This window comes from Piliocolobus tephrosceles, chromosome 4 (assembly GCF_002776525.5).
Source record: "Piliocolobus tephrosceles isolate RC106 chromosome 4, ASM277652v3, whole genome shotgun sequence".
In the NCBI taxonomy this organism is placed as follows: domain Eukaryota; kingdom Metazoa; phylum Chordata; class Mammalia; order Primates; family Cercopithecidae; genus Piliocolobus; species Piliocolobus tephrosceles.
The window spans coordinates 156,871,640-157,015,275 of record NC_045437.1 but is presented as its reverse complement, the minus strand read 5'-3'; the positions used below and the strand labels follow the sequence as shown (position 1 = coordinate 157,015,275).

Sequence of the window (143,636 nt, the reverse complement as noted above, 5' to 3'; positions counted from 1 at the left end):
CACTGCAAGCTCCGCCTCCCAGGTTCACGCCATCCTCCTGCCTCAGCCTTCTGAGTAGCTGGGACTACAGGCGCCTGCCACCACACCCAGCTAATTTTTTGTATTTTTAGTAGAGATGGGGTTTCACTCTGATAGCCAGGATGGCCTGAATCCCCTGACCTTGTGATCCGCCCGCCTCAGCCTCCCAAAGTGCTGGGATTACAGGCGTGAGCCACCGCGCCTGGCCACACCATAATAATTTTGATTAAAGATGAGTATTAAGGTGCAAACTGAAAATATATAACAAACTTTATAAGTAAGTTTCCTTGCTTATTTTGAAGTAAATGTTATTTGGCTAACGCAAATAATGATATGCTTTTGTTCTGTAAAGGATAGTGTTACTTTTTCAATACAAAATGAAACCTTATTTAAAAACCAAAAAGGGGGGGAATGGCCAGTGTAGCCTTTTATTTGGCATTATTCTGCAAATAAGAAGCTTCTGGCCAGGTGTGATAGCTCATGCTTGTAATCCAAGCACTTTGGGAGGCCAAGGCAGGCAGATCACCTGAGGTCGGGAGTTCGAGACCAACCTGACCAACATGGAGAAACCCAATCTCTACTAAAAAATACAAAAATTAGCCGGGCATGGTGGCCAATGCCTATAACCCCAGCTACTCAGGAGGCTGAGGCAGGAGAATCGCTTGAACCCAGGAGGCGGAGGTTGTGGTGAGCCGAAACCATGCTATTGCACTCCAACCTTGGCAGCAAGAGCGAAACTCCATCTCAAAAAAAAAAAAAAAAAAAAAAACAAGTTTTCTCTGTTTCAGCAAATAAAAGAAAAAGTTCCTAAAATTATTTCTAAATTTTTAGTATTTTAATACTGTATCATTTAGTTTAAGAAGCTGCATCTGTTTTAACAAAGTGAATGTTCTGTCTCTAACTTCATTGTTCCAGAACAGTGTAAGAGTACTGTGCAGAATGGAGAAATTGCAGAAAATAACCTACCATAAAACTGAAAGAGAAACGAAAATCTCAAAGCAAAATATGATTGTTTTACTAGCATGCAAGATTTTAACAAAGTATTTAAGCTGTGCACGGTAGCTCATGCCTGCGATCCCAGCACTTGGGGAGGCCAAGGCAGGTGGATCACCTGAGGTCAGGAGTTCGAGACCAGCCTGGGCAACATTGTGAAATCCTGTGTCTACTAAAATACAAAAATTAGCTGGGCATGGTGGCGCACGCCTATAATCCCAGCTACTGGAGAGGCTGAGACAGCAGAACTGCTTGAACCCTGGAGGCAGACGTTGCAGTGAGCCAAGATTGTGCCATTTACAGTCCAGCCTGGGCAACAGAGCAAGACTCTGTCTCAAAAAAAAAAAAAAAAAAGGATTTAATGTTTATTGTTAGAGTAGCAATACTTAATAGAGTACTGTTTTTAAGTTAGGTTTTTGGAGGTATAATTTACATATCATAAAATTCATCCTTGGCTGGGCGTGGTGGCTCATCCCTGTAATCCCAGCACTTTGGGAGGCAGAGGTGGGCAGATCACTTGAGGTCAGAAGTTTGAGACCAGTCTGGACAACATGGTGAAACCCATTCTCTACTAAAAATACAAAAATTAGACAGGCATGGTTGGTACACACCTGTGATCCCAGCTGCTCGGGAGGCTGAGGCAGGAGAATCACTTTAACCTGGTGAGTGGAGGTTGCAGTGAGCCAAGATCTTGCCACTACACTCCAGCCTGGGAAACAGAGTGAGCATCTGTCTCAAAAAAAAAAAAAAAAGTATGCAATGTACAGTTTTATGACTTCTGACAAATGATATAGAACATTTCAATCACCACAAAATATTCCCTCTTGCCCCTTGGTAATGAACCCTTCATTTCAACCCCAGTTCCTCAAAAACATAGATCTACTTTTTGTTCTTATACCATTACCTTTTCCACAATATCAAACAAACGGAGTCATACAGTATATAGCCTTTCAAGTCTGGCTTCTTTCACTTGGTATAATGCTTGTGAAATTTATCCATTGTTATTTTCACATATCAGTACTTTATTTCTTTTTTTTTTTAATCACTGAATAGTATTCCGTTATGTGGATATAACATAGTTTGTTTAGCCATTAATCAGTTGAAGAACATTTGGGTGGTTTCCATTAACAAAAAAAACAATTAGAAGTCATTGTAGAAGTCCAAAAAAAATAAAATAAAAATTATGAATAAAGCTACTATAAATATCCATGTACAAGATTTCATTTTGGCCTTAAATGATCTCCACCAATATTTTCTGAAAATCACATCTAGATATAGGAGCTACCAAGTCACAACTACAGCTACATAAACATTATTCCATATTATTTTAGAAACTCAGATAATTTATTCATTATTTATCAAATATTTATTAAACATCTACTACATAGCAGGTACTGTTCTAAGCACATACATAAGACAATTGTCAGATACTAGCTCCCCTAAAATACCACCAAGACAACCCATTGGCGAAACCCTGTCTCTACTAAAAATACAAAACACTTAGCCAGGCGTGGTGGTAGATGCCTGTAATCCCAGCTACTTGGGAGGCTGAGGCAGGAGAATTGCTTGAACCAGAGGTGAAAGTTTCAGTGAGCCAAGACTGCACCATTGCACTCCAGCCTGGGCTACAGAACGAGACTGTCTCAAGAAAAAAAAAAAAATGCAAAACTGAGTTATTGAGTTATTGTTCACTTCAATAAAAAAGATCACTACCTTAACACAGTCTCAGTAACACCTTTAAGGGGGAAAGCAAAGTTAGAATATATATAAGGTTTGGGGATCTGATTTAAGAGAGTTTTTCAATTCAAGGGACTTGATTACAACTTGGTAGGAATCATGATACATTGGGATTTGTGGACATAGTTTGAGACAGAGTTCTGCTCTTGTCACCCAGGCTGGAGTGCAGTGGCGAGATCTCTCGGCTCACTGCAACCTCCGCCTCCCAGGTTCAACTGATGCTCCAGCCTCAGCATCCCGAGTAGCTGGGATTACAGGCGCCCACCACCACGCCCAGCTAATTTTTGTATTTTTAGTAGAGACGGGGTTTCGCCAGACTGGTCTCGAACTCCTGACCTCAGGTAATCTGCCTGCCTCGGCCTCCCAAAGTGCTGGAATTATAGGCATGAACCAGAGCACGGGCCAGGAAAGGGTTTTAGAGTCTGGGATAGTGTATTAGTTTTCTACTGCTACGGTAATGAATTACCACAAATTTAGGGGCTTCAAACACCACAAATGTGTTATCTTACAATTGTGTCAATAGAAGTCTGACACGAGTCTCACTGGATTAAGACAATGTATTGGCAAGACTGTTGCTTTCTAGAGGCTCTAAGGGAGAGTCCTTCCCTTTTCCAGCTTCTAGAGGCTGCCCTCATTCATTGGCTTGTGATCCTTTCCTCCATCTCCAAGCCAGCAATGGCTGGTTGTGTTCTTTTAAAATCATATCACTTTGACTTTCTATTCCATCTCCATTATTTATTATATATATAAATATATATTTGGCCGGGCACGATGGCTCACACCTGTAATCTCAGCACTTTGGGAGGCTGAGGCGGGCAGATCATGAGGTCAGGAGATCAAGGCCATCCTGGCTAATGCGGTGAAACCTTGTTTCTACTAAAAATACAAAAAATTAGCCGGGCGTGGTGGCGGGCATCTGTAGTCCCAGCTACTTGGGAGGGTGAGGCAGGAGAATGGCGTGAACCCGGGAAGCAGAGCTTGCAGTGAGCAGAGATCGCGTCACTGCACTCCAGCTGGGGCGACAGAGCGAGACTCCATCTCAAAAAATAAAAAAATAAAAATATTTAAAAAAAAAATATATATATATATGCGCTATATATGTATTATATAAAAGTAAAGGACATTTCTTATTATTTTGGGCCAACTCAGATCATTCAGAATCTCATCTACTTGTTTTAAGGTCAACTAAATAAACAACCTTAATTTCATCTGCCACCTCAATCCCCCATGCCATATAAAATAGCATATTAGGGCCGGGCGTGGTGGCTCATGCCTGTAATCCCAGCAATTTGGGAGGCCAAGGCAGGTGGATCACGAGGTCAGGAATTCAAGACCAGGCTGGCCAACGTGGCGAAACTCCATCTCTACTAAAAATACAAAAATGAGCAGGGCATGCTGGCATGGTGGCAGGTGCCTGTAATCCCAACTACTCAGGAGGCTGAGGCAGGAGAATTGCTTGAATCTGGGAGGCAGAAGTTGCAGTGAACTGAGATTGCACCATTGCACTCCAGCCTGGGTAATAAGAGTGAAACTCCATCTCAAAATACGATAAGATAAATAATAAAATAGCATATTAGGTTGGGTGGAGTGGCTCACGCATGTAATCCCAGCACTCTGGGAGGCTTAGGCAAGAGGATCACTTGAGCCCAGGAGTTTAAGACCAGCCTGAGCAACATAGTGAGACCCCATCTCTTAAAAAATTGAAAGCTTAGCCAGGTGTGGTGGTGCATGCCTGCAATCCCAGGTACTTGGGAGGCTGAGGTAGAAGGATAAATTGAGCCTGGGAGGTGGAGGCTACAGTGAGCCATGATCCTGCCGCTGGGTGACAGGGAGAGAGCCTGTCTCAAAAAAAAAAAAAAAAAAAAAAAAAAAGCATATTAGTATATTCACAGGTTCACAGGTTCTGAGGATTAGTACATGAACATCTTTGGGGAAGAATTATTCTGCCTACCACAGAGCATAAAGTCACTTGAAGTCATCTATTGAAAAGCTGAGCAGTTAGATGTTCTTTAAAACATTGATATGGTTTGGATCTGGGTATTACCACCCAAATCTCAAGTAAAATTGTAATTCCCAGTGTTCGAGGTGGGGCCTGATGTGAGGTGATTGGATCATGGAGGTGTTTTTCATGAATAGTTTAGCACCATCCTCTTAGTTCTGGTCTCATGATAGTGAGTTCTCACAAGATCTGGTTGACTAAAAGTGTGTGGCACAGCTAGGCATGGTGGCTCATGCCTGTAATCCTAGCACTTTGGGAGGCCAAGGCGGGCAGATCACTTGAGGTCAGGAATTTGAGACCAGCTTGGCCAACATGGCAAAATCCCATCTCTACAAAAATACAAAAATTAGCCAGGTGCAGTGGTGTGCACCTGTAGTCTCAGTTACTTGGGAGGCTGAGGCAGGAGAATTGCTTGAACTCAAGAGGCAGAGGTTGCAGTGAGCCAAGATCACGCCACTGCATTCCAGCCTGAGCAACAGAGTGAGACTGTCTCAGAAAAAAAAAAAAAAAAAACAGAAGTGTGTGGCACCTCCCCCATTATGCTCTCTTGCTCCTACTCTGGCCTCATGATGTGTGTGGTCCCTCTTCACATTCTGCCATGATTGTAAGTTTCCTGAGGCCTCCCCAGAAGCCGAGAAGATGCCAGCATCATGCTTTTTGTACAGCCTGCATAACTGTGAGCCGATTAAACCTCTTATCTTTATAAATTACTCAACCTCAGGTATTTCTTTATGGCAATGCAAGAACGGACTAATGCCTGTCATTCCAGCTACTCAGGAGGCTGAGGCAGGACAATCACTTGAACCCAGAAAGCAGAGGTTGCAGTGAGCCAGGACCCCGCCATTGAACTCCAGCCTGCGCAATAGAGTGAGACTCTGTCTCAGAAAAAAACAAAAACAAACAAAAAAAACCAAAAACGGACTAATACAAACACGATTTTGAAAAGTTCTGAAATTGTTAGAGGTGTTCCAACCAGAGTGACTCCATCTGTCACTCTGGGTGAACAATATGGGCTGGGTGAAACAAGGCTGAGACCTACTGGGCTGCATTCCCAGGCATTAGGCATTCTTAGTCACAGGATGAGATAGGAGGTCGGCACAAGATACAGGTTGCAAAGACCTTGCTGATAAAACAGTTTGCAGTAAAGAAGCTGGCTAAAACCCACGAAAACCAAGATGGTGATGAAAGTGACCTCTGGTCGTCATCACTGCTCATTATTTCTTAATCATAAATCATTAGCATACTAAAAGATACTCCCACCAGCACAATGATAGTTTACAAATGCCATAGCAATGTCCGGAAGTTACCCTACATGGTCTAAAGTGGGGAGAAACACTTAGTTATGGGAAATCCCCGCCCCTTTCCTGGAAAACTCATAAATAATCCACCCCTTATTTAGCATATGATCAAGAAATAACTATAAGTATACTTAGTCAAGTGGCCCATGTCACCATTCTGTCTATGGAGTATCATTCTTTTGTTTCTTTACTTCTCTAACAAACTTGCTTTTACTCAACTTTATGGATGGACTCCCCTGAATTCCTTTTCTTTCTTTTTTTTTTTTTTGAGAGGGACTCTTGCTCTGTCGCCCAGGCTGGAGTTCAGTGGCACGATCTCAGCTTGCTGAAACCTTTGCAACCCAGGTTCAAGCTATTCTTCTGCCTTGGCCTCCCGAGTAGCTGGGATTGCAGGCACATACCACCACACCCAGCTAGTTTTTTTTGTATTTTTAGTAGCTACAGGGTTTCACCGTGTTGGCCAGGATGGTCTCCAACTCCTGACCTCAAGTGATCCACCTGCCTCGATCTCCCAAAGTGCTGGGATTATAGGCATGAGCCACCATGCCTGGCCTAGCAAACTTTCTATGTAAGAAACAGATAGTAAAATATTTTTAGGCTTTGCAGATCAAGTGGCAAAATCAAAGATTTTTTTTCTTTTTTTTTGAGACGGGATTTCGCTCTATTGCCCAGGCTGGAGTGCAATGGTGTGATCTCGGGTCACTGCAGCCTCCGTCTCCCAGGTTCAAACAATTCTCCTGCCTCAGCCACCTGAGTAGCTGGGATTACAGGCACCCACCACCACACCCAGCTAATTTTTTTATTTTTAGTATAGATGGGGTTTAATCAAGTTGGCCAGGCTGGTCTTGAACTCCCAACCTCAAGAGACCTACCCACCTTGGCCTCCGAAAGTGCTGGGATTCTAGGTGTGAGCCACCATGCCTGGTTACATCAAGGATTTCATCTAGGTACTTATATAATAATATAAAAGTTTCCATGAATATTTTATTGATAACATTTACACTTTCTGGGTGTATGTATGGAAAACAGAGTCTCACTGTATTGCCCAGGCAGGTTTCGAACTCCTGGGCTCAAGCTGTCCTCCTGCCTCTGCCTCCTTAAGAGCTGGGATTACAGGGTTGAGCCATCACGCCCAGCTTATTGATAAAATTTAAAATATAGTAGTTAAGTTTTCAGGCCTGTTAATAAGAATAAAGCAATTTTGGCTAGACGCAGTGACTCACGCCTGTAAACTCAGCACTTTTGGAGGCTGAGGCAGGAGGATCACTTGAGGTCAGAAGTTTGAGAGCCTCCTGGCCAACATGGTGAAACCCTGTCTCTACTAAAAACACAAAAATTAGCTGGGTGTGGTCTTGAGTGCCTGTAATCCCAGCTACTTGGGAGGCTGAGGTAGAAGAATAGCTTGAGCCTGCGAGGCAGAGGTTACAGTGAGCAGAGATTGATCACACCATTGCACTCCAACCTGGGCTACAGAATGAGTCTCTGTCTCAAAAAAAAAAAAAAAAAGAAAAAAGAAAAAGAAAATATCTTTTCACACAGATAGGTACTGCTAAATATGATATCAATCCACTGTCATGTGATATTATTTTAGAATAATCATTGCTGGAGAGAAATTTATAAAATTCTACTATAGACTGGACCCAGTGGCTAATGTGTGTCATACCAGGAATTTGGGAGGCCGAGGCAGGGAGATCACTTGAGGTCAGGAGTTCGAGACCAGCCTGGCAAACATGGTGAAACGTCATCTCTACTAAAAATACAAAAATTAGCCAGGCATGGTGGTGGTCACCTGTAATCCCAGCTACTCAGGAGGCTGAGGCAGGAGGATTGCTTGAACCAAGGAAGTAGAGGTTGCAGTGAGCTAAGATGGCGTTACTGTACTCCAGCCTGGGTGACAGAGTGAAACTCTCTCAAATAAATAAATAAATAAATCGTATTAGACTCTTCTCTTAATATATGCCTTTGAGCATATACATTGAAAAGTAATCACCTCCAATTGAAGATTAGATGGGAGATCCTCAACTGTACATTTAAACTGCTTTTGAAATATGGAAATTTCCAGCTGGGAGAAGTGGCTCACACCTGTAATCCCAGCACTTTGGGAGGCTGAGGTGGGCACATCATGAGGCCAAGAGATGGAGACCAGTCTGGCCAACATGGTGAAACCCCATCTCTAGTCAACATACAAAACTTAGCTGGGCGAGGTGGTGTGCACCTGTAGTGCCAGCTGCTCAGGAGGCTGAGGCAGGGGAATCACTTGAACCTGGGAGGCAGAGGTTGCAATGAGCTGAGATCATGCCACTGCACTCCAGCCTGGTGACAGAGTGAGACTCCATCTCAAAAAAATAAAAAGGAATATGGAAATTTACTTTATATGTGAGAGCCAAAAACATGCTGCAGACACTGTAGTTCAAATCACAGAAAAGATGTATGCTGCAAATTTGTGCAATAACAGACATCTCAGGTCTTGTTTTAATTTCGACACCAGGTCGGGGATGGTGGCTCACACCTGTAATCCCAGTACTTTGGTAGACCAATGCTGGCAAATCACTTGAGGTCAGGAGTTCCAGACCAGCCTGACCAACATGGTGAAACCCTGTCTCTTCTAAAAATACAAAAATTAGCCAGGGCTGGTGGCACTCACCTGTAGTCCCAGCTACTCTGGAGACCGAGGTAGGAGAATCACTTGAACTTGGGAGGCAGAGGGTGCAGTGAGCCGAGATCGTGCCACTGCACTCCAGCCTAAGCAACAGAGTGAGACTCTGTCTCAAAAAAAAAAAAAAAAAAATTGACACCATAGGAAGTGTGTAAATCAACTTGACATTTCTTGTGATTCAAACAACATTATGTATTGCCCAAAACAACTTTATCACAGTAAGAGTTTCACATATCAATACCATTTTAACTGGTAATTTTAGATTGAACTTATTAAGAAACATTATCACATCTTCAGCAAAAGCTAACCTCTAAAACCACTTAGTATTCAATAAAACTGGTTGAGGGCAATTCTCATTCATAAGAATTTCCATCTCACAGCATTATTCAGCATAGCCGAGGGTAAAAGCAACTGACTGTTCAACAATGAATGAATGGATAAGCAAAATGTGGCATATACATACAATGAAATATTATTCAAACTCAAAAAGGAGGAACAGCTGGGCACAGTGGCTCATGCCTGTAATCCCAGCACTTAGGGAGGCTAAGGCCGGCAGATTACTTGAGGTCGGGAGTTTGAGACCACCCTGGCCAACATGGTGAAACCCCGTCTCTACTAAAAATACAAAAATTAGGCCGGGCACGGTGACTCAAGCCTGTAATCCTAGCACTTTGGAAGGCTGAGACGGGCGGATCATGAGGTCAGGAGATCGAGACCATCCTGGCTAACACAGTGAAACCCCGTCTCTACTAAAAATACAAAAACTAGCCGGGCAAGGTGGCGGGCGCCTGTAGTCCCAGCTACTCCAGAGGCTGAGCCAGGAGAATGGTGTGAACCTGGGAGGCGGAGCTTGCAGTGAGCTGAGATCCAGCCACTGTGCTCCAGCCCGGGTGACAGAGCGAGACTCCGCCTCAAAAAAAAACAAAAACAAAAACAAAAATTAGCCAGGTGTGTCAGCGCATACTATAATCTCAGCTACTTGGGTGCCTGAGGCAGAAGAATCCCTTGAACCTAGGAGGTGGAGTTTGCAGTGAGCCGAGATTGTGTCACTGCACTCCAGCCTGGGCAACAGAGTGAGACTCTGCCTCAAAAAAAAAAGAAAAAAAGGAAGGACAAGTACTAAAACATGGATGTACCTTGAGGATATTATGCAAGATGAAGTAAGACAATCAAAAAAGACAAATACTATATGATTCCACTTGCATAAGGTACCAAGAGCAGTCTAATTCACAAAGACATAAAGTAGAATGGCAGTTCCTAGGGGTTGGGAGTAGGGAGGTAATGAGGAATTATTATTTAATGGGCATAGAGCTTGAGTGTTGCAATATGAAAAGTTCTAGAGATGGATGGTGGTAATGGTGACCATGGTTTCACAACATTGTGAATATACTTAATACCATTGAACTGTATACTTAAAAATGGTTAGGATGGTAAATTTAATGTTATGTGTATTTTATCCCAAGTTTTAAAAATTTCCTTCTTGGCCAGGCATGGTAGCTCACGCCTGTAATCCCAATACTTTGGGAGGCTGAGGTGGGCAGATCACCTGAGGTCGGGAGTTCAAGACCAGCCTGACCAACATGGAGAAACCCCATCTCTATTAAAAATACAAAAAATTAGCTGGGCGTGGTGGTGCATGTCTGTTCTCCCAGCTACTCGGGAGGCTGAGGCAGGAGAATTGCTTGAACACAGGTGGTGGAGGTTGCGGTGAGCCGAGATTGTGCCATTGCACTCCAGCCTGAGCAACAAAAGCTAAACTCCATCTCAAAAAAAAAAAAAAAGAAATTCCTTCTCAGCCCTGAGCTTAAATAAAATAATAAGTTATAACTGCTAAGCCATTAAACTGCTATATAGTAGATCAAGTCAGGATATTCAGCTTCATTACTGAAAAAAATCCTGGAATTCATAATGATTAAGTCCAGAAGAGCAAATAAAGTTCACTGTTGACACTATTGGCTCAATACACATGATAAATTCAAATATTTCCTGTGATGGTTTTTTTGTTGTTGTTGTTGAGACAGTGTCTTGCTCTGTCACCCTGGCCGGAGTGCAGTGATGTGGTCTCAGCTCACTGCAACCTCTGCCTCCCAGGTTCAAGCGATTCTCCTGCCTCAGCCTCCTGAGTAGCTAGGACTGCAGACACATGCCACCACGCCCAGCTAATTTTTGTATTTTCAGTAGAGACAGGATTTCACCATGTTGGCCAGGATGATCTCGATCTCCTGACCTCGTGATCCATGTGCCTTGACCTCCCAAAGTGCTAGGATTATAGGCATGAGCCACCATGCCCAGCCCGCTACAAGGCTTTAAACATCTTACATTGTCACAAGCTTAGTGAATCTGCCCAGCTAAGTTTCTTCTGTTCCACAAATATTGGTAATCCCATAAATTATAACACATCTTAGCGGATTCCACTTCAGGTTGTACTGAATTTCAACTTCTTTGAAAATATTCTCGTGGCCGGGTGCGGTGGCTCAAGCCTGTAATTCCAGCACTTTGGGAGACTGAGACGGGCGGATCATGAGGTCAGAATATCGAGACCATCCTGGCTAACACGGTGAAACCCCGTTTCTACTAAAAAATACAAAAAACTAGCCGGGCAAGGTGGCAGGCGCCTGTAGTCCCAGCCACACGGGAGGCTAAGGCAGGGGAATGGCATAAACTCAGGAGGCAGAGCTTGCAGTGAGCCGAGATAGTGCCACTGCACTCCAGCCTGGGCAACAGAGCAAGACACCATCTCAAAAAAAAAAAAAAAATTCTCGCATGTACTCATTACATAGAGACTACTCTTTGAAGCGAATTCTTCAGTCATTTACAATTTAACATTGCTCATTGAATAAATAACAACTGAACAGTATTGATAACATCCATCACCTTTTTAAGAGTCAAAGACATACAAATAAAAAGGATAAAAGAGTCCAGAAATAAACACCTCATATTTATAAGTAGTTGATATTCAACAAGAACTCTTTTTTTGTTTTTTTGGAGACAGAGTCTTGCTCTGTCACCCAGGCTGGAGTGCAATGGTGTGATCTTGGCTCACTGCAACCTCTGCCTCCCATGTTCAAGCGATTATCCTGCCTCAGCCTCCTGAGTAGCTGGGATTACAGGTGCCTGCCACCACACCCGGCTAATATTTGAATTTTTAGTAGCGACAGGGTTTCACCATGTTGGCCAGGCTGGTCTCGAACTCCCGACCTCAGGTGATCTACCTGCCTTGGCCTCCCAAAGTGTTCAGATTACAGCATGACACACCTTGCCCAGCCCAATATTCAACAAGAGTTCTAAGACAATTTAATCCAATTGCCACTGCACCCAATGACAATCCAGTTTTTTGTTTTTTTTTTCCGAGACGGAGTCTCACTCTGTCACCCAGGCTGGAATGCAGTGGCGTGATCTCGGCTCACTGCAAGCTCCGCCTCCCAGGTTCACGCCATTCTCCTGCCTCAGCCTCCCCAGTAGCTGGGACTACAGACGCCTGCCACCACGCCTGGCTAATTTTTGTATTTTTAGTAGAGACAGAGTTTCACCATGTTAACCAGGATGGTCTCGATCTCCTGACCTCATGATCCACCCACCTTGACCTCCCAAAGTGCTGGGATTACAGGCATGAGCCACTGTGCCTGGCCCCCAACAATCCAGTTTTTAAAAAATGGTCAAAGGGACCAGGCGCGGTGACTCACGCCTGTAATCCCAGCTCTTTGGGAAGCCAAGGCCAGCAGATCATGAGGTCAGGAGTTCGAGACCAGCCTGGTCAACATAATGAAACCCCTCTCTACTAAAAATACAAAAATTAGCCAGGTGTGGTGTTACACCTGTAGTCCCAGCTACTCAGGAGGCTGAGGCAGGAAAATCACTTGAACCCAGGCAGTGGAGGTTGCAGTGAGCCAAGACTGTGCCATCGTACTCCAGCCTGGGTGACAGAGCAAGTCTCCATCTCAAAAAAAAAAAAAAAAAAAAAAGATCAAAGGGCCAAGGGCCACCAGCACTTTGGGAGGCCAAGGTGGGTGGATCACCTGAGGTCAGGAGTTCGAGACCAGCCTGGCCAACATGGCAAAACCCCGTCTCTACTAAAAATACACAAATTAGTTAGGTGTGGTGGTGCACACCTGTAATCCCAGCTACTTGGGAGGCTGAGGCAGGAAATTGCTTGAACCCAGGAGGTGTAGGTTGTAGTGAGCTGAGATCATGCCACTGTACTCCAGCCTGGGCGACAGAGTGGGACTCCATCTCAAAAAATAAAAATGAAAATAAATAAAAAATGGTCAGAGGATCTCAATAGACATGTTTTCTTTCTTCCTTGCTTTTTTTTTTTTTGAGACAGAGTCTCCTCACTTTGTTACCCAGGGTAGGGTGCAGTGGCATGATCTCGGCTCACTGCAGCCTCCACCTCCTGGGTTCAAGTGATTCTTGTGCCTCAGCCTCCTGAGTGGCTGTGATTACAGGCGTGCACCACCACGACCAGATAATTTTATATTTTTAGTAGAGATGAATTTTCACCACATTGGCCAGGCTGGTCTCAAACTCCTGACCTCAAGTGATACTCTCACCTTGGCCTCCTAAACTGCTAGGATTACAGGGGTGAGCCATAGTGCTTGGCCCTCAATAGGGGCAATCTATCTTTCCAAAGAAGATATGCAAATACGAATGACCACTAAGCCCATAAGAAGATAATCAACATTATTTACCATCAGAGAAATGCGTATCAAAACAGTGAGGTATCACTTCATACCCCCTAAGATGTATAATCAAAATGACAGATACTTGATTTTGATTATAGTGCTGGTGTCTTAGTCTGTTTGTATTGCTATAAAGGAATACCTGAGGCTAGGCAATTTATAAAGAAAAGAGGTTTATTTTGCTCACAGTTTTACAGGCTGCACAGGAGGCATGGTGCTGGTATCTCTTAGGCTTTTGGTGGGGTCCAGAGGCTGTTTCCATTCATGACAGAAGGCAAAGGGGAACCAATGTGTGCAGAGATCACATGTTAAGAGGGGAAGCAAGGGAGCAGGGGAGGTGCCAGGCTCTTTTAGAAACTAGCTCTTGTGTAAACTAATAGAGTAAGAACTCACTCACTCCCTGACCAGGGAGGTAATTAACTTATTCATGAGGGATTCACCCCTATGACCCAAACACCTTCCAGTAGGCCCTACCTCCAACATTGGGGATCAAATTTCAATATGAGGCTTGGAGATACAAGCATCCAAACTATAGTAGTTGTGAAGATGTGAAGAAATTGGAATACTTATAGATTGCTAGTGGGTTTACAGTGTAAAATGGTATAGCTGCTTTGGAAAACAGTCAGTTCCTCAAAACACTTGATCCAGAAATTCCACTCCCAGGTATACACCTAAGAAAATTCAAAACAGGCCGGGCGCGGTGGCTCACGCCTGTAATCCCAGTACTTTGGGAGGCCGAGGCGGGCGGATCACAAGGTCAGGAGATCGAGACCACGGTGAAACCCCGTCTCTACTAAAAATACAAAAAATTAGCTGGGCGTGGTGGCAGGTGCCTGTAGTCTCAGCTACTAGGGAGGCTGAGGCAGGAGAATGGCGTGAACCCAGGAGGCAGAGCTTGCAGTGAGCCGAGATCGTGCCACTGCACTCTAGCCTGGTGGACAGAGTGAGACTCCGTCTCAAAAAAAAAAAAAAAGAAAAGAAAATTCAAAACATATATTCACACAAAAACCTGTACATGAATGTTAACTATGGCATTATTCATAATAACCAAAACGTAGAAAACAACCCAAATGTCCTTCAACTGATGAAATTTCATAAATGAAATTGGTATGTACATATGAAATATTATTTGGTAATAAAAAGAAATGAATTACCGGTATATGCTGCAGTATGAACAAACCTTGAAAACATTATTCTGAGTGAAAAAAAGCCAGTCACAAAGGAAATATATATTTTATGATTCCATTTGTATGAAATGTCCACAATAGGCAAATCTATAGAGACAGAAAGTAGATTAGTGGTTGCCTATGGCTGGGTGGTTGGGGGGTGGACACTGGAAATAGGTAGTGACTGCTAATGGGTACAGGGGTTTTTTTTATTGTTGTTTTTGTTTTGAAACAGTTTTGCTCTTGTTGCCCAGGCTAGAGTGCAGTGGTGCAATCTCAGCTCACTGCAACCTCCGCCTCCCGGGTTCAAGCCATTCTCCTGCCTCAGCCTCCTGAGTAGCTGGGATTACGGGCATCCACTACCGTGCCCGGCTAATTTTTGTATTTTTTAATAGAGACAGGGTTTCTCCATGTTGGTCAGGTGATCTGCCCATCTTGGCCTCCCAAAGTGCTGCGATTACAAGGCGTGAGCCACCGTGCCTGGCTAAGATTTGTTCTGGTGGGCCAGGCATGTTGGCGAACACCTGTAATCGCAGCACTGTGGGAGGCCAGTGCAGAAGGATCCCTTGAGCCCAAGAGTTCCCGAGCAGCCTGAGCAACATAGCAAGACACTATTGCTATTAAAAAAAAAAAAAAAAAAAATTAGGCCAGGCACGGTGGTTCACACCTGTAATCTCAGCACTTTGGGAGGCCGAAGTGGGCGGATCACCTGAGATTAGGAGTTCAAGACCAGCCTGACCAACATGGTTAAACCCCATCTCTACTAAAAATACAAAATTATTGTATTTGTATTGGTGGCACATGTCTGTAATCCCAGCTACTTGGGAGGCTGAGGAAGGAGAATTGTTTGAACCCAGGAGGCAGAGGTTGCAGCGAGCCAAGATCGTGCCATTATACTCCAGCCTGGGCAACAAGAGCAAAACTCTGTCTCAAAAGAGAAAAAAAAAATTAGTCGGGCATGGTGGTGTGCGCCTATGATCCCAGCTACATAAGAGGTTAGGGTAAAAGATCTAGGCTTAGTGAGGTCGAAGCTGCAGTGAGCCATGATCATGCCACTGCACTCCAGCCTGGGCAGTAGAACGAGTTATGAGTGTTTCAAGAGACAAAGCAGAAGCTGTAATGCCTCTTATGACCTCACCTCTGAAGTCACACACTGCCATTCTTGTACTATTCTATTGGTCACATAGGTTAGTTCTGATTCCATGTAGAAAGGGACTATATAAGTTCATAGGTAACTGGAAATGATTATCATTGGGAACCATCTCAAAGGCTGGTTATCACAATCCAAACCATAATTTTAAGCAATTTACACAGGGAAAAAAATGCTAATGAACACTAAAGTCTAATTTTTAAAATATTGACTCAATTTTATTTCCAGTTCGTATCTATATGTATACCCTACATATACATTGCTCACTGTTTGAAGTTTATTCTCTTTAGGTGTATAAATTTATTTGTTTATTGTTTTTTCTTTTTATTTTGAGATGGAGTCTCACTCTGTCACCCAGGCTGGAGTGCAGTGGCACAATCTCAGCTCACTGCAACCTCTGCCTCCCAGGTTCAAGTGATTCTCCTGCCTCAGCCTCCCAAGTACCTGGGATTACAGGTGTGCACCAACAAGCCCAGCTAATTTTGTATTTTTATTAGAGACGGGTTTTCACCATTTTGGCCAGGCTGGCCTCGAACTCCTGACCTCAAGTGACCCGCCTGCCTCAGCCTCCCAAAGTGCTGGGATTATAGGAGTGAGCCACCACGCCCGGCCTGTTTGTTTGTTGTTTGTGTTTTTTGTTTGTTTGTTTGTTTTGAGACAGAGTCCCACTCTGTTGCCCAGGCTGGAGTGCAGCGGTGCTATCTCAGCTCACTGCAACCTCTGCTTCCCGGGTTCAAGCTATTCTCCTGCCTCAGCCTCCCAAGTACCTGGGACTACAGGCACACACCCCCACGCCCAGCTAATTTTTGTATTTTTAGTACAGGTGGATTTTCATCATGTTGGCCGGGATGGTCTCAGTCTCTTGACCTTGTGATCCACCTGCCTCAGCCTCCCAAAGTGCTGGGATTACAGGTGTGAGCCACTGCACCTGGCCTATTTATTTATTTATTTATTTGTTTAATTTTAGTTTAATTTTAGGCTAGCCAAGTGAAACAATGGGAGTGGATAAGGAACAAAGAAAATTGTAACTGGTTGTGATCAATTAGTTGTAAACACCACAGCACTTGGGCCAGCCTCCCTCGAGACCGCTTAAGGAAGGGAATCAGTTTATCAGGTAGACAGCACAGTGTCCAAATACTAAAAAGTTACCCAGTAGTTCTATGGTTTTTCATTCTTGATTTTGTCCACAATTTTTGTTAGAGAAATATCTGGAGGTGGAGGTTTATAAATGAGGCACATTACTCATTGTCTTTATTCCAAGTGGTTCTTAGCATATGGCAACTTGTATTCTTTCTTATTTAATTTTAAATTAGTCATGGGCAGGATGCAGTGGCTCACACCTGTAATCCTAGCACTTTGGGAGGCTAAGGTGGGTGGATCACTTGAGGTCAAGAGTTCAAGACCAGCCTGGCCAACATGGTGAAACCCCATCTCTACTAAAAATACAAAAATTAACCAGACAGTAGTGGCGCGTGCCTGTAGTCCCAGTTACTCGGGAGGCTGAGGCAGGAGAATCACTTGAGCCTGGGAGGTGGAGTTTGCAGTGAGCCGAGACTGCAACACTGTGCTCCAGTCTGAGGGACAGAGTGAGACCCTGTCAAAAAAAATAAAAATTTAATGAATTAATTAATGGAGTACTCATTAATCATGGCAGACTGAACATAGATGTTCCTGCTGGGCACAGTGTCTCACACCTGTAATCTCACCACTTTGGGAGGCTGAGGTGGAAGGATGGCTTAAGCCTAGGAGTTCAAGACTAGCCTGGGCAACATGATGAGACCTCATTTCTACAAAAAATACAAAAATTAGCCAGGCATGGTGGCACACACCTGTAGTCCCAGCTACTAGGGAGGCTGAAGTGGGAGGATTGCTTGAGCCTGGGAGGTCAAGGCTGCAGTGAGCTGTGATCGTACCACTACACTCCAGCCTGGGGAACAGAATGAGACCCCATCTCAAAAAAAAAAAAAAAAAAAAAAAAAAAAACCACACACACACAAAGAAAAAAAATGAACATAGATGTTCACTACTGTTCACTTGCAAAATTTCATGATAAAAAAATAAACCCACTAAGACAGCACGAACAGGAGAGGAGTGCATAGGGGTGCATCTCCTTACATAAACTTTCTACCAGTCTGCTTTCAAGCCCTCCTTGTGCTTTGGCTGGCAGAAGTCTATGGTGCCATCAAGTTTGGAAGCTTTTCAGAGTCTGCGGCTTGCTTCCTGTTGTCTTTTACTCACTGTGGCTTAGGCTTTGGCTTTCTTTGGTTATTCAAGTCAACATCCACTTTTCAGTTTCCAGTATAGTTGTCATTTCTCATCTGTTTCATCTCCTATGGTGATGAATTTCATGTGTCAATTTTACTGGGCTAAGGGATGCCCAGATAGCTGGTAAAACACTATTTCTGGGTGTTTTGGGAAAAGGTTAGCATTTGAATCAGTAAGCTTACTAAAGAAGACCCATTCCCCTAGGCATTATCCAATCCATTGAGAGCCTATATAGAAATAGAAAAGGCAGAGGAAGAGAGAATTCTCTCTCTCTCTTTTTTTTTTTTTTTTTTGAGACAGAGTCTCGCTCTGTTGCCCAGGCTGGAGTGCAATGGTGTGACCTTGGCTCACTATAACCTCCACCTCCCAGGTTCAAGCAATTCTCCTGCCTCAGCCTCCCGAGGAGCTGGAATTACAGGTACCCCACCACCACACCTGGCTAATTTTTGTGTTTTTAGTAGAGACGGGGTTTCACCATATTGGCCAGGCTGGTCTCAAACTCCTGACCTCAGGTTATCCGCCCACCTTGGCCTCCCAAAGTGCTGAGATAACAGGCGTGAGCCACTGCGCCCGGCCTCTCTCTCTTTGAGCTGAAACATCCATCTTCTCCTGCCCTTGTACTTTGGAGCTTCTGGTTCTTGGGTCTTTGGACTTTGGGACTTAACATCAGCAGCCTCTCTGCTTCCCAGGTCTTTTTGGACTCAGATTGAGTTACACCACTGGCTTTCTTGTCCTCAAGCTTGCAAACAGCAGATTGTGGGACTTCTCAGCTTCCATAACTGCAAGAGCCAATTCCCACAATAAATATCCTCATATATATCTATATGTTTCTATGTGATATGTGTGTATATATATATATAGTCTCCTATTGGTTCTGCCTCTCTGGAGAACACTGACTAGTACATCTCCTCTTTTTTTCTTTATGCTTTTTTGTCTATTTTCTGCTATTTTAGTTAAATTTTTTTTTTTTTTTTTTGAGACGGAGTCTCGCTCTGTTCCCCAGGCTGGAGTGCAGTGGCCGGATCTCAGCTCACTACAAGCTCCGCCTCCCGGGTTTACGCCATTCTCCTGCCTCAGCCTCCCGAGTAGCTGGGACTACAGGCGCCCGCCACCTCGCCCGGCTAGTTTTTTGTATTTTTTAGTAGAGACGGGGTTTCACAGTGTTAGCCAGGATGGTCTCGATCTCCTGACCTCGTGATCCGCCCGTCTCGGCCTCCCAAAGTGCTGGGATTACAGGCTTGAGCCACCGCGCCCGGCCTATTTTAGTTAAATTTTAAGAGGAAATACTAGTGAACAATTTACCATGTTTGTAAATTTGGTAAATTTGGGTTCAATTTACCATGTTCAATTGAAAGTTCTCTTTTTCGTGTTCCTTTTTTTTTTTTTTTTTTTTGAGACAGAGTCTTGCTCTGTTGCTAGGTTGGAGTGCGGTGGCACTATCTCCACTCACTGCAACCTCTGCCTCCCGGATTCAAGTGATTCTCCTGCGTCAACCTCCAGAGTAGCTGGGACTACAGGCACGTGTCACCACGCCCAGCTAATTTTTGTAGTTTTAGTAGAGATGGGGTTTTACCATGTTGGCTGGGATGGTCTCGATCTCTTGACCTGGTGGTCCTCCCGCCTCAGCCTCCCCAAGTGCTGGGATTACAGGCATGAGCCACTGCACCCGGCCGACTGTTCTTCGTTTTGTTGTTGTTGTTGTTGTTTTGAGATGGAGTTTTGCTCTTGTTGCCCAGGCTGGAGTGCAATGGTGCAATCTTGGCTCACCACAACCTCTGCCTCCGGGTTCAAGTGATTCTCCTGCCTCAACCGCCCGAGTAGCTGGGATTACAGGCATGCACCACCACACCTGGCTAATTTTGTATTTTTCGTAGAGACAGGGTTTTTCCGTGTTGAGGCTGGTCTCGAACTCCTGACCTCAGGTGATCCGCCTGCCTCGGCCTCCTAAAGTGCTGAGATTACAGGCGTGAGCCACCGCACCCTGCAGTTTTTTGTTTTTTTTTTTTTGAAACGGAGTCTCGCTCTGTCACCCAGGCTGGAGTGCAGTGGTACAATCTCAGCTCACTGCAAGCTCCACCTCCTGGGTTCAAGAGATTCTCCTGCTTTAGCCTCCCAAGTAATTGGGACTACAGGCATGTGCCACCAAGCCTGGCTAATTTTTTTGTATTTTTAGTAGAAATGGGGTTTCACCGTGTTAGCCAGGATGGTCTCGATCTCCTGACCTCGTGATCTGCCCGCCTCAATCTCCCAAAATGCTGGGATTACAGGCGTGAGTCACCGCGCCCAGCCATGTTCTTTGTATTTTGTTTGGTCTCCCCAACTAGAGGGCGAATTCCAAGGAAACCACTGTTGAAGTGTTACTTATATGTCTTTGTATAGTACTTTCCAAAGAAGAGTTCTGTTAACGTTTGTGGTTATTACTGATTAGCTTGAGCAGCAGACACAAATGCCCTTGGGGGTACACAAAAAACTTTCAAGAACACTGGCAACATCCAAGTCTTCAATTTCCATGGGTACCCACTCCTAAAGTTGAACTGAGAAGGAATCTGTAGCCCAGGTATCGTATTGGTTTTCCTTTCTCTCTTCTCCTTTGATAAAGCCTTTCTCCCTCTTTGGCACAAACACACCTCTAAATCTCTTCATGGCACAATTTTTCCCAGGGTGTAAAAACCTACAGGGAAGCATACAAAAGTACAATTTCAAATCGTGTTTTGGGTCAACTTGTTTCAATTAAGGCACCATAATTCAAGGTCTGGTTTCCAGTATTTTCTTTTTTCTTTTTTTAAAATTTCTGTCAAAGGCACAACCTGGTGTTAGAAAATGGATATTCTCGGCCGGGCGCGGTGGCTCAAGCCTGTAATCCCAGCACTTTGGGAGGCCGAGACGGGCGGATCACGAGGTCAGGAGATCGAGACCATCCTGGCTAACACGGTGAAACCCCGTCTCTACTAAAAAATACAAAAATCTAGCTGGGCGAGGTGGCGGGCGCCTGTAGTCCCAGCTACTCGGGAGGCTGAGGCAGGAGAATGGCGTAAACCCGGGAGGCGGAGCTTGCAGTAAGCTGAGATCCGGCCACTGCACTCCAGCCTGGGCGACAGAGCGAGACTCCGTGTCAAAAAAAAATAAAGAAAATGGATATTCTCCTACCTCAGCCTCCCAAGTAGCTGGGATTATAGACATGCTCCACCATGCCCAGCTAATTTTTGTATTTTTAGTAGAGACAAAAATTAGCTGGACGTGTTGGCACATGCCTATAATCCCAGGTACTCGGGAGGCTGAGGAAAGAGAATCACTTGAACCTGGGAGGCAGAGGTTGCAGTGAGCCGAGATCGTGCCATTGCACTCCAACCAGAGCAACAAGAGCGTAACTCCAGCTCAAAAAACAAAAAACAAAAAACAAAACACGAGAACCATTATTTGGGGTCAGGTTCAGTGGCTCATACCTGTAATCCCAGAACTTTGGGAGGCTGAGGCAGGCGGATCACCTGAGGTCAGGAGTTTGAGACCAGCCTGGCCCACAGGAAGAAACCCCGTCTCTACTAAAAATACAAAAATTAGTCAGGTGTGGTGGCGGGCTCCTGTAATCCCAGCTACTTGGGAGGCTGAGGCAAGAGAATCACTTGAACCTGGGAGGCAGAGGTTGCAGTGAGCTGAGATTGTGCTACTGCACTCCAGCCTGGGCGACAGAGAGAGACTCTTCAAAAAAAGAAAAAAGAAAACCATCATTTGGAAAAGAAGATAGTATAGTAATAATTGTTGTAGACAAGGTCCACTGATCCACTAAAACTAGTGAGTTTTGCATATTCTCAAAATATCTTCCCTAAAGTATCTGTCAACAAACAAGGAAAAGGTAGTAATTTACAGTGGAAAAATCTGATTATAACCTTTTTTTTAGTTAGGGTCTCACTCTGTCACCCAGACCAGAGTTCAGTGGCCTGATCTTGGCTCACTGCAGCCCGGACCTCCTGGGCTCAAGCGATCCTCCCACCCTCTGCCTTCTGAGTAGCTGGGACTTCCGGTGTATGCCATGCCACCATGCCTGGCTTTTTTTTTTTTTTTTTTGAGGCAAGGTTTGGTATTTTTGTTCAGTCTGGAGTATGCAGTGGCACAATCTCGGCTTACTGTAGCCCGGGCCTCCTGGGCTCAAGCCATCCCTCCACCTATTCTTCCCCTGTAGCTGGAACTACAGATGCACACCACCATGCCTGGCTAATTTTTTTTGGGGTGAGACGAAGCCTCACTCTGTCGCCCAGGCTGGAGTGCAGTGGTGTGATCTCGGCTCACTGCAACCTCCGCCTCCCAGGTTCAAGTGATTCTCCTGCCTCAGCCTCCTGAGTAGCTGGGATTATAGGCATGCAACACCATGCCTGCCTAATTTTGTATTTTCAGCAGAGACAGGGGTTTCACCATGTTAGTCAGGCTGGTCTCAAACTCCTGACCTCATGATCTGCCCGCCTTGGCCTCCCAAAGTGCTGGGATTATAGGCATGAGCCACCATGCCCAGCCATGCCTGGCTAATTTTTGTGTTTTTTGTAGAGATGCGGTTTCACCATGTTGCCTAGTCTTGAACTGAGCTCAAGGAATCCGCCTGCTTTGGCCTCCCAAAGTGCTGGGATAACAGCCGTTAGCCACCGCGCCCAGCCTGGAACCACTTTAATCAAGTGATCAAGGTCAACATTGCCAGTAATAAATAAGACACATGAACATTATTATCTCATGATATTATTGACTGAAGACATTCCATTTCTGTGATATTCTTCCAAAAAGCATAACCTCAGTTCAATCACAAGAAAACATCGGACAAATCCAAATTTTTTTTTTTTGACAGTCTCACTGTCACCCATGCAGGAGTGCAACGGCACGATCTCGGCTCACTGCAACTTCCACCTCCCAGGTTCATGCCATTCTCCTGCCTCAGCCTCCTGAATAGCTGGGACTACAGGCGTGCACCACCACACCTGGCTAATTTTTTTGTATTTTTAGTAGAGATGGGGTTTTACCATGTCGGTGAGGCTGGTCTTGAACTACTGACCTCAAATGATCCAGCCACCTCGGCCTCCCAAAGTGCTAGGATTCCAGGTGTGAATCACTGTGTCCAGCCAAACAAACCCAGATTGAGGGGTATTAGACAAAATAATTCTTTAAAAGTGACAAGGGCATGAAAGACAAGGTAACACTGAAATATTGAGACTGTAGTAAAGATACAAGTATCTAAATGTATTTTCTGGGTAGTATTCTGGAATATAAAAAGGATATTAGTGGGAAAATGAGCAAAATATGAATAAAGTTTTCAGTTTAATAGTATTTTACTATGCTATAATAGGATGTCTTTAAAAGATAGTATTTTACTAGATGTTAAATTTCTTGGTTTTGGCAACTGTGACATGGTTATGTAAGATGTTAACACTATGGGAAGCTAGATGAAGTTTATAAGGAAATTGTACTATTTTTGCAACTTTTCTATAAATCTACAGTTCAAAATTTAAAAAGAATAAATATGGTTAAGAATATGAAACACCCTCTCTGCACTTTTTTCACTTCCAGTGTTAACTTATGGCTAATGCTGTATTTTCATTCTAGGGCAAAATTGCTATATTGTACAGTCTATTAATAACACAGTGGGGCGTGGTGGCTCAAGCCTGTAATCCCAGCACTTTGGGAGGCCGAGACGGGCGGATCCCGAGGTCAGGAGATCGAGACCATGCTGGCTAACATGGTGAAACCCCGTCTCTACTAAAAAATACAAAAAAACTAGCCAGGCGAGGTGGCGGGCGCCTGTAGTCCCAGCTACTCCGGAGGCTGAGGCAGGAGAATAGCGTGAACCCGGGAGGCGGAGCTTGCAGTGAGCTGAGATCCGGCCACTGCACTCCAGCCTGGGCGACAGAGCAAGACTCTGTCTCAAAACAAAACAAAAAAAAAAACAAACCACAGTGTATGTGTGGAATGAAAACCTATGATCTAATGACTCCTTTTGATATGAATGTGGTTAAGTAACATATTCACTACCTTTGCCAGGGACTCAACTTCCTGCTTTCAAGCAGGACTAAAAATAAAACTCTTTAAAAATTAGTCTCCACTTTGCCATTGATTCTGTTTTTTGTTTTTTCTCACTCTGTCACCCAGGCTGGAGTGCAGTGGCACACTCATGGCTCACTGCAGCCTCAACCTCCTGGGCTCAAACTATTCTCTTGCCACAGCCTCCTGAGTAGCTGGGACTATAGGGGCACATTACCATGCCCAGCTAATTTTTAAATTTTTTGTAGAGATGGAGTCTTACTATGTTGCCTAGGCTGGTCTCACACTCCTGGACTCAAGTGATTCTCCCGTCTTGGCTTCCCAAAATGTTGGGATTAGAGGCGTGAGCCACTGTGACCAGCCTGATTCTGTGTTTTTGAATGAAATGCTTGACTAGAAGAACTGAGTTTCTGCTCTCTCTACTTCTCCAGTCATACTTTCAACAGCCATAATAGTAAAACTCTAAAATTGGAATTTGTTCAAATGTCTTTACACCTCAAATGGAATAAGAACTGGCATTAAATAAAACAGTAAAGAGATAACAGAAGTTTAAGTTTGTAAGCACAAATTGTGAGTTTTATTTAACTGCAAGTGATGCAACCTATGTAACACATTCTTTTCTCATCTGTGTTCTTTAACTGCTAATATTACCTTTACAGAGACAAACATTATAAAATGTACCTGATTGGTAATTTATTAACTCTATCTGTCAAGTGATAATATTCTGTAGGCAGCCTTTGAAATGATGTTTTGAGAATTTATTTACAACCACTGAACACAGATGGTTTTGTAAAACTGACAATTACAGGTTCCTTAAACTCACAACATACATATATTTTAATATTTAAATAGCCTGTTTTCTTCAAAAGTAATTTTCTACTGCTTTTTCATAAAAATATAAAAAAGACAACATTTATAGTTTTAAAAACCTATATTTAACCCAAATCAAATTTTTTCTACAAATGATACCTCTTTCCAAAAAGTTAAAAAGACATCACAGAATACTGTGATGTTAAACCAAAGACTCATCACAATAACAGCATTTTACTTTTAAGAAATATTGTGCAGTATTTCCTTTTTGACCTTTCGTGCTAGATTTCAACTATGTACATCCTATGTAAACACACCAGATTAATCCTAGTCATTCATATATATGCAGTAGACTGTCATATATATGACCAGTTACCATATAAACTGTCACACCATGTTTTCAAAAATAGCAAAGGCAATCTTTATGAAAGCTTAAAAAAAGCTTTTAATAAAAGGCGACCAACATTGCCCTAATTTTCAGTAAAAATTACCTCTTCTTCCTACCTTTCCCCCTGCTTTGAATGGTACCTTTTATTGCATGTTAATACACAAAGATATTTCTAGCACTTCTACTTGAGTTAGCCTCTTACATGGCTGCTTTCTTTTCTGATACACTGACTTTTGTCAGAAGGCACCAATATTAGACTCCTAAGTAGTTTCAAATGTTTTGTCCCTTTTTAGGTTCTTCTAGAATAATTTTCCTCAGAAAAGGATAACTTGAAAAACTTAAGGAACCAGAAGAAAATGAATGATATAACACAGCAATTTGAAACTTAACAGCATTCAAAAACTATAAATATATTAATAGGCTCCTTGAACATACCACTTAGGACAAAAAGTCAGATAACTTTCTGAACATAAATGTATAAATAGAGCACATTTATTAACAGTTGGAAAACTAAGCTTACAGTAACAACATATTATATCTTACATATAACACACAGCCAAAAGCATTAGAAATTCACTGCCAGGTGTCCTGATGCACCATCCTGAAAATATGTCTGATACATACCACCAACATATATAACAAAGTATGGCATTTATTTCACAGACAGAAAAGATAGTTTCATCACACAAACAGATTTGCAGATTTCAGCTTTAAGTTCTAGAGATATATTTTAAAGATAAAAAAGAAAAACAAGATTCACCCTTCAAATAAAAAAGTCTCTCTCTATAAGCCATTATTAATACTCTTTATGCTCTTACAATGTAAAACATTGAGAAACTTTTGAATTCTAGAAATGTTCACCAGTTAACCTACTCGGCCTTAACATATTCTAAATTCCCTTTCAAGAATCACATGAATGTTTTCAGTCCATCGGTCCAATATGGATGGAGCAACTCTATTTCTTTTTCTTCTTCTTTGGTGGTTCATCGTCAGAGCTGCTATCTGTGCTGGTGCTGCTGCTACTGGAAGAACTGGAATCCGAGTCTGAATCAGAGGAGGAGGAAGAGGTTGTGGAGGAGGCTGAGGATGAGAAACTAGAGGAGCTTTCATCAGTGTCACTGTCCTCTGAGGAGGAAGAGGTAGATGTTTCTTCACTCTCTGATGAAGAATCACTGGCAGAACTGTCACTGCTACTGCTACTGGAACTGGTTACACTCTTAGACCTATTAGACAATACACAGTTATATACTGGGAAGGTGACATGTAATAGAATGTTAAAAGCAATTTCATTTTTTTTTTCTTTTCGGGACGGAGTCTTGCTGTGTCACCCAGGCTGGAGTGCAGTGGCATAATCTCAGCTCATGCAACCTCCGCCTCCCAGGTTCAAGAAATTCTCGTGCCTCAGAGCCTCCTGAGTAGCCAGGATTACAGGTGCGCACACCCACGCCCAGCTGATTTTTGTATTTTTAGCAGAGATGGGGTTTCACCATGTTCATCATGTTGGCCAGGCTGGTCTTGAACTCCTGACCTCATGATCCGCCCGCCTCAGCCTCCCAAAGTGCTAGGATTACAGGCATGAGCCACCATGCCCGGCCAAAAGCAATTTCATATGATTCCGTTTATAAATACGCTTATACACTGAAGCTTTGCTAGCATGTTATCCTTAGGTTTGATGTTTTGGAGATTGCCTAACTGTTGTAAACCACAGCTCCTCTCTCTACAAGGCATTGTTACTTCAGCAACTTCATTCTCTTGGATGGAATTCAAGATAAGCATATCTACTATATTATGTTTCAGAGGGAATAATGTTAGAATAAAGCTGCAGTATAACAATTGGGTCTATTTAAACCTCACGTAGCATAGCTGGTGACTGTTTCATCATCTTTATTTTAACTACTTTGGACTAGATATGGCAGGCCAACAATTTCCTACCAGTCTATTAACACTTCCTATTCTAAGCCAAGGGAAGACAATTATTTATTGTTTCCAGGTATAAGGACTCTAGAAAGTTGGAGTAAAAGTAGAAATAGAAGCAATGCATTTCCAGACAGGTTAAAAAAAGGAACTTATCAGAAAATAGGATGATTACTTAATTATAAATTGCAATAAGAGACTTCAGACCCAAATCTTATAGCTATTTTTTTTGAGACAGAATTTGCTCTGTCGCCCAGGCTGGAGTGCAATGGCATGATCTTGGCTCACTGCAACCTCTGCCTCCTGGGTTCAAGCAATTCTCCTGCCTCAGCCTCCTGAGTAGCTAGGATTACAGCCATGTGCCACCACACCCAGCTAATTTTGTATTTTCAGTAGAGACAGGGTTTCACCATATTGGACAGGCTGGTCTCGAACTCCTGACCTCAGGTGATCCACCCACCTTGGCCTCCCAAAGTGCTGGGATTACAGGCACGAGCCACCACGTCCAGCAGAGCTATTATTTTAAAATCACCTTTCCCATCCCTCCAGTTAGTATTACATGCTATCTATAAAACACTACTAAAACCACACATACCTTTTTTTCTTGGCCTTTCTTTCCACATTGGTTTCTCCAATGCTGATAAACACGAGGAGGGAAAAAAGCTCCTGTTAATAGAGTGATTATACACAGCTCAGACAAGCCCTTCTGCTATCCCCCAAACCATTTTACTCTGGAGAAACATTCTGTCTTTTTATCACATCTAGAGTACAGTATTTCTTATTATAAGCAAGTGGAAAGTCTGCTATTGTAGGCTGTATATGATACATGCAGTCAACTTAACCAGCATTTAAACAAGATAACATATCTTAGCACCTGTATAAAAGTCAGGTAGGTTAGTAGTTAAGATGATTACTTTTTTTAAGTCTGAAACTGAGGCTGACATAGCTATATCACTACTTACTGAACAACAGAACAAAGCAAATAGCACAATAGCCGTAATTTGTAGTTTGAGTTCTCAGAATCCTATGAATAGCTATTTCATAATTTTTCAAAAGCAGCCCTTTAATTTAAAATATTTCTTTTTCTGCATGTCCTCCAACTGTTGAGTTATTTACTCTTTTTTTTTTTTTTCGACTCTCGAGATGAAGTCTTATTCTGTTGTCTAGGCTGGTGCAGTGGCACGATGTTAACTCACTGCAATCTCCGCCTCCCGCGTTCAAGCAATTCTGCCTCAGCCTCCTGAGTAGCTGGGACTACAGGTGTATGCTACCAAGCCCGGCTAATTTTTATATTTTTAGTAGAGATAGAGTTTCACCATACTGGCCAGGCTAGTCTCAAACTCCTGACCTTATGATCCGCCCACCTTGGCCTCCCAAAGTCTTGGGATTACAGGTGTGAGCCTTCTGTCTGGCCGAGTTATTTACTCTTTTTTTGTTTGTTTGTTTGTTTGTTTTTTTGAGATGGAGTCTCGCTCTGTCGCCCAGGGTGGAGTGCAGTGGCGCGATCTCGGCTCACTGCAAGTTCCGCCACCAGGGTTCACGCCATTCTCCTGCCTCAGCCTCCTGAGGCGCCCGCCACCACACCCGGCTAATTTTTTGTAATTTTAGTAGAGACAGGGTTTCACTGTGTTAGGATGGTCTCGATCTCCTGACCTTGTGATCCGCCCGCCTCAGCCTCCCAAAGTGCTGGGATTACAGGCATGAGCCACTGCGCCTGGCCGATTTACTCTTTAAAGACCAGAAATTTAATACTTCAAAACTATGTTCACTCACATTATTTATAAAGAATAAAGTCTGGTAAATCTGAACGAAAGGGACAAATGGCTTGCTGCTCCTATTCTGTCAAACAACATGCATACTAAATCAGGTTTTTAAATTACACATTAGGCCAGGTGCAGTGGCTCACACCTGTAATCCCAGCACTCTGGGAGGCTGAGGTGGGCAGATAATTTGAGGTCAGGAGTTCGAGACCAGCCTGGCCAATATGGTGAAACTCTGTTTCTACTAAAAAAATACAAAAATTAGCCAGGCTTGGTGGTGCACACCTGTACTCCCAGCTACCCAGGAGACTGAGGCAGGAGAATCTCTTGAACCTGGGAGGCGGAGGTTGCAGTGAGCTGAGATCGCACCATTACACTCCAGCTTGGGCGACAGAGCAAGACTCTGTCTCAAAATAAAAACAACAACAACAACAACAAGAAAAAACAATTAATTCTATCACCACTGTCCCGAAAATTTAACTTTTTTTTTTCTTTTTGAGACAGGGTCTCACTGTTACCCAGGCTGGAGTGCAGTGGCACGATCTTGGCTTACTGCAACCTCTGCCTCCCAGGCTCAAGCAATCCTCCTACCTCAACCACTGGAGTAGCTTGGGATACAAGCTGGGATACAAGCACGCACCACCACGCCTACCTAAATTTTGTATTTTTTGTAGAGACAGGGTTTTACCATGTTGCCCAGGCTGGTCTTGAACTCCTAAGCTCAAGCAATCTGCTCACCTCAGCCTCCCAAAATGTTGGGATTACAAGTGTGAGCCACCACACATGGCCAACGTTTTTATATTCTGGCCTTCTCTATATTTCCTAGATAATGCTTCCATCCTTATTTCCTGAGTCTCCGAACATAAACATGTATTTATGTAAAGTTTTTTACACAATGGAATTACTTACTGAATTGTCATTTTGGGAGTAAAATAAGAGGGTGAAGGATACTTATTAAATTATAACTGAATCAAAACTCAGCAATCTTTTTTTTTTTTTTTGAGAATGGAATCTCCCTCTGTTGCCCAGGCTGGAGTGCAGTGGCGTGATCTCGGCTCACTGCAAGCTCCACCTCCCGGGTTCACGCTATTCTCCTGCCTCAGTCTCCTGAGTAGCTGGGACCACAGGCGCCCACCACCATGCCCAGCTAGTGTTTTTGTATTTTTAGTAGAGACGGGGTTTCACCATGTTAGCCAGGATAGTCTCGAGCTCCTGATCTTGTGATTCACCTGCCTCGGCCTCCCAAAGTGCTGGGATTGCAGGTGTGAGCTACGGTGCCCGGCCAGCAATCTTTTGTTTAACAAAGCCAGATTTATGTAATTATATATGTTTTAGACCAAAATACTTGTGAGATACAATTAGAAAAACAAACATAAATGTCAAAATAAAATTTTGTTTATTTATTTATTTTTTGTAGAGATGGGTCTTGTTATGTTGCCCAGGCTGGTCTCAAACTCCTGTCCTCAAGTGATCCTCCCACCTTAGCTTCCCAAAGTGCTGGGATTATAGGTGTGTGCCTAAACTAGAATGAAAATTTTCATAACCTGTATTTCATTCTTTAGGACAGGGGTTTTCAAACATTTTTTTTGCTTACATTCCTAATAAAATAATTTCTGGAAAGTTTATACTGGCAATTCTAAGTTTTAGTGTTTGCAAAGGGCATGTTATATAAATATTATAAAAAGTTCTACAATAATTTAATACCTATTATTCACATAATAACGTGAACATGTTTAACAGTTGATACTTTTTTTTTTTTTGAGGCGGAGTCTCGTTCTGTCACCCAGGTGGGAGTGCTGTTGCGTGATCTCGGCTCACTTCAACCTCCTCCACCTCCCAGGTTCAAGCAATTCTCCTGTCTCAGCCTCCTGAGTAGCTGGGATTACAGGTGCCCGCCACCATGCCCGGCTAATTTTTGTACTTTTAGTAGAGACGGGGTTTCACTATGTTGGCCAGGCTGGTATCGAACTCTTGACCTCAGGCGATCCACCCACCTTGGCTTCCCAAAGTGTTGGGATTACAGGCGTAAGCACCGTGCCCAACCTTTTTTTTAAGGAACAGGGTCTTGGTGATACTACTTAGCTCAGGGCCTGGTGGCTAGGCTGGCTCTCTCCTTTCCAGGCGGAGGCTTCTGCCGCAAACTCCGCCAGATCACGGGTCAGGCCAAGAAGCATGCGAAGCTGATCCCCCTCTTTGTCTTTATTAGAACTGGAGGTGCTGGAGCAGCACTGTTTCTCTTGCATCTAGCATTGTTCAATCCAGATGTTTGTTGGGACAGAACGTTATAATAACCCACAGCCCTGGAACAAACTAGGTCCCAATGATCAATACAAGTTCTACTCAGTGAATGTGGATTACAGCAAATTAAAGAAAGAAGGTACAGATTTCTAAATGAAATGTTTCACTATAAAGCTGCTTTAGAATGAAGGTCTTCCAGAAGCCATCTGCCCAATTTTCCACTTAACCAGGAAATATTTCTCCTCTAAATGCATGAAATCATGTTGATGTAATCTACTGGAGATTACATTGATTAATAAATAACTGAAAGTTGAAAAAAAAAAAAAAGAAAGAAACAGGGTCTTGCTGTCTTGCCTAGACTAGACTGGTCTTAAGACTCCTGGCCTCAAGTGATCCTCTTGTCTTGACCTCCCAAAGTGCTGGGATTACAGGCATGAGCCACAGCATCTGGCTGATAGTATAAAGTTTAATAATTATTACATTAAAACAAATTTATTGGTAATGTATATACACATATGTGTGTGTGTGTGTGTGTGTGTATATATATATATATTTTTTTGGTGAGATACAGTCTTGCTGTATCACCCAGGCTGGAGTGCAGTGGTGTGATTTCAGCTCCCTGCAACTTCTGCCTCCTGGGTTCAAGTGATCCTCCTGCCTCAGCCTCCCAAGTAGCTGCAATTACAGGGTGCACTGCCACACCCAGCTAATTTTTGTATTTTTAGTAGAGGTAGGGTTTTGCCATGTTGGCCAGGATGGTCTCAAACTCCTGACCTCGAGTGATCCACCCACCTCGGCCTCCCATAGTGCTGGAATTACAGGCGTGAGCCACTGTGACCAGTCCGGAAATGCATTTCTTAATGACAGATTTTTTTCTAGTTTATGTAGCTATAAATCAATATTTCTTCATGGTAGAATGTGACCAGGTTCGCCATCAATTAAATTCCTATTTTTTAATTTTATTTTTTCAATAGAGATGGCTCCTGGGGAATTAATTCTTATTATTTATTTTTTTTGAGACAGAGTTTTGCTCTTGTTGCGCAGGCTGGAGTGCAATGGTGCAATCTCAGCTCACCACAACCTCCGGGTTCAAGCAGTTCTCCTGCCTCAGTCTCCCAAGCAGCTGGGATTATGGGCATGCACCACCACGCCCGGATAATTTTGTATTTTTAGTAGAGATTGGGTTTCTCCATGTTGGTCAGGTTGGTCTCGAACTCCCAACCTCAGGTGATCCGCCCGCCTCAGCCTACCAAAATGCTGGGATTATAGGCATGAGCCACCATGCCCAGCTTAATTCTTATTTTTAAGAGTTACATATTTAACCTAGAGAAACCCTAATCTAAATAGATTGATTGGAATGGAAAGACTTGTTACTTCCCTATCACTCAATTCTCTGCATTCCATCTGTTATATTCCACAAGTCACATAATAATATACCATTAAAATATATTTTTTAATTGACAATTCAATTAGGTCCTCTTCAATTTTGTTTAGGGAAAAACCTTAAAAAAGAATTTACTCGGCCGGGCGCGGTGGCTCAAGCCTGTAATCCCAGCACTTTGGGAGGCCGAGACGGGCGGATCACGAGGTCAGGAGATCGAGACCACCCTGGCTAACATGGTGAAACCCCGTCTCTACTAAAAATACCCAAAAAAATTAGCCGGGCGACGTGGCGGGCGCCTGTGGTCCCAGCTACTCGGGAGGCTGAGGCAGGAGAATGGCGTGAACCCGGGAGGCAGAGGTTGCAGTGAGCTGAGATCCGGCCACTGCACTCCAGCCCAGGCGACAGAGCGAGACTCCGTCTCAAAAAAAAAAAAAAAAAAAAAAAAAAAAGAATTTACTCTTGGCTGGGTACGTTGGCTCACGCCTGTAATCCCAGTACTTTGGGAGGCCGAAGTGGGTGGATCATGAGGTCAGGAGATCAAAACCATCCTGGCTAACATGGTGAAACCCTGTCTCTATTAAAATTACAAAAAATTAGCTGGGTGTGGTGGCACATGCCTGTACTCCCAACTACTCTGGAGGCAGAGACACAATCACTTGAACCTGGGAGGCAGAGGTTGAAGTGAGCTATCACACCACTGCACTCCAGCCTGGGTGACACAGCGAGACTCTGACTCAAAAAAAATTTTTATTCTCAAAAATTATGGCCAGCTGGGCATATTTGGGAGCACTTTGGGAGGCTGAGGTGGGTGGACTGCTTGAGCTCAGGAGTTTGAGACCACCCGGGCAACATGGCAAAATCCCATCTCTACCAAAAATACAAAACATTAGCCAGGCGTGGTGGTGGGCACCTGAAGTCTCAGCTACTTGGGAGGCTGAGGTGGGAGAATTACTTGAACCCAGGAGGTGGAGGTTGCAGTGAGATGAAACTGCATTCCAGCCTGGGTGACATAGTGAGACCCTGTCTCAAAACAAACAAACGAACAAACAAACAAAACTATTATGACCATTCACTTTCTCAGCACAAACACCACCATTCTGAAAAACCATCTGTTTTCATACATGAGGACAATACACTAAGGTATGTTAGAGATGGGTGAGAGGTATACCTTTCTTTTATGTGATTATAGAAGCATCGTTAGAAAAGGGGAAGTAGAAAAGGAGACCAGCAGGCAAGTTCTCATCCAGATTTGTTTTAGGAAGAATTGTACATGAATGTTGATAATCTAGAAATTGGTTATCTGTTCCTGCATAACTCTTGAAGAACTTTCATGTCCACAAATTGGAAGACTGCTGCCTTGAAAGTCTAAATACTTAAGACACTATTATATAGCTAACAGCCCTTACGAAGATGCTGCCTTTTTTTTTTTTGAGACAGAGTCTCGCTCTGTCGCCCAGTCTGGAATGCAGTGGCACGATCTCAGCTCACCAAAACCTCCACTGCCCAGGTTCAAGTGATTCTCTTGCCTCAGCTCCTGAGTAGCTGGGATTACAGGTACCTGCCACCATGCCCGGCTAATTTTTGTATTTTTAATAGAGATGGGATTTCACCATGTTGGCCAGGATGGTCTCAAACTACTGGGCTCATGTGATCTGCCCGCCTCAGCCTCCCAAAGTGTTGGGATTACAGGTGTGAGCCACTGTGCCCAACCAATTCTTCTTTTTATAAACATAAATCATAGCATATTATATATTCTGTTCTCTATGTTATTTAATATACCTGATACTTCTTGGATAGCTTTCCATGTCAGTTCATATAATCAATCTCTTAATTCAATTGTCATTTCATTGACAGTTGAGGCAATAAAGCAAAATGATTAAGACCATGAATCTGGGGGACAGGCTGCATGCTTTAACACATACTTTGTCTTCTTACTAGCTGTATGACAATGAGTAAGTTATTCAACACCTCCTTGCTTTAGGTTCTTCATACGTAAAATGAAGACAATAATACTACCCACCTTAATAGTGTAGATATCAGGTTTAAATAAGCTAATACTTATAAAGACCCTAGAATAGTGCTTGGCACATAGTAACCATCCATTAAACATCACTAACATTATAATTAAAATCTGGAGAACCACCATTAAATGTTTGGTCCTTTAATAAAGTCTATAAATACACATTTAAAAAAATTCCTTTGTATACCACATGTAAACCTACCTTTGCTGTAATAATAATCTGTTTTCTTTTTCTTTTAAAGCTTTCTTTAGTTCTGCTGTCCTTGAGGGCCTGTGTAGGTATTTTCTTTTTCCTGTGCATTCGTAAGTCCAATGTCCAAATTCCAAGCATTTCTGACATCTTACGTGTTGCTTATTTGCTTCACTACAGAACAAAAAGTAGAATACAAGCCTTAAAATTCTATCTTCTGACTTTCACGCTGAGAACTATAAAAAATATGAAGAATAAAATTATGTTTACTCCTATGGTCCAATTCACAAAAATAAACATTTTACCCTTTATATTATGTGAGATTGAATACAAGTCTAATAAGTATAATGATATGGTTTGGCTGTGTCCCTATCCAAATCTCATATTGAATTCCCACATGTTGTGGAAGACACCTGGTGGGAGGTAACTTAATCATAGGGACAAGTCTTTCCTGTGCTGTTCTCATGATGGTGAATAAATCTCACAAGATGTGATGGTTTTAAAAATAGGAGTTTCCGGCCAGGCACGGTGGCTTATGCCTGTAATCCCAGCACTTTGGGAGGCTGAGGCAGGCGGATCACGAGGTCAGGAGATCGAGACCATCCTGGCTAACAGAGTGAAACCCCGTCTCTGCTAAAAATACAAAAAATTGGCTGGGCATGGTGGCAGGCGCCTGTAGTCCCAGCTACTTGGGAGGCTAAGGCAGGAGAATGGTGTGAACCCAGGAGGCAGAGCTTGCAGTGAGCCAAGATCACGCCACTGCACTCCAGCCTGGGCGACAGAGCGAGACTCCTGTCTCAAAAAAACAAAAAACAAAAAACAAACAAACAAAAAAACAACAGGAGGTTCCCTGCAAGGTCTCTCTCTCTATTCCTGCTGCCGTCCATGTAAGATGTGACTTGTTCTTCCTTGCCTTCTGCCTTGATTGTGAGGCCTCCCCAGCCATGTTGCACTGAGTCCAATAAACTTCTTTGCTTTATAAATTGCCCAGTCTTGGGTATGTCTTTATCAGCAGTGTGAAAATGGATTAATACATATAATAAGTGGTTAAAAGCATAGACCTTGAAGTTAAGATACAGCTGAATTCAAATCTTGGCTCCTCAATTCTGTTCCAGTTATAAGAGACTAAGACTAGGTCGTTCAGACTACCTTCCAGGTCAGAACTAGAAAAGACTGTCAAAACATTTTTAACAAGCTTCTTTAAGAATCAGAAAATTGGCCAGGCATGGTGGCTCATGCCTGTAATCCCAGCACTTTGGGGGCTGAGGCGGGTGGATCACGAGGTGGAGACCATCCTGGCTAACACGGTGAAACCCCATCTCTACTAAAAATACAAAAAATTAGCCAGCGTGGTGGTGGGTGCCTATAGTCCCAGCTACTGGGGAGGCTGAGGCAGGAGAATGGCATGAACCCGGGAGACGGAACTTGCAGTGAGCCAAGATCGTGCCACTGTACTCCAGCCTGGGTGACAGAGTGAGACTCCATCTCAAAAAAAAAAAAAAAAAAAAAAAAAAAAAAACGGATCAGAAAATCAGGCCAGGTGCAGTGGCTCATGCCTGTAATCCCAGCACTTTGGGAGGCCGACGTGGGTGGATCATGAGGTCAGGAGTTCGAGACCAGCCTGGCCAAAGTGGTGAAACCCCGTCTCTACTAAAAATACAAAAATTAGCTGGGTGTGGTGGTGGGCACCTGTAATCCCAGCTACATGGGAGGCTGAGGCAGGAGAATCATTTGAACCTGGGAGATGGAGGTTGCAGTGAGCCTAGATTATGCCATTGCACTCCAGCCCGGGCAACAGGGTGAGACTCCCATCTCAAAAAAAAAAGAATCAGCGAATCAACAAGGGGGTAAAGAATAATCAACCTGACCAGCTGAAGTGGCTCACATCTGTAATCCCAGCATTCTGGGAGGCCATAGGTGGAAGGATTGCTTGAGGCCAGGAATTTGAGACCAGCCAGGCAGGACAACACAGCAAGACTATCTCTACAACAAATTTTGGAAAATTAGCCCAGGCCAGGCCCGGTGGTTCACGCTTGTAATGCCAGCACTTTGGGAGGCCAAGGCAGGCAGATAATTTGAGCTCAGAAGTTTGAGACTAGCCTGGGCACCACGGTAAAACCCTGTCTCTACAAAAACTACAAAAATTAGCCAGGTGTGGTGGCAAACACCTCTAGTCCCAGCTACTTGGGAAGCTGAGAGAGGAGGTGCAATTGAGCCCAGGAGTTCAAGGCTATAGTAAGCTATCATTGCGCCACTGCACTTCAACCTGGGTGACAAAGGGAGATTCTCTCTTTTTTTTTTTTTTAAAGATGGAGTCTCACTCTGTTGCCCAGGCCGGAGTGCAGTGGCATGATATTGGCTCACAACTCTGCCTCCCAGGTTCAAGCGATTCCCCCACCTCAGCCTCCCAAATAGTTGAGACTACAGGCACACACTATCATGCCCAGCTAATTTTTGTATTTTTTGTAGAGGTGGGGTTTTGCCATGTTGGCCAGGCTGGTCTCAAACTCCTGGCCTCAAGTGATCTACCTACTTCGGCCTCCCAAAGTGCTGGGAATACAGGCATGAGCCACTGTGCCCTGCCTGATTCTGTCTCTAAAAAAAAAAAAAAAAAATGGCCAGGCACGGTGGCTTATTCCCGTAATCCCAGCACTTTGTGGGGCTGAGGCAGGTGGATCGCTTGAGGTCAGAAATTCGAGACCAGCGTGGCCAACATGGTGAAACCCCTGTCTTTACTAATACAAAAATTGCCAGGCTTGGTGGCGCACACCTGTAATCTCAGCTACTCAGGAAGCCGAGGCAGGAGAATCATTTGAACCTAGAAGGCAGAGGTTGCAGTGAGCCGAGATCACGCCACTGCACTCTGGCCTGGACGCCAGAGTGAGGCTCTGTCTCAAAAAAAAAAAAAAAAAAAAAAAAAAATTAAAACCAGATACGGAAGAAGACAGAAATCCAGAGTTCAGTCAACTTCTGTGCTGGGTGTGTCTGTCCATCACAAGAGAGTAAGCATCACATGTTACAAGCTAAGGAGACAAACTCTGTCAGAGTTAAGACGAAGGGCTATACCCTACGAATAAACCCAAGTTTTTACAAACTTCAGCCAACTTCTAGTTACCTAGAAGACTGAGAAAAATCCAGTCCCTGAAATTGGACTGATATAGCCAAGGAAGAAAAAGAAATAAAGAACTGAAAAGGAAAAAACCTGTTATTTCTTATCGATTACGCATTAGGTACACTGTAAATCCTAATGAATCTACAGATAAAATATTTTGAAATAATTAGAATTAAGTGAGTTTAGCAAGGTTTTACATTTGGGTCAGCAATTTTTTTTTTTTTTTGGAGACGAAGTCTTGCTCTGTCACCCAGGCTGGAGTGCAGTGGCGCGATCTCGGCTTACTGCAACCTCTGCCTCCCAGGTTAAAGCAACTCTCCTGCATCAGCTTCCGGAGTAGCTGGAACTACAGGCACACACCACCACGCACAGCTAATTTTTTGTATTTTAGCAGAGACGGGGTTTCACCATGTTATCCTGGCTGGTCTCAATCTCCTGGGCTCGGGCAGTCCACCCGCCTCAGTCTCCCAAAGTGCCAGGATTACAGGTGTGAGCCACCACGCCCGGCACAGGTCAGCAAATTTTTCTGTAAAGGGTCAGGTAGTAAATATTACAGACTTTGTGGAACAAGAGGTAAAACCGTGGATGTTATATAGATACTCATGTAACATGAGAGAAAACAAATTTCCATATTTTGTGGACAAAATGGAGGCTCATACATAAACAACATTCTTAGCTTATGAGCCTCCAAAAACAGGTAGCAGGCAGGATTCAGTGACCACGGTTTGTGGAACCTTATATTAGCTATAGAGGCACCATATAAAGATGAATTGAGTTCCTATATAACAAAAACAGTTTTTGTATTTAGTTTGTAGAGATGAGGTCTCCTTACATTGCCCAGGCTAGTTTCAAATTCCTGAGCTCAAGTGATCCTCGCACCTTGGCCTCCTAAAGTGCTGGGATTACAGGCATGAATCACTGCACCCAGCCACAAAAACAGTTTAAAAGGATCTTTTTTCTTTTTTTTTTTTTTTTTTTTTTGAGATGGAGTTTTGCTCTTGTTGTCCAGGCTGGAGTACAATGGCGCGATCTCAGCTCACTGCAACAGCTGCCTCCCGGATTCAAGTGATTCTTCAGCTTTAGCCTCCCTAGTAGCTGGGATTACAGGTGCCTGTGCCTGCCACCATACCCAGCTAATTTTTTTGTATTTTTAGTAGACACGGGGGTTTCACTATGTTGGTCAGGCTGGTCTCGAACTCCTGACCTCAGGTGATCCACCCACTTTGGCCTTCCAAAGTGTTGGGATTACAGGTGTGAGCCACCGCACCTGGCTAAAAGGAACCTTCTAATTTAAAAGAAATTTTTTTTTTTTTAAGAGACGAGGTCTCACTAAGTTGCCAAGGCTGGTCTTGAACTCCTGGGCTCAAGCAATCCTCCTCTTTGGCCTCCCAGATTACAGACATGAGCCACTGCATAAGTGAACATTTTAAAAAGATAACATTTATAATAATCCTAAAAACTATCAAATACCTAGAAAACAGAGAAAAGAAGTGTGAGACTTTTATGCAAAAACAAACCTTAGGCCAGGCGTGGTGGCTCACACCTGTAATCCCAACACTTTGGGAGGCCAAGGCAGGTGGATCACAAAGTCAGGAGTTCAGGACCATCCTGGCCAAGATGATGAAACCCCATCTCTAATAAAAATACAAAAAAATTGCATCCTGGCTAACACGGTGAAACCCCATCTCTACTAAAAAATACAAAAAACTAGCCGGGCGAGGTGGTGGGCGCCTGTAGTCCCAGCTACTCGGGAGGCTGAGGCAGGAGAATGGCGTAAACCCGGGAGGCGGAGCTTGCAGTGAGCTGAGATCCGGCCACTGCACTCCAGCCTGGGCGACAGAGCGAGACTCCGTCTCAAAAAAAAAAAAAAAAAAAAAATTAGCTGGGCGCAGTGGCAGACACCTGTAATCCTAGCTACTCAGAAGGCTAAGGCAGAAGAATCGCTTGAATGCGGGCAGTAGAGGATGTAGTGAGCCAAGATCACACCACTGCACTCCAGACTGGGCAGTAGAGTGAGACTCCATCTAAAAACAAAAACAAAAACAAACAAACAAAAAACAAACCCTGACTGAGATAAATTAAATACCAATATAAGAAGTAGTTAAACAAATAGAGGGATATACCATGTTCATAGACTGGAAGGTTCAATATTATAAAATGTCGATTCTCTCCAAATTCCTGTATAGATTCAAAGCAATTCCAATAAAAACCCCAAAAGTTTCTTTGGGTGCAGAACTTAACAAGTTCATTCTAAAATGTGTACACAGCCAGGCTCGATGGCTCTCTCCTGTAACCCCAGCAGTCTGGGAGACCAAGGTAGGCAGATCACTTGAGGTCAGAAGTTCGAGAGCAGCATGGGTAACACAGTGAAAGCCCATCTCCACCAAAGAAAAATGTTTAAAAATTATCTGGGCATGATGGCATGCACCTGTGGTCCCCAACTACCTGGGAGGCTGAGGCAGGAGAATTGCTTGAACCTGGCAGGCAGAGGTTGCAGTGAACCAAGATCGTGCCACTGCACCCCAGCCTGAGCGACACAGAGAGGATCCATCTCAAAAAAAAAAAAAAAAAAAAAAAGTAAGCCAGGCTCGGTGGCTCACTCCTGTAATCCCAGCACCTTGGGAGGTCGAGGCAGGCAAATCACCTGAGGCCAGGAGTTCAAGACCAGCCTGGCCAACATGGTGAAACCTCATCTCTACTAAAAATATAAAAATTAGACGGGTGTGGTGGTGTATGCCTGTAATCCCAGCTACCTGGGAGGCTAAGGCAGGAGAATTTCTTGAACTTGGGAGGCAGAGGTTGCAGTGACCCAAGATAATACCACTGCACTCCAGCCTGGGCAACAGAGTGAGACTCCATCTCAAAAAAAAAAAAAAAGTGTACAGAAATTCAAAAGGCTAGTAACAGACAAAATATAACAGAAAAACAAGATGAAGTAGAATATGAAAAGACAGTACAAAAATGGGACTAGGGGCCAATCACAGTGGCTCACGCCTGTAATCCCAGCACTTTGGGAGGCCAAGGCGGGTGGATCACTTGAGGTCAGAAGCCCAAGACCAGCCTGGCCAACATGGTGAAACCTCGTTTCTACTAAAAATACAAAAAATTAGCTGGGCATGGCAATGCACACCTGTGGTCCCAGCTACTTGGGAGGCTGAGGCAGGAGAATTGCTTGGACCCGAGAGGCAGAGATTGCAGTGAGCCAAAATAGCGCCGCTGCACTCCAGCCTGGGCGACAGAATGAGGCTCCATCTCAAAAACAAAAAACAAAAAAATTTTAAAAAAGGGACTAGGAAACACAAATGAACAATAAACATATGAAAAAGTATTCATTAGTAATCAAAGAAAAGCAAATTAAAACCCCAACACCACTACACCCCTCCCAGAAAGACTAAAAATAAAAACTAGTAATAGCAAATGTTAGCAAAGATATGTAGCAAAAGAGGCCAGGCGTGGGGGCTCACACGTGTAATCCCAGCACTTTGGAAGGCTGAGGCAGGCAGATCACAAGGTCAGTAGTTCGAGACCAGCCTGGACAACACAGTGAAACCCCATCTCTATTAAAAATACAAAAATTAGCTGGGCATGGTGGTGCACACCTGTAGTACCAGCTACTTGGAGGGCTGAGGCAGGAGACTCGCTTGAACCCAGGTGGCAGACGCTGTGGTCAGACAAGATTGTGCCACTGCATTCCAGCCTGGGCAACAAAGCAAGACTCCGTCTCAAACAGAAAAAAAAAAAAAAAAGTTATGTAGGAAAAGTAACATCCATCCACTGTTGATACGAATACAAATTGGTACAACTATTTTGGGAAAAAAAAAAACTCAAAAACAACCATTTACTATATTTGAAAAGATATGCTTACTCTATAGCTCAGCAATTCTACTTGCATGCAATAGAAATCCACGTGCAAGTATACCAAAAAATATTTACAATATTCCTTTTCCTTTATGTATTATAGCTTTTAAAAATTTTCAGTCACAACCTTACAGAAAAGTTGTTTCAAATAATTATTTTTCCTGAATCCTTTGTAAGTTGCCCACTTGATTCCTCATCAACCCAGAATATTTTACTGCATATTTTCTGTAAACTAGAAACTTCTCCTATATATCAATCAAAACCAAGAAATTAATATTGATACATTCCTACTATTTACTCTTTAGACCACATGTAAGTTTCATCAAACGTCTTAACGTCCCGTATAGCAAATTTGGTTCAGCGCCAGAGTTGCACTTGTCACATTTCTTTAGTCTCCTTCAGTAGGAAGAGTTCCTCCATCACGTCTTGCTTTTCATGATCTTGACACTTTTTTGAAGATTACAAGCCAGGTATCTTTGCAGTGTGCTTTAATTTGAGTTGGAAAATTTGCTTCCAAGCCCACTCATGTGGCTATTTGCAGAAAGTTTTAGTTTCTTGCCATGTTGGCCTTTCCACAGTGCTGCTTACAACACAGCTTTGCCCAGAGTCAATGACCAAGACCATCACTTTTGCTGTATTCTACTGATCACACAGACCAACCATGGTATAATGCGCGATTACACAAGGGTGTACCAGGAGACAGAGATCATCATAGTCCATCTTGGAGGCTGGCTATCACATCTGATATCTCTGAGTATCTTTGGCAGGAATAAAATAGAAGTGATGCTGTGTACTTCTCATTGTATCCTAGCAGGTTAACATAAGATTTAAATTTGTCTTATTACTGATAATGTTCACTTTGATCCCTTGGTTAAGGAGTGTCTACCAGACTTCGCCATTGTGAGGTTTTTTTGTTTTTTGTTTTGGTTTTTTTTGAGACTGAGTCTTGCTCTGTCACCCAGGCTGGAGTGCAGTGGCATGATCTCAGCTCACTGCAGCCTCTGCCTCCCGGGTTCCAGAGATTCTCCTGCCTCAGCCTACTGCGTAGTTGGGATTACAGGCGCTCATCACCACACCCGGCTAATTTCTGTATTTTTAGTAGAAACGGGGTTTCACCATGTTGACCAGGCTGGTCTCGAACTCCTGACCTCAAGTGATCTGGCTGACTTGGCCTCCCAAAGTGCTGAGATTACAGGCAGAAGCCACTGCGTTTGGCCTGTAAACTTACTTTTCATCCTTTTGTAATTGTGGCAGTTTTAAAATATGTCCACAAATTTTGTGGAATTGTAATTCCCCTCTCCTTGGGTGTGGCTTGGACTTCACGACTTGCTTCCAACTAACAGAATGAAGCAAGGTGAGGGAGTGTGACTTTGAAGACTAGGTCAAGCAGCTGTCATGTTATCAAGATAGTCAAGCAGCCTCCACAGTGACCTATGTGGCAAGGAACCTCACCCTTCTGTCAATAGCCATGTAAGTGAACCATCTGGGAAGCAGATTCCTAGTTCTGGTCAAGCCTTCAGATAACTGCTGCCCCTACCAACATCCTGATCACAACCACATGGGACAGCCTGAGTCAGAACCACTCACCTAGGTCACTCCTCAATTCCTGACCCAGGGAAACTGTGAATTAATATTTATTGTTATAAGCCACTAAATTTTAGGAGTAATCTGTTACACAGTAATTGGTAACTAATACAGTAATTATTTTGTGGGCTAATACTTGAAAGTCCATAAATATCCTACTCCTCATTAAATATTTAGTTCCTTTATTCATGAGTATGGATTAATGTTTTTCAATTTTATTCAATGGGTTATAATCCATCACCATCTTTTAGTCTGAGCCTCAAATTGTCACAGTTTTGGTCAGTGGGAGCCCCTTCAAGCTGGATTCTGTGTTCTTTTGACATGGCTCCTTTATTATTTGAGTATTTCCTTGCTTTCTGGTACAACAACAAAAAAATCCAGGCTCAGTTTGTATTTTCCCTGCCCCAGCCTGAAACCAGCCATTTCTCCAAGGGGCTCTGATAATGTTTGGAGCCAACATGGGGGCACACACGTGCTTGCTATTACTGGGATATTGCTGCTCCTAGTTAGTGTCAGCGGATAGAGCTAGGGAACACACACACCTACTCATCTGTCAAATATACACACTTACATCTATATTTAATATTTTCAAAACCATGATTTCACACTGATAATTTTAATTCTAACCCAATTTCACAGATTTTTAAATTTTTTCTCCACTTTATCTTAGCGAAAAAGCTGAGAAGCAACTATTTGTTTATTTTTCTCTTTTTTTTTTGAGATGGACTTTTGCTCCTGTGCCCAGGCTGGAGTGCAATGGCGCGATCTTGGCTCACTGCAACCTCCACCTACTGGGTTCAATCGATTCTCTTGCCTCAGCCTCCCAAGTAGCTGGGATTACAGGCGCCTGCCACCATATCCGGCTAATTTTTGTAGTTTTAGTAGAGGTGGGGTTTCACTATGTTGGCCAGGCTGGTCTTGAACTCCTGACCTCAGGTGATCCGCCCACCTCAGTCTTCCAAAGTGCTGGGATTATAGGCGTGACCCACCGCACCCAGCTATTTTTCTCTTCTATACTTCCTTCTTCAAGAAGAAACCTGGTTCCCACTATCCTTAATAGATTACTTATTTGGTCAATTCCCCTTATGTAACCAAATGCCCATTGTTGCCACTGCTGACTCCTCCCCCATATCCTCTTAACTTCACTTGAAATCTGCCCTGCACCCCCACCCCCCGACTCCCATTGCCAGGCGGGCCCCCCAGCCACATTTCTCTTTATACTCAGGCTCCGGTACCCTATACCAAATTATACCCACCCACATACCCTGTGTGGAAGTTCTCTCCATGAGGAGACAACTTTTGTTAAACTGCCTTGTGTGGACACCCCTGACCCAGCTTGGGATCTGACGCCCTGCACCAGACTTCCCCACTACTGGATGCCCTCTGCAACCTGTCGACATCACAAGCCAGTTCAAGCTCCTCTGTAGGTGCTCTCCTGACCCCACATTCAGTCTAATATTTCAAAGCCAGGTTGATCCTCTGCATAGACACCTAGTGTGCTCTATTCTAACCAATACCTTTAGAATTGCATTGTTCAGGAAGGGAAGAGGAAGAACTATAAAAATGTTCATAGCATGATTTTTTTCATTTTTGTGACAGACTCTCACCCTGTTGCCCAGACTGGAGTGTGATGGTGTGATCATGGCTCACTGCACCCTCAATCTCCTAAGCTCAAGCCATCCTTCCACCTCAGCCTCTCAAGTAGCTGGGACCACAGGTGCCCACCACCATGCATGGCTAATATTTTTAGTTTTTGTAGAGATAGGGTCTTACTATGTTGCCCAGGCCAGTTTCAAACTCCTGGCCTCAAGCAATATTCCCACCTCAGCATCCCAAAGTGCTGGGATTGTAGGCATGAGCCACTGTGGTTGGCAGCATGATTTGCAGTATCTTCAAAATTGGAAATAATATGAAAGTAGAACAGAAATTTGTGGTACAGAATACAGTGGAATACTTCATGGTAATAAAAAAGAATAAATTACAGCTTCATTTAACATAAGATATAAGATAGACTCAAAAGAATCCAAATTGAACGATTCTATACAAAGTTTAAAGAGACAGCCAGGTGTGGTAGCTCACTCCTGTAATCCCAACACTTTGGGAGGCCAGGTGGGTGGATCACTTGAAGCCAGTAGTTCGAGATTAGCCTGGGCAACATGGCAAAACTCTGTCTCTACTAAAAATACAAAAAATTAGCTGAGTGTCGTGGCACATGCCTGTAGTCCCAACTGCTCGGGAGGCTGAGGCCTACGAATCGCTGGAACCCAGGAGGTGGAGGTTGCAGTGAGCTGAGATCATGCCATAGCACTCCAGTCTGGGGAACAAAATGAGAATCTGTCTCAAAAAAAAAAAAAAAAAAGATAAAATTAAACTGTAGTGCACAGACAGTAAAAATATAAACCGAGGCCAGGCGTGCTGGTTCACACCTGTAACCCCAGCACTTCTTCAAAATTTTAAAGAAATCTTTACTCGTCCACTACATAGCTATATGATCTTCAGCAAGCTGATTTTTTTTTTTTTTTTTTATTATTACAATAGAGACAAGGTCTCACTATGTTGCCCAATCAGGTCTCAAACTCCTGGGCTGAAGCGATCCTCCCTCCTTGGCCTCTCTTTTTTTTGAGACGGAGTCTTCCTCTGTCATCCAGATTGGAGTGCAGTGACGCAATCTCAGCTCACTGCAACCTCCACCTCCCAGGTTCAAACGATTCTCGTGCCTCAGCCTCCCAAGTAGCTAGGACTACAGGGCGTGCCACCCTGCCCTGCTAATTTTTGTATTTTTAGTAGAGACAGGGTTTCATCACGTTAACCAGGCTTGTCTTGAACTCCTGACCTCAGGTGATCCTTGGCCTTGGCCCACCTTGGCCTCCCAAAGTGCTGGGATTACAAGTGTAAGCTACCATGTCTGGCTGAGCAAGCCGATTTTTGAACTAAGTTCCCTCTTCTGAAAAATGTGGTAATACTGGCCAGGTGCGGAAGCTCATGCCTATAATTCCAGCACTTTGGGAGGCCAAGGCAGGAGGACTGCTTGAGGCCAAGAGTTTGAGACTTACCCTGGCTAACATAGCAAGACCCCATCTCTATTTAAAAAGAAAAAGTAGTACTACTCAGTAAATATTAATATCTCAGTAGTTCAGAGAATTAGCTGAGACCATAACCATGGCTCATACAAACTCTGTGCCAAGAATTTAAGTAAGTACTACTTATACGTGGTCACACCCAATCATAACAACCCAATGAACTGAGGGCACTATCTACTCTGTAGATTGGGAAGCAATATCTCCATTCTATAGATTGGAAAGTATATAAAGCAAGCAGTAAGGCATCTGACATAAAGTAACAAATGAGAGCTATTATTACTAATCCGCATGTTAGAGCAATCAAAACGATGTGGACTAATGATACACAGAAATTAACATGTTCTCAAAACATGGTTGCTGGTTTGTTTGTTTTTAAGACGGAGGTTCGCTCTTATTGCCCAGGCTAGAGTGCAGTGGCACAATCTCAGCTCACTGCAACCTCCACCTCCTGGATTCAAGCAATTCTCCTACCTCAGCCTCTCGAGTAGCTAGGATTACATGCAGGCGCCACCACGCCTGGCTAATTTTGTATTTTTAGTAGAGACGAGCTTTCTCCATGTTGGTCTGGCTCGTCTCAAACTCCTGACCTCAAGTGATCCATCTGCCTCAGCCTCCCAAAGTGCTGGGATTACAGGCGTGAGCCATCGCGCCCGGCAAAACATGGTTGTTTTAAAAATAAAAGGTGTGAAGTCGCATGCAGGCTTCCCACCTCCCAGGCTCAAGAGTAACCTGGGTAACACAGTGAGACCTCATCTCTACAAAAACACAAAAAATTAAGGCCGGGCGTGGTGGCTCACACCTGTAATCCCAGCACATTGGGAGGCCGAGGCAGGTGGATCACATGAGGTCATAAGTTTGAGGTCAGCCTGTCCAACACGGTAAAACCCCATGTCTACTAAAAATACAAAAATTAGCCGGGCTTGGTGGTGGGCTCCTGTAATCCCAGCTACTAGGGAGGCTGAAGCATGAGAATTGCTTGAACATGGCAGATGGAGGTTGCAAAGAGCCAAGACTGTGCCACTGCACTCCAGCCTGGGTGACAAGCGAAACTCTGTCTCAAAAAAAAATAAATAAATAGGCCAGGCGCAGTGGCTCATGCCTGTAATCCCAGCACTCTGGGAGGCCGAGGCAGGCGGATCACGAGGTCAAGAGATTGAAACCATCCTGGCCAATATGATGAAACCCCGTCTCTACTAAAAATACAAAAATTAGCTGGGCAGGGTGGCGCGCGCCTCTAGTCCCAGCTTCTCAGGAGGCTGAGGCAGGAGAATTGCTTCATCCTGGGAGGCAGAGGTTGCAGTGAGCCAAGATGGCGCCACTGCACTCCAGCCTTGGCACAGAGCCAGACACCAACTCAAAAAATAAATAAAAATAAAAATAACAAAATAAAAAATTAACTGGGTGTAGTGGCATCCTGTAGTCCCAGTTACTCAGGAGGCTGAGGTGGATCATTTGAGCCCAGGAGGTTGAGGCTCCAGTGAGCCATGATAGCACCACTGTGCTCCAGCCTGGGTGACAGAGTGAGACCCTGTCTCAGAAAAAACACAAAAACAAAAAAGTCATTGAGGGAGCCAGTAGATATTGTCACTGGTTCAAAAGATAATAATTAAGGCTGGGCATAGTGGCTCACGCCTGTAATCCCAGTACTTTGGGAGGCTGAGGCGGGTGGATCACCTGAGGTCAGGAGTTCGAGACCAGCTTGGCTAACATGGTGAAATCCCATCTCTACTAAAAATACAGAAAGTTAGCTGGGCATGGTGGCGGTCACCTGTATTCCCAGCTCTCGAGAGGCTGAGGCAGGAGAATCACTTGAACCTAGGAAGTGGAGGTTGCAGTGAGCTGAGATCATGCCACTGCACTCCAGCATGGATAACAGGAGCAAAACTTCTATCTCAAAAAAGAAAAAAAAAAGATAATTCAAACAACACACTTATATGGGCAATCAGTAATGCTGAAATGAATTTACAAATAGTTGACAACTGGTCAGTAGACACTGGGCAATAACTGATTGCATTGCACTACCTTTTTTAAATTTTATTTTATTTTGGAGATGGAGCCTTGCTCTGTGGCCTAGGCTGCAGTGTAGTGGCACGATCTCAGCTCACTGCAACCTCTGCTTCCTGAGTTCAAGCAATTCTCCTGCCTCAGGCTCCTGAGTAGCTGGGACTATAGGCATGCACCACCACACCTGGCTAATCTTTGTATTTTTCAGTAGAAACGGGGTTTCACCATATTGGCCAGCCTGATCTTGAACTCCTGACCTCAAGTGATCCACCCTCCTCGGCCTCCCAAAGTGCTGGGGTTACAGGCGTGAGCCACCATGCTCAGCCTTTTTTTTTTTTTTTTGAGAGAGGGAGTCTTGCTCTGTCACCCAGGCTAGAGTGCAGTGGTGTGATCTCAGCTCACTGCAACCTCCGCCTCCCAGATTCAATCAATTCTCCTGCCTCAGCTTCCCCAGTACCTGGGAATTACAGGCGCCTGCCACCATGCCCAGATAATCTTTGTATTTTAGTAGAGATGGGGTTTCACCATGTTGGCCAGGCTGGTCTCAAACTCCTGACCGCAAGTGATCCGCCTGCCTTGGCCTCCCAAAGTGCTGGAATTATAGGTGTGAGCCACCACATCCAGCCTGCACTGCATTTTTATGAGCAAGAATCTTCTGCAATACTGTAAGTTTCCTATGACTTAAAGATTTGAGAAACAGCGCGAAGACAATGAAAGAAGCAGGCCCTCATAGAGTCACATAGCCAGGAAGCGTGGACTAAATGGAGCACTCAGTAATCATCTTGTCTTTCTGTCCATTTCAAAGCCTTTCACGACTTTCCCTAAAAATGAAAATATGTGAGGGTGTTGGGGGTGGAGGTCCATAGTCTTCTTTTCCAAGCTTATAGGTTGTTTTCTCCAAATTGAGAAATTGATAGCTTGGGACCCTAGTCATTAAAAATATCCACCAGACATTGTGGAACTTGTTTTTTATTGTTATAAATACGACATTCACAAATATCATCTAAAGCTCAGGTATGAGGCTGGATGCAGTGGCTCACGCCTATAATCCTGGCACTCTGAGCGGCCAAGGCAGGATCACCCAAGCTCAGGAGTTTGAGACCAGCCTGGGCAACACTGTCTCTAAAACAAGAAAAAAAAAAAAGAAAAAAAGGAAAAAAAAGAGAGAGAGAGAAAACAAATGAAGCCCAGGTATGATTAACATATTTTATATGTATGTTTTAAACACTCACAACTCACGAATCACCCCTAAAAATACTAATCTTCCATAAACACTGCTGAGTTAGACAAATATAATTTCAAAACAAACACGATTACCATTTCTTTCTACCCAAATGAATTATCTATTCAAACAATATTTCATTTCTATTTGCTAAGGTAAAGCTCAAGGATGTATTTGAACGGTACAGGCTTTTTACGTGAAACGACGTCCTTTGATACCAAAAATACTAGGACACACTTCCTATATTGGCAAAGTTGTTTTTTTAATGCCTATTGTCGGCAAAAATGGGGAATAGCCACTCTGTAAATGGACACCGCTGGTGAGAATGTAAAGTGGCACAAATTTTTCAAAGGGCAATTTGTTAATATGCAACAAAAAAATTTAAAATGTGCATACCAGCCGGGTGCAGTGACTCACACTTATAATCCCAGCACTTTGGGAGGCCTAAGGCGGGTAGATCACTTGAGGTTAGGAGTTCAAGACCAGCCTGGCCAACATGGTAAAACCCTATCTCTACTAAAAATAAAAAAAATTAGCTGGGTGGGGTGGTGCGTCTGTAGTCCTAGCTACTTAGGAGGCTGAGACAGGAGAATTGCTTGAATTCCAGAGGCAGAGGTTGCAGTGAGCTGAAATCGTGCTTCTGCACTCTAGCCTGGGTGACACAGTGAGACTCCATGTCAAAAATAAATTTTAAAAAAAGTGCATACCAAAAAGAGAACATAAAAGTTGACCACTTATCTAGAAAATACCTAAGAATCCAAAAAATAGAGCAACTAGGACAGGCACAGTGGCTCACGCCTATAATCCCAGCACTTTGGGAAAGAGAGGTGGGAGAATCATTTGAACCCAGGAGTTCAAGACAAGCTTGGGCAACATAGCAACACCCTGCCTGCACAAAAAATAAAATTGTGGCCAGGAGTGGTGGTTCACGCTTGTAATATCCCAGCACTTTGGAAGGCCAAGGCAGATCACTTGATACCAGGAGTTCAAGACCAGCCCAGCCAACATGGCGAAACCCTGACTCTACTGAAAATACAAAAATTAGCCTGTAATCTCAGCGACTTGAGAGGCTGAGGCATGAGAATCACTTTAGCCAGGGAGGCAGAGGCTACAAGGAACCGAGATCGTGCCACTGTACTCCAGCCTGGGCCACAGAGCAAGACTCTGTCTCAAAAAAATATAAATAAAAAAATAAAATAAAATTGCTGAGTGTAGTGGGTTGCAGTTGTAGTCTCAGTTACTCGGGAGGCTGTGGTGGGAGAATCATTTGAGCCAGGAGTTCGAGGCTGCAGTGAGAGACATGATCATACAACTACACTCCAGCCTGGGTGACAGAGCAAAAGCCTGTCTCTTAAAAAAAAAAAAAAGAGCTACTAGAACTAAAAAATTAGTACGGTCAGAGGACATAAGAACATTATACAGAAGAACTGTCTGACTTCAAGCCTTCTTTCTTCACCAAACTTACTACTCTAACTCCCTAAGTCTGTCTGTACATTTGAGGAACTCTTCTTATCAGGCCCGAAAGGGTAGATGGAAAGGAGAAGAGAAAGAAAGAGATTATTTGAATTAAAAATATATAAAAAGCTATAAACACACACACACATATATATATATATACTAGCAGACTTTGAGCTATATATGGACATGAAAATGGAGATGGCACCGGGCGCGGTGGCTCAAGCCTGTAATCCCAGCACTTTGGGAGGACAAGACGGGTGAATCACGAGGTCAGGAGATCGAGACCATCCTGGCTAACACGGTGAAACCCCCGTCTCTACTAAAAAATACAAAAAACTAGCTGGGTGAGGTGGCAGGCGCCTGTAGTCCCAGCTACCCGGGAGGCTGAGGCAGGAGAATGGCGTGAACCCGGGAGGCGGAGCTTGCAGTGAACTGGGATCCGGCCACTGCACTCCAGCCTGGGCGACAGAGCAAGACTCCGTCTCAAAAAAAAAAAAAAAAAAAAGAAAGAAAATGGAGATGGCATGAAATATTTTATGAAAAAGAGGCAGATGTTTGGATGTGCAAAGGCTGTTGGGGAAAAAAAGCTTTATAAGAAAGGGCATCTGGGGTGACCCTTGCATTATTTGTCAGGTGTGAATCTCTTCTGCCACTCTCTCTTGTTCATTAGGGGCATCTAGGGTGACCCTTGCGTTATTTGTCAGGTGTGAATCTCTTCTGCCACTCACTCCTGTTCATTAGGCGTAATGGCCATCTTTCAGTTCTTTAAAAAGTAAGTTTCAGCCTCAAAGCAATTATGCCACTATCCGGATGCTCTTTCTCCAAATCCTCTTATGACTGTTAATTTTTCACCCTTTAAATCTCTGTTCAAATTCCACCTCTTCAGAGATGCCTTTCCAGTTCAACCAACCTAAAGTGGGCCTTTCTCTCTTTACATCACAACAGTTTGTTTCCTTCAAAGCTGTTATTACCAGCTGTATTTACATTTAGTAGTTTATCGACTGTTTCCATCACTAGAATGTAAGCTCTCTGAAAGCAAGGATTTTTGTCTTGAACACCTCTTCTTCTTTATACCCAATGTCTGGCACAGAACGGTAAGTCTAGATAAATTAATATTTATTGAAAGAATGAGTAGCAAAAAGTGGTAAGATAGCTTGGGAGAGCAGTCGGCATTGTAGGCAGGGTTCCTAGGGAAGGCGCTAGAATAAGGAAGTAGGAAAAGGCAGCAGGGATGGACGCTGAATAGGAAACTGAAGGTTTACGTTGGCCGGAATAAAGGTGTCGGACCGGGGCTTCAGGGCTCCCTTGTCGACGCGTGGGGTTGGCGGAGGGGCATAAATCACTGAGTGACCAACTGTGGGCGTTCCCTTCAGAGAAACCAAATGCCACAGTTGTCTTCAAACCCCGCTCTGTCCCGTGCCGCAGACTTTACACGGCTGTCTTCCGCGAAATCGCTAACCCACAGTCACCAGACTTATCGCTCGGGCCCGAGCCCCTCGGGAGCCAGAAGCGTGTTTGAGAAACTGACATTCTCCGCCGGTCCCAATAGGGGTCCGACACCAGCCAGTTGACGCGCGTTTCACCGCTCCCAGCCCGCCTGTGGGCCCGAACCGGATCCTTACTTACGCTTGTCTCCGAGCTATGAGCCGATGCATGGGAGTCGCCATCTTAGCGCGGTCAAAGCCGGCCGCGCAGGGTTTTGGGAAACTCCTCGGAAGGGCGGGGCTTCCAACCGGGAGGCTGTAGACGTAGGCGGGGCCAGACAGACCTCTAGGGGTTCTGGGGCAGCCTCCGCGGCAGTATCTCAGTGCCGGCTCGGGACGTCGGGAGGGTTAGGAGGGGAGGGAGGGGAGGGAGGGGAGGGGAGGGGAGGAGCGGGTGGGTCGGGAGGGAGGGGAGGGGAGGGGAGGGGAGGGGCTGGTGGGTCGGGACGGAAGGGGCTGGTGGATCGCGAGGGGCCGGTGTCTCCAGTGTGGGTCTCGGGTTCTCTGGCGGAACAGGGTTTCAAAGGATGATTACAGGCAAGAACATTATCTGTGGAAAATGAGGACAACATTCTCGAATGAAGGATACACATACAAAGACAAAGAATGAAACTGTGGTGTTCAGAAACTTAGAAGTAGTCTGGAGAATAGAAAGGAATTAGTTGACCAGCAATTGAAAGAAAGACTTTAGCAAGCCATAGAGTGCAAACATACACGTTATTTCTGTTTTGTATGTATTTCACAGGGTTGTTACAAGTACTAAATGGGACTGTATAACTAAAGCTGCTTTGTCAAGCAGAAAAGGACTACACAAATATTTTAGAATATTTTAGCTGCACCTACATCTAATGTCAGCTCACGAAGCTATTATTCTCTTAAAACTCACGTTCTCTGAAATATATATAACTTTCTGAAGTGTATGTGTGTGTGTGTGTTTCCGGGTCATCCATATTTTTTCCTTTTTTTTTTTTTTCCATTTGAGACAGAGTCTCACTCTGTCGCCAGGCTGGAGTGCAGTGACGCCACCTCGGCTCAGTGCAACCTCCGGGTCCCTGGTTGAAGAGATTTTCTTACCTCAGCCTCCCGAGTAACTGGGATTACAGACACGCACCACCGTGCCCAGCTAATTTTTGTGTTTTTACTAGAGACGAGGTTTTACCATGTTGGCCAGGATGGTCTCGATCTCCTGACCTCATAATCTGCCCGCCTCGGCCTCCTAAAGTGTTGGGATTACAGGCGTGAGCCACGGCGCCCAGCCATATGTTTTAAATTAATAATTAACACTTAAAAAGTTTTAGGAGCTGAGGACAGCGCATTTGAACAAATAAAATCCGTGTACACATGGAACTTTCTACAGACCATGAATGAAAACTATTCCCATGGGATAAGTACTCTTAAGGAAAAATATCTCAGAGTAAGGGATTAAAGAGTGATTAGGAGTTAGGGAGAGTGATGATGTGACCTTTAAGCACAACTTGTTCTTCAGAAATCTTGGGCTCTTACCTGTTGTGTTTTCCAGCTTGCTTTTTCATTCATCAGTGTATTTATGAAAATATTTCCCGGCCAGGCGCAGTGGCTCATGCCTGTAATCCCAGCACTTTTGGAGGCCGAGGCGGGTGGATCACCTGAGGTTGGGAGTTCCAGACCAGCTTGACCAACATGGAGAAACTCCATCTCTACTAAAAATACAAAAAAATTAGCCGGGCATGGTGTTGCATTCCTGTAATCCCAGCTACTTGGGAGGCTGAGGCAAGAGAATCACTTTAACTGGGGAGGCGGAGGTTGCAGTGAGCCGAGATCGCACCATTGCACTCCAGCCTGGGCAAAAAGAGTGAAACTCCGTCCCAAAAAAAAAAAAAAAAAAAAAAAAGAGGCCAGGCGCGGTGGCTCAAGCCTGTAATCCCAGCACTTTGGGAGGCCGAGATGGGCGGATCACGAGGTCAGGAGATCAAGACCATCCTGGCTAACACGGTGAAACCCCGTCTCTACTAAAAAAATACAAAAAATTAGCCGGGCGTGGTGGCGGGCGCCTGTAGTCCCAGCTATTCCGGAGGATGAGCCAGGAGAATGGCGTGAACCTGGGAGGCGGAGCTTGCAGTGAGCCGAGATCGCGCCACTGCACTCCAGCCTGGGCGACAGAGCAAGACTCCTCAAAAAAAAAAAAAAGAAAAAGAAAAAAAAGAAAAGAAAATATTTTCCCATGTCTGCACATACAGATCTAACTCATTCCTTTTATATATTATGTCATGGATTACATGGATATTCCCCAAGTATCCAGCCAGTACTCTATTGCTGAACAGTTAGATCATTTACCACAACAACAGGAAGAGTAAATTTTTAAACAACCCCCGTGTCGCTATAAGATGACGTCCCAGTAGGATTGCTGGGTCAAAGGACATGCACCCTATTTTTCTTTTTTTTTAGAGGGAGTCTACCTCTGTCGCCCAGGCTGGAGTTCAGTGACAGGATCTTGGCTCACTGCACCCTCCGCCTCCCGGATTCAAGTGATTCCCCGGCCTCAGCCTCCCGAGTAGCTGGGACTACAGGAGCCTGCCACCGTGCCTGGCTAATTTTTGTATTTTTAGTAGAGACAGGGTTTCACCACGTTGGCCAAGCTGGTCTCAAACTCCTGATCTGAGGTGATCCACCCGCCTTGGCCTCCCAAAGTGCTGGGATTACAGGAGTGAGCCAACGCGCCGGGATGACAGCTATTGTTTTCTTTTAAAAAAATGTTTTTACCCTTTGTGTTTTACCACTGGTTATTGTAACTATTCAGGAAACCTCAGTGCTGTAACTGGTAAAATTAGAATCTGGTACAAAAATCAAGTGTGGGTTTACCCTTCATATGCCTTGGCATAAAACAACAAGAACTCTTCTTCCAGTAGCATACAAGAATTTAACTAACTTGGCTGGGTATGATGGCTCACACCTGTGGAATGCAGTGACATGATCTCCGCTCGTGGATCACTTGAGGTCAGGAGTTCAAGACCATCCTAGGCAACATGGTGAAACCCCATCTCTACTAAAAATACAAAAATTAGCTGGGCATGGTGGTGCATGCCTGTAATCCCAGATACTGGGGAAGCTGAGGCAGGAGAATTGCCTGAACCCAGGAGGCGGAAGTTGCAGTGAGCCGAGATCGCACCATTGCACTCCAGCCTGGGCGACAGAGCGAGACTCATCTCAAAAAAAAATTACCCAGTCATCATAGCACATGCCTGCAATCCCTGCTACTCGGAAGACTGAGGCAGGAGAATCGCTTGAACCTGGGAGGCAGAGGGTGCAGTGAGCCAAAATCGTGTCACTGCACTCCACACTCTAGCCTGGGCAACGGAGCAGGATTCCATCTCAAAAAAAAAAAAAGAAAAAGAAAAAGGGCCAGGCGCGGTAGCTCATGCCTGTAATCCCAACACTTTGGGAGGCCGAGGTGGGTGGATCACAAGGTCAGGAGATCGAGACCATCCTGGCTAACCATCCTCTACTAAAAAAAAAAAAAAATACAAAAAATTAGCCCGGCGTATTGGCGGGCGCCTGTAGTCCCAGCCACTCAGGAGGCTGAGGCAGGAGAATGGCGTGAACCCAGCAGGCAGAGCTTGCAGTGAGCAGAGATCGCGCCACTGCACTCCAGCCTGGGCGACAGAGCGAGACTCTGCCTCAAAAAACAAAAGAAGAAGAAGAAGAAAAAGAAAACTAACTTACTTGGATAACTAAAGGAGCAGGGTGACCACTCATTTTGTAAAGAAGAGTGGCTATGCAAGGGGATTTGAGAGTGGCCATTCTGGGCCTCTGTGGGTAAGAAGCTCTGGTTCTCCAAATGAAAACAGGATTGGCTCTTCCATCTACCTCTGGGCATGAGGGCATGAGTAGTGCCTGAAACTCCCCAGAATGAGGTGAGAGCTGCTTTCCTCAGTTTATTTCCACTTTCCAAGATGACCTAAAAACAAAATGCTCAAAAGTTGTGTCATGTTTCCTTATCTTCAGATGAAGCTTCTTGGGTTCCTTAAAGTCCTTGGGTTTCGATGCAGCACTTTGCTGTAACATAGATCATAAGGCTGTGTGATTGTGAGTCCAGGATTTGCTGGCTCCTCTGGTGATTTAAACTAGTCTGCAGTAGAAGAGAAGGAAATTGACATACCAAGAGAAACAGAGATGAGAGACAGAAAAGGACCTACCTAGACTTGATTTGCTTTTCCTTTGATTATGTGGGGTTATCTCAGCTTCCTCAGTATATTCCTTTTTTTTTTTTTTGAGATGAAGTCTCACTCTGTCACCCAGGCTGGAATGCAGCAGCATGATCTCGGCTCACTGCAACCTCTGCCTCCTGGGTTCAAACAATTTTTGTGCCCCAGCTTCCCAAGTAGCTGGGATTACAGGCATGTATCACCATGCCCAGCTAAATTTTTTTAATTTTTAGTAGAGATGGTATTTCACCATGTTGGTCAGGCTGATCTCAAACTCCTGGCCTGAAATGATTTGCCCGTCTTGGCCTCCCAAAATGTTGGGATTACAGCTGTGAGCCACCGCACCCAGCCTGTATTCCTTTTTTTATTAAGATAGTTCAAGTTAGGTTTCTGTTTCTTGACCCCAAAAGATTCTTGACTTTATCACCAGAGGTAGGGTTTATCCTCATTTTACAAAAAAAGGGACTGAGACTCAGGCATGTTAAGAGATGTGTCCAAGGCCCACAGCCTTGAACTTTTTCCATTACACATCTATTCCTCCCCTTCAGCCAGTTTTGTTTGAGATAACATAGAACCAATTTCCTTATGTCAATTCAGATTCGATTGTAAGAAAAACAAAACAAAACTCTGGCTAAATAAGCAATGAATTTATTGAAAGTTTATTGGCTAGCTCATAGTATATAAGTAATTGAACACTCAGGCCTTGCAAAGATCTTGAATCAGAAAAGTTTAGATCTCAGGACTGGAAACTTGTGTGCTTCCTTTTTAGACAATTGCCAGCAGATCATCAGGTTCAAACCCCTGCAGTATCAGTGTACCTAATGTTGCCTCGGCTTGAGCCGAGCTCACACCACTGCACTCCAGCCTGGTTGACAGAGTAAGACCCTATCTCAAAAAGAAAAATACTAAATCAAAATTAAGTTTACATGGTGTGTAATGCAAAATAAAACAGTAATTATAATTTGTTTTATAAATAAGAATGGCAAGATAACCTGTCTCCACAAAAAGCAAATATAGCTTAAGAACACTTTAGGGCCAGTCATGGTGGTTCATCCCGGTAATCCCAGCAGTTTGGGAGGCTGAGGTGAGTGGATTGCTTGAGCCCAGGAATTTGAGACCAGCCTGGGCAAAATGGCAAAACTCTGTCTCTATTATATATATATATATGATAAAGCTATATTATATATAATTTTAAAATTTGTTTTTATTTATTTAATTTTATTTTTGAGACAGAGTCTCACGCTGTCACCCCAGGCTAGAATGCAGTGGCGTGATCACAGCTCACTGCAACCTCCGCTTCCCAGGTTCAAGCCATCCTTCTACCTCAGCCTCCCAAGTAGCTGAAACTACAGGCATGTGCCACCACACCCGGCTAGTTCGTGTGTGCGTGTGTGTGTGTGGGCGTGCCCAGGCTGCTCTTGAACTCCTGGGCTCAAGTAACCCACCAGTCTCAGCCTCTGAAAGTGCTGGGATCACATGCGTATTAAAGCTTGCTTCAAATTTCCAAGTATTGCCAGCATTTGTAAATGTGTCCGCTTTAGGTAATACAGTACACTTGTTCATTTATTATATGTGGGGCCAGGATTATTTTTGTGACAAAATATTCATGTTCTATCTCTGCATTTAAAAAATACTGTTTCTGGCCAGGCGCAGTGGCTCACACCTGTAATACCAGCACTTTGGGAGACCGAGGCGGGCAGATCACCTGAGGTTGGGAGTTTGAGACCAGCCTGACCGATATGGAGAAAACCCGTCTCTACTAAAAATACAAAATTAGCTGGGAGTAGTGGTGCATGCCTGTAATCCCAGCTACCCCGAGGCTGAGGCAGGAGAATTGCTTGAACTCGGGAGGCAGAGGTTGTGGTAAGACGAGATCGTGCCACTGCTCTCCAGCCTGGGCAACAAGAGCAAAACTCCATCTCAAAATAAAAACAAAAAACTGTTTCTTTTCCATTTTCTCTGATGAAATTTTATTACAGGTCATTTAAAAATCAATGCTCTGAAGGGCTATTTTTTAAAATTTTAATTTAATTTAATTTTGAGATGGAGTCTTGCCCAGTCACCTAGACTGGAGTGCAGTGGCGTGATCTCGGCTCACCGAAACCTCAGCCTCCCAGGTTCAAGCGATTCTCCTGCCTCAGCCTCCTGAATATCTGGGACTATTAGAGAACAGTGGTGCATTCATAACTCACTGCAGCCTCGACCTCCTGGGCTCAAGCCATCCTCCAACCTTAGCCTCCTGAGTAGCTGGGACTACAGGCATGTGCTATCATGCTTGGCTAATTAAAAAAAAAAAAATTGTGGCCGGGCACGGTGGCTCAAGCCTGTAATCCCAGCACTTTGGGAGGCCGAGACGGGGGGATCATGAGGTCAGGAGATCGAGACCATCCTGGCCTACACGGTGAAACCCCGTCTCTACTAAAAAATACAAAAAACTAGCTGGGCAAGGTGGCGGGTGCCTGTAGTTCCAGCCACTCGGGAGGCTGAGGCAGGAGAATGGCATAAACCCAGGAGGCGGAGCTTGCAGTGAGCCGAGATCGTGCCACTGCACTCCAGCCTGGGCAACAGAGCGAGACTCCGTCTCAAAAAAAAAAAAAAAAAATTGTGGGGGGATACAGATAGGGTCTTGCAGGTTCACGACCACACAGGCTGGTCTTAAACTTCTGGACTCAAGTGATTCTCCTGCCTCAGCCTCCCGATTAGCTAGGACTACAGGTGCTCACCACCAGATCCAGCTAAAGGGCTTTTCATCACTGATACACCCTCAAAGTATATTTTAATCCCTGGCACTTTTATGTGTACATACCTACTGCACCTGCATCATGAATTTTATATGTGGTAGACTGATTCGTTAGGGGTCCTCAAATTGCAAGGGAAACCAAAATCAATCCTTGAAAAAAAAAGTGTATTTAAAGGATGGGAAGATACTGGGAGATGCCAGAGCAGGGAAACTAAGCTCCTCGGTCCAGAACCAAGGATCTGATGCCTTTTGGCAAGACAAACTAGCCTCTGCTTTCCTCCAAGTAGTGGTCTCTTTCCTTCAGGCCTCTCTGGCTGAAAGTATGGCCACTGAAACCTTGGGAACAGATTCTTATGATTCCACAGCCTGTCAAAGACAAAACCCAAGCAAATAAGGAAATGGATTTTATTCAGGCTGTTGTGATAGGGAAGCACCTTAGATCTGAAGGTCAGACTCTTGACAGGGTATGTTTGTCCGACACTTACAGGGAGCAGTAGATAATTCATAGGTGGGGTGTTCTATAGTTGGAATTGTTTTTGTGATCAAGGTGAGTCTCAATCAGCTGAACAGGAAGTACCTCTATGGCTAGCTAGTCTCAGGGGGAGAAACAGTTCCCCTTATGAGAAAAATAATGCAAATTTGGAGAGCCTGTGTCTGGTCTTGCCATATGTAAACAGGGGTGTCTTCAGTGGCCCTATCCAGAAGAGTGATTCTTTGCAGTAAGCTGGGACAAAGGGTGTGTGTGTCAGGGGTTGGGGGGTGGGGTGGGGGGCGGATGGTTCTTAACCATCTCAGTTTTCCAGAAGTGTAGGACTTACATAGAGTTCAACATTGTGAAAACAGGAGAAAGAAAGACTATTCCACCAGCTGAAAGAGACACTCTGAAGAGAGCTCCATATGCTTGGTCACATGCTTCTCTGCTTATCTCTGGTTCAAATCATTGTGGTCCTGTGAGAGGAGGTGCTGTGAATAATTCAGCTTGGGTTATGCCCCCTCCTATTGTTAGCGTGGTAAAAACAAGGGGTCCTGGGCAGATCAAGAAAAATCACCACCACAGTAGGCAAATTGTCACAATTTAATTCCAATGGAACTTAATTTGGAAACTTTTTCTTATAGCAGAAAAAGACACAAACTTTTGTTCAAAATTAGATCAAAAATTAGATAAAATCACATAGTGGCACTATAATGATGATGCTCCTAAGTTACCATGAATCTTTTTCTAGACCTTTAGACAGTCCAAGGAGTCTCATGTTTCCCTTCCTCAGAAAAATTGCCCCTCCCTCTTTCAAATCTTAGTTCTATAAAATTGAGACGGCAAGGCCAGGCGTGGTGGTTCACGCCTGTAATCCCAATACTTTGGGAGGCTGAGGCAGGCAGATTACCTGAGAAGGCGGGCGGATCACCTGAGGTCGGGAGTTCAAGACCAGCCTGACCAACACGGAGAAATCCAGTCTCCACTAAAAATACAAAATTATCCAGGCATGGTGGCGTATGCCTATAATCCCAGATATTCAGTAGGCTGAGGCAGAAGAATCGCTTGAACCTGGGAGATGGAGGTTGTGGTGAGTCGAGATCATGCCATTGCGCTCCAGCCTGGGTAACAAGAGTGAAACTCTGTCTCAAAAAATAAAAAAATAAAAAAAAAGTGAGATGACAAATGTTAAGAAGCATTGGTAATATATTTTTTTTCTTTTTTTTGAGACAGAGTCTCACTCTGTCGCCCAGGCTGGAGTGCAGTGGCGCAGTCTCAGCTCACTGCAAGCTCTGCCTCCTGGGTTCACGCCATTCTCCTGCCTCAGCCTCCCTGGTAGCTGGGACTACCAGGCATCTGCCACCATGCCCGGCTTTTTGTATTTTTAGTAGAGATGGGGTTTCACCGTTTGAGCCAGGATGATCTCGATCTCCTGACCTTGTGATCCGCCTGTCTCGGCCTCCCAAAGTGCTGGGATTACAGGCATGAGCCACCATCCCAGCGCCCAGCCGCGTTGGTAATATTTCAAGTTACTGTTTTTGACAATTCTTTTGTCAGTACTTCCTAATTTCTCATCCTACCTCAAGGCCTAATTTGGCTTAATGTGAGCTAGAGGTCACAGAAGTCCCTATGCCCAACACCTAAGAGCTTTAAAGCCTCAAGATATCTGAATCAGTAAGGTGAGAAAACAGCCTATTTCAATAATGTTCCAGGGAAATTGGATTCCTTGGGCCAAAAGAAGCAAATATAGACAGGAAGTCTTAGAGCTTAAGAAACATAGAAGAGTTTTTAAATACTTACCTTTCCATTCCAACCAGTGAAAATGCAAACAGGGAAAAAGAGCTGAGAAATCTCTTCTTGCAAATAATTGGATTTCCAACCAGTAGTTAATTGGGCTTAATGTAATCACAGGTTATTTAATCAGGCTACTATTGGTGAAATCTACGTGGTTTTTTTTGACCCTTAAAATTATAACCCAGGTGTTACCTAGGGGCTTTGTTGAACCTGGAGAACTGGGTTTTCTTGGCTCCAACATCTAGGGTCTAGGGTAGTTGAAAGATGACTCTATACTTTTAGTGGTTTAATTTCACATAAGCTTCACTGTCTCTGTTCCTGCTCCAGGTCACATCTGAATAAGAGGCTGCATCTCATTTGTGGGTGCCCACCAGAAATCCCACTGCGCCAAGCATCTCATGATTTTATTGAAGGTTTGTGGGCTGCAGTAAAGGATTGCCACATGCCAGATGACGTGACCGCTGTCTCTCTAGTTCAGGAGGCTGAGGCGGGAGAACTGCTTGAACCAGGGAAGTGGAGGTTGCAGTGAGCCGAGATCGTGCCACTGCACTCCAGCCGAGGTGACAGAGTGAGACTGCGTCTCAAAAACAACCAACAAACCAACCAACCCACCCCATCCATTCTGCTTAGCCCCTGGTAACCTCTATTTTACATCTGTCTCTGTAAGTTTGCTTATTCTAGGTACCTTTTATAAGTGTAATCATATCCTATTTGTCCTTTTGGGTCTGGCTTATTTCACTTAGCATAATAATTTCAAAGTTCAGCTAGGGGGGTGGTTCACACCTGTAATCCCAGCACTTTGGGAGGCCAAGGCAGGTAGACTGCTTGAGCCCAGGAGTTTGAGACCAGCCTAGGCAACATGGCAAAACCTTGTCTCTACAAAAAATACAAAAATTAGTGAAGTGTGGTGGCATAAGTCTGTAGTCCCAGCTACTCAGGAGGCTGAGATGGGAGGATCACTTGAGCCTGGGAGGTGGGGTTCTCAGCAAGCTGAGATTGTGCCACTGCACTCCAGCTTGGGTGACAGTGAGACCGTATCTCAAACAAACAAACAAAAAACAATGTTTTCAAGGTTTATTCATGTTCTAGCATTTATCTGGATTTCATTCCTTTTTATGACAGAATTATGGTCCATGTATAGCCGGGCATGGTGGCTCACGCCTGTAATCTCAGCACTTTGGGAGGCTGAGGTGAGAGGATCACCTGAGGTCAGGAGTTCGAGACCAGCCTGGCCAACAAACATGGTGAAACCTTGTCTCTACTAAAAATACAAAATTAGCTGTGCGTGGTGGTGGGCGCCTGTAATCCCAGCTATTTGGGAGGCTGAGGTAGGAGAATCGCTTGAACCCAGGAAGCAGAGGTTGTAGTGAGCAGAGATTATGCCATTGCACTCCAGCCTGGGCAGTAAGCGTGAGACTCCATCTCAAAAAAAAAAAAAAAAAAGTCTATGTATATAGCACATTTTGTTTATTTATCTGTTGAGGTACATGGGTTGCTTCCATCTTTTGGCTATTGTGAATAATGCTGCTATAAACATTGACACACAAGTATCTGTTTGAGTTTTCGCTTTCAATTCCTTTGGGTATACAGGCACTTGTGAGTGGAACTGCTGGCTCACAGGTAATACTATGCTTGGCTCTAAATTAGATACAAAACTTGTTATTCTACAGAGCATAAAAATATAATTTTGGAGAATATTTTATCTTTTTTTCTGGACTCACCCTATAGTCCAAACTGGAGTGCAGTGGCACCATCTCAGCTCACTGCAACCTCCACCTCCCGGGTTCAAGTGATTCTCGTGTCTGAGCCTCCCAACTAGCTGGGACTACAGGCACGTGTCACCATGCCTGGCTAATTTTTTGTATTTTAGTAGAGATGGGGTGTCACCATGTTGCCCAGGATGGTCTCAAACACCTGAGCTCAGGCGATCTGCCTACCTCAGCCTCCCAGAGTTCTGGGATAACAGGCATGAGCCACTGTGCCCAGCCTTTTTTTTTTTTTTTTTTTCAGACAGAGTCTTGCTCTGTCACCCAGGCTGGAGTGCAGTGGTGCTATCTTGGCTCACTGCAACCTCCACCTCCCGGGTTCAAGCGATTCTCCTGCCTCAGCCTCCTGAGTAGCTGGGATAACAGGTGCTTGCCACCACGCCCAGCTAATTTTTATATATATAGTTTAGTAGAGTCGGGGTTTCACCATGTTGGCTAGGCTGGTCTTGAACTTCTGACCTCAAGTGATCCCCCTGCCTTGGCCTCCCAAAATGATGGGATTACAGGCGCAATCCACTGCTCCTGTGGGGGAATATTTTTTCTACCAGACACAAATAATTTACATCTCAGCTGGACATGGTGGGTGAGTTATGCTTATAATCTTAGTACTTTGGGAGGATGCAGCAGGCAGATTGCTTGAGCCTAGGAGTTTGAGACCAGCATGGGCAAGATGAAGAAATCCTGTCTCTGCAAAATAAAATAAAATAAAATAAAATAAAATAAAATATGGCTGGGCGTGGTGGCTCAAGCCTGTAATCCCAGCACTTTGGGAGGCCGAGACGGGCGGATCACGAGGTCAGGAGATCGAGACCATCCTGGCTAACCCGGTGAAACCCCGTCTCTACTAAAAAATACAAAAAACTAGCCGGGCGAGGTGGCGGGCACCTGTAGTCCCAGCTACGCGGGAGGCTGAGGCAGGAGAATGGCGTAAACCCGGGAGGCAGAGCTTGCAGTGAACTGAGATCTGGCCACCGCACTCCAGCCTGGGCGACAGAGCCAGACTCCATCTCAAAAAAATAAATAAATAAATAAATAAATAAATAAATAAATAAATAAATAAATAAATTAACCAAGCATAGTGGCATGAGCCTGTAGTCCCAGTTACTTCAGAAGATGAAGCGGGACGATTGCTTGAGTCTGAGAGGTGGAGGCAAAAAAGAAAAGGAAAAAAAAAAGAAATAATTAATATCTCTACCATACAAATATTATTTGTAATTTATCAGTCTTCTATAAGTTAACAGCTAATTTTATAGTCCGAGCCTTAATCAGTAGAAAACGGCAAGTCAAACAGTTACATTTTCTTTGAGAAGTGCATGACTATTAGATGGACTCATCAGACAACGATTTAGTATGATATCAAAAGGTCAAGCAAGTCAGGTGCGGTGGCTCATGCCTGTAATCCCAGCACTTTGGGAGGCCAAGGCAGATCACCTGAGGTCAGGAGTTTGAGACCAGCCTGACCAACGTGGAGAAATCCCATTTCTACTAAAAATACAAAATTAGCCGGGTATAGTGGCGCATGCCTGTAATCCCAGCTACTCGGGAGGCTGAGGCAGAAGAATCGCTTGAACCTGGGAGGCAGAAGTTGAGGTAAGCTGAGATTGCGTCATTGCACTCCAGCCTGGGCAACAACAGCAAAAAACTCTGTCTCAAAAAAAAAACAAAAAACAAAAAACAAAGAACTTCCATTGAAAGTCCTAGAGAAAGACACTAACTTAAGGAACTTGAAAGCAAAGCAAATGCTGAGTGGTGTGTGTGTGTGTGTGTGTGTATGTGTGTCTAGGTGGGGAGAGAGAGAATCAGCAAACTTGTGTACTCAGAGAAGGCAAATAAATGAAATCTTTGACTTCAGTGGTTCTCAAAAGAGGAGCCCTTTCTTTTCTTTTCTTTTTTTTTTGAGATGGAGTCTTGCTCTGTGGCCCAGGCTGGAGTGCAGTGGCCAGATCTCAGCTCACTGCAAGCTCCGCCTCCTGGGTTTACGCCATTCTCCTGCCTCAGACTCCCGAGTAGCTGGGACTACAGGCGCCCGCCACCTCACCCGGCTAGTTTTTTGTATTTTTTTTTTTTAGTAGAGATGGGGTTTCACCGTGTTAGCCAGGATGGTCTCGATCTCCTGACCTCGTGATCCGCCCGTCTCGGCCTCCCAAAGTGCTGGGATTACAGGCTTGAGCCACCGCGCCCGGCTCTTTTCTGTACTTTTCCCTTTATTTGCCATTTTTCTTTTTCTTTTTTTTTTTTTGAGATGGAGTCTCGCTGCATCGCCCAGGCCGGAGTGCAGCGGCGTGATCTTGACTCACTGCAACCTCTGCCTCCCAGGTTCAAGCAATTCTCCTGTCTCAGCCTACCGAGTAGCTGGGATTATAGGTGACTGCCACCACGGCTGGCTAATTTTTTGTATTTTAGTAGAAACAAGATTTCACCATCTTGCCCAGGCTGGTCTTGAACTCCTGAGCTCAGGCAATCCACCCGCCTCGGCCTCCCAAAGTGCTAGGAATACAGGTATGAGCCACCGCGCCCAGCCGCCATTTTCACTCTTGCCCTTCTTAGGCCATATTCTTTGAGCTGAGGCTGCACCTCCTCCTCTTCATCCTGGCATGCAGTGAGGTCTCAGGAACAGGCATGCAGGGGCCTGCCTACACTAGGAAAAGAATGGCCTGTTTCCGGGAATGATCTCCCAGAAGTTCAAGATGTGAGTTTATAGGATTTTAACTGTCATGGAGAAGTGTTAAGAGCAGCCTTCCAAAACCAGCCAGGTACCACAGGTCTTCATTCTTTGTTTTCTGATCTGTCCCTTCCTTCTCCAATCTTCTTAATTTATCTCCTTCTCCCTAGATCGGGCACACAGGCATTCTCTCTCCCTATGTTACATGTGCCTGCATGCCCACACACCCATAGCTGGGCTTGTAACTTTAAATTCACAGTCCCTTTGCAATCTGGCTTGCAACGTCATATTTAAAGTCCCTTTGAAGCTACTCCATGTACTCCCTGAACACTGAGTTAAGATTTGACCAAATCAGACCCAAACAAATGAAGAGTAATGATGCACCTAGAGAAAAGGTTGGTTGGTCCAGGTACCCTGTATTCTATAGTTAGGCCATGGTATTCGGAATCCTATTTTTTGATTCCATCTTATCTTCTTATGGTGTGTGTGGGTTTTTGTTTTGTTATTTTTATTTATTATTATTTTTGTGACGGAGTCTCACTCTGTCACCAGGCTGGAGTGCAGTGGCACAATTGTTTTGTTATTTTTAGGTGGTTTCACTTTATCTCCCAGGCTGGAGTGTAGTGGCATGAATAGGGTTCACTGCAGCCGCCATCTACTGGGCTCAAGCAATCCTCCTGTCTCAGCTTCCAAAAGTGCTGGGATTATAGGCATGAGCCACCGTGACCAACCTCCTGGTGGTTTTGAATTAAAACAGCATCCTGATTTGGCCTGTGGTAGGATCTCTAGAGGGATTCAATATGCTGCCACATAACTTTCCATTCCTTTAAAAGGGTTCTGTTATTAATGTTAAATTATATTTGCCACTCTCCAAAAACAAGCCTACCCTAACTGGATTAGATAGTGCATAGTCGGCCCCTTCAGCAAAATGGTGAAGTTGGTAACGTTTGTCTGCCTTTGCCCTTTGAGCCTTCCTTCTTGTGCTTGTATTACATGCTTCTTCCTAAACTCCTCTCATTTCTGTGGTTATCATTTGTCTTCATTCACATGGAGATCTCTCTTTTTTTTTTGAGGTGGAGTCTCACTCTGTCGCCCGCACTGGAATGCAGTGGCCAGATCTCAGCTCACTGCAAGCTCCACCTCCCGGGTTTATGCCATTCTCCTGCCTCAGCCTCCCGAGTAGCTGGGACTACAGGTGCCCGCCACCTCGCCTGGCTAGTTTTTGTATTTTTAGTAGAGACGGGGTTTCACCGTGTTAGCCAGGATGGTCTCGATCTCCTGACCTCGTGATCCGCCCGTCTCGGCCTCCCAAAGTGCTGGGATTACAGGCTTGAGCCACCGCGCCCGGCCCACATGGAGATCTCAGACTGTTACTCTGTTTCCTAACCTTGGAAAGGAATTTTATTTTGAGAGAGGATGCCCTTGGAAAGAACATGAGAGAGAAGCCCTAATGGAGATATTTCAGGTACTGTTCTAAACTACAAAAAGTGACTTTTTAATTTTATTTATTTATGTATTTACGTATTTATTTATTTACTCACTTATTGAGATGGAGCCTTGCTGTCGCCCAGGCTGGAGTGCAGTGCACAATCTCGGCTCACTGCAACTCTGCCTCAGACTCCTGAGTAGGTGGGACTACAGGTGCGCACCACCACGCCTGGCTAATTGTTTTGTATTTTTAGTAGAGACGGGGTTTCACGTTAGCCAGGCTGGTCTCGAACTCCTGACCTCAGGCAATCTGCCTGCCTCAGCCTCTCACAGTGTTGGGATTGCAGGCGTGAGCCACTGCGCCCGGCCGAAAGTAACCTTTTTAGTATAGGTAGGACACTCATATATATAAAGAAGAGTTTATTAACTTAAATGATTACAGGGTCCCACAATAGACTGTCTGTAAGCTGAGGAGCAAGGAGAACCAGTCCGGGCCCAAAACTGAGGAACCAGGAGTACGATGTTGGAGGGCAGGAAGCATCCAGCACAGGAAAAAGATATAGGCTGGGAGGCTAGGCCCCTCTCCTCACTTCATGTTTTTCTGTTTGCTTCATAATCGCTTGCGGCTGATTAGATGGTGCCCACCATCTAATCCCCAGCCTGTCCACCATCTAATTCCCTATCCCACTGACTTGAATATTAATCTTCTTAGGCAACACTCTCACAGACACACTCAGGATCAACATTGCACCCTTCAATCAAGTTGACGCTCAGTATTAAATATCACACTGATCCTTTATCAAATTGCAAATATTCACACTCACCGAGGTGGCTCACGCCTGTAATCCCAGTACTTTGGGAAGCTGAGGTGGGTGGATTACCTGAGGTCAGGGGTTTGAGACGAGCCTGGCCAAAATGGTGAAACACCATCTTTATTAAAAATACAAACAAATTGGCCAGGTATGGTGGCTCACACCTGTAATCCCCAGCATTTTGGGAGGCCGAGGTGGGCGGATCACCAGGTCAGGAGATCGAGACCATCCTGGTTAACACGGTGAAACCCCATCTCTACTAAAAAATACAAAAAATTAGCTGGGCGTGGTGGCAGGCACCTGTAGTCCCAGCTACTCAGGAGGCTGAGGCAGGAGAATGGCATGAACCCGGGAGACAGAACTTGCAGTGAGCTGAGATCGCGCCACTGGGCGCAATAGCCTGGGCGACAGAGCAAGACTCTGTCTCAAAAAATAATAATTAAAAAAACCCAAAAAACAAAAACCAAACAAATTAGCTGGGTGTGGTGGTGAGTGCTTGTAGTCCCAGTTACCTGGGAGGCTGAGGCAGGAGAATCGCTTGAACCCGGGAGGCGGAGGTTGCAGTAAGCTGAGATCGTGCCATTGTACTCAAGCCTTGGCAACAGTGAGACTCTAAAAAAAAAAAAAAAAAAGTTTTGTAAGTTGCAGGAATGAGATGGCAGCTGCTGTTTCTGCAGTATAGTTCCCTGTAGGGGCCTATATACTCAGCGACAGGACAGGGACAGGCCAGAGCAGAGCTAAGCAGGGAGTCGTATTGGGCATCAGCATACTAGGCCAAAAGGCAGGACTTGGGAGTGGAGTTGGAACATTAGCTGCTAGAGGTGGAAAAAGACCTAGTCTGGGGCTAGGTGAGGAGTGTTGGAGCCAGTGAAAATGTGAGTCATGTCAGGAAAATCACTGATGATCAAGGGGCCTAGATGAAAGGGTTAAAATTTCAGAATAATGTCAGCTTATGTGACCCAGAGAAATCTGTGCAGAGTTCCCACAGCATTTAAAAGTTACAAAGAGGGAAAAGGCTGGGACTATTAATGACACTGCAAGCCACATACATTAAGTGAACCAACCTGAATAAGGACAAAACAAATAGGGCTTAAGAGAAAAGGCCACTCGATTAGATCATAGTGCTGTTATGTAAGCAGACAGTTTGATAGTCAGAGTGGAGTAAAGACCCTGGGATTTTAGCCAATTTGGAGTTAGAAGTGAACTGTGAGGCCGGGAGCGGTGGCTCATGCCTGTAATCCCAGCACTTTGGGAGGCTGAGGCAGGCAGATCACGAGATCAGGAGATCGAGACAATCCTGACCAACATGGTGAAACCCTGTCTCTACTAAAAATACAAAAATTAGCTGGGCGTGCTGGCATGTGCCTGTAATCCCAGCTACTCAGGAGGCTGAGGCAGGAGAATCACTTGAACCAGGGAGTCGGAGGTTGCAGTGAGCCAAGATCACACCACTGCACTCCAGCCTGGCAACACTGAGACTGCGTCTTAAAAAAAAAAAGAGGCCGGGCGCGGTGGCTCAAGCCTGTAATCCCAGCACTTTGGGAGGCTGAGACGGGCGGATCACGAGGTCAGGAGATCGAGACCATCCTGGCTAACACGGTGAAACCCCGTCTCTACTAAAAAAAATAAAAAAAACTAGCCGGGCGAGGTGGCGGTGCCTGTAGTCCCAGCTACTCGGGAGGCTGAGGCAGGAGAATGGCGTAAACCCGGGAGGCAGAGCTTGCAGTGAGCTGAGATCCGGCCACTGCACTCCAGCCTGGGCGACAGAGCGAGACTCTGTCTCAAAAAAAAAAAAAGAGAAGTGGACTGTGATGGTAGCTTTTGTATCAAGAGCATTATGGGCCTGGCATGGTGGCTCACGCCTGTAATTCCAGCACTTTGGGAGGCCAAGGTGGGAAGATCACTTGAGCACAGGAGTTCAAGTCCAGTCTGGGCAACAAAGAGAGACCCTATATATATAAATAATTTAAAAATTAGCTGGGTGTGGTGGCATGCACTTGCGGCCTGAACTACCCAGGAGCCTGAGGCGGGAGGACAGCCTGAGCTCGGGAGGTTGAAGTTGCAGTGTACCATGATCAAGCCATTGCACTCCAGCCTGGGCAACAAAGTGAGACCCTGTGTCGAAAAAAAAGCGTTATGCTTAGAAAAATGCTTGAGTGGCCGGGCGAGGTGGCTCAGGCCTGTAATCCCAGCACTTTGGAAGGCCAAGGTGGGTGGAACACGTGAGGTCAGGAGTTTGAGTCTAGCCTGGCCAAAAAATGAAACCCTGTCTCTACTAAAAATACAAAAATCGGCCAGGTGCAGTGGCTCACGTCTGTAATCCCAGCACTTTGGGAGGCCGAGGTGGTTGGATCACCTCAGGTCAGGAGTTTGAGACTAGCCTGACCAACATGGAGAAACCCTGTCTCTATTAAAAATACAAAATTAGTCAGGCATGTTGGCGCATGCCTCTAATCCCAGCTACTTGGGAGGCTGAGGCAGGAGAATCACTTGAACCTGGGAGGCGGAGGTTGTGGTGAGCTGAGATTGTGCCATTGCACTCCAGCCTGGGCAGCAAGAGTGAAACTCCATCTCAAAACAAACAAACAAAAATTAGCTGGGTGTGGTGGTGGGCACCTGTAATCCCAGCTACCTGGAAGGCTGAGGCAGAAGAATCGCTTGAACCCAGGAGGTGGAGGTTGCAGTGAGCGGAGTTCACACCACTGTACTCCAGCCTGGACAACAGAGTGAGACTCCATCTGAAAAAAAAAAAAAGAAAAATGCTTGAGTAAAAAAAGCAGAAGACTAAACTATGTTCTCCCAGTATTTTTTTTTTTTTTTTTGAGACGGAGTCTCGCTCTGTCGCCCAGACTGGAGTGCAGTGGCCGATCTCAGCTCACTGCAAGCTCCGCCTCCCGGGTTTATGCTATTCTCCTGCCTCAGCCTCCCGAGTAGCTCGGATTACAGGCGCCCGCCACCTCGCCCGGCTAGTTTTTTGTATTTTTTAGTAGAGGCGGGGTTTCCCCCATGTTAGCCAGGATGGTCTCGATCTCCTGACCTCGTGATCCGCCCGTCTCGGCCTCCCAAAGTGCTGAGATTACAGGCTTGAGCCACCGTGCCCGGCCTCTCCCAGTATTTTTAACCTGGTATTTCTTTTTTTTCTTTTTTTTTTTTTTGTTTGAAAGAAGTCTCCTTCTGTTGCCTAGGCTGGAGAGCAGTGGCACGATCACGGCTCACCGCAGCCTCTGCCTCCCAGGTTCAAGCAATTCTTCTGCCTCAGCCTCCTGAGCAGCTGGGACTACAGGTGCACACTGTCACACCTAGCTAATTTTTGTATTCTTACTAGAGATGGGATTTCACCATGTTGGCCAGGATGGTCTTGATCTCTTGACCTCGTGATCTGCCCTCCTCTGCCTCCCAAATAGAGATGAGGTTTCACCACATTGGCCAGGATGGTCTTGATCTCTTGACCTCGTGATCTGCCCTCCACCGCTTCCCAAAGTGCTGGGATTACAGGTGTGAGCCACTGTGCCCAGCCATTAATCTGGTAGTTTTTCTTTGAGCTGGAGTCTTGCTCTGTGGTTCAGGCTGGAGTGCAGTGGTACGATCTCAGCTCACTGCAATCTCTGCTTCCCAGGTTCAAGTGATTCTCCTCCTTCAGCCTCCTGAGTTGCTGGGGCTATAGGCATGTGCCACCACGCCTGACTAATTTTTGTATTTCTGGTAGAGAAGGGGTTTCACCATATTGGTCAGGCTGGTCTTGAACTCCTGACCTCGTGATCTGCCCGCCTTGGCCCCCCAAAGTGCTAGGATTACAGGCGTGAGCCACTGCCCCCGAGCCCCCAGTATTTCTTATATTTATATTTTTATTTATGATTATACAAAGTTAAAGAGGTTTTCCACAGGACTTCTCAGAACCTTAAAAATGGTAATATTAACCTATGGATATCTCCTAGAACAAATGCTGTCCTGTGAAACAGTTTGGGAGGCCGAGGTGGAAGAATTGCTTGAGGCCAGGAATTCAAGACCTGTCTGAGCGATGTAGCAAGACCCTCATCCATTCCCTTCTTTCTTTCTTTCCTTCCTTTTTTCTTCCTTCGGAGTCTCGCTCTGTTACCTAGGCTGGAGTGCAGTGGCGTGATCTCGGCTCACCACAAGCTCTGCCTCCCAGGTTCACACCATTCTCCTGCCTCAGCCTCCCATGCAGCTGGGACTACAGGCGCCTGCCACCACGCCTGGCTAACACCTACCTGATGGTCTGGATCTTCTGACCTTGTGATCTGCCCACTTCAGCCTCCCAAAATGCTGGGATTAGAGGCGTGAGCCACCACACCCGGCCTCTTTCTCTCTTTTGTTTCCTTCATTTCCTTTCTTTTTCTCTCTCTGTCCTCTTTTCTTTCTTTCTTTCTTCCTTCCTTCCTTTCTTCCTTCCTTCCTTCCTTCCTTCCTTTCTTTCTTTCTTTCTTTTCTCTCCCTCTCTCTGAGACGGAGTCTCTTTCTCTCGCCGAGGTTGGAGTGCTGTGGTACCATTTCAGCTCACTGCAACCTCTGCAACCTCCACCTCCCAGGCTCAAGCGGTTCTTCTGCCCCTGCCTCCCAAGTAGCTGGGATTACAAATGCGTGACATCAGGCCCAGCTAATTTTTGTATTTTTAGTAGAGAAGGGGTTTCACCATGTTGGCCAGGATGGTCTTGAATTCCCGACTTCAGGTGATCCACCCGCCTCAGCCTCCCAAAGTGCTGGGATTACAGGTGTGAGCCACTGCGCCTGGCTGTAAGATCCTTGTTTTTACAAAAAAATAAAAAAATGAGCTGCATGTGGCAGCACATGCCTGTAGTCCCAGTTACTCAGAAGGCTGAGGTGGGAGGACTGCCTGAAGCCAGGCTGCAGTGAGCTATGACCGTGCCACTGCACTCCAGTCTGGGTGACAGAACATGATCATCTAAAAGAAAAAGAAATCGAGAAGCAGCATAGTTGTGAGAAAGTTGTGTGATCTTGAACAAGTTCCTTAACCTTATCAGGTCTCTATAAAATAGGAAAAATAACACCTACCTGATGGCTTTGCTATGTGAAGGAATTATGATATTGAAATCAGTAAAATGTCTGCCATAATGCTAGCATATGCTGTAGGAATGCCAGAGACATGGTAATTACCATTATTATTGAGTTATTGGAGTTTTAGAGTTTAAGAAAGGGTTGTTGCTTTGACTAAAGGCATTGATTCACTCACTGTAAGATCAGGGAGGTCAGAAAATCACCATTACCTGAGGAAGTAATTTCCTTGTGAAGCAAAAAATTGCAGGAGCTGCTCCAAAGTGTAGGGCAGGATTCCACTGGACACTTGTTGGGGAGAAATATGAGTCCGCAGTTGATGGAGAACCTTTTGTCTTTTGGTGGGCAGCCTATGAACACTGTATATTTAAAAACAAACACTTCCATGATTGCTTAGGACTAAATTTAATCATGTTTGAGAGTGGCATTTAACAACTTCCTGCTTCTAAAATACTTAAATACTTAAGATACTCTGCCAAATGGAAAGAATTTGTCCTCTGATCACAGTATCTCCAACGTTAAATATTCTGGACACTTTGTTGGTTCACAATTGTGATTCTTGGAAACTTGCCACTTTAGATTCTTCAGGATTCTAAAATAACCTTTTCCTGACTTCATTTATTTAAATATCCCAGAATAATCTCTTGAGCTATAAGTTTGATGATCCAGGAAACTATTTATAGCAGGATGAGTACTCTCTGTGACTGATGGTAGTTATGTTTTATTTTGAGAAGGACAAATCATTAAAAAGATTGATAGGGCTGGTGGTATTTTAAACTGAAAGCAGTACCAAGGCAAACAAGGTAGTTGAGGTATGAAGTTGGAACATAATAAGATATGGGTGTACTTTTCATCAATTTAGCTAAGACCTAGGGAGGTCTTCCAATAGACGGAAGGCAGAAACAGGCAGTAACACAGACAGTGATCTTTAGGTCCACTGGACAATTTAGCCTAGGCAGCTCGGGCTCTTTGCTCATTGATTAACAACTGAGATAAACAGATGGAGACAGGACTGTGTCATAATTAAGGGCAACAGTATCCTTGGTATTATTGATAATGCCCCTAGGTAGGAGAAAAACAGACAGAGGAAGAAAGGTCAAGGTCAACCTAACTTAAAAAAACTTCAAAAAATTATGGTAAAATATACATAAAATTTATCATTTTCGTCATTTTTAAATGTACAAATCAGTGTCACTGATCATGCACATTGTTATGCAACTATCACCAGCATCCATCTCCAGAACTTTCTCATCTTCCCAAACTGAAACTCTGTATCCCTTAAACTCTCCATTTCACTCTACTCGTGAAACTAAACCGCTTTTCTCTTTATGTAGTTGTCTATTATAGGTGCCTGATACAAGTGGAATCATATTACATTCTGAATATAAAATTTAAAAAAATTTTAAAAATATTGATTTTTTTGATTTAACTTTTCACTTAGCATATTTTCAAGGTTCATTAATGCTGTAGCATTTATCAGACTTTCCTTCCTTTGTTTTTTCAAGGCTGTATTAATGTACTGTTGCGCGTATACACTAAATTTAGAAAACTAATTAATCTATCAATGGACATGTGGGTTGTTTCCTCCATTTAGCTACTGCGAATAAGCTACTACGAACATGGGTATACAACGTACAAATATGTTCCTGCTTTCGTTTTTCCAAAGGCTGCTCCTTGCTGCCTCCACTCTTTTTACTCCCAGTACTCTTTTACAGGTGGCACCTGGTGCTTGTCTTTGAAGCAAAAACAGGTTTTAATTAGGCAAAACGTGAGAAATGTGTGGCCATTTGCAAGTTTTAATGGTAATCAACCCGGGTTTGGGGTTGCTCCTATAGAGTGAAGTACCTCCTGAGGTGGCAGGAAATGCAGGTATTTAAAGGAAAGGGCATACCAGGGCAATGTAATTTCTTCTTTGCTCATTCGCTTTTAAAATAGCTGAAGGACAGGTACTCTAGCCTTAAGACCTTCAACTCATGGTGTACCCTCCAGCAACAGAGAACTTCTTTTTAGTCCTTAAACTATGGTCTCTATTGCTAGTTTTTCAAACTGGAACACAGCCTTTTCCTTTTCTGGGAAGTTGTCCTAGTCTCCACCATTCTGTGCATATAGCACTTGCCCTTCTGTACTGGGGTCACCTTTACTTGTTTAGCTACCCTCATGATGGGGATGATCCTGGTTTTGTAGAGGTGAAACTTACATACCATTGGGGGGCCCTAAAAATAAACAAAACAAATAATTAAAATGACAAATCCCAACACATTACTAGAGACTTGGAGATTCAGATTCTCCTTCTTAGATCTCTCTGGGTAACTTATTAGAAATGCTTACATAGATTTGCTTCCTAATACCTGGGGCCCATGCTTTCTACAGTCTACAGTAACAGAACTGGAGAAAAACACCCGAAACTCTATGAACAAGAAATTGTCGATCCCACGGAAGCCACTGTAAAACCAAAGAGGAAAGATGGACCGAACCTGAACTGGTTCCAATCTAAACCCTTCTTGGGATTACCCCTACCCAGCCCCCTCCCTCACCACACTCCTCTTATGAGGGAACCACACCATAACTCTCAGCAACTACCTGTTCTCCCAGGAGGCCATGCAAGCGAAGGGCCCTGAAGCTTAAGATTTATTAGCTTCATATAAAGGTCTGAGCGGACCTTTCAGGCCAGGCAGCGTATTACTTGCCTGTGTTCCTTGCATCCAGGTTAGGGCCTACCACAGGGTAGGTGCTTGGAATATGCTGGGGATTAAAGGCTTAAATCCTGCAGGCCCCTCAATCTGATCTAAGGACACGAGTGGCTTAGAGAACCGCGCGACAAGGCTGACCGAAAGAAAACAAGATGGTGTGGCTGGGAGTGGGCTTCTTCCCTCTGCTGGTGAGGGTGTGATCTGAGACTCTTGACAGAACCGGACATAAGGGCCGCGTTCCAACAGCGGCCTTCTCCCCTACCGGGGATAAGAACAGAAAGCACCCTGTGGGACCTGCAGAACAGCTCGCGTCTCACTCCAGGCGCCCGACAAGGTGGAATTGAAGACACCCCACTACCGGAAGTGTCTTTGAGATTAAGAAAAACGGCGGAAGTAGGTCGCAGCACTTCCTCAGTATAGTCCCTCAAGTCGGCTCGCCTACTTTCTACGGGAAAGGGAGGTGCTTCACATTTCCATACAGCTGTGCAGCGCCGCGGGTTCCATGCGCAGGCTCGGTTGGGCAGCTGCACCTCCCAGCCATCTTTTAGCTACCCAGTACTTTACCAGGTTCTCGAGCCAGGACGTGACGTATTCATACGTACTGGGGGCGGGACCTGAAGGGGAAAAGCGTTTGAGCCGGGATATCGCGAGAACATTCCGTTCTTTCGTAGTTCTCGTGCTGCGGCTCAGCTCTCGTCGCAACGAATCTTTGGAGATCTTCTCCGCCCCGGCTACCGGCGCCTCCTCTGCGGCCACTGAGCCGGAGCCGGCTTGAGCAGCGGTCTCGGTTGTAGTCCCCACTGGAAGGACCTAGGCGCTCGCGTGGAAGCCGCACGCCCCTCAGTAGCCTCGGCCCAAGAGGCCTGCTTTCCACGCGCTAGCCCCGCCGGGGTCCGTGTCCTGTCTCGGTGGCCGGACCCGGGCCCGCAGTACCCAGCGCCATGTCGGTGGTGGGCATAGACCTGGGCTTCCAGAGCTGCTACGTCGCTGTGGCCCGCGCCGGTGGCATCGAGACTATCGCTAATGAGTATAGCGACCGCTGCACGCCGTAAGTGTGGGCCGGGCCGGCCGCGTGCACTGGGGTGAGGAGCTAATGCTTGTTCCAGTCTGGGACCCTCGCTGCTTGGGGAACGCGGGCCGAGGAGTCGCCTCTGTTCCAAGCCGAGGTCCCGGTGGGTCAGGGAGGACACTAGGGGCCGCGACCCACTATGAGCGTGGCCTTTTTCCCGGCGACCAGCCGGCCTAAGTAAGGCTTCTGGCCGGTACTCGGACCAGCGGAGGGCACGGATAGGAACTGGAAGGACTGCAGGTGTAGGACGTAAACGGATCGCGGTCGTTTTCTGGAGGGCAGAGACCAGGCCCAGGTCCTACTGAGTCTTTTGAGTCCAACAGAGAGCTCAGAACTTTGCACACAGCAGGCGCTTAATAGTTGAACGGGTTCTGGGGCTTGCCAGCCTCGAGACCATGGAGCGGTTAGCGTCCCACGTGAGTGGGGGCGGGGCAGCGCCCGGAAGAGAGTGAGCTGGAGCAGCCTCAGGCCCGGATTCCGGGTGTACTCGGGATCTTGAGATTGGGGTGGCACGGATAGTAATTTAATAAAACCGGTGCCCTTACGATAACTTTACAATCGCTTTTGTTTTCCACATTATTTCGGGGTATTGTACTTTATTGGGTCATCCTCTGTTTTGTGCGCGTTAACCCCTCCGTAGGGTTGCACTTTCATGATAATACATTCTAACCAGCGTGTTGGCCACTGTTGTTAGTGGCTCAAGGGCCCTCCTTGACTTCTAGAACCCATATTAAGTTTTGGGACCAGCATAGACATAGCTCTAAAAAATGGTGAGTCACTCAGGTCATTCATTGGTTACAGTAAAAGAGTCTGCCTTTTGAATACATGTAGATACATTTTAATCCATTGCCATGTTCTTAGACAAAATCTTGTAAGAAGTTCTGTATTTTCCATTCAGGGTCTCAATTTTTTTTCTTTTTCTTTTTTTTTTTTTTTGAGGCAGGGTCTCACTCTGGCTGCAGGCTGGAGTGCAGTGGTGCGATCTTGGTTCACTGTAGCCTCGACCTCCCTGGCTCCTGGCTCAGGTGATTCTCCCACCTCAGCCTCCTGAGTAGCTGGCATTGCAGGCCTGCGCCACCATGCTTGGCTAATTTTCTGCATTTTTAGTAGAAATCGGGTTTCACTATGTTCACTCAGGCTGGTCTCGAACTCCTGGTCTCAACCAGTCCTCCGGCCTTGGCCTTCCGGAGTGCTGGGATTACAGGCATGAACTGCCGCGCCCTGTCCAGGGGCTCAGTTGTTACTGATTGATTGATTGAGACGGAGTCTCGCTCTGTCGCCCAGGCTGGAGTGCAGTGGCATGATCTCGGCTCACTACAACCTCGGCCTCTGGGGTTCATGCGATTCTCCTCCCTCAGCCTCCTGAGGAGCTGGGATTACAGGCGCGTGCCACCAAGCCTGGCTAAATTTTGTATTTTTAGTAGAGAGGGGGTTTCGTTGAGTTGCCCAGGCTGGTCTCGAACTCTTGACCTCAAGTGATCCTCCCGCCTCGGCCTCCCAAAGTGCTACAGGTGTGAGCCGCGGTGCCCGGCCCCAGGGGCTCAATTCTAAGGTCCATTATTTTCACCCTGAATTTTTGTCACATTTCTTCAGCAGGTTTCAGCCAAACTAGATTGTTCAGAAGCCTCACATTTCCCTTCTGATTGTCAAATTTCTGCACCCTCCCCACCTCCTAACCCAGGTGCTTCCCCTGAAAACTCATCCCAGAAACCAAAACTGTAGTTTACTGTCCCTTTGCTGAGTTTAGTCTTGTTAGCAGCTCTATTAAGGTGTCTTTTTTTTTTTTTGAAAAGGAGTCTCGCTGTTCCCTACGCTGGAGTGTAGTGGCGTAATCTCGGCTCACTGCAGCCTCTGCTTCCTGGGTTCAAGTGATTCTCCTGCCTCAGTGTCCTGAGTAGCTGGGATTACAGGTGTGTGCCACCACGCCTGGCTAGTTTTTGTCTTTTTTAGTAGAGACGGGGTTTCACCATGTTGGCCAGGGTGGGCTTGAACTCTTCATCTCAAGTGATCCGCCTACTTTGGCCTTCCAAAGTGCTGAGATTACAGGAGTGAGCCACTGCACTCGGCACAGTTTTATTAAGGTTTAATTCATATACTATACAATTTATCCAGTTGAAGTGATCGTTTTTAGTGTAGTCACAAAACAGTGCACCCATTACTGTAATCAATTTTAGAACATTTTCATCACTCCCCCCAAAAGCGCTGTGCCCTTTAGCAGTCTATTTTCCCTATTTGTGCTTTTTAACAATGGATAGTCTAACTTGCATCTCCAGGGAAGTGTATTGTGTTCTTTCTTTAAGTATTAAAGTTTGTTTTTAAGCATTTTAGTATTTATTTGAGAATATCTTTGGATCCGTGTTTTCTTGGTCTGTAAAATGTCTCCCCCAAGGAACTGAAAAAGCTAAAGTGCTGAGTTAATGTATTTAGTGGCTTGGTCCTTTCCTGCCCTGTGATTGAACACACTTTAGCTCCAAAGGAGGCACAGGAAGAGAATCCCAAGTATTGGGAAGAACAGTGTTCCTATCCTTTCTTTTAGATTATTATCCCATGCTTCTGTTTTTCTTTTAGAAAGACAGTGGCTGCAACAATTATACCATGAATTGTATTTGAAACTGAGTTGTTTCAAATAAAACATTTGCCTCAAAGACACTGATGTATGACCCCATATACCATGAAATTGTAATAAGAAAATTCCATTTAAATACTTTAATTTTCCTTACATGTTTTCTTTATATTTTCTTTCCTAGTTTTCATTGACATACAGGCATGCCATACATTTCAAGTAATTTCTGAACTGTATGACTTTGATTCACTTTGATTACTCTGTGTTGGAGTCTTGGGCTAAATAGAAAATGGTAGCAGGAAGGTTGATATATTTTTATTTTTTTGGTAGCAGTTATGGAGGAAGGGATTTGGAGCTCATACGTACAAAAAGACTGCATGTTGTGGGTTTGTTTTAACGTGAGAGTGGAAATGAGATGCAAGTCTTAGAGGGTTTGCTATGGTGGAAGTACCTCGTTTTCAGATTGTGGGTGTAACAATCTGGATTAGGTTTTTGAGGAGCCAGTGGAGTCTCATCCAGAAGAGACCCTTGATTTTCCACCCAATTTAGGCTTCCTTCATTTTATCAGATGTTGAGTGCCTCTGATGTGGTAGCCATTTTTCTAAGAACTGGAGGTACTACCGTGAACAAATAAGATCATGTTATTATGGACATGGCTGATGGATTAAACTAAATACTAAACAAAAATATATAGTAATTACTAATGTGGTAAAGGGCAAGGTGGAAAAGTACAGAATACAGTGAGAGTATAGAATAAGCGGGTCTAATTTAAATTGGATGGAAGGATTTGGCACGATAGCTTATGCCTATAATCCCAGCACTCCGGGAGGCTGAGGTAGGAGGATCGCTTGAGGTCAGGAGTTCGCAACCAGCTTGGCCAACATGGTGGAACCCTGTCTCTACTAAAAATACAAAAATTAGCCAGGTGTGGTGGCCGGCACCTTTGGTCCCAGGTACTCTGAAAGGTGAGGCAGGAGAATCACCTGAACCTGGTAGGCAGAGGTTGCAGTGAGCCGAGATCATGCACTGCACTCCAACCTGGGTGACAGAGTGAGACTGTCTCAAAAATAAGTTGGATAGAAGGTGCTTTGAAAGAAATACCATTTGAGACCTGAGGATGAGTAGGATTTTGCCTTGGAGGTCACAGTAGGTTTGAGGAAGTGTTGTTGCAGGCAGAAGAACAGCAAGTGGGAAAGACCTGAGCAGCAAGAGCTGCATCCTTGCTATATTGAAGAGCAGCCATGACTCTCGCAGCTGCTTGAGAGAATGCTGTGAGATGAATCTGAGGAATTAGGCAGAGCCTTGTAAATAATAATAAGGATTTTTATCTAGGTGCGGTGGGAAGTGATCCAGTATTTATTTTTTGAGACGGAGTCTCGCTTTGTCACCTAGGTTGGAGTGCAATGTTGTGATCATGCACGTACACGTGGCTAATTTTTGTATTTTTAGAGTTTCGCCATGTTGGCTAGGCTGGTCTCGAACTCCTGGCCTCAAGTGATCTGCCCGCCTTGACCTCCCAAAGTGCTGGGAATACAGGCTTGAGCCGCCATGCCCGGCCTGTAAAATTCTATATTATGGCTCTAACATGTTTTCTTCAAACAGGTTATTTCTAATTTTTTGCTGTTACCAATAGTTCTTCAATAAGTAGCCTTACATATTTATGTTACAATGTTAATGCTTTTGTTTTTGTTGTATAGATTTCCAGAGGTGAAGTTGCTAGGGTAAGGGATATACTTTATATACTTAAAGTTTCAGTAATATTGCCAGAATTCTTTACACAAATATAAGGGATTAATTTGCAGTAGGAACAGATGTGATTTCTCTACTTCTTTGGAGATTATGAGAATTATAATGAGTTAAAACTATCACTCATGCCTTTTTCTTGCCATAGTGCTCAGAATAATGCCTGGGATTCAGTAAATACTACCAAAGTATTTGCTAATGATACTATTACATCTTGTATTTTTTGTTAATTTTTTATGAGATTAGGACAGTAAGATGAAATCTATGGAAGTTTACATTTTGGGTTTTGCAACTGTGTACTTTTAAAGTGCAAAAGTTAATTACTGAGGAATTTGCTGTGTTTTTAGGAACTGCAGATCTCAAAAGTATGAGTTGTTTGGTCTGTTTGGTATCAGCCCTTTTTGGTACTTTCTAGTCCGTGGCTAATGCAGTAACCAGAGAGTACTCTGATTAATGTCTCTGTTTCCATTCCAGTTTTGCCTATCAGTTGTATTTGATCGTCTAATTATTGCGGTTTCTCTGAAAAGCTCATTTTCTCCTATTGTTGAAGAAAGTGAATTAGAGCAACAGCTGTTGTAATATCCTGAGAGTAGTTCTGCATACTTTTTTTTTTTTTTTTTTGAGACAGTGTCCCATTCTGTTGCTCAGGCTGGAGTGCAGCAGTGGTGCAATCTTGGCTCACTGCAACCTCTGCCTCTCAGGCTCAAGCAGTTCTGATGCCTCAGCCTCCCAAATAGCTGGGACTATAGGTACATGCCACTGTGTCCAGCTGTGCATAACACTATAAAAATGAAACTATACCTTTTAAAGGATCTGTGCCAATTGCAGCTGTTCATAATATCCTCTCAGAATGTGCATAAATATTTGGTCAATAGTCTTTCTTTTTTTTTTTTTTTTTGAGATGGAGTCTTGCTCTGTCGCCTAGGCTGGAGTGCAGTGGCTGGATCTCAGCTCACTGCAAGCTCCGCCTCCCGGGTTTACGCCATTCTCCTGCCTCAGCCTCCCGAGTAGCTGGGACTACAGGCGCCTGCCACCTCGCCCGGCTAGATTTTTGTATTTTTTAGTAGAGACGGGGTTTCACTGTGTTAGCCAGGATGGTCTCGATCTCCTGACCTCGTGATCCGCCCCTCTCGGCCTCCCAAAGTGCTGGGATTACAGGCATGAGCCACCGCGCCTGGCCAATAATCTCTTTTAAGAAAGGGAAAACAGTGATATTCTCTGGCTGAAAAAGGATGTAATTTCTAGGACTTAAAGATTAGAACAGAGAGATTCTTAAACTTGATTTGAATTAACTCCCTGCAATTTGGAATGGAGGAAAAGCAGTATCAAACAGCAAATGTGTGAGTACTTCTTAGGAGTTAAGCAGCATTGACTTGGCATTGTGTGTAGTATAGAGGAAGTGTAAGATAGAGATTCCTGCTGTCTAGTTGTAATCAATATAGTTAAAATATGAACAACATCAGCAGCAGTAAATAGAATGAGTCCAGTTATGGACAAGGCTGTGTGATACAAAACTAAAATGTTCAAAGGAGATGTAAGCAGTGGAGGCTAAAGTGATGAGGAAAGGCTGGAGTGAGACTTGAACAAATAGGATTAGATAATACACGGAATAAAGGATTCAGATAGTTTGAGTGAAGTATAGAAGTAGGAATGAATTAAAGCTGGCGGTGGTGGCTCATGCCTGTTATCCCAGCACTTTGGGAGGCCGAGGCAGGAGAATTACTTGAGGAGTTTGAGACCAGCCTGGACCCTGTCGCTACAAAAAATTAAAAAAATTAGCAGGCTGTGGTGGCATGTCAGCTACTTGGGAGGCTGAGGTGTGAGGATCACTTGAGGTCAGTGATCAAGGCTGCAGTGAGCCGTGATTGAGTACTACACTCCAAGACTGGGCGACAGAGTGAGAATTGTCTCTTAAAAAACATAACGGGGCTGGGCACGGTGGCTCATGCCTGTAATCTCAGCACTTTAAGAGGCTGAGGTGGGCGGGTCACCTGAAGTCAGGAGTTTGAGACCAGCCTGGCCAACGCGGTGAAACCTCATCTCTGCTAAAAAATATAAAATTAGCTGGGTATGGTGGTGCTTGCCTATAATCCCAGCCACTCGAGGCTGAGGCACGAGAATTGCTTGAATTCGGGGGGTGGAGGTTGCAGTGAGCTGAGGTCACGCCATTGCACTCCAGCCTGGCCAACAAGAGTGAAACTCAATCTCAAAACCCCAAAAACAAAAACAAAACAAAACAGGGCCGGGTGTGGTAGCTTACACCTGTAATCTCAGCACTTTGGGAGGCTGAGGTGGGGGGATCACTTGAGCTCCGGAGTTCGGGACCATCCTGGACAACATGGCGAAACCCAGTCTCTACAAAAAGTACAAAAATTGGCCAGGCGTGACTCACGCCTGTAATCCCAGCACTTTTCGGAGGCCGAGGTGGGTGGATCCCCTGAGGTCAGGAGTTTGAAACCAGCCTGACCAACATGGCGAAACACTGCCTCTACTGAAGATACAAAAATTAGCTGGGCGTGGTGGCACGGGCCTATAGTCCCAGCTCCTCAGGAGGCTGAGGCAGGAGAATTGCTTGAATTCAGGAGGTGGAGGTTGCAGTGAGCCGAGATGATGCCGCTGCAGTCTAGCCTGGGTGACAGAGCAAGACTCCGTCTCAATAATATAATAATAATAATAAAAAACGAGGCTGGGTGCGGTGGCTCATGCCTGTAATCCCAGCACTTTGGGAGGTCGAGGCAGGCGGATCGCCTGACGTCAGGAGTTTGAGACCAGCCTGGCCAACATGGGAAAACCCTGTCTCTAAAAATACAAAAAATAGCTGGGTGTGGTGGCAGGTGCCTGTAGTCCCAGCTATTTGGGAGGCTGAGGCAGGAGAATCACTTGAACCCGGGAGGCAGAGGTTGCAGTGAGCCGAGATTACACCATTGCACTCCAGCCTGGGTGACAAGAGCGAGACTTCGTCTCAAAAAAAAAAAAAAAAAATTAGCTACGCATGGTGGTTGGTGCACACCTATAGTCCCAGGTTCTCGGGAGGCTGAGGTAGGAGGCTTGCTTGAACCTGGGAGGTGGAGGTTGCAGTGAGCAGATATGGAGCCACTACATTCCAGCCTGGGTGACGGAGTCTCAGACCCTGTCTCAAAACCAGAAAAAAACCCAAAATGCGCCGGGCGCGGTGGCTCAAGCCTGTAATCCCAGCACTTTGGGAGGCCAGGACGGGCGGATCACGAGGTCAGGAGATCGAGACCATCCTGGCTAACACGGTGAAACCCCGTCTCTACTAAAAAATACAAAAATCTAGCTGGGCGAGGTGGCGGGCGCCCGTAGTCCCAGCTACTCGGGAGGCTGAGGCAGGAGAATGGCATAAGCCCAGGAGGCGGAGCTTGCAGTGAGCTGAGATCCGGCCACTGCACTCCAGCCTGGGCTACAGAAGCCAGACTCCGTCTCAAAAACAACAACAACAACAACAACAACAAAACCCAAAATGTGTGTATACATGGGGTTTTGGAGTCTGACGGTCATAATTTTGAATCGTAGATGCTAATACGTTTCTGGGCACATTGACTTGACTTGAATCAGCTCTTCCTCTATACGAATCCCATTTCTCAGAGAATTTAGGATTATCAAGTGCAGGCTGCTTAGCACACCACCTGGCACAGAAGGCTCTGTAATGGGAACTATGAAACAAGGAAGCTTGACCTGCTTGGATGAGAGAGGATTCCTGCTGTGGATAGGGATCAGGGATGTAGACTGTGCAAAATTTGAAAGTTCTTGTTGACTGGAAAGTAGTAGATATATTTCCTTTAACTGTTCTTGTCATGCTTATTCCATGTCAAAATTCTCAAGGAATAATTCAGCCATTGAAGACTTTTCAGAGCATTTATTGAGGAGAAGCAAACTGATAGTGGTATATCAGTTTTACTTTTTTTTTTCTTTTTAAGGACTTACTAGATTTATTAGGATTACATAAGAGTATTTACCTAAATGTTAATAGTGGCCCTCTGTGGTGGCGGGAGGGTTGTGGAAGTATATATAGTTTTTATTTTTTTTCTTCATACTTTACTAATTTTCTACGGTAAACTTGTACTAAAAAGCATTGAATTGGGTTCTAGTGCTAGCGCTAATATTCAAGCTATTATTTTTGAGTATTCATCTCATTTAAATATTAGGTTTATGTAAGCTTTTAGTTTTCAAAATCCTTCAATTTGTGCTGTTTTACTTTTTTTTTTTTTTTTTTTTGGTGACGGAGTTCACTCTGTCGCCCAGGCTGGAATGCAGTGGCACAATCTCGGCTCACTGCAACCTCTGCCTCCTGGGGTCAAGTGATTCTCCTGCCTCAGCCCCCGAGTAGCTGGGATTACAGGCACGCATCACTATGCCTGGCTAATTTTTGTATTTTTAGTAGAGACAGGTTTCACCATGTTGTCCAGGCTGGTCTCAAACTCCTGACCTCAGATGATCTGCCCGCCTCAGCCTCTCAAAGTGCTGGGATTATGGGCGTGAGCCAGCACGCCTGGCGCTGTTTTACATATTGACCCAATTCAGCAAATTGATCGTACTCTATTTTCAGTTGTCCTTTTTTAATGGAAATAGTACTTTTTTTTTTTTTTAAATCACACATCAATAGATAATTTTAAAGGTAGCTGACTGGATTTCAGTTCCAGTAGGTGAAACAGTACTTTTTTTTTTTTTTGAGACAGGGTCTCAGTCTGTCACTCTGACTGGATGCAGTGGCATGATTATAGCTCACTGCAACCTTGACTGTAAGAACTGAGTTTTAAATTTTATTTAATTTTAAATAATTTAAATTTAAATAGCCACATGTGGCTAGTGGCTGTGACGTGATCCCCGCTCACTGCAAGCTCCACCTCCTGAGTTCACACCATTCTTCTGCCTTAGCCTCCCAAGTAGCTGGGTCTGCAGGCACCTGCAACCACGCCCAACTAATTTTTTTGTATTTTTAGTAGAGACGGGGGGTTTCATCATGTTAGCCAGAGTGGTTTCTATCTCCTGACCTCATGATTCACCCGCCTCGGCCTCCCTAAGTGCTGGGATTACAGGCTTGAGCCACCGTGCCTGGCAGATTATTACTTTTTATTTGGGGGTCGGGGTGGGTTGAGAAGGCTTTACAGACAAAATAGATGCCATTTCTAGAGAATACATGAAGGTACTGGGCATTTCAGATGTAAAAAGTGATGTAAGCAAAGCAGGAAGATTGGGATACTTTATTCAACTTGTGTTGATTGTGTGGATGAAATACAGCTGGAAAAGTGATTGGGTTGGGAGAGGCCTTAGGTTCCATATTAAGGAATATAGATTTTATTTGTTGGTAGTTGGTTTTGTTAGGAAGGTAACTGGAAGCAAGATAGTTTCAAAGTTATTGATGTAGAATAGGAAACCTATTTCCTGCAGGATTTGCAGGAAAGTTGGGAATTGTAATTGTTTTGAGGAGATAAAGGTTTGAAAAAGGGCTGCAGGAAACAATGGAAGATGAGTAACACTGCTGTTTTGTTATGTTGTGATTGGGGTTATGGTGAGATCTGGTGGAGATATGGTGAGATCTCCATTAGAAAAATGGAGGTGTGCCAATTGTTAGGCTTATGCTAGGCAGCCTTTTTGAGGTGGAGGAAGTGGGTAAGATTGTGTTGGGCAATTTCCTAAACGGCAATAGAGCTTTGAGAGGAGTGACATTTACATGGTACTGAGGATTTTATTTATTTGCATCTAGTGTCTAAAACAGATTTTGTTTTAGTGATTGGTGGCATAGTTGCAGAAAGGCTGAGGTTGACACCTTTGCTTTTGAGGGGCTACTCCCCGCACTTTCTAGGCCCAAAAGCTTAGGATTCGGAGGAATTCTGATGAGGTCCTAGGGTATACTATGTTTGTTCTTCCTGTCATTTAATAGAAGGTGTGGCTTCCTGTAGCTGCCCTGGGAGATTGGCTCACAGGGGTTCTTCGCCGTTGGTTGTAAAGGACTACTGAAGCCCAGGGAGGCCCAGCATTCTGCCAGTTTCCACAGGGCTCTTAAGTTTATGTTTCTGCCAAATTAATAGGTCATCTAATTTAGTCAGATTTGGACCAAGGCAGTATGGTTCCAGAGCTCTTACTTACTCTGTTGACTTGGAAGAATCAGGAGTTCAGCGAGGATAAGAGTCAAAGCTTTAGACATCACCTACAGTCCTGTCTTCATTGCTTTCAGATTGCATGACCCTGGATACATTTATTTACTGTGGTCTCGCTCGCTCTGTTCCCCAGGCTGGAGTGCGATAGCATGGTCACAGATTGCTGCAGCCTCAGCCTCCTGGGTTCAGGTGATCCTCCTGCCTCAGCCACCCCCACCCCATGACTCCATGACTCCACTATACCTGGGACTACAGGTGCTCGCCACCATGCCCAGCTAAGTTTTTTTTGTTTTTTTTTGAGATGGAGTCTCGCTGTGTCGCCCAGGCTGGAGTGCAGTGGCATGATCTGGGCTTACTGCAAGCTCCGTTTCCTGGGCTCACGCCCTTCTCCTGCCTCAGCCTCCCGAGTAGCTGGGACTACAGGCACCTGCCACCATGCCCGGCTAATTTTTTTGTATTTTTAGTAGAGACGGGGTTTCACTGTGTTAGCCAGGATGGTCTTGATCTCCTGACCTCATGATCTGCCTGCCTTGGCCTCCGAAAGTGCTGGGATTATGGGAGTGAGCCGCCACGCCCAGCCTTGTATTTTTTTTTTTTTTTTTTTAATTGAGACAGGGTTTCACCAAGTATTGCCCAGGCTGGTCTTGAATTCCTGGACTCAAGTGATCCACCTGTCTTGGCCTCCCAAAATCTTGGGATTGCAGGCTTGAGCCACTGCGCCTTGCCAAATTTACTCTTTTTTGTTTTGTTTTTGAGATGGAGTGTTGCTCTTGTTGCCCAGGCTGGAGTGCAGTGGCGCGATCTTGGCTCACTGCAACCTCTGCCTCCCAGGTTCAAGTGATTCTCCTGCCTCAGCCTCCCGAGTAGCTGGGATTATAGGCGCCCACCACCACGCCCAGCTAATTTTTTGTATTTTTAGTAGAGACAGACCATGTTGACCTGACTGGTCTTGAACTCCTGACCTCAGGTCATGTGTCCTCCTCGGCCCCCCAAAGTGCTGGGATTACAGGCATGAACCACCGCACCTGGCAAAAATTGACTTATACTTACTAATGCCTTTTTTTGTTTGTCTGTTTTGTTTTTGAGACAGAGTCTCACTCTGTTGCCAGGCTGGAGTGTAGTGGCGTGGTCTTGGCTCACTGCAACCCCCGACTCCCCAGTTCAAGCAATTCTCCTGCTGTAGCCTCCTGAGTAGGTGGGATTACAGGCACATGCCACCACGCCCAGCTAATTTTTGTATTTTTAGTAGAGACAGGGTTTCACCGTGTTGGCCTGGCTGGTCTCAAACTCCTGACTTCAGGTGACCCACCTGCCTCGGCCCCTCAAAGTACTGGGATTACAGGTGTGACCCACTGCGCCCGGCCAAAACTTATTTATTAATGCCTTTTTTTTTTTTAAGACAGAGTCTCGCTGTTTCACCAGGCTGGAGTGCAGTGGTGCGATCTTGGCTCACTGCAGCATCCGACTCCTTGGTTCAAGTAATTCTCCTGCTTCAGCCTCCTGAGCAGGTGGGATTACAGGCACGTGCCACCACGCCCAGCTAATTTTTGTATTTTTAGTAGAGATGTGATTTCACCACGTTGGCCAGGATGGTCTCGATCTCCTGACCTCGTGATCTGCCTGCCCTGGCCTCCCAAAGTGCTGGGATTACAGGCGTGAGCCACCGCGCTTTTTAAGCATAGACCCGGCTTTTTTTTTTTTAACCTTCAAGCAGATTTCAGTTTCGCCTTTCTAAAAGAAGCAGTAAATAGATTAAATCAGGAGATAGTGTATGAATTGGTGATTTAGAAGAATGTTCAAAAGTGGGGATGAAGTTCCTTGTCAGAAATTCTGAGTCCTGGCCAGGTACAGGGGCTCACGCCTAAATGTCAGCATTTTGGCAGTCCAAGATGGGTGAATCATCTGAGGTCAGGAGTTCGAGACTAGTCTGACCAACGTGGTGAAACTCTGTCTCTACTAAAAATACAAAAATTAGCTGGGCGTGATGGTGCATGCCTGTAATCCCAGCTACTCGGGGGGCTGCGGCAAGAAAATCACTTGAACCTGGGAGGTGGAGGTTGCAGTGAGCTGAGATAGGGCCACTGCAGTCCTGCCTGGGCGACAGAGTGAGACTCTTAAAAAAATAATAAAATTGAGTGCCTGGAAACTAGTTTTAGAAAAATTACTTTTTTACTTATTTAATAGGGCGAGAGTTGTTTTCAGGGTTTGTAGACTATATTCTTGGTGAAGTTATGAGCTGTCTTAAAAATGTTAATTGATACATTGATGTGAGGGTACATTATTTTATACTGGGATTTTGAACAGGAGACTTGAAAAATAATTAGAGAATGGTAGAGACTATCTAGTCTACCTCTCTGACAGTTATCACATCAGACCTGTGCTCCAGCATGTAAATGACAGGACTCAGTTGTAAGAGGCAACCCGTTACATGGACAGATTTACTCAATAGAAAGGTCAAAATCATAGATTTGTACCATTAAAATACATGGCATTTTAGCTGACACTCAGATCTTGCCTGCTATGCTTTTGGATTTATTATTGCAGTAAGATTTAGTTCTTAAAGTGTTTGTTTTGTCTTCTAGGGCTTGCATTTCTTTTGGTCCTAAGAATCGTTCAATTGGAGCAGCAGCTAAAAGTCAGGTAAAGCTTCATTTTTTCCCTAAACTGACTTATTTCTTCTGCTCATCCATGTGTTCAGCAAGTAGTTGAATGCCCATTATGTACCTAGCACTGGTAGACCCTGGGTATACAACTGACATACACACCTGTTCTCTGTTCTCATATGCAGTCAGCCCTCAGAATTCCATGGGTTCTGCATCTGTAGATTCAAACAACTGTGGATCAAAAATATTTTTGGGAAAAAATATAACACTGCAATAATAAAAATATACAAATAAAAACAATCCAGTGTAACAACTATTTACATAGCATTTACATTGTATTATGTGTTATAAGTAATCTAGAGACAACTTCAGGTATACAGGAGGATGTGCATAGGTTATAGGCCAACACTATGTCATTTTGTATAAGGGACTTGAGCATCTGTGGATTTTGGTCTAATTCAAGGGGTGCCCTGGAATCAATCCCCTGCAGATACCCAGGGACTACTGCGTCAGTGAGAAGCACATAGCCTTAAAATAGCATTAGTAGTATAATCTGTTTAATGCAAACTGCCAGGGTGGATTTTGTCCGATCTTGTTAAGCAAGGCTTGCTTGTTCCTTGACATTTTACATGCTCCTTAAGTCTGTCTTGTTGGGCCTTTCATCTTACTCGTATATAAGGTAACTATTGATCTTATCAAAGTTTCTCAAGGAAGGAAAGCATATCTCTAGAAATACATTAAAGGACTTGCCATTAGTTTACTGTGTAAACCAGGAACCTGACGTAGTTGCTGATTTCTGAATAACCAGAGCAGCAGAACCCCAAGAGTTCTGTTATTCTAAGTGTCTGAGATATCTGTAAAATTAAAGAGTTGCGTGTTTGACCTTCTTATGGTTCAACCTGGAGCAACCCTGTAGGGTGAATCTGTTTTTGAATGGGGCAGGGCCTAAAATTTATTAGCCTAAAAATGTGGTACTTGGCCAATTGGTTTTAATTAAGTTGGATGTTTTATAGTTCGTTTTCACAGTGCTCAAGATTTTTTAGGAGATAGCAGGTAGACAATATTGAACCATTTTGAGATCTCTTTCCTTCTAAAATTTGAGCTGATCGCTCCTGTTTTTTAAACCTCCTTTTCATGATTGAGAAACAGTTACTATACTACACTGGCTGCCCAGTTCCAGGTTGATACAGTTATTGTGTTACAGAGTTTCTGTTTGGCAGCTTTCTCAAGGAAGACATGATTTGGGAGGCCTCATCTGTTTCACAAAAGGACTTCTGTGTGTTCCCTTTCTTCTGGGGGATACAGGAGCTTATTACATCTCCTGCATTGGGAGGAAGAGCCTGTAAATCTTAAGCAGAAGGTCATGGTCATTCTGGAATGTTTTGAATGTTTTTGTCAGCATTTTCCCTTCATAAATTGTGATAACTTTTTCTAGAGGAATTAGAAAACATAGATAAAAAAGTGTAAGGAATTTGAAAATCACTTGTTCAACCATTATTAAAAAATCATATAGACATTTGTCTTACCACCTTCTGAAAACTTTTACCTATTGTATATTTCATTGTATGAATATACCATAATTTATTTAAGCATTTCCCTGTTATTAACCATTTAGGTTGTTTCTAGGCATCTGCTGTTACAAATAGTAGTCTCCCAATATCCTTTTGTGTTCATTTTTGTGTACTTAGTATGATTTTTTTTTCTTTTATGAGAAATTTGTTTCACTGGAACTTCTTTCCTTTTCTTTTTTTTTTTGAGAATGCAGTGGCCCTGTCTCAGCTCAGTGCAACCTCCACCCCCCAGGTTCAAGTGATTCTCATGCCTCAGCCTCCTGAATAGCTGGGATTACAGGTGCACACCACTTGCCCGGCTAATTTTTTGTATTTTTAGTAGAGACAGTGTTTCACCATGTTGGTCAGGCTGGTCTCGAACTCCTGACCTCAAATGAGGCCCTGGCCTCTTTCAAAGTGCTGGAATTAACAGGCGTGAGCCACGACACCCGGCCTTAATTAAAATTTCTGAATCAATTTATGTATTGCTGAGTTGGTTTCTGGAAACTTTCAACCATAAACTATGGGCAACTTTTAAAGGCTACAAGTTATTTTATGTAAATGTTTACTAGAAGTTTAAGAACAGAAAATACTTATACAAGTGTAATGACCTGACTTCATGGGATATAGGAAGAGCAGGGCTCTATTTTTAGCCCTGCCGCTCTGAGACCCGTGCAAATCCCTCATCCCTCGCTTCGCATGCTAGTGGGCACCATTTAGAAAAGTTTAGTGTCTGAAGAAACTGAAACCAAGGAGACTGTATAAAGTTAAAATGGTGCTAATTTAATCTGAGGCTGTTGAAATAAAAAAAAAAATTATTAGTAGTTTTTCCACTCTGATATTCTTTCTCTTAGGTAATTTCGAATGCAAAGAACACAGTCCAAGGATTTAAAAGATTCCATGGCCGAGCATTCTCTGATCCATTTGTGGAGGCAGAAAAATCTAACCTTGCATATGATATTGTGCAGTTGCCCACAGGATTAACAGGTATAAAGGTAAGGTTGTCAAGTTAATGCCTTATAATTAAAATGCAGTATTTTATTAGTTCAATATCTATCTGTACCTTTCTGATGTCAGATTGTAATGAAAATGCTTACAGATGCTTAGGAAAAGTTTTTTTCTGGTGAAGACTATTTGACATTTTTTGAATGATCTGGATTTTGGTTGGGAGCCATGGGTGGTGCTCTTAATATGGGTTGGATGCCTGGGTAGTGATGGTTTGAAGTTAATACTGCCATTGCTGCTTGTTCTGCTCACTGATGCAATGGCCTTTTTAGCGTGATTTTAGGGAATCACTTCTGGAAGAGCAGGCAAAGGAATCACAGGTTTTTTTTTTTTTTGAGATGGACTCTCGCTCTGTCACCCAGGCCGGTGGGCAATGGCGCGATCTTGGCTCACGCCTCCTGGCCTCCTGGGTTCAAGTGATTCTCCTGTCTCAGACTACCAAGTAGCTGGGATTACAGGTGTGTAATCCCTCTGCCTCCTGGGTTCAAGTGATTCTCCTGCCTCAGCCTACCAAATAGCTGGGATTACAGGCGCGTGCCACCATGCCTGGGTAATTTTTTGCATCTTTAATAGAGATGGGGTTTCACCGTGTTGGCCGGGTTGGTCTCAAACTCCTGACCTTGTGATTCACCCACCTTGGCCTCCCAAAGTGTTGGGATTACAGGCGTGAGCCCTGCGCCCGGCAGGAATCACAGTTTTAAGTCACTAGCAAATAGATGGACATACTCTTGGATATAAGACTTAATTTAGAAAGAGATGTTCTTTTGGGGAAAAGTGAGTTTGGTCTTTATCTCTGGTACATCTAGTGGAGTCTCTGGAAGTATGTGGTGAACTGATCACAGAAAAGAGGTAAGAGGCTGGGAGATGGATAGGGTGGACACATTTGCCTTTCTTGTACTCAGAGGTAGTAAGAGGAATCCCCAAGTGGAGGGTGGGGGCGTGATTGGCTTTCCAGGCAGGTGAATTTATGAGGATATTTGGTTTTGGAGACCAAGAATCAGGAGAACAGGCTGGAAAGCCAGGAGATGTTGAGAACCATGAGAAGAAGGTAGTCTACTGTTGCAGTGTAGCCATTAATTTAGTTGTATTTAGAAGTGAAAAATTCTGAAAACTAAAGAATGATGACTGGGTTTACTTAAAATATCTGTGGTAATTAAGGACAGTTCGAATGGGATAGTAAAAGATGAAGCTGAAGCACAGGAAAGAGAAAGGGGTTAAAAAGGGAGGTGAAGAAATGGGCAGTACTTACTAGTTACAAAAGAAATAGGATAAGTATTGGCAGATTTAGTCATAAGCATTGGAAGAACCAAAGGAGAAAAAGACTAGGAAGAAGATTTGGGAAACAAGTAGATGCAAGTCTAAAAGTGGAGGAATTGACGTCAGAATTAGGCAAATAGCAGGGAAGAAAGAGATAATTTAGAAAGGGCACCAGGCGGGATATTTCCCTATCTTTATCATGCAATATAGTAAGAGCTGTTCAGTTCTAAACCGGAATAAACTGTGGTTGGGTTGGGGAGTGAGAAGGTGGCACGCAAGCTGAGTTAGGGCAGCAGCTAAAAGAAGAGAGCAACATGTTCTATTCTGGATTGTAATTGGGGAATATGGGCATGTGGGATGGGATGGGATTATTTTAGGCAGTCTTTCAACATTTACAATTCATAACTGTTACCAAAGTTGCAGACTTTTATCTGGAATAGGGCTTTATCTTGATGCTTTGTTCATTCATTATTGTTACTTATTGTATTTTATTTTATTTTATTTTTTGAGACAATCTCGCTGTGTCGCCTAGGCTGGAATGCAGTGGCAAGATCTAGGTTTACTGCAATCTCCGCCTCCTGGGTTCAAGCTTTTCTCATGCTTCAGTCTCCCTGGTATCTGGGATTACAGGCACGGACCATCACACCCAGCTAATTTTTTGTGTTTTTAGTAGAGAGGGGGGTTTCACCATGTTGGCCAGGCTGGTCTTGAACTCCTGACCTCAAGTGATTTGCCCGCCTCAGCCTCCCAAAATGCTGGGACTACAGGTGTAAGCCACTGTACCCAGCCCATCTTTTATTATTTAATTCAACCAGTATTTATTGTGCCAGGTCCTGTTCTAGGTGCTGGAGCTATGGCAGTGTACAATCAGGCAAATGCATGTCCTCATATTAGATTGAATCCTAATTGTGGAGATGGATAATAAACAGTAAACACATTAAAATACACACAGTATGTCAGATAGTAAAATAGTTTCTACCAGCAGCCTCTTTATGGACAATGTGGGTCTTGGTGAGCTACACTGATTTGCCTTTGCAAAGGAACTTTTCTTAAGATTTGTCGTTTTACATTGTGGTCCTTCATCTCCAAGTATTGTGTTTGGTTGAAAGCTAAAATAGTCTAGGCGTGGTGGCTCATGCCTGTAATCCCAGCACTTTGGGAGGCCGAGGCAGGAGGATTGCTTGAAGCCAGGAGGTTTGAGACTAGCATCGGCAACAAAGCAAGAACCCTGTCTCTACAAGGAAAAAAAAGAAAAAAATTAGCTAGGTGTGATGACGTGCGCTTTTGCTCCCTGCTACTTGGGAGGCTGAGGCAGGAGGATTGCTTAAACCCAGGAAGTTAAGTCTCCAGTGAGCTGTGATCATGCCACTGCACTCCAGAGAGAGAGAGAGAGTGACAAAGAGAGACCCTGCCTCCAAAAAAAAAACAAAAAACAAAAAACTAGAAGTGACCTTCAAGGTATTACTTGCAAAACTAGCTTTTTTCTAACCCCTTCTTGAGATAATGTTGTGTTGATAATGGGAGACATTGTTCATTTTAGCTTTTAGGACTAGGACGTGAGGAAGGAAATACAATGAGTCTAGGCCTCTTTGTTGTTTCCTTGCAGGTGACATATATGGAGGAAGAGCGAAATTTTACCACTGAGCAAGTGACTGCCATGCTTTTATCCAAACTGAAGGAGACAGCTGAAAGTGTGCTTAAGAAGCCTGTAGTTGACTGTGTTGTTTCGGTGAGTTTGATCCCTATACATTATTGGGAATTTGCATGAAGAAGCAGAGAGAAGAAAGCTGCTAATTTCAAGTAAAGTTTTTTGTCTCAGGTTGTAATGGTTATTTAAAAAATTTGTCAGGCTGGGTGCAGTGGCTCACGCTTGTAATCCCAGCACTTTGGGAGGCCGAGGTGGGTGGATCACCTGAGGTCAGGAGTTTGAGACTAGCCTGGCCAACATGGTGAAACCCTATGTCTACTAAAAATACAAAAATTAGCTGGGTGTGGTGGTGGGCACCTGTAATCCCAGCTACTTGGGAGGCTGAGGCAGGAGAATTGCTTGAACCCAGGAAGCTGAGGTTGCAGTGAGCCGAGATGGTGCCATTGCACTTCGGCCTGGGTGACAAGAGTGAAACTCTGTCTCAAAGAAAAAAAAAATTGTGAAACTAGTCTTTATTTTCTTACTCTCTTCTGCTGCTTAGCTTTTACTCAGGCCTCCTTTGTTATTCTGCCTATTTAAATCTCTTCTGTTCTTCAAGGTACATGTATCTCAGCCTGCCCACTTCTTCCTGGATTTTTTGCACCACCTAACATAGTGCCTAGCATAGCACAGGGTAGTCACTCATTTGTTGAATTAGTTGAATACCCCCAATTGTAAATGGCACTTGTTCTCTATTTGTATTTGCTGTTGGTATCTAGCATTAAAGACAAAGGCAAGGGCTGTGCTTGATGGTTTAATCCCAGCACTGTGGGAGGCGAGGGCAGGAGGATCCTTTGAGACCATCCTGGGCAACACAATGAGATCCCTGTCTTTACGGGGGAAAAAAAAAAAAAAAAAAAGCTGGGTGTGGTGGCGCACATCTGTAGTCCCAGCTACTTGGGAGGCTCATTCGAGCCCAGGAGTTTGAGGCTGCAGTGAGCTGTGATCACACCACTGCATTCTCGCCTGTACCATAGAGTGAGACCCTGTCTCAAAAAACTTACCCAAAAAACATAAAGACATGGCAGCAGTTGACTTTATCTTTCGCTTATCTCTGTTAAGATGAAAGCCTGGCTGCTGTAGCTTTGTGCTTTAGTATGGTGGAATCCTTAGGGACTGTTGAAATATGTGTGGTTACATTGGCTTTGCCACCGAATCTCCTCATTCTGCAATTGTTACCTGCTACTTTAGTTTCGTGGCCTGTTTTGTCTTACCGTTGGTGCATTGATTGGCAAAGCATGGACTGTTAGGTGGCTTTTTCACCCCAGAGTCTGTTGCCTGGTGGATTCCTTGGTCCTTGGTTATTGTAAAGTAGAATTGACATTTGTCAGAAAGAATTGGATTATAGTTGTGTATACCATTCTGGGAATGGGCTTTATTCTTTATAGAAGAATAAAAACGCTATGTTCCTTTAAAAAGCTCAGATTCAGTGACCTTGATTCCCCAGTGGCTGATACACCAGATACTGTATTTCTTAGATGTTTCCTACCTTTCCTCGCCTCTCCATTGGTCTCCCAGATTTGTTTCCATTCCTCCATCTAGTGCCCCTAGCTTTGCTCCTGCATTACACTCTGTGTGGGAGTAAAATATATTTTGAATATTAGAATGCCTAAGTGTCTTTTCTGGTTTTGGGTAAGAGTCATGTTTGGGCGGGGCCTGAAGATCACACTTGAATTTTGGTAATTTGCTTAGGAGGGTTCACAGGCCCTAGCATATAGCTATTCTCATTTTTTTTTTTTTTTTGAGATGGAGTCTTGCTCTGTCACCCAGGCTGGAGGGCAGTGGCGCGATCTCAGCTTACTGCATACTTTGCCTCCCAGGTTCACGCCATTCTCCTGCCTCAGCCTCCCAAGTAGCTGGGACTACAGGAACCTACCACCACGCCCGGCTAATTTTTTTGTATTTTAGTAGAGGTGAGGTTTCATCATGTTAGCCAGGATGGTCTCGATTCCTTACCTTGTGATCTGCCCACCTCGGCCTCGGCCTCCCAAAGTGCTAGGATTACAGGCTTCCCAAAGTGCTGGGATTACAGGTGTGAGCCACCGCGCCTGGCCGCATATAGCTATTCTTATGCTAAGATTTATTATAGTGAAGGGATGCAAAGCAAAATCAACAAAGGGAAAAGGCACATGAGGCAGAGTCTGGAGGAAACCAGGCACAAGCTTCCCAGAGTCAGCATGTGCTTAACTCCAGCAACAGATTGTAACAATACGGGTGAAATGTCCTCTACCACAGGAGTTCTGCCTGAGCCTGGTCCAGGGTTTTTTTTTTTTTGAGACTGAGTTTTGCTCTTAATCCCAGCTTGGAGTGCAGTGGCATGATCTTGGCTCACTGCAGCTTCCACCTCCCAGGTTCAAGCCTCAGCCTCCGGAGTAGCTGGGATTACAGGCATGTGCCACCACACCCAGCTAGTGTTTTTTTTATTTTTTTTTATTTTTTTATTTTTTGTAGAGATGGAGTTTCACCATGTTGGCCAGGCTGGTCTCAAGCTCCTGACATCAGGTAATCTACCCGCCCCGGCCTCCCAAAGTGCTGGGATTACAGGCAAGAGCCACCGTGCCTGACTAGTCCAGGGTTTTTATCGGGGGTCAGTCACATTGGTACCCTATACCTAGCATGAACCAAAATTCCGGATTCCCAGAAGGAAAGCCAGTAGTCAGCACAAGCTGCATTTTTGTATAAACAGTTTAGGTACAGTGAGCCACTCTTAATCATTTAGGGAAATTTTTTCTGTTGATTTAGTGAACTGTTTGTGAATCAAGGTCCTAGATGCCAGGCAAGGACCAACATGCAAGCAGGCGTTTTCTAAGGATAGTAGTTTCTGGCCTCTATATTAACTCTTCTCTGCAGTCACTACTTTAGCTGTTGGTATTTTGGTCTGCCATGTAATGTGTGTATGTAAGGTAATGGTATGGCTATCGTATATCCTAACACTAACACTAAATACGCTAACTTTTCCCTACGAGTTTGAAATATTTTCTTGATCATATACAGAATAAATTGCTGTAGGTATTTGATGGCATTCTTGGAATTTACTAACTAAAATTAGAATCTATAATATAGTAAACATTCTTTTTTTTTTGGTAGGTTCCTTGTTTCTATACTGATGCAGAAAGACGATCAGTGATGGATGCAACACAGATTGCTGGTCTTAATTGCTTGCGATTAATGAATGAAACCACTGCAGGTAAGGAGGACCATTGATTAGTTTTTTGACTTGGTTAATGTTGAAGGTTGTGAAATTTTAAAACTCTAGGGTTTCTTGCTCTTTATTTTGCTTTTAGCACTGCTACTCTTGCTTATCACCTGTGTCATGGTGTTTTTGCATACTGTGTCACTTGTGAAGAATTAATCTGACCAGTACTTTTTGTGTACCCTTATAGCACGCATTTTGGTATTTAATCACATGCTTTTTGGGGAAGGAGCACATTTAGCGTGTGGAGCAGTGCTTTCGGTTAAAGATTGGTCTTCTCTTAGACTTGTGGACTGGTAGAGTCAGAGGAATGGAACATTAAGCAGCATCTCATGGACAGAACATGTGGGGATGTTAAACATAGCATAGGGGAAGAAGAAATCCAGGAAAATATATTTGGAAAATGGGGGAAATGACTTGGGGAAAATTGTGCTAGAGTCCATTGGCAGGTATAAGGAAGTCTAAGTGAATGTCAGGATTTAACTCTTGGAAGATAAATCTTTTTCTTGAATAAATTATATAGTGCTTATAAAGAATTTGATTTCTAAAATATAAGACATGTAGTTGCATTTGTTATACATAAAACCTCTTTTTTCCTGCTTAAATGAATCTTATTTACTTAGATGTTGTTATGTTTAATTTTTGTGTTTTTTCTTCTGTAGTTGCTCTTGCATATGGAATCTATAAGCAAGATCTTCCTGCCTTAGAAGAGAAACCAAGAAATGTAGTTTTTGTAGACATGGGCCACTCTGCTTATCAAGTTTCTGTATGTGCATTTAATAGAGGAAAACTGAAAGTAAGCATGTTTTTTTTTTCCCCCAGAAGACTGTGTTACTGTATGGTAATTATGAAATTTTGAGAGACAACTATTTTTTCCTCATCTACAATATGGGAAAAATAATGCATACCTTACAGGGTTATTCGGAGGATTTTTTTTCTTTCTTTTTGTTTTTTTTGTTTTTGAGACAGAGTTTTGCTCTTGTTGCTCAGGCTGGAGTGCAATGGCGTGATCTTGGCTCACTGCAACCTCCACCTCCCAGGTTAAAGCGGTTCTCCTGCCTCAGCCTTCCGAGTAGCTGGGATTACAGGCATGTGCCACCACGCCTGGCTAATTTTATATTTTTAGTAGAGACGGGGTTTCTCCATGTTGGTCAGGCTGGTCTTGAACTCCTGACCTGAGGTGATCCACCTGCCTTGGCCTCCGAAAGTGCTGAGGTTACAGGTGTGAGCCACCGCGCCCAGCAGGAGGACTTTTTAACATGTAGTTCCTTGGTGAATTTTACACTGGGGATTGAGAAGGTGGTACAGGTGCTCTGTCCTCTTGCTCTTGAGGTTTTGAGTGTTCTGGAAAAGGAGTTTCCTTTGGATTCCAAAACAAACTGGACTGGAAATTATAGATTTCTAGAAAGCCTAAAGCGTAAGTGGTTTTGTACACACAGAAGTGTGGAAGGCAAGGAGGGGCCAGAGGGTGATCTCTGTCACAGTTGAGTTTGAGTTTGCTGGTTTATGCTAGTTCCACAGTAAGGTATAAAATTCTCTGTCTGTCTAGATGAGTTTATCTAGAATTTGGTGAAGAATCAAGGATTTCTCAAGTGTTTGCTTTAATTATTTGAAATACATATTAAAATTCTTGGTGCCGAGGTTTAAATTGAACCCCTTGTAACCATTGGAGATTGGTGGAGAGGGATTACCCCAAACTAAATATTTGGTAATTTTGGAGGCATTTTGAGACTTTATTTGTTATGGTCTTGTTTCTTTGAAAAATAGACGTTTCCACTTTATTTTCTAGTTTATATTGTTTTTAGGTGGTTTTGTTTTTAAATAAAAGGAAAGCAAATCTTTTAGATAATTGGGAAATGAGAGATTTGTGATTTTGCTTTTTTACAGCTATAAGTGGTGGGCCAAATGTAATTCTCAGTGTTTAAACTTTAATCACTAATAGAATTTCTAAGATCTATGCTATGCTTTCATCTTTTTAAACAGAAGACTCTGGTCATAATTTAGCCTGGCTTTGGATCAGAGTGATGTGTATTCGTAGCCATCTGCTTCTGTTTTTCTAAATTGTCCTTCAGTGTCACCTGTTACCTGTCAGTTTTCCAATCCTTTTGATTACTTTTAAATTACAAAAATAATCATTACAAAAATCTCTCCAAATTGGAAAACACTTATGTGTAAAGAAAAGTCTGGGCAACATAGTGAAACCCTGTGTCTACAAAAGTTAGCTGGGTGTGGTGGTGTGCCTGTAGTCCCAGCTACTCTGGAGGCTGAGGTCGGGGGATTGCTTGAGCCCAGAATTTGAGAACAGCCTGGGCAACATGACGAAACCCCGTCTCTACAAAGAAAATACAGAAAGTAGCTGGATATGGTGATGTGTGCCTGTAGTCCTAGCTACTCGGGATGCTGAGGTGAGAGGATTGCTTGAGCCGGGATGGTTCAGACTACAGTAAGCTGAGATTGTGCCACTGCACTCCAGCCTGGACAACGGAGTGAGACCCTGTCTCAAAAAAAAAAAAAAAAAAAAAATTACTTACAATCTTACCATTCTTGGTGTATTTCATTCTAGTTTTCTAAGAAAACAATTGGAGTCACTATATTTAGCTCTGTGTCTGTCTTTTTTTTTTCAGTTAACATACTAAGAAAATTTCCCCCATGACGTTTAGCATTCTTTGAAGAGATTGTTTTTACTGGTTTTATTCCTTCATAAGGATGTCATTATTTATTTAGCCTAACTTCTATTACTGAATCTAATTAGATCTAGTTTGCTTCTAATCTGTTAGAGATTTGAAAACGGGTAACCCAGGCTAATTAGACTTCCAGGTTAAATAGAAACACATTGCTGTGAGCTAAGGCTGTAACGAATCCTTTGGTAGTAAACTGCAGAGAGTTGAGCCTTGGTATTACTCAGTTTTGTGATAGTGAGTAGACTAGAAATATGTACATGACATGTTAGTATATTTTACCTTGGACATGTAACTGCTATTGGGAGTCAGACTGGTGTAGTGGGGAGGGCATGGACTTTGGAATTAAGGAGATTTGGCTTTGAATTCCACTTCTACCACTTAGTAGCTTTGTGAAGTGCGGTTTATCTCATCTGTCTAGGTCTGTAGCATTATCTGTAAATTGGGGATTATAGTGCCTATTTTTACAGTGTGGTCGTAATAAAGATTAAATGATGTATACATTGCCTTGTTTTAACCTTAATGTAACCCTCCTTTTTTTCTTTTTTTTTTTTTTTACAATAAGCAACTTACCAGGTAAAGATATATCCATCTGTTTCAGAATTGATTGGTTCATTGTTAGATTAATTCTCATTTTTTCCCTAAGGTTCTGGCCACTGCATTTGACCCAACATTGGGAGGTAGAAAATTTGATGAAGTGTTAGTAAATCACTTCTGTGAAGAATTTGGGAAGAAATACAAGCTAGACATTAAGTCCAAAATCCGTGCATTATTACGACTCTCTCAGGAGTGTGAGAAACTCAAGAAATTGATGAGTGCAAATGCTTCAGATCTCCCTTTGAGCATTGAATGTTTTATGAATGATGTTGATGTATCTGGAACTATGAATAGGTAAGTATATACTGTTTTGATGTTAAAATGTTCAGTGAGTTTTCTCCACATGTTAACCTTAAATTGACTAATTGTTATTAAAATTATCATGGGGGTTATATGATAATTTTGGTTCTGTTTTAAGAATTAGAAGCCATTCAGGACCCTGCTTTTTATGAAAAGTTGGGTCTGGTTATTCTAATAATGTAGACTAATGTTTTTGTTCTGATTAATTGGATATTCCAACATATTGGTAGTTCTTCGTTTTTTTTTTTTTTTTTTTTGAGACGGAATCTGGCTCTTTTGCCCCGGCGGGGGTACAGTGGCTGGATCTCAGCTCACTGCAAGCTCCACCTCCCGGGTTTACGCCATTCTCCCGCCTCAGCCTCCTGAGTAGCTGGGACTACAGGCGCCTGCCACCTCGCCCGGCTAGTTTTTTGTATTTTTTAGTAGAGACGGGGTTTCACCGTGTTAGCCAGGATGGTCTCGATCTCCTGACCTCGTGATCCACCCGTCTCGGCCTCCCAAAGTGCTGGGATTACAGGCTTGAGCCACCGCGCCCGGCCTGGTAGTTCTTTACATATGCATTTGTCATACATGAAATTTCCTTAAAAATCAGGGCAAAGAGCTGTAATGCAGAATTAAATTGAATTGAATTTACCCAGTGATTAAGAAATTGTTCTTTTTTTTTTTTTTGAGAGAGTTTTTTGCTCTTTTGCCTAGGCTGGAGTGAAGTGGCACGACCTCAGCTCACTCTAACTTCTGCCCCTGGGTTCAAGCGATTCTCCTGCCTCAGCCTCCCGAGTAGCTGGGGTTATAGGTGACTGCCACCACGCCCAGCTACTTTTTGTATTTTTAGTAGGGACGGAGTTTCACCATGGTGGCTAGGCTGGTCTCGAACTCCTGACCACAGGTGATCCACCCGCCTCAGCCTCCCAAAGTGCGAGGATTACCGGTGTGAACCACCGCGCCCAGCCTGAAATTTTTCTTTTTGAAAGATTCGGGTTCACTTGAGGGTGACAGCTCTTTTTGTATAGTGCTGCAAGAATTCTGGGTAATTGACATTTCAGGGTTATCCTCAGAAACACCCAGAGTGTTACTGTTGCCTGGTTCGGTTGCTTGGATGATGGGAGTAAGATGTTCTTTTGACTGTGAACTCTACTGGTAGAATTTAGGCAAGACTGGTGGTGTATTTGGAGACGTGTGCCTGAGCTATCCGTAAAAAAATTGAAATGGTGTTTATTGTTGCCTTGTATCCAAATTTTTAGTCACCTCTCCCCCTACTTGCAAGAGATGGCTTTCTTTTTTGTTAAGCAGCAGTCTTGTGTGTGTGTATGTGTGTTCCATGAAGTCTGGAGGTAAGCCAATATGTTTCAGAAATTGTTAGTGAAGTGTTATACATTTGTAAGAGCTAAGTAGATACTTATTAAGTAGTTCAAATTTTTTAGAAACTGAATTTGCCTGTGTGCTGTTTTTTAAAAATAGTTGTGGCTGGGTACGGTGGCTCACACCTGTAATCCCAGCACTTTGGAAGGCAGAGGCGGGTGGATCACGAGGTCAGGAGATTGAGACCATTCTGGCTAACATGGTGAAACCCCGTCTCTACTAAAAATACAAAAAATTAACTGAGTGTGGTGGCGGGCGCCTGTAGTCCCAACTGCTGGGGAGGCTGAGGCAGAATGGTGTGAATCCGGGAGGTGTAGCTTGCAGTGAGCTGAGATCGCACCACTGCACTCCAGCCTGGGTAACAGAGTGAGACTCTGTCTCAAAAAAAAAAAAAATAAAAATAGTTGTACTGTGGTGGGGCATGATGGCTCACTCCTGTAATCCCAGCACTTTGGGAGGCAGGTGGATCACTTGAGGTCAGGAGTTTGAGACCAGCCTAGCCAACATGGTGAAACTCTGTCTTTACTAAAAATACAAAAACTAGCTGGGTGTGATGGCGGGCGCCTGTAATCCCAGCTACTTGGGAGGCTGAGGCAGGAGAATCGCTTGAACTTGGGAGACAGAGGTTGCAGTGAGCTGAGATTGTGCCACTGTACTCTAGTTTGGGCAACAAAGTGAGACGCTGTCTTCAAATAAAAAACCAAAAAGTTGTACTGTATCTACATCATGAGAATACATAGCTCTTATATGTTCTACATTATAATCTTCATTTAGTGTGATTGTTGTTGCTTTTTTGAGACAGGATCTTACTCTGTCACCTAGGCTGGAGTGTATTGGTATGATCTTGGCTCACTGCACCCTCTGTTTCCTGGGCTCAAGTGATCCTCGTGCCTCAGCCTCCTGAGTAGCTGGGACTACAGGCACATGCCACCATGCCTGGCTAATTTTTGTATTTTTTGTAGAGACAGGATTTCACCATGTCGCCCAGGCTGGTCTTGAACTCCTGGACTCAAGTGATCTGCCTGCCTCAGCCTCCCAAAGTGCTGGGGTTACAGGTGTGAGATACTGTGCCTTTTAGTCTTTAACATTCACCTTTGTTTAAATTGATGAAACTGGGTTATTTGACAGTATGTTTCTTTTAATTAATGGTTTCTTCACTTAAAAAAACTTGAGGTGAAATTCACGTACCATAAAATTAAGCATTTTAAAGTAAACAATTGACTGGAATTTAGTACATTTACAGGGTTGTGCAATGGCCACCTCTATGTAATGGAAAAACATTTTCATCACCCCAGAATAAAACTTCATACCCAGTAGGTGATTATTTCTTGTTTTCCCTTACCTCTGGTCCCTGGTGATCAACATCCTGTTTTCTGTTTCTGTGGATTTATATATTCTGTATTTTTCATATAAGCGGAGTCATGTAATATGTGTCTGACTTCTTTTGTTCTAACTTCTCAGTGTAATGTTTTTGAGGTTCAGCTACATTCTGTATCAGTACTTAATTTTTTTCGGGTAGATGTTATTTTCTTGTATGGATAATACCGCAGTTTATTCATCCATTCGTTTGCTGATGAACATTTGGGTTTCTACTTTTTAGCTATTGTGAATAGTGCTGTGGACATTTGTGAACAAGTACATGTTTTCAGGTCTTTTGCATATATACCTAGGAGTGGAACTGCTGGCTTATACAGCAATTCTATGTTTAACTTTTTGAGGAATCTCCAAACTGTATTTCTCAGTGATTACCCCAGCAGCACTATACTGGGTTTCAGTTTCTCCACATCTTTGTCAGCACTTATTTTCAATTTTTTGGATTATTTTAGTAGATTACTAGTAGCTTTGTGTTAATTCATTGTCTTTTTTTTTTTTTTTTTTTTTGAGACGGAGTCTCGCTCTGTCATCCGGGCTGGAGTGCAGTGGCCGGATCTCAGCTCACTGCAAGCTCCGCCTTCCGGGTTTATGCCATTCTCCTGCTTCAGCCTCCCGAGTAGCTGGGACTACAGGCGCCAGCTACCTCGCCTGGCTAGCTTTTTGTATTTTTTAGTAGAGACGGGGTTTCACCGTGTTAGCCAGGATGGTCTCGAACTCCTGACCTCGTGATCCGCCCGTCTCGGCCTTCCAAAGTGCTGGGATTACAGGCTTGAGCCACTGCGCCCGGCCGGCAATTCATTGTTTTGATGTTGGAAGTGCATTCTCCTGCAGATTCCTAATGGATAGCACATGTGAATAGTGTTCCTTAAGTTCTTGCATGTTGATGACAATTCGCCATGTTTATACTTAAAAGTCACTGTAGTTGGATAGAACCTTCTTAGCTTTTCTTTCCTTGTTGAGTATCTTAAATGCAGAAACAATCTATTTTTTTTTGTTTTTTTTTTTTGAGACAGAGTCTTGCTCTGTCACCCAGGCTGGAGTGCAGTGGCGTGATCTCGGCTCACTGCAAGCTCTGCCTCCCGGGTTCACGCCGTTCTCCTGCCTCAGCCTTCTGAGTAGCTGGGACTACAGGCGCCTGCCACCATGCCCGGCTAATTTTTTGTATTTTTAGCGAGACGGGGTTTCACCGTGTTAGCCAGGATGGTCTCTATCTCCTGACCTCGTGATCTGCCTGCCTCGGCCTCCCAAAGTGTTGGAATTACAGGTGTGAGCCACCGCGTTCGGCCAGTAACAATCTATTTTCTTTTGGTGTATAACATTGCTGTCAAAGTGTGACAGCATAGTTTTTAGATATTTGTCACTTGTTCTTTTTGCTTAGATGCCCAAATGTTTTTGATTTTTTTTTTTTCTTGAAAGTCCATTTGGGTGGGTTGGCTCACACCTGTAATCCCAGCACTTTGGGATGTTGAGGCAGGCGGATGGCTTGAGCTCAGGAGTTCGAGGCCAGCCTGGGCAACGTGGCAAAATCTCGTCTCTACTAAAAATACAGAAAAATAGCCTGATATGGTGGCATTCGCTTGTAGTCCTGGCTACTTGGGAGGTGGAGGTGGGAGGATCACCTGAGCTCAGTAAGTCGAGGCTGCAGCGAACCATGATCACACCACATTGCACTCCAGCCAGGATGATGAGAGTGAGACCCTGTCTCAAAAAGGAAAAAAAAAGAAAGCTCAATAATTTTACTACAGTATGTTTTGGTGTTGGTTATTTTGCATCAGTTTTTTTCCAGGTACATAGTGTGCCTTTTCATTATATAGTTTGATACTACAAATCTAACTTTAATTAAATTTTCTTAAGTTTTCTTGAATTATATTATCTAGTATTCTGTTGTAGTGCTGTGGTTTTCTTTTTTGGGAATTCCTACATAAATTAGGTTGGATCTTCCTTGCCTGTCGTATTGTTTTTTTTTAGTTTGCCTATTTTTTATATTTGCCATTTTTGGTCCAGTCCTTCATGGCATTGCTCTTGTGTACTGTTTAGTTTTCATTTCTGACACTTATTTATTTATTTTTTGAGATGGAGTCTTGCTCTGTTGCTCAGGCTGGAGTGCAGTGGCCGGATCTCAGCTCACTGCAAGCTCCGCCTCCTGGGTTTACTCCATTCTCCTGCCTCAGCCTCCCAAGTAGCTGGGACTATAGGCACCCACCACCTCGCCTGGCTAGTTTTTTGTGTTTTTTGGCAGAGACGGGGTTTCACTGTGTTAGCCAGGATGGTCTCGATCTCCTGACCTCGTGATCCGCTCGTCTCGTCCTCCCAAAGTGCTGGGATTACAGGCTTGAGCCACCGTGCCTGGCCGACATTTATTCTTATATTTCTAATTCTGTTCCAGGTTTTTCTGATTCTGATTTGTTCTTTCATTTCCTATATCACTTTTACTGAAATATAATTCACATACCATAAAACCTTACTATTTTAAAGTGTACAATTCCAAGGTTGTGCAACTATGATCACTATTTAATTCTAGAATGTTCTTATCACCCCAAAAAGAAACCTTGTACCCATTAGCATTTACTCTCCATTTCCCTCCGTACCCTAGGCAATTACCAATATGTTTCCTGTCTCTCTAGGTTTGCCTGTTCTTTTTTTTTTTTTTTGAGACAGAGTCTCAGTAGGTCACCCAGGCTTCAGTGTGGTGGTATGATCTCGGCTTGCTTCATCCTCTGCCGCCTGGATTCAAATGATTCTCATGCTTCAGCCTCCCGAGTAGCTGGAATTACAGGTGTGCGCCACCACATCCAGCTAATTTTTGTATTTTTAGTAGAGGTGGGGTTTCGTCATGTTGGCCAGGCTAGTCTCGAACTCCTGACCTCAAGTCATCCACCCGCCTCTGCCTCTCAAAGTGCAGGGATTATAAGTGTGAGTTCCTCTTTTGTTTTTGTGAAATATTTTAAAAATGTGGGTTAACTTTCTGAGATGGTTTCCCTCCCTCTTATCTTCTTGTATGTTTACTGTGTTGTCCTGCTTAGTTTGGATTTTTTAATCAGTAGTTTTTCTTCAGTGTAGTTATTTTTTCTTTGAAGGTAACTTTAGGTTGGGCTCAGTTTGCTGTGGTCCCTGAATACCTCATTTTAGGGCCTTTTATACTTGTTTTGGAACATGCCAACCGCTGCTGATTTCAGCTTCTGTTTTCCGTTTGGCCCTCTGAGTTAGGTTATTCTGGAGTTTTCAGGCCAATTATATACCCTTTTGTTTCCTTCTGTTTATTTTGCACAGAGCTGATACTAAGCAGGAATTGTAAATGTGGGTGGTTTGTGTCTGCCTATATGTATTTTGAGGTTTGTGGGCATATGTCGTTACCTAATTTTGTTGTAGGATTGATTAATCCCAGGAGATGGAGGCTGTAGTGAGCCATGATTATGCCACTGCACTCCAACCTGGGCGATAGAGGGAAACCCTCTCAAAAAACCAAAAAAATCCACATCAAATTATCACATTATTCAGCAATTGTATTTCTAGATACATATTCAAGAGAAATGGAAACACACGTCCACAGAAAAACTCATATGTGAATGCTCATCGCACTACTCATAATAGCCAAAAAGTGGAAACAACCCAAATGTTCATCAACTGATGAAGAAGTGGGTAAAGAAAATATTCTCTGTCCATACAATGGGATGTTTTTGGCAATTGTAAAATATATAATACAGATACATACTAAAACATGGATGAACCTTGAAAAGTTCGTGCTAATGAAAGAAGTCACAAAAGGCCACATTTTGTATGATTCCATTTCTATGAAATGCCCAGAATTGGCAAATCTATAGACAGAAAGTAGATTTAGTGGTTGCCTAGGGCTATGGGAGTTGAGGAAAGTAACAGTTAAGGGGGATGAAAGTGTTCTTTTTTAGACTGAAAATGTTTTAAAATTGATTGTGGTGATGCTTGCACAACTCTGTATATATGAAGTCACTGAATTGTATACTTTAAAAATAATTTTGTATTAAAGCCTCATGCCCAAAAGTCAGTAATTACATCTTTATTTTTATCTTTTTGATTTTATTTATTTCTTTTTGAGGCAAGTTCTCACTTTGTCATGCAATGTGGAGTGCAGTGGTACCATCTTAGCTCACTGCAGCCTCAATCTCTCAGGTTCTAGAGATCCTCCTACCTCAGCCCCCCAGGTAGATGGGAGTATAGGTGTTCACTGACATGCCTGGCTAATTTTTGTGTTTTTTGTAGAGGCAGGATTTTGCCATATTGCTCAGGCTGGTCTCAAATTCCTGAGCTTAGCCACCCTTCTCAGCCTCCCAAAGTGCTAGGATTATAGGTGTGAGCCACCTCACCCGGACAGGAATTACATACTTTAAATGGGTGAATTCTATAGCGTGTAAATTATATTGCAATTAAACTTTTTAAAAAGAAACTATCAAAAAACTTCTACCGTCCAGGCGCGGTGGCTCACGCCTGTAATCCCAGCACTTTGGTATACCGAGGTGGGTGGATCACCTGAGGTCAGGAGTTTGAGACCAGCCTGGCCAACATGGTGAAACCCCATCTCTACTAAAAATACAAAAATTAGCCCGGTGTGGTGGTGGGCACCTGTAATCCCAGCTACTCGGGAGGCTGAGGCAGGAGAATTGCTTGAACCCAGGAGGCAGAGGCTGCAGTGAGCTGAAGTAGTGCCTCTGTGCTCCAGCCTGGGTGACAGAGCAAGACTCTGTCTCAAAAAAATACAAAAAAAAAAAAAAAAAAAACAAAAACCAAAAAACCCCAAAAAACACAAAAATTACCTGAGCTTGGTGGTGTGCACCTGTAGACCCAGCTACTCGGAAACCTGAGATGGGAGAATCGCTTGAACCTGGGAGGCAGAGGTAGCAGTGAGCTGAGATCGTGCCACCGCACTCCAGCCTGGGTGACAGAGTGAGACTCCGTCTCAAAAAAATAAAAACAGAACAACAACAACAAAAACCTCTGCTGCTGTTGCTATCTTCTTATAGTCTTTTCCTTTGCTTTTCACAGTTTTGATTTCAGATATTTTCAGACATGAAACAAAGTTGGAAGAATTTTACAGTGAATGTCCTTATCTCACCACTTAGATTCTACTGCTAACATTTACTGTACTTGTTTTATTACATATTTGTTCATGTATCCTATAAAGCCATCAATTTTTAATTATTATTATTATTTTTTGAGATGGAGTTTTGTTCTTGTTGCCCAGGCTGGAGTGCAATGGTGCGGTTTCAGCTTACTGCAACCTCCGCCTCCCAGGTTCAAGTGATTCTCCTGCCTCAGCTTCCCAAGTAGCTGGGATTACAGGCATGCACCACCACGCCCAGCTAATTTTGTATTTTTTGCAGAGATGGGGTTTCTCCATGTTGGTCAGGCTGGTCTCGAACTCCCAGCCTCAGGTGATCCGCCCGTCTCAGCCTCCCAAAGTGCTGGGATTACAGGTGTGAGCCAGTGCGTGGCCTGGCCTCAATTTTGTTTTTAATATATCTCAAAGTAAATTGCATCTGTGTACTTCTTCCAGAAACTTAAATTGCGGACATCATAAATGTAGACTTCTACCCAAATACTAAAGTTTGCATATTGACCAGAATTTGTTGTTTTTTGGATATATTTTTATATAATGACACACTCAGGTTTTAAGTGCTTATATACTGAGTTTCAACATATACATATCTTTGTAACTAATGCCTTTATTATGAAATTGACCATTATGTTGGAATGTTTCCTCAGGCTTCCATAACCACTGATGTGCTTTTTGTATTTTTCAGTCTGTAGATTAAGTTTGCCAATTCTGTAACTTCTTGTAAGTGGCATCATGTAGTATGTAGTTTTTTGTGTGAGGCATTTTTTTAGTCAGCATAAAATTGAGATTCATTTGTTTGTTCCACGTGCCATTTGTTCTTCTGTATTGCTAACTACTGTGCCATTGTAGCTTTGTTGTTATTGATGGACAGTGACTCTTCAGCTTTTTTTCTATTAGAAGTAAAACAGTTTAAACTTCTAACATGTAAGAGCTCTGGTTGCTACACATCTCACCAATATTGATGTTAGCAGTCCTTAAGTTTTGCATGCTCTGGTGGGTGTTTTCTATACTTTACTATTCTTTTATTTTTTGAGATGGAGTTTTACTCTTTTTGCCAAGACTGGAGTGCAATGTCGTGATCTTGGCTCACTGCAACCTCTCTGCCTTCCAGGTTCAAGTGATTCTCCTGCCTCAGCCTCCCAAGTACCTGGGATTACAGGCATGTGCCACCGTGCCTGGCTAATTTTGTATTTTTAGTAGAGACAGGGTTTCTCCATGTTGGTCAGGCTGGTCTCAAACTCCTGACCTGAGGTGATCTGCCTGCCTTGGCCTCCCAAAGGGCTGGAATTACAGGCGTGAGCCACCGCGCCCAGCCTACTATTCTTTTTTATTGAGATGTAATTTAATAAAGTCACCTCCTTTTCCCCCTTTTTTGGAGAAAGGATCCTCGTTGCCCGTGCTGGAGTGCCATGGCTTGATCATGGCTCACCGTAGCGCCATGGCTTGATCATGGCTCACTGTAGCCTTGTCCGGGTGATCCTCCTGCCTCCGCTTCCTGGATAGCTGAGACTACAGGTGTGCGCCACCACGCCCGGCTAATTTCTTGTATGTTTTATAGAGATGGGGTTTTGCTGTGTTGTCCAGGCTGGTCTTGAACTCCTGGTTGAGCTCAAGCCTTAGCTTCCTAATGTGTTGGGACTACAGGTGTGAGCCACTGCACCCAACTAGAAGTCACCTTTTTAACATGTATAATTCAGTGATTTAAAAAAAAAAAAAATTTGTGTGTGTGTGTGTTTTCATAGAGCTCAGCAGCCATCATCACAACTGAATTTTAGAACATTTTCATTACTTCTTAAACCCTAAATGAGTGCGCGATCAGGGTGTGAAAAGACATGGAGGAACCTTAAATGCATATTGCCAAGTAAAAGAAGCCAATCTGAAAAATCTGCATATACTATTGGATTCCAACTGTATGACATTTTGGAAAAGGCAGAACTATGCAGACGACCGGGTGTGATGGCTCATGCCTGTAATCCCAGCACTTTGGGAGGCCGAGGCGGGTGAATCACTTGAGGTCAGGAGTTCAAGACCACCCTCACCAATATGGTGAAATCCCATCTCTACTAAAAAATTAAAAAAAAAAAAAAAAAAAAAATATTAGCCGGGTGTAGTGGTGCATGCTTGAAATCCCAGCTACCAGGGGGCTGAGGCAGGAGAATCGCTTGAACCCGGGAGGTGGAGGTTGCAGTGAGCTGGGATTGCACCACTGCACTCCAGCCTGGGCAACAAGATTGAAACTCCATCTGAAAAAAACCCCAACCCCCACTCGCCAAAAAAAAAAAAAAAACTAGGCAGACAATAAAACAGTTAGTTACCTGGAGTTTGGAGCAGGGAGGGATGAATAGTTGGAGCACAGGGGAGTTTTAGGGCAGTGAAATTATTCTGTGTGTTACTGAAGTGGTGAATACTTCTACGTTAAAACTCATAGAACACTAATAGAAACGATCATATTTATCAGCATTGACTCATTAATTGTAACAAATGAACCTTACTAATGCAAGATGTTAATAGAGGAACTGGGCTGGGGGTGAGGAAGAGATATATGGGGATTCTTGTCATGTTTGTTTCTCTGTAAACCTAAAACACCTAAAAATGTGTATTAATATAAAAGAGACATGGTTCTGCATGCCTGTAGACCCAGCTACTTGGGAGGCTAAGGTGGGAAAATCACCTAAGCCTGGGAGCTCACTAAGGTTGCAGTGAGAGTGAGCCACGATCGTGCCACTGCACTCCAGTCTGGGCAATAGAGTGAGACCCTGTCTCAAAAAAAAAAGAAAAGAAAAACCCTGTACTCATTATCTGTCCTTCCCATCTCTTCTTCTTCCCTGAAGTCATTGGTAGCCACTCGTCTCTTTTCTCTGGATATACTTATTCTGAATATTTCACATAAATTTGTGTTCTTGTTTGACTTCTTTCACCCAGCATAGTGTTTTCATGTGTTGTAATTATGTATCAGTTCCTCTTATTGTATTCATTCATTTGTATCGCTTCATACAGTTGATAGGCATCTGGGTTTTTTCGGCTGCTTGTGAACATTGATATACCAGTTTGGTGTGTGAACATGTGTTTTCTGTTCTTTTGGCTGTATACCTAGAATGGAATTGCTGAATCTTATGCTAACTCTCTGACATCTTGAGGAACTGCCAAACACTTTTCCCAAGTGGCTGCACCATTTTCATTCTATTACCTGGGAATGTATGAGGGATCCAGTGTCTCCACATTTTGCCAGCACTCGTTGTTAACTGTTTTTTTTATAGCCATCCATTCCATATACAAGTGGAATGTGATTTAATATACTGTATTTTTTTTTCTTTTTTGTTTTATGTTTTTTTATAGAGGCAAATTTCTGGAGATGTGCAATGATCTCTTAGCTAGAGTGGAGCCACCACTTCGTAGTGTTTTGGAACAAACCAGTAAGTATTTTTGTGATTGAATTTGTTTGCGTATTTCAGACTCTTTGGAAATTGTTATCTATTATCTTAGCTTTGCAAGTAGTGATACAAATTTTTATTGTGTGAACTAATTCAATAGTATATATTAAGCTTTTAAAAAATCTGTATCTTCCCCCTGCCCAAAGTAATCTTTTGAAACATCTAGGGAAATCTAATAAAAGTTTCTCCAAGAAACTGAATTCAGACTGAAAGTTGGATATAAGCCTCACAATTATTTAATGGTGGTAAAAATTGTCTTTTGCGATGCTGATATGGTAGTCTTGTAAGCTTTTCTGTCAGTGAATTCTTCCCTAGCTGGATGAGAGCTGCAGCAAAGGGAAGGTAGGATAACCACATACTTATTTAATAAGATGCTTTAATTTTGTCTCAGGGTAAAAGGTGACTGATTTAGGAGTATATACTAATTTTCCTAAAATCTTTGACAAACCATTTACCCAGACTTCACTGTTGCGTTGATTGCTATTTCAGAGTGTTGAGATATACTGTCAGCTTGGCACAGGCCTTCCTCTTTAATTAGTGATGATGGCAGATGGGCTTATTTCCACACTGGGAAAGGCCATTTCTTTAAATAGCCCTTCTCAAGAAATTATCAATGGTTGTTAGATAAAATGTGACAAGGAAATCAGGTATTATTAAGAAGTATTTTATGAGCAACAGCAGATCGTTGATACACACCTTCTTTCTTTCTGATACAAACAAACTCTACCCGTATTTTATTTTATTTTTATTTTTTGAGATGGGAGTCCTGCTCTCTCATCCAGGCTGGAGTGCAGTGGTGCAATCTCAGCTCCCTGCAACCTCTGCCTCCTGGGTTAAGGCAATTTTCCTGCCCTCATCCTCCTGAGTAGCTGGGATTACAGGCGTGCGCCACCACATCTGGCTTATTTTTGTATTTTTAGTGGAGATGGGGTTTTACCACGTTGGCCAGGCTGGTTTTGAACTCCTGACCTCAGGTAATCTGCCTGCTTCGGCCTCCTAAAGTACTGGGATTACAAGCATGAGCCACCATGCCTGGCCTCTATCTGTGTTTTAATGTGGACTATGTTTATGCATTAGATTAGAACACTAGAGTAGCTGGATGTGATTCTCCTTTTTTTTTTCCTTTAATGTTAGGTCAGAGTAACTCAGTGCTTTGAGGCCCTCTTATTTTCCTAATGGCTAATGTATTTGTTTGGTCTGTTGATGTTTTAACACTTCTTTGTGTGATATCATGTGAGAAATTCAGGACCTGTACACTGCAGTACATTTGAGTATTCCTGGCCCTCACCTCCTAAATCCCACTAGCTACCCTTCCCCCATTATTTTGAGAATCAAAATACCTACTTGTTTCCAGATGCCACATGCCTCTGTGAGTGTGGGCATGAGTATATGCGTATTGTGGAGGTGGGTGAGGGAGTGGAGGAGTTTTGTTATACATCTGAGTTGTTTCATCATGGTAAGATGTTACTGTTCTTTCGTTTCATTAAAAAAATCTGTCTAATTCTTTAAAATAGAGTTAAAGAAAGAAGATATTTATGCAGTGGAGATAGTTGGTGGTGCTACACGAATCCCTGCGGTAAAAGAGAAGATCAGCAAATTTTTTGGTAAAGAACTTAGTACAACATTAAATGCTGATGAAGCTGTCACTCGAGGCTGTGCATTGCAGGTGAATATTCTTTCTTTTATAGGTAACCATTTATAAATCATTGTAACAAGATGGCAGTGGTTTGTGTATCTAATAACCTGGGGTTAGCTCAGGGTGATTTCAAGATGTTGAGATTCCAAAACCTTTGTTTTAAAATAGAGGTGATGTTCCTAAAAGTAATTGTACTCTATAGCACGTAAGATAAATTAATTGACTAGAAATGTAGGTAACTCTGAGCCTGAAGTATGACTAGAATTTGGCCTGTAACCTATGTCTGTATGAAATAGTGTACATCAATTAAATAAGGGTTGGGGTTAATAGAAAAATAAGGAACAGTAAGGAATAGCTAGATTATATAGGTGATTGACATGATAGAAGTTTGTGAAACTGTTCAGACACCATTAAATTACTAATGTAAATATTTTAAAAAGACCATTGATTTTCTGAAGTCATTTGTAGGTTTAGTGATTTTATCAGTTTATAATGTCTATACTTGTTAAATGGAATTTTTGAAAATTATTCTAGTGCGCCATCTTATCGCCTGCTTTCAAAGTCAGAGAATTTTCTATCACTGATGTAGTACCATATCCAATATCTCTGAGATGGAATTCTCCAGCTGAAGAAGGGTCAAGGTATCATGTTTATTAATGATTTATATACCTAAAGTTGACTATTAGGTCTGAGTAATATGTTGCTCTTCATTTCAGTTTACATAAATCCGTAACATTTTATCATAGTGCATGAAGGAAAGTGATCATTTATTTTAGTCAGAATTAATTTGTGTCCTTATTTAGTTTCTCACACTTGATTTTGCTGAAATCCTTGGTGCCTTTTATGTGCAGATTGATGTATATTCCTTTTTTTACTGACTTTATATATAAAGATTCTTGGGAACTCTTATAATCTGGAAATAATGCCATTTGAAAAGAGAGAGAAACTAACACTGTACAATAATTACAAACCTAGAACACAGGGCTGAAAGAGTTAGGAATATCCTGAATTTGTGTTTTTGTCTTTTTCCTCCATTCAGTGACTGTGAAGTCTTTTCCAAAAATCATGCTGCTCCTTTCTCTAAAGTCCTTACATTTTATAGAAAGGAACCTTTCACTCTTGAGGCCTACTACAGCTCTCCTCAGGATTTGCCCTATCCAGATCCTGCTATAGGTAAGAGTTGGGAATTTAAAGAAAAAAAAGGCACAGTGGCTCACAGCTGTAATCCCAACACTTTGGAAGGCTAAGGTGGGACGATCACTTGAGCCGAGGAGTTCAAGATCACGTAGTGGGCAACGTAGTGGGACCCTGTCTCCATTTAAAAAAATAAAAAATAAAAAAGCTTATCTACTTGGAGAGTTGGCGTAGTAGAAAGAACAAGTACGGTGTTCTGAAATTTAGAGGCTTTAGATTACAAAAGAAAACCTCTTCCAGACTCGTTAACAGGTTTAGAACCAGCCAAATGGCTATTATTTAATTGGATCTCCCATCGTATCGGCAGTTTTTCTTGGTTAACGCACATTGTAGTTACAACTTGTGTATAAGGTGGGGCTGTATACTCTAAGGAATTAACGAAATTCAATTTGGACCCTAACATACAGTTATAAGATGTATACAGAAAATCGCCGGGCGTGGTGGGTCACGCCTATAATCCCAGCACTTTGGGAGGCCTAGGTTGGCAGATAACAAAGTCAGGAGATCGAGAGCATCCTGGCTAACACAGTGAAACCCGGTGTCTACTGAAAAAATACAAAAAAAAATTAGCCAGGCATGCCGATGGGTGCCTGTAGTCCCAGCTACTTGGGAGTCTGAGGCAGGAGAATGGTGTGAACCCGGGAGGCAGAGCTTGCAGTGAGCAGAGATCATGCCACTGCACACCAGCCTGGGTGACAGAGTGAGACTCCGTCTCAGAAAAAAAAAAAAAAAAGATGTATACGGAAAATCATTAGGAGATGGTGATACAATATCAAAGCATCCTAGGTTTTAGAACCGTGTTATCTAGAGTATTTATAGACTCTGAGAAACTCTGGAAATAATACTAGTTGAGAAGAGAGAGAGAAACTAGTTATACTATAAAGACCTAGAATATATGGGTAAAGAATTAGGAGTATCCTGAATGGCATTTAGAAGCTGTAGAAAGTTAACCTATTCTGTTTTCCCCATCTGTAAATCTGTAAAACCAGGAATAACAGTGATAATTCATACTTTTCAGAGTTCTGGGAATGAAGAAAATGTAAATAAAACCCTTGTACAGTAACTGAATCTAGAAATGGCAATTTACTGAGAAATGACAAGCAGTGTGGAATCTTTTTTTTTTTTTTTCTGTTTTGTTTTTTCAGTAGAGAATGTGACAAATATGTTTTAGGAATTAATCTGAAAGTACCATTTAAAGAATGGGGAGATATTTGAGTTCTTAATTGGGGCAGGATAATAAGAGACTGAAAGAAGAAAGAAATCTGATGATTTAATAAGATTCTAAGAGGACCCATTTTGCTTATTTTAAGCATCATGTTACTGAGCTATCATTGAAAAGTAGACATAATGTAGCAATGTAGGCATATATTCATGCTTGAATTCATCCTCTTAGGTTATGTGTTCTTTTGTCTCTCGTATGTCCCTAGCTCAGTTTTCAGTTCAGAAAGTCACTCCTCAGTCTGATGGCTCCAGTTCAAAAGTGAAAGTCAAAGTTCGAGTAAATGTCCATGGCATTTTCAGTGTGTCCAGTGCATCCTTAGTGGAGGTTCACAAGTCTGAGGAAAATGAGGAGCCAATGGAAACAGATCAGAATGCAAAGGAGGAAGAGGTAATCTAGACATTGTATACCATTTGTGATGGCCCAGAAGTGACTTGTCTAGAAATTATAGCAAGTAGACTTGGTAGCAAGGGAGGAGCGTTGTGACAGAGCTGCTGAGAGTGGATTTATATGGTTGCCCTTCCCCCAATATAAGTGAACCAGCAGTAGATTTTTATGCAGAATTTGTATAGAAATGGAACACAGTTGATTTCTCCTTTCAGATCTTATACTTCTCAACTTGAGTTATTCTTGATTCTGGTTATTGAATGCTCTGAGTCTCAGTTAATTATTTTCAAAAGTAGAATAGATTGTACACTCATTTGTTGGAATTATGCACTGAGTGTTGTCTTCATTGTGCATCAGAATCAAAGCTTTATAAAACTACAAATTACCTATGATTCTGGCACTTTGGGAGCCTGAGGCAGAAAGACTGCTTGAGCCCAGAAGTTTGAGGCCAGCCTGGGCAACAAAGTGAGACCCTCATCTCTACTAAAAGTAAAAATTAACCAGGTGTGGTGGCACACACCTGTGGTCCCACCTACATGGGAGGCTGAGGCAGGAGGATTGTGTGAGCCTAGGAAGTCGAGGCTGCAGTGAGTCCTGTTTACACCACTGCACTCCAGCCTGGGTGACAGAGTGTGACCCTGCCTCTGGGAAAACAAAACTACAAATGCTGGGGTTTCATTACCACAGATTTTACTGGAGTTGGTCTGGGCCGAGACCCAGGTAGCAGTAGTTTTAAAAGCCTCTCAGGTCATTCTAATATGTTGCAGACATTGAGAAGCCACTGGTTCAGGCTCTCCACAAACCTCTTCTTTCATCGTTGTTCTTAGGCTTTGTAATTTTAACTTGTTCACCTCCCCGAGCACATGCAGTGGTCATACTTTTGAGAATGAAGAGAGGCTGACTTAGGAACTATTTGAAAAAGTTGGAACTTTTGAGAGAAAATACCTTTGAGGAAGCCTGGAGAAGCTTATGCTCTCTTCAGGTTGTATTTTGTAGATTGTATTAAATGATGCCACGTGGTGAACTGTGAGTACTTAATGGTGTACAAATCTGTTCCACAGTCATTCTTCTTTATGTAAGGGTAAGGCAGGACAAGTGTTATCCTCATTGTACAGATGTATTAACTAAGATCCAGAGCGGAAAATTTCTGTTATAGGTAATGTGGCCTACCTGGAATTTAAGCATAGGCCTACCTGGAATTTAAGCATAGGCCTTCTGATTGCTGGTAATTCAGCAGAAATTTCATAACCATATGACTTTGTCAATGTGTAATGAAGGTTGTTTAGTTAGGAAATTGCAAGATTTAATTTGACCTGTTTTTCAGAAGATGCAAGTGGACCAGGAGGAACCACATGTTGAAGAGCAACAGCAGCAGACACCAGCAGAAAATAAGGCAGAGTCTGAAGAAATGGAGGTATGAATTGTATGGTTTTTTTTTTTTTTTTTTTTTTTAAAGGCAGAGTTTCACCGTTGCCCAGGCTGGAGTGCAATGACATGATCTCGGCTCACTGCAACCTCCACCTCCCGGGTTCAAGTAATTCTCCTACCTCAGCCTACTGAGTAGCTGGGATTACAGATGCACACCACCATGGCAGCTAATTTTTTTTTTGTATTTTTTAGTAGAGATAGGGTTTCACTGTGTTGGCTAGGCAGGTCTTGAACTCCTGACCTCAGGTGATCCACCTGCCTTGTCCTCTCAAAGTGCTGGTATTACAGGTGTGAACCACCACGCCCGGCTGAGTTGTGTTTTAGAATATGCACTGCAGGCTTTTTAAGCACATGGTTTTGGCTAAGGGGCAGTGTCTTGAAACATAGTTATACTTAGAAACTCAATTTATTTGAACAATTTTTTAAGCAAGATTTTGTAGTGATATTTGTAGTGTGCTATTTGCAAGATGGCCTTTAAACTCTCTCCTGGTTTATACATGGGAAGAAAGCATGATTTATTTATGCTGATTTCTGAATGGCTTATACTAAGTCATTCTACCCATAATTTAATTCATTACCGATAAACAATAATGAAACTGAAATTTTTTTCAAAATTATCAATAATCCATGCCTTTTAATTTTTAATTTTTTAATTTGTTTGAGATGTACACTAGCTGTGTCGCCCAGGCTAGAGTACGGTGGCGTGATCTCGGCTCACTACAGCCCCCGCCTCCCAGGTTCAAGTGATTCTTATGCCTCAGCCTCCTGGGTAGCTGGGACTACAGGTGTGCACCATCACGCCTGGATAATTTTTGTATTTTTAGTAGGGACAGGGTTTCTCCATGTTGGCCAGGCTGGTCTCGAACTCCTGACCTCAAGTGATCCTCCTGCTTCGGCACCCTGGGGTTACAGGCACGAGCTACTGTGCCCAGCCAAAATAACATCTTTTAATAAAAAGGCATGGGGCCTGGTTAAGTGGCTCACGCTTGTAATCCCAGCACTTTGAGAGGCCGAGGCGGGTGGATCACTTGGGGTCAGGAGTTTCAGACCAGCATGGCCAACCCGGTGAAACCCCATCTCTACTAATAATACAAAATTTATGCGGGTGGGGTGGTACATGCCAGTAGCCCCAGCCACCCAGGAGGCTGAGGCATGAGAATTGCTTGAACCTGGGAGATGGAGGTTATGTGAGCTGAGATTGTCCCACTGTACTCCAGTCTGGGCGACAGAGCAAGACTGCATCTGAAGTTATTTTAAATCATGCAATAGTGGATTTAAATGTATTTTGTGAATAATGTAAATAATGTGTTTATTTCAAAAAGAATAGTAACATTTTTGAATGAATCCTTTACAACCTATTATTTAGTTTTGAGTTGTCATGTTTAAATTTTTTTATCATTGAAAATATCTTTTAAGTTAATTATAAAATTACAGTGTAAAATCTTGCCATCTTAGGAGTTTCTAATTTTAAAAAGTTTTCTAATTTTAAAAAATTTCTAATTTAAATGTGGCATTTTAAAAAGTTGGACAGAACTTTTTAAAGTGGCTTAAGTCTGTTATATATTTTCATGTCAATTAACAAAATTTAATTGCTTTCCTTTAGCTGTGCAAGTCATATTAAAAAAGAAAATGGAAAGGAAATGGTGCTTACAGATTCTTTAGTTGGGTCAGGCCTTTTTCAGGATGGAAGACCGTTGATGTTGTTGGGTGGGACGGGGGCAGCAGTGGCAGAGACAAAGACTTGTTCTCCTGTGTGTTTGTGGAAGGTGGGTGAAGAGAAGGGAGGAGTGACAGCCCCTTCCCCAATGCCCTTGAGCTGTGGGTGGTTCTAGAGGTATTAGTTATCTAGGCTTCCTTGGGATGGCTCAAAAACTAAAGTGCCTTTTGCACAGTATTGCTTCTAAAGGCAAATGAAATAGAAATGATAGATAAATTTCAGCAGCCGACTTAAGTTAGTTTGATAGGAGGTGGGAAATGACATTAAAATTTTGCTTTATCATAGAACAAATTGAATTCCAGATGAATTCTAAGGTTCAAAGTTGAAAAGGAAAAAGCTTGAAGTGAGTATTTTTCTAATCTGTGGATGAGGAAGGGCTTTCAGAGTATGAAAGCAACATAAGTAATCTTAAAGGAAAGGATACGGATATATTTGACAGTCAGAACTTATATATAGACAAATAATACAGTTAGAAAAAACTAGAAGAGTCACTGTGGCTCACGCCTGTAATCCAGCACTTCAGGAGGCTGAGGCGGGCGGATCACTTAAGGTCAGGAGTTTGAGACCAGCCTAGCCAACACGGCGAAACCCCATCTCTACTAAAAATACAAAAATCAGCTGGGCGTAGTGGCGGGCGCCTGTAATCCCAGCTACTCAGGAGGCTGAGGCAGGAGAATCTCTGGAACCCGGGAGGCAGAGGTTGCAGTGAGCCGAGATCGTGCCATTGCACTCCAGCCTGGGCTACAGAGTGAGACTCCATCTCAAACAAACAACAAACAAACTAGAAGAGTCAGTTGTTTGTGGGGGAAAAAACACTGCAATCCTGAAAGAACAATGGATAAAATATTACTAGGCAGTTTGAGGAAATAATTAAGTATGGCTTGTAAGTGTCTGAAAAAGGTTAAAAGAAAGTCATACTGAATGAATAACAGATGACGTTAAATGAATTCTCATTTGTGGATAGGGTGCAGTGAAATGAGTTTCTCCTTGTGAGAATGTAAATAGTTATAGACAGTATAGAAATCAAATTATCAATATGTTACTGATCCATAAAAATTTCATAACCTCCTCCCCACTAACTTCATTTGCATGTCTATATGTTTAAAAGTAGGAGAAACATTTTTAATAGTGATTGTATATTGATATGGGATTATAGGAGAGAGGTATTTTGTAAAATTTACCATCTTAATTACTTTTAAATGTACAGTTCAGTAGTGTTAAGTATATAGACATTGTGGTATAACCAGTCTTCAGAACTTTATCTTGAAAAACCAAAACTTTATACCCATTAAATAACTTTCCATTATTCCCCTCCCCCATCCCCTGACAGCCACTATTCTGATTCCATTTTTATGAATTTGCTCTAGATTGACTTATTTTTTATTTTCTAGATGTTATGGTAGTCCTAAGTTACTTAGATCATCAAAAGAGAAGGAAGTAAAAAAAGCAAAAACAGCTTTTCAAACATGACCCATTTTGAAGTTTAAGGTAGTCTGTATATGTGTTCATTCTTAATGATTTCTATTCTTTTAGACCTCTCAAGCTGGATCAAAGGATAAAAAGATGGACCAACCACCCCAAGCCAAGAAGGCAAAAGTGAAGACCAGTACTGTGGACCTGCCAATCGAGAATCAGCTATTATGGCAGATAGACAGAGAGATGCTCAACTTGTACATTGAAAATGAGGTTGTTATTTAAAGTCTGTTGGAACAGTGAGCTACTAACAAATTAATGTTACCATAGTATTCAGACTCTGTGTTGAGTGACTTTATGCATTTTTGATTGTTTGGACTTCGAGAAAATAATCTTAGACTTTTGCATGGTATTTTAGGGGCAAGTTGAAGCAATAGATCCCATGTTATTTCAATTCTTTTATGGTGGTACTAATATGTCTGTATTGCTAGAAGCTCTGTTATGAAAATTTTGACATATAATGTCTTTGGTGTAGGGGAGGTATTGTTCATTTTTGAATACGTGGGTATATTTGTTCACTAGAGATTGGGATATTTGAGGTTGGCGGTCATGGAAGTTGATCAGTAGGAGAAATCATATAGCATTGATGGTGGCAGTATTTTGCTTATTCCTTTCTGTTGCCAGTCAGTATGTAAATATAGTAACTCTTACTGAGAGATGCAAGGTTTGGGATTTGTGAGAACATTTATTAATTTTTGTCTATGAGGTTTCTTACCAGGTTTCCACTGGATCTTAGAATAGTTTTGTCTTATAGAAACTTCAGCATTTATACTGCATGAATGAATTTGATTTTTCTTATCTCATAATAAATAACACAGCAGAGGATATCACTTAGTGACATTGAAAACAATAGGTTTTTTCATTTAATAGGTGTTTTAAAAACAATAGGTTTTTAAAGTTCTCTTTGTCTTAAATTCTTTAATTTTGCTTTTGAGTGTCTATACCTTGATGTTTCTATTGTTCTTTTTTTAATCCCACCCACAAAACTCTTTGATATTCAGTCTGTCAAGGATTTGTCCTTGCGTTTGTTATGTGACTTGCAGAACTAAAAGGATTTGGGGAAGAAAGCCTTTACTTTTTTTTTTTTTTTTTTTTGAGGTGGAGTCTGGCTCTATGGCCCAGGCTGGAGTGCAGTGGCGTGATCTCTGCTCACTGCAAGCTCCGCCTCCTGGGTTCACGCCATTCTCCTGCCTCAGCCTCCCGAGTAGCTGGGACTACAGGCGCCCACCACCACGCCCGGTTAATTTTTTGTATTTTTAGTAGAGACGGGGTTTCACCATGTTAGCCAGGATAGTCTCGATCTCTTGACCTCGTGATCCACCTGCCTCAGCCTCCAAAGTGCTGGGATTACAGGCGTGAGCCACTGTGTCCGGCTCTACTTTTATAATTATATTGGTATTTAAGAGGAAATGATTTCAGTTGTCCTAATGTCTAATTAATTTGTGCATAATATTTATTCTCAGGGTAAGATGATCATGCAGGATAAACTGGAGAAGGAGCGGAATGATGCTAAGAATGCAGTGGAGGAATATGTGTATGAAATGAGAGACAAGCTTAGTGGTGAATATGAGAAGTTTGTGAGTGAAGATGTAAGTCTACTGCAATATGCCTAACTACTGTGTGTCTTCTGTGAACATCTTTAAATGGGTTAGAAGGGAAGTCTGCAGCTATATGTGTATAGTAGAATTATTAAAAAGTTTTTTTGGGGGGGCACAAATTTTTATATATTTGTCTATTAGCACAGTGTTTTGCAAAGTTTGGTCTTTGTGCATCATGTTCACAAATCACTTTTGACACATTCGAATATTGTTATTTATCTTGTATTTTTCTTTTCTTTCTTTCTTTCTTTTTTTTTGGAGACAGAGTTTTGCTTTTGTTGCCCAGGCTGGAGTGCAATGGCACGATCTCTGCTCACCGCAGCCTCCACCTCCCAGCTTCAAGCAATTCTCCTGCCTCAGCCTCCTGAATAGCTGGGATTACAGGCATGCGCCACCACACCTGGCTAATTTTGTGTTTTTAGTAGAGATGGCGTTTCTCCGTGTTGATCAGGCTGGTGTCTAACTCCTGACCTCAGGTTATCCGCCTGCCTTGGCCTCCCAAAGTGTTGGGGTTACAGGCGTGAGCCACCGCGCCCAGCCTGTATTTTTCTTTAAATTGTTAAAGCTCACTTTTTCCTGTTTATTGTAAAAAAAAAAAAAAAAAAAAAAAAAATTCAATAGCTCTTGGGTACAGGTGGTTTTTGGTTACATGGATGAATTGTATAGTGGTGAATTCTGAGATTTTGGTGCACCTGTCGTCCTTGTCCTGTACATTGTACCCAAGATGTAGTTTTTTTTATCCCACACCCCACTTCTGTCCTCCCGCTTTTGAGTCTCCAAAGTCTATTGTATTACTGTGTATGCTCTTGGGTACCCATAGCTTAGCTCCTACTTATAAGTGAAACATAACAGTATTTGGTTTTCCATTCACAAGTTATTTCACTTAGAATAATGGCCTCCAGCTCCATCCAGTTGCTGCAAAAGACATTACTTTGCTCCTTTTTATGACTCAGTAGTATTCCATGGTGTGTATATACCATGTTTTCTTTTCTTTTTTTTTTTTTTGAGACAGAGTCTTGCTCTGTTGCCCAGGCTGGAGTACGGTGACACGATCTTGGCTCACTGCAAGCTCTGCCTCTTAGGTTCACACCATTCTGCCTCAGCCTCCCGAGTAGCTGGGACTACAGCGTCCACCACTGCGCCCGGCTAATTTTTTGTGTGTGGTTTTTTAGTAGAGACGGGATTTCACCATGTTAGCCAGGGTGGTCTTGATCTCCTGACCTCGTGATCTGCCCGCCTCGGCCTCCCAGAATGCTGGGATTACAGGCGTGAGCCATTGCGCCCTGCCTACCACATTTGCTTTATTTACTCATTGGTTGATGGGTACTTAACTCAGTTGTTGTTATTTTTTAATTTTTTTGAGATGGAGTTTCCGTCTTGTTCCCCAGGCTGGAGTACAATGGCACGATGTTGGCTCACTGTAACTTCCGCCTCCCTGGTTCAAGCGATTCTCCTGCCTCAGCCTCCCTAGTAGCTGGGACTACAGGCATGCTCCACCATGCTTGGCTGATTTTTGTATTTTTAGTAGAGACGGGGTTTCACCATGTTGGCCAGGCTAGTCTATCCTTACCTCAGATGATCCATCTGCCTCAGTCTCCCAAAGTGCTGGGATTATAGGCATGAGCCACTGTTCCTGGCCACACTTGCTTTTTAAATGCAGCTTTTAATTTTGAAATTTTTTAACTTATCCAAAGTCCTCCATGGCAGGGAGAATAATATAATAAAAGCCCCCATACCTATCAAGTGGACCAACATTTGACAGCCTTGTTTTCTGTGTCTCCCATCTCCTTCCTCCCCCTGTATTTTATCTTATTTTATTTTTTTTGAAGTGGAGTCGTGCTCTGTCTCCCAGGCTGGAGTGCAGTGGCCCCATCTTGGTCACTGCAACCTCCGCCTCCTGAGTTCAGGCAGTTCCCCTGCTTCAGTCTTTCTAGTAGCTGGGATTACAGGTGTCCGCCATCATGCCCGGGTAATTTTTTTTTGTATTTTTAGTGGAGACGGGGGTTTCACCATGTTGGCCAGGCTGTTCTCGAACTCCTGATCTCAGGTGATCCACGTGCCTCAGCCTCCCAAGGATTACAAATGTGAGCCACCGCACCTGGCTGCCCTCTGTATTTTAAAGCAAATCCCAGATACATCATTATATTCAATGCCTCTGACTGTATTAGGGATGTAATTTTTGAATGACCTAATTATAATATTTTCTTCATCATTAGGATCGTAACAGTTTTACTTTGAAACTAGAAGATACTGAAAATTGGTTGTATGAGGATGGAGAAGACCAGCCAAAGCAAGTTTATGTCGATAAGTTGGCTGAATTAAAAGTAAGTGACTCTTGAGAGCAGAGGTATCCAGAACCCTTGTTGAAGCTTCCTCTGAGGACCTCAAATTTGGGAGGAATTCTCAAGTAAAGAAGACAGACTGAAAATGATGTTTGATGAACTAAACCCTTTATGACTTAGGCTCATTATCATTCTCACTTTTAGAACCTTGTAATAACAAAATGATTTTTCTGAACATTGAGTTTAGGTTTATAATACTTCACTGAATTGGATGTCTAGTGCATTCTTGGTGTCAAGAGATACAAAGACTAGCAAGACTTAGTACCTGCCCTAAAGCCACAGGGAATGCAGTTGGGGCAGGGCTGTTTCTGTTTATGTAGTTTGGATTCTCAATAAAAGCAAAGCAAGTGGTGGATTTTCTTTTTTTTATAAGACAGAGTCTTCCTCTGTCACCTAGCCTGGAGTGCAGTGGCGCAGTCTTGGCTCACTGCAACCTCTGTCTCCTGGATTCAAGGGATTCTTATGTGTCAGCCTCCAGAGTAGCTGGGATTACAGGCATGTGCCACCATGCCAAGCTAATTTTTGTATTTTTAGTAGAGACAGGGTTTCACCATGTTGGCCAGGCTGTCTCGAACCCCTTACTTCAAGTAATATGCTTGCCTTGGCCTCCCAAAGTGCTGAAATTATAGGTGTGAAGCCACCACGCCTGGCCACAGCATCTGGTTTTGTATTTAAAGCCTCTCATCTTTTAACATTAGGATTAAAAATGCAAAGAATTACATAAAATTGAGACCTTTTGTTTGGAAAAGGTTGCAGATGCACAAGAATGAACTTTTCACATTTCTCTTTAATTTTAGTTCTGGATTACTTGGTTTCTTATGGAACTGGGCCATTTTGAGTCTCACTCTGTCACTCAGGCTGGAGTTCAGTGGTGTGGTCATGGCTCACTGCAGCCTCGACCTCATGCTCAAGCGGTCCTTCTGCCTCAGTCTCCCAAGTAGCTAGGATTACAGCTGTGTGCCATCACGCTTGGCTGTTTTAATTTTTTTGTAGGGAAAGGGTCTCCCTGTGTTGCTCAGACTGGCATGGGAACTCCTGGGCTCGAGCAATTCTCCTGCCTTGGTCTCCCAAAGTGCTGGGAGTACAGGCATGAGCCATGGAACCTGACCAAGCATTTCTTAATATCGCTGTTGTATTAAGTTTTCAAGTTCCAGTTATTTCATAAATGATTTTTGTGTTTGAATTAGTATCCATATAAGGCTCATAGATTTTATTGATGTTGCTTATAACTGTGTCTATAGTTCTTCTTCCGTCATTTCCTCGTGTTGCCCCCACCCTTTCCTTATTTATTTTATGAGGAAATTGGATCATTGGTCCTGTAGGATCTTCCTGTAGTTGGATTTTGCTGATTTTCACCTCCATGGTGGTATTTAATATTATTTGTCAAGTTGATGGTTACATTTAGAGGCTCCATCAGATTCAAGTGTTTAAGATTATAAAGCATTTTTTATTTTTGACAAGTATACTTTATATGTAGTACTGTGTATCTGTATTAGGCGACACCTAATTTTTGGTGGTCTCCCTGCTGTGTTTTGAGAACAAGGGCTCAGGTGACAAATTGAAGCGATTCCACATAGAACAGTACTGAGGTATAGTCTCATTCCTCTTCTGAAGTAGCTTCATACTTCCAAAGGCCTGAAGAAATATATTTAACTTCTTATATATAGCACACGGAGATTAAATGTACTATATCACCAATCTTAGTGGAATCAGTACTCTGGATCGTCGAACTGCCATATGAAGACTGTGTGTATTCTTCTGTTAAGAATCTAGGTCAACCTATTAAGATACGGTTCCAGGAATCTGAAGAACGACCAAAATTATTTGAAGAACTAGGGAAACAGATCCAACAGTATATGAAAATAATCAGCTCTTTCAAAAACAAGGTAACTTTTTTCTTTTTCCTACTCTTAGTGAAGTTAACTTTTTTTTTTTGAGACGGAGTCTTGCTCTGTTGTCCAGGCTGGAGTGCAGTGGCACAGTCTCGGCTCACTGCAACCTCCACCTCCTGGGTTTAAGCGGATTCTCCTGCCTCAGCTTCCCAAGTAGCTGGGATTACAGGCATGCGCCATGACGCCCAGCTCATTTTTGTATTTTTTTTTTTTTTTGAGACGGAGTCTCGCTCTGTCGCCCGGGCTGGAGTGCAGTGACTGGATCTCAGCTCACTGCAAGCTCCGCCTCCCGGGTTTACGCTATTCTCCTGCCTCAGCCTCCCGAGTAGCTGGGACTACAGGCACCCGCCACCTCGCCCGGCTAGTTTTTTGTATTTTTTAGTAGAGACGGGGTTTCACTGTGTTAGCCAGGATGGTCTCGATCTCCTGACCTCGTGATCCGCCCCTCTCGGCCTCCCAAAGTGCTGGGATTACAGGCTTGACCCACCGCGCCCGGCCTCATTTTTGTATTTTTAGTAGAGATGGAGTTTCGCCATGTTGGCCAGGCTGGTCTTGAACTCCCGACCTCAAGTGATCCACCTGCCTTGGCCTCCCAAAGTGCTGACTGGTGTTACAGGCGTGAGCCACTGCTCCCGGCCATAAAGTTAACTTCTGAGGCATTTACATAGCATTTTTTTCTCTTGTTCTCATTAACTTGTTTAATAGCACTTTTTATTTTGGACATTAATGTAATGTAGAATGTTTTATAACATCTTAATAAGAACATTAGGATTTGCTATATCTCTTTAATAGGTGGAATCTGGAATTGAACAGTGTTGTTCAGTTTCCTTTTCATTAGTGTTTGACTTAACATGCTCTATCCTGGTCTTTCTAAGAACACCTGAGGCCTAGTAATTATGCACACAGTACCTTTATAAGGTAGGGGGTGGTATCAGCATATATAGATAAATTCCAACTTATTTAAGCCTCACTTCCCTTAAGCAACATTCAGGGTCACTAAATTGGGAGAACTGTCATTTAGCCAGAAGTCTGACTCCAAAGTTCAGACTTTGGAGTATAAAGTTCCTCCATTATACCCCAGGTTCTTGACATATTGTTAGTGTAAGAAACTTTGAGTGATAAATTGAGCTTTTGTGGTTTTTTTTTTTTGGACAAGTTCTCACTTTGTCACCCAGGCTGGAGTGCAGTGGTGAAATCTCGGCTCACTGCAGCCTCTACCTCTCTGGCTCAAGCTGTTCTCCTGCCTCAGCTACTTTCTCAGTAGTTGGGACTGTAGGCATGTACCACCACACCCAACTGGGGTTGTCTTTTTTTTTTTTTTTTTTGAGATGTCATTTCACCATGTTACCCAGGCTGGTCTTGAACTCCTGAGCTCAAATGATCCACCCACCTTGACCTTCCAAAGTGCTACGATTACAGGCATTAGCTATTAGGCCCCGCCTCTTTTTTTTTTTTTTTCTTCTTCTTTTTTGTGAGACAGGGTCTGAGTCTGTTGCCCATGCTCAAGTGCAGTGGTGTGATCATAGCTCACTGCATCCTCAGCCTCCTGAGCTCAAGTGACCTTCCTGCCTCAGCTTCCTGAGTAGCTGGGACTACAGGCATGTGGCCCTCATGCCTGGCTAATTTTCATATTTTTTGTAGAGACGGGCTCATCGTGTTGCCCAGGTCTTGAAGTCATGGGCTTAAGTGATCCTCCTGCCTCAGCCTCCCAAAGCGCTAAGATTATAAGCGTGAGCCACCACGCCCAGCCTAAAAGGCCTTCTTTTTTTTTTTTTTTGGGACGGAGTCTCGCTCTGTTGCCTAAGCTAGAGTGCAGTGACGTGATCTCGGCTCACTGCAAGCTCTGCCTCCCAGTTCACATGAAAGGCCTTCTTTTAAAAACAGTATTCATTATAGTTTTGGTTCTGAACTAGCATGCTGAAACTTCAGCTGTCATATCTAATGTAATTTTTTTTGCATTGTGAAATTATCTTCATAAGATTTTGTATAAATCAGGTGCTGCTGTTTATCTTGTTGAAGCCTTTTAATTGATACCTTATGAATTTTCTTGGCCTTTAAAATTTAAGTCTATCCTGACTGTATTAAAAAATTGGGATTAGGTTTCTTTTGAATAATGTCTATTCTGATTGTGAGGCTAAATATGCTTTATTTTTTGAAAGATTATAAGTTTTTGAAAAATGGCACAAACTAGACAATATTTGCTGGGAGGGAGGGTATCACCCTTTTAGCACTTGTCTGACTGTCTCCTGCTTGCAGGAGGACCAGTATGATCATTTGGATGCTGCTGACATGACAAAGGTAGAAAAAAGCACAAATGAGGCAATGGAGTGGATGAATAACAAGCTAAATCTGCAGAACAAGCAGAGTTTGACCATGGATCCAGTTGTCAAGTCAAAAGAGATTGAAGCTAAAATTAAGGTAATTTAAGACTTTTTAAAATAGTCTTTTCTTGACAGCCTTATTTTTAATAGTCCTCAAGTGACATTTAGGAGGGAACTTTATTATAGTGTCTTAGCTTCTAGGTTGAGGATTGGGTGGTGGGAGAGGGTGGATTTGGGTTTAGCATGTCTTGTAAAATTTGTTAATTTTATAAGAAACCACGGTTTTCTTTCTTACCCATTCCAGGAGCTGACAAGTATTTGTAGCCCTATAATTTCAAAGCCCAAACCCAAAGTGGAACCTCCAAAAGAGGAACAAAAAAATGCAGAGCAGAATGGACCAGTGGATGGACAAGGAGACAACCCAGGCCCCCAGGCTGCTGAGCAGGGTACAGACACAGCTGTGCCTTCGGAGTCAGACAAGAAGCTTCCTGAGATGGACATTGATTGATTGCAACACTTGTTTCTATTAAAACAGACTATTATAAAGCTTTAAGTTGTCAACTTTGTTCTAAATATCAACTAGAGCAAGTGAATACTGAAGATTTCTTAGTCAGGTTTTAGGGGATTTTCGGGGAGGGGAAATAGGTAATGTATGGAGCATTTTGACTTCTAAATAGTTAGATACAGAAATTAAGTGCATTGTATCTTTTTCATAATGGTACATAATGGTACTATTTAGAAGCCCAGTTAGTCTTACTGAGCTAATGCTTCACTCCTTTATGTTTAACCATGTGTCTACAAGAATAAGTTTGTTTTGGAAAGTTGAGCTATAGCTACAGCTCTAGCTATCCAGCAGACTTTTCATTATGACTTACATGGCAGGAGCTCTAATTATGCTTTAAAAATCTGTTGTGGAGATAGCTCTAAAGGCTCCCTGCCTGGTGTGGGGATGGGGTCTCCCTCTTTGTGAGGGTTGGAGCATGGCACAGCATGGATTAACACGGCAGAGGAACAAAGGTGTGCTCTGAACTTCTTCATATTTCACCTTCACCCTCACCTGTGTTCTGTTCCCTATCTCCCAATAAAAGGGCTCCCATTATAAATGCCATGTACTTCTCTTGGGAAAATAGACCCGCTTGCCTAGAGTAAGTTGTTAACTGAGGGCTTTAAACCTGGAGGCTCTTTCTGAAAGTTTGTTCACGAATACCCCAATCATCAGGGTCTAAATAATTTTCAGAAGATTAGAATTGGGTACATATACTGTTGGAGATAGCCATGGTAAATTTAACTGAGGAATTGAATCCTTGTTAATTTTGGTGTAAAGATTTGTATCCTGGCCTGTTTATTCAGGTGAGAGATGTTCTGTATAATTTTGAGGTATAGCTTGAACTCCTAGGACAAGAGTTAAAAGTTCTTTTTAGCTCATTCACAATCACTTGTGTGTTGTGTTAATATCTGTCATGAACCTGCCAATTTGTACATGTTAAGCAGCTGACAGATGATAGAAAAAAACTAAGATACACTGGATTGTACTGGATGAGTCTGAAATTAGTGTTAAAGAAGTGTGGTGCCTGATGTTATAACAACACCTCATTCTTAACTGTGTGGCCAGTGTCAGGTATACCAAAGCGTTCCTCTGACTGCTTTTTGGGGCAGTGTTGACAGGAGGGAGGCATTTTGGAAACTCCAAGGGAAGCCTATGTTTGAGGCCAGAGTTGGTATCTGCTTTAAGAAACTGTTAAAAGGTTTGTTGGTAATGTTTTGGATCTTTGTAAAAATTGATATTCTGTATAACAGAGTGCCTGTTACTTTTGGCCTATGTTGTTAGAAATAAGATATGTTGCGTAGTTAGAATTAAGCGTTCGTCCATCTCTAGATACATCGAAAAGTTTGAGTGTTACAGGCTCTCAAGTGCTACTGAGAAAAATTGCTTAGGAGGAGGAAGGGGAAAGTATACTTATACTGGTGTGTAAGCACGCATGGAAGCCTCGCGGCACCGCAACAAGGCCTTTTTCTTAGCACATCCTCTGTTCTCTACCTGTCATGCTTCAAGAGTTCCAGCTGGCCTGCTGTGAAGCCAATAGCTATTTTAAAAGTGCTGGCTGCAGGATTAAGCCAACCCTTGTACAACTGGCCCAGTCCTTAATGGCCATTTCTTCTTAAAAAAAAAAAAAAAAAATTGTTTTTTTTTTTTTTTTTTTTTGGTGTGTGTGTGTGTGTAGTGGGGGAAGGGTGTGGGTGTTGGGATGGGGTGAATTTGAAGTTGAAACAAGATGATGTGGTCTGCTTGCTCTCTGCTTAGACAGACTTTAAGACCAGTTGGATTTTCATGGAGGCCAGGACAGAGAGTGGTAATTGATGGCTTGTGTACAGACAAGCATTTATCCAGGTTGCGTTATCCAAACTGATTTGTTAAAGCTCCAGGTCACGTTCTTACACTAAGAAAATCATTCAGTAAACATGAGACAAGTTTAGGAAAAACTAATAAAATAAACCTGTCTTACACTTGAATGGTTTCCTTAATTCCATAATGAAGGCTGCTGGGTGTGTGTGGGGGTGTGTGTGTGTGGATGTGTGTGTGGGTGTGTGTGTGTAGGGGGCGAGGTGTGTGTTTTCAATAACGTTCTCTAGGAGTAGGAACCCTCTGAGCTAAATTTCACTTAACATCTGTTGAAGACCTCCAGCCTGAAGAGTGACAGCTGAAGCACTGCCTACTTTGTAAGAAAATGTTGCTGATTTTTCTGTACTCACTCCAGTTGAGTCTTGGCCCAGTTCCTTTGGTGTTAGGAATCCTTGTCTTGCTCCTGTGACTGGGCCTTACTTTGAGGGTTTTGTTAGCAGAAGGTGGGGGTTATGGCATAAAGGTAAGTGCTAGGACTGATACCTGGCCAAAGAACAGCACGGCCCAGAGTCCTAGAATAGTTGCGACCACTGGGTATGTGGTGTGGCTGTGTGGAATGTGTGTTGGTGTATATATATGGTGGTGATGGGTATTTAAAGGGCATGAAGCCAGTGAAAAAGACCTTGATTGGAGAAGACATGGGTCTAGATGAGGAGGGGTCAGGGGTCTTGTTCCCTGGGTCATGCCCCTTACACAGTCCTAGTCCTCTGGCTGTAGAAGCAGCTTACCTGCCAGGGCCTACCAACAGGGCCTATTGTAGCCACGTGTCTAAGAAATGTGTCTCTAGTAGGTTTGGTTTCCTCCTGAGCATCTAAGTGGTTTGTGTAGGGGAATTGTTAGATGTGGTAGAAAGAGCTGAGATAGCTGGGTGTGGTGGTGTGCACCTGTGATTCCAGCTACTTGGGGGACTGAGGTAGGATCACTTGAGCCCAGGTGGTCAAAGTTGCAGTGAACCAAGATTGCGCCCTTGCAACTCCAACTGGGGTGATAAAGTGATACCCTGTCTCCATAAAAGGTGGGGGGCTGAGAGATCAGGGTTCTGTTGTGGGGCAGTGGGAGCTGTTTTGCGGGGGCACAGGGGGCCTGGGGGATGTTGGAGGTAGTGGGACTTGGTCCACCTTTGAGGGGACAGCCAGATGAAGGGGAAAATGGCTGGTTTTCGTGCCTGCAGGAAGAGGGAAGATGTAAGCATGGTTCCAGCTCAAAACCATGCTTTAGAAGTTGGGATAGTAGTTACTCTTTGTGGAGTAGTGACAAGATGATGTGAGACTTGGTGATCCTTCTTTCTTGATCTGACTTTTGATAGTGTACTCATGTACACTTGATCTATTTCAACAATTTTAAGTGGCTTTAATAGAAAGGTGTGTATTATTATTATGATTTTAGACGGAGTCTCACTTTGTTGCCCAGGCTGGAGTGCAGTGGTGAATCTCGGCTTGCTGAGCCTCTGCCTCCCGGGTTCAAGTGATTCTTCTGCCTCAGCCTCCTGAGTAACGGACTTACAGGCATGCGCCACTGCGCACGGCTAATTTTTGTATTTTTAGTAGAGACAGGGTTTCATTGTATTGGCCAGGCTGGTCTCGAACTCCTGACCTTGTGATCTGCCCGCCTTGGCCTCCCAAAGTGCCGGGATTACAGGTGTGAGCCACTATGCCTGGCCTACATTTTTACACAAGAATGTAGGTTATAAAACTACATAGCTTCTCACGTTTGGAAGTAACATTAAATGGGTTTGCAATAAAAAAGCCAGAATGATTTTCCCAGATGAAGTGGTTTTTTAGGGTGGGATTGTAGGTGATTGTAGATTTCTTTTTTTTCCTTTTTGAGACAGAGTCTCGCTCTGTCGCCCAGGCTGGAGTGCAGTGGTGCTATCTCAGCTCACTGCAAGCTCCGCTTCCTAGGTTCATGCCATTCTCCTGCCTCAGCCTCCTGAGTAGCTGGGACTATAGGCGCCTGCCACCACGCCTGGCTACTTTTTTTGTATTTTTGGTAGAGACAGGGTTTTACCATGTTAACCAGGATGGTCTCAATCTCCTGACCTCGTGATCCACCCGCCTCAGCCTCCCAAAGTGCTGGGATTACAGGCGTGAGCCACCGTGCCCGGCCTGAAAGATTTCTACAATAAGCATTTAGGGCCAGGCATGGTGGCTCATGCCTGTAATCCCAGCCAAGTTGGGAGGATTTCTTGAGCCCAGGAGTTCAAGACCAGCCTGGGCAACATGGGGAGACACGCCCCCACCCCCCACCCCCTCCTGTCACTAATAAAAGCATTTAGGAATTTCATAATGTTAAGAAAACTAGAAGTGTGTTTTAAGAAGAATGGCTCCAAGGTTTCAAACCTAGAATACAGGATATGATTGTACATGTGGAGCTTCTAGTCCTGAGGAGTCATTGGAGATGTGGTGGGAGTTTAGATTGAGAAGTTTTCCTGGGTGGGGTTGAGACATTGATGCTCCAGGTGGCTGTGGATGGAAGCTTTTGGGGCTGGAGTTGTGTTCCTGGTTGACGGGATGAAGGCTTTTGTTTGGATGTGTTAGGAAGAGGAAGTAGAAGCTTTGAAAAAAGGAACTGCCAGAGAGGAGTTAATGATGCATAAAGCATGTTGGGAGGAAGGGAGCTAGAGATGTGAGATGTGGCAGTGGCCAGCAGGGTTAGATTCTTCAGGAGGGTGGGAGCTGGGTGGGTTGAAGGGGCTTGAGGTGAGGGTCAAGAAGCTTGGCCTCTCTGAAAGGAGGCATCAGTCTGCGAGAAAGGAGGTTGGGCAGTGTCCTGTGCCCACAGTCCTGTGTGTAAATGGGGATGGTTCCCACCACTTAGTTGAGACCATTGGGAGTCTTGGAATTGCCAATACATTCCTTGGATGTACTTGGCTTTGGCTGGGGCAGCCCTGGGCCATGACCCTCTAACCTGGAATGCCACTGTTTCTGTGAACTGCTATTTTGAGCAGATGCTGCAAGAAGTGTAGAAACTTAAGAGGTGACTTCTTAACCATCAGTCTATGAGGCAAATAGGGAAAATGGCCAAGTTGAGGTACAAACAGCACATTTGGGAAGATAAAGGAGGGTGTAAATTTCTGGAGGATCAGGGAGGGAAAGACCTCAGAGGATGTGAAAAAAATACAGAATGCTTTCCAGATTTGCTCAATGTCCATGAACAAGTGCCAGGCTAATCCTGACCTTATTCGTCCAGTTTCAGCACATGTCATTAGAACAGGGAGAGCAGAGAGACTCTTTACTCTCACTTCCGAAGTGGCATTCGCCAGCTTCAAACAACACAGAAAAGAATTCAGAAAGCTGTGTTTTTATCGGGCCTGTTCACTAGTGTGTCTGGGTTTACATCCTTCAAGGGCCAGGTGGACTATTAGATTTGGAGTCCTGGATCAGTGGAGGGACAGAAAGCACTTCAAGTACTTTTCTTATCGTAAGTAAGCAGACCCTTACTCACCACATGCTGGAGGTCTCACATTTTTTTTTTTTCTACATGAACTTTAAAACGTATTTTAAAATATCTCTTATTTAAATTAGACTCAGCTTGCAGAAGAGAAAGCTGGAAACAGATGGTGTTGGAAGACCAGTCAGTGGCCCAGCTTCCAGGATGTAAATCCCAGCAAAGCATTTCTAAGGATGAACTGGGTCAGTATATACTCCACAAAAGGATGGTTCCAATTATAGGGCACCTTTCAGGAGGGCTGGCGGGGGGCTTCGTAGGACCCATGTGAGTTGCGGTGAGGTTACCATGAGGAGCCAGTGAGCTATGTGGGTTAGGAAAGTTGAAAGGGCCCATGCAGTGGTAAAGGAGGCTCCAGCATGAGTGAAGGTCTTTCCTCTGTGCCTGGTCCTGTCCTTGTCTTCTACATCCCACAACTGAAGGAGGGACTCTGCCTGGGTGACAGCTGCCTGCCTGCAGCCCGGCATGAAGCGGGGAATGGAGAAGGCGCTCAGTGAATACTTGAAGGCGGAAATGCAGTATTTTATTGTTTTCTATTATTTTCAATGAGGGGAAAAACGATAGAACTCCTCTTGAAGTCATCTTATCTGAACTTCGATTTTTGGGGATGAGGAAAGAGTCTCTCAGAATGGGTGGATGGCAGAGCCAAGAATTTTGATGCCAACTGTTGTGAAGAGTGTTACTCTTCTGGAAAGTTGTATGGCTAGACTATGGGGCTTTTGCCTTCCAAAAAGTCGCCCTGAGTGTAGCATTAGTTGGGGTCACATTCCCTAAGAATCTGATGTTCCTCTCCGGCCAATTCTGATTTGGTCTTGTGTGAAATTGCGGTGCTTGTGTTGCCACATGGGGGCGCCATCGCTCTTCCTTTGCCGTGGTGGCTGGTTCCGTGCGTAGATCAGACTTCACTCCTTGAGGAGTCCCAGAAGTTTGGAGAATACAGCCAGCCACCTCTTCTTCTGGGTAGCTACAAGCAAAAATAAGTAGCTTACCCAAAAGAAGTACTCTGTTAATATAACAGAGTCCTCAAGCTAGCAAGCAGGGCCTCAAGCAAGAACGTAGGCCTTTTGCTACTAACCTCTTAGGTCCTTACCACCCAAAGTATGGCATCACTGTTAAAAAGAAGAATCTTGGACTGATCCCAGACCTTGGGTAGATCCCAGCCCGGTGCTTCTCCGTATACCTAGGGATCTTGTTAAAATGCAGATTCTGATTCAGCAGGTCAGAGTGGGGCTGAAGAGTCCATTTTTTTTCCCTTTTTTTTTTTTTTTTTTTGGGATGGAGTCTCACTCTGTCACCCAGGCTGGAGTGCAGTGGTGCAAGCTCGGTTCACTGCAACCTCTGCTGCCCAGGTTCAAGCAATTCTCCTGCCTCAGCCTACCAAGTAGCTGGGATTACAGGCACCTGCCACCATGCCTGACTAATTTTTGTAGTTTTAGTAGGGATGGGGTTTCACTGTCTTGGCCGGCTAGTCTTGAATTCCTGCCCTCGTGATCCACGTGCCTTGGCCTCCCACAGTGCTGGGATTATAGGCGTGAGCCACTGCGCCTGGCGAAGAGTCCATTTCTAACAAGTTCCCAGGAGATGCCTATCATGGACTCTGCTTTGACTGAGAAAGACAACCTACAGGAGCCTCAGTTCCTTCGTCTGTAAAACGGGAGTAACAGCAGGCCTGTCCGGCATGTGAGATGATGGATGCGGAAGACACTGAAGACAGGAAGAATAAAGGTATTGCTCACAACAGGTGTGTAACTTGCCCTTTAAAGTGCAGAGTAGCTGACCCAGACATCAGCAGTCTGAGTTCCCGCAGCCTCCCGGCCTTTCTTGTCCTTATCCCACCAGGAGCCCAGGCTCCAGAGGAACAAGGTAGAAAGTCAGCTTAAGAACTAAAGATGTGCCGCCCTCCCGTGTGACGGTCATAGTCCCTGGGTGGGGAGGGAGTGCTGCTTCCTGTCCCTGGGGTGACACGTGAATCCACCTGGATGGAGGAATGGAGGTCCCTCTGTTCCTTTTGACTTGAGCCACTCCAATGGACTCAGCCTCGTGTGATCCCATTAGTAGCCTCAGCAAGGAGCAGGAACAACATACCCCTATTCAAGGTGGAGTTCTGTAGCTGTGGATAGGGACTCCTAGAAAGCAGCGATTTGCCTCTGAATCCTGGACATCTGTTGCAGAGAAGTGAGGAAGAGCTTCAGAATACCTGGGTTCCGTTTGAGGCTCCTCAGGCCCAGTTTTGTTTCCTTGCCTAACTTGTGGTGGAGAGGCAAATATGCATGGCAAAAAAGAGACAAGATGGCCTGGTGTGGTGGCTCATGCTGTAATCCCAGCACTTTGGGAGGCTGAGGCAGGCGGATTGCCTGAGATCAGGGGTTCAAGATCAGCCTGGCCAACATGGTGAAACCCCGTCTCTACTAAAAATACAAAAATTAGCCTGGTGTGGTGGCGGGTGCCTGTAATTCCAGCTACTTGGGAGGCTGAGGCATGAGAATTGCTTGAACCTGGGAGGCAGAGGTTGCAGTGAGCCATGATTGCACCGCTGTACTCCAATCTGGGTGACAAAACGAGACTGTCTCAAAAAAAAAAAAAGGACAAGATTTCTTGGTGTATGAGGGTTCCCCCCTTTCTTTGAAGAGGACTGCCTCTTGGCATTCATCACTGTCTACAAGTTCTGTCTTGGTCATCTTGTTTTCCAGATTTCTATAATGCTCAATCTGGAAAATGGGCAGAAGAGACAACACAGGAGAGGCGGAGGAGAAAAGGTGGGAGGACTCTCACTGTGGACCAGCTCCCAGGCTCTCCTCTGAGGTAAAGCAGTGGCTGAGTGTGCATCTGAATCCTCTGGGGGCCTTGTTACACAGACGACTGGGTCCGCCCTCCCAGTTTCAGATTCCACAGGTCTTCAGTGGGGTCCTGGAGTTTCATTTCTAACAAGCTCCCAGGTGAGTCTGCTGCTTTTGTTTTGTGGATAGAGAGTCTGGGTGATGGGTTAAAGGAGAAATAACTGGGGCTGCTGATTAACATCACAAACAGCTGCGGGTGATGGAGGTTGTGGGCAGGAGGTGGAAAGACCGAGGCTGAGTACAATGGTGAGTAGGAGGAGAGGGAGAGGCACAGCGTTTTTGAAGAAATGCTAAGGAAAGTTTGGTATTTCTCTGGAACTGTTTCTGACCACAGGACATTATGTCTCGTGGGCTATGTGACTTGGCCCTGGCTTGGTTGTGGCCAGTGCTAGTATGTGGAGCGGCTCTTCTCCGGGCGACTGGCTTATCTCCATGGTGCTCCTGGCTCCCTGGTCTCGCCGGGTAGTTGGCAAGTCTGTGACTTCTTTATCCACATGTGTCTTTTTCCTGGCCAGGTGGAAAGCTTCCCCAGGATGGAGGAGGCATTTGCCAGGTTGAGGTCCCTTCTCTAATGGCACCCACAAGCCAAGCTGCACCTCTGTCTGCCCCTCTCCACCCCTGTCCTCAAAGTGGAGAATGGCTCTGTGACTTGGAGGGGCCCTCACAGCCCAAGGGAAAGGCCTCGGGGTCTTCCATGTCCACAGGTGAAACATGCATGTCAGTCAGTTTCCATTAAATCAGATCCAGCGCTTCAGCTTGCTCCACACAGCTTTTAAGGGCACTAAAAATAAGCCTTAAATTGGAGCTAACTCCTCAAGCAGCACTATCTGTTAATGAAATTGCTTCCTGTTAATTTGAGTTTACAAAATAAGTGGTGCCTGACAATCTGGCGTGGCTGTCATGGCACCTACCCCCAGGAATGGGCTGCTGGTGGAGGACTTCACCTGGGAGCTGAGGACTTTCTGGCCTCAAGTGCTGTGGCACCCGAAGGGGACCCAGTGGTTACAACAAATGGGGAACCTGGACTTCGTTTCTTGGCTTGTTTGGTCCCTTTCGTCACCCTTCTCTGAGTGGCCAGCTCTTAATCTAGCGGGGCCTGCAATTAAATGGATAATTAACAATCAACGTGCAAGGTAGCAGTAAGAGAAGTACAAGGAGCTAGGGAGCAGCCTGAGGAGGTAGCCAGGAGCGGTGCGGGGGTGAAGGATGAATGTGTGTTGGATGCATAAGTGAGTAGAGAGAGGGTTTGGTGAGGGAGCTGGAGGCAGAGGGGACAGCTGGACCACAGACGTGCAAGTAGTGACCAGTAGTCGGAGCGGAAAGCTCAGGGCAGACAATGGAGAGAGAGAAGGCTGACAAGATGCTAGCCAGGGCCTGCAGCACAGATGCTGTCAGTGGGTGAAGTCACATAAAAGGCTCCGCCACCTTTTTGCAGTCACTACTTGATATAGGAGTTGGGAGGATGCTGCTCTTGAAAAGGGGGCCTTGTGAAATTCAAGATGATAGACACCATCAGAGATGGGGTGGTGACAAGCAAAGTCAGATTCTAGGAAAGGGCGAGGGGTGCCTGGCAGGGAGGAATCTGGCCTCATGATACAGGAGGGAGGAGGGCATCCTTACCCCTACCCCTGCAGCTTGAAGGCATCTGGGTGTGGGCATGGAGAGAGCTGGCCCCCAAGTCACAATGCCTTAGGCCCAGGCACCCTTGCTGGGGGGCACTGCTGCCTGAGTGTGGCACGCTTGAATAGGCAGGAGAATGGGTCAGGGAGTTGAGCAGGTGTAGCACAGCTTGTGGGCTGCTTGTGGCTCTGGGGCCTGGCTGTGGAACCTGCTGATGCCTGGCACCCCTTGTCAGACACAGCAGCCAAGTCATTCATGTGAGCAACATCTCCAGGAGGCCTGAAATATTTGGGGGAGGGAATTCCTGGGGCTCAGAACACTTGCATCTTTCATACTGAGACAAATGAAGCCTAGACATTTGTACCTAGACAAAGGGCCTTGATTTTTTCCTTAGGGTATTGGTAAACCATGGTGAGTTTTTGTTTGGTTTTGGAGGCAGGGTCTCACTCTTATGCCCAGGTTGGAGGACAGTGGCATGATCATAGCTCAATGCAGCCTCAAACTTCTGGGCTCTAAGTGATCTTCCTGCTTCAGCATTCTGAGTAATTGGGACTACAGGCATGAGCCACCACGCCTGGACAGCCATGGTGAGTTTTAAAGCTAGGACACGGCCCTCATCCTCCAATGCCTGGCCCTCAAGGGACAGGGAGTTGAGGGTGAAGGCGAAGGACTGGGTGGGTTTGCAGGAAGAGAGGCTTTTGTGAGGATGCAGGTGGTTTGGGACGAGGGCAGGACTAGGGGGCTCAGATGCTCAATGTAAGACATGCTGGCTGTTACCTTGTTCAACTAGCCTCTCTCATGTCTCACATTCTATTGTAAAATAGCTCTGGGGCTGAGCTGTCCCTGGAAGAGTTGGCCCCCATTTATAATAGCAGTGATCAAGGCAGCTCCCAGGCAATGCGTGACCTCACCTTTTCTCTGAAGCAAATAGGAAAGAAGGATAGGTCCATCCCTGATGGCAGAGGATGCAGTCCAGCAGGGTCAGGGCCTGATAGCAGAGCTACTGTTCTTAGGAAGGACACACGGGGCCGGGGGCGGTGGCTCACACCTGTAATCCCAGTACTTTGGGAGGCCGTGGCGGTTGGATCCCTTGAGGTCAGGAGTTTGAGAACAGCCTGGCCAATATGGTGAAGCCCGATCTCAACTAAAAATGCAAAAATTAGCTGGGAGTTGTGGTGCGCACCTGTATCCCAGCTGCTCACAGGCTAGGACATGAGAAGTGCTTGAATCTGGGAGGTGGAGGTTATAGTTAGTCAAGGTCATGCCACTGCACTCCAGCCTGGTGACAGAGCGAGACTCCATCTCGGTGGGGGGGGGGGAGAAAAAGGGAAGACACACGGATGCTGCCCTTTCAGGTCAGTCTCTGTGTGTCTTCTACTTAGCGCCCACTTTGTTTCTAGTGGACCTACATGTACTATTATTGGTCATTTTCTCCTGGTGAAAATGTGGATTGACATCCCTACCTCCCTTTCACACCGGGCCCTTGGGGGAGAAGCTGGGCAGTGTGTTAAAGGGTTTCTGTAGAGGCCGTGGGGATGTCCCCTTCATGCTGTTTTCTTGGGCCTTCTTTTTCTTTCATAGACAGACCTGATGGTGAGTAAACTTCACTTTTCTTCAGTCCTATTTGTGTTAAAATGGCCCAGTTTACACTTCACCAAAACCATGGAATCATGTGGACACTTTGTTAGGGCCCCTTCTGGGCCCTGGAGGAGGAGCGTCATGTTAGGGTGGACGCGCCTCTGCCTTGAATCTGCAGTGGGCCAAGTGCAAAGCTGTGTGGTCAGTGCCAGATGGCCCAGTGATAGTGAGTGTACTGGTTTCCCAGGGCTGTCGTAAAAAAGTACTCAAGCCTGGGTGGCTTACACGGCAAAAGTTTGTTCTCTCACATTTCTGAAGGCTGGAAGTCTAAGACCAAGAGGCCAGCAGGGCTGGTTCCTTATCAGGGCTGTGAGAGAATCGTCTTCACACCTCCCTCCTGGCTTCTGGTAGTCCCAGGCATTTCTCGGCTCATGGAGAGCCATCTCCCCGTGTCTCTTCACATAGTCTTCCCTCTCTGCAGGTCCCTGTGTCCAGATTTCCCCTTTTTATAAGGACACCAAACTAGATTAGGGCCCACCCTAATGACCTCATTTTAATTTAACTCTAAAGACCTTATTTCCAAATAAGGGGATAGAGGTGCTGGAGGTTAGGACTTCAACATATATTTTTTAGGGGGACACAAACCATTACAGACCCCTTTGCCTGTGGATTTCTTGGGGACTTCCAAGGCACACATGCTCAGGCAGGGCCCTGTTGACTGAGGGTTTCCAGGGTCACCCTTGGAGCAGACCTAACAGGTGGCCTGCCAGGAAGGGCTCTGGGCTTGAGGAAGGATGCCAAGGAACTGTTGAGAATTGTTGGGGCAGTTCCACCTTCCCAGACTCTTCACTGTTCTCCCTACCTCCGTGTC

At 43.9% G+C, this 143,636-nt stretch overlaps 2 protein-coding genes and 1 pseudogene across 5 annotated transcripts; 2 read left to right on the top strand and 1 right to left on the bottom strand.

Annotated features, from left to right (window-relative positions):
- Positions 1 to 24,524: 24,524 nt before the first annotated feature.
- ZCCHC10 (zinc finger CCHC-type containing 10) lies at positions 24,525 to 52,846 on the bottom strand. 4 transcript variants are annotated; one of them, XM_023196255.2, is made up of 4 exons: positions 52,621 to 52,846; positions 34,693 to 34,854; positions 27,684 to 27,754; positions 24,525 to 26,397 (listed from the first exon to the last, which is right to left on the bottom strand). In XM_023196255.2, the coding sequence occupies exons 2-4, from the start codon at positions 34,828 to 34,830 to the stop codon at positions 26,130 to 26,132; spliced, it is 477 nt and encodes a 158-aa protein (XP_023052023.1). In that variant the 5' UTR covers positions 34,831 to 34,854; positions 52,621 to 52,846; the 3' UTR covers positions 24,525 to 26,129. The 4 variants fall into 4 exon arrangements, with proteins under 4 accessions (XP_023052023.1, XP_023052005.1, XP_023052015.1 ...); XM_023196237.2 differs by having other exon boundaries at positions 24,525 to 26,399; positions 27,685 to 27,754; positions 52,625 to 52,843; XM_023196247.2 differs by having other exon boundaries at positions 27,684 to 27,725; positions 52,625 to 52,835.
- On the top strand, positions 28,940 to 31,239 carry LOC111530560 (annotated as a pseudogene).
- Positions 52,847 to 76,733: 23,887 nt separating the features above from the next.
- Positions 76,734 to 133,393, top strand: HSPA4 (heat shock protein family A (Hsp70) member 4). Its single transcript, XM_023196222.3, has 19 exons — positions 76,734 to 77,106; positions 90,135 to 90,192; positions 92,560 to 92,700; positions 95,574 to 95,696; positions 98,742 to 98,841; positions 99,510 to 99,643; positions 102,172 to 102,416; positions 113,581 to 113,657; positions 115,190 to 115,341; positions 115,846 to 115,952; positions 116,351 to 116,484; positions 117,933 to 118,114; positions 119,436 to 119,525; positions 122,790 to 122,942; positions 124,193 to 124,318; positions 126,544 to 126,651; positions 128,436 to 128,555; positions 130,818 to 130,979; positions 131,187 to 133,393. Exons 1-19 carry the CDS (start codon positions 77,000 to 77,002, stop codon positions 131,388 to 131,390), a joined length of 2,523 nt encoding a protein of 840 aa, XP_023051990.1. The 5' UTR covers positions 76,734 to 76,999; the 3' UTR covers positions 131,391 to 133,393.
- Positions 133,394 to 143,636: the final 10,243 nt, after the last annotated feature.

What these genes read in the sequence shown, in the direction of transcription:
- ZCCHC10 (XM_023196237.2), bottom strand. Translation starts at nt 52,665, where the DNA reads ATGGCGACTCCCATGCATCGGCTCATAGCTCGGAGACAAGC. An exon ending in AGATTATTATTACAGCAAAG is followed by an intron (nt 27,755 to 34,692) that starts GTAGGTTTACAT and finishes CTCTATTAACAG; the next exon opens with GAGCTTTTTTCCCTCCTCGT. An exon ending in AAGAAAGGCCAAGAAAAAAA is followed by an intron (nt 26,400 to 27,684) that starts GGTATGTGTGGT and finishes GTATTGTCTAAT; the next exon opens with AGGTCTAAGAGTGTAACCAG.
- HSPA4 (XM_023196222.3), top strand. Translation starts at nt 77,000, where the DNA reads ATGTCGGTGGTGGGCATAGACCTGGGCTTCCAGAGCTGCTACGTCGCT. An exon ending in AGAAGTTTGTGAGTGAAGAT is followed by an intron (nt 124,319 to 126,543) that starts GTAAGTCTACTG and finishes CTTCATCATTAG; the next exon opens with GATCGTAACAGTTTTACTTT. An exon ending in TCAGCTCTTTCAAAAACAAG is followed by an intron (nt 128,556 to 130,817) that starts GTAACTTTTTTC and finishes TCCTGCTTGCAG; the next exon opens with GAGGACCAGTATGATCATTT.